This window comes from Hyperoodon ampullatus, assembly GCF_949752795.1.
Source record: "Hyperoodon ampullatus genome assembly, chromosome: 19".
NCBI lineage: Eukaryota > Metazoa > Chordata > Mammalia > Artiodactyla > Ziphiidae > Hyperoodon > Hyperoodon ampullatus.
This window is the reverse complement of record NC_136932.1, coordinates 45945323-46082771: the sequence shown is the minus strand read 5'-3', so window position 1 is coordinate 46082771 and position 137449 is coordinate 45945323. Positions and strand designations below refer to the sequence as shown.

The window sequence follows — 137449 nt, the reverse complement described above, 5'->3', positions numbered from 1 at the left end:
TCCTGTCCCACCCCACCAAAAGTCTATTCCTCCACTTGTATTTAAGATCGTAGAGCAGCAAATTACAGCCTGTGACTCAAATCTGGCCTGCCACCTGTTTTTGTAAATAAAGTTTTATTGGAACACTGCCACATCCATTTATTTATATACTCTCTGTGCCTGCTCTTGAGCTACAAAGGCAGAGTTGAGTAGTTGAGACAAAGACCATGTGGCTTGCAAAGCCGAAAATATTTATCATATTGCACATTATAGGAAAAGTCTGCCAATCCCAGTTCTAGAGTGTCGCCATCTTTCCAGCAATCTAGAGATCATCATTCACTCTTCCACCGTACTCCTACATCAAACTGGTCACCACGTTCTGTTACTTTTTTTTTTTTAGATTTTTTTGATGTGGACCATTTTTAAAGTCTTTTTTATTGAATCTGTTACAATATTGTTTCTGTTTTATGTTTTGGTTTTTTGGCCGCGAGGCATGTGGGATCTTAGCTCCCCAACCAGGGATCAAACCCGCACCGCCTGCATTAGAAGGAGAAGTCTTAACCACTGGACCGCCAGGGAAGTCCCCATTCTCTTACTTTTACTTCCTAAATATGTACTGGATTCATCCAATTCATCCCCTCCTCCATATCCCTTTAGTTCAAGCCTTCGAAAATCTGGCCTCCTGCCTAGCTCTCCAGCCTTTTCTCCTTATCATCCTTGCCCCACGTAGCTCCTATAATCCAGTCATAAAGAGCTACCTCCCAGTTCCCAAACTCACCACATTCCACAGGAGCAGGGCCTTGGCCTTGTTCACCTGTAGTCCCAGCACCTAACCCAGGTCTTGTCACAGGGTAGACACTACAAAAAGTACCCATAGTGCCTCTATGACTTTCATACTATTCCGTCTGCCTGGTGGGCCTTCCTATATACCCAACCCTGCCCTACAAACTTCTAACCTCAAGACTCTGACCAAGAGTCACCTGCTCTGAGAAGACATCTTAACTCTCAAAGGTAAAACTGATGCTCCTTTCTCTGTGGTCATCCAGGTAACCCTCAGTGGCCATCCAGGCAACCCTCTATCACAATCACAAGCCAAGATGACAAGTTTACATCTGTCTGTCTTCCCTGCAAGACTGGGTTCCTGTGCTTAGTGCACACTGGGGAATGGGGTCAGATCCTAAGCAGTTCGATTTCAGGATTCTGGCTGTGTCTTTAACTGTTGAGTAAGCTAACTAACGCTGCATTCTGAAAAATATCCATTTATTGTTCAGTGTGCACTGTGGGGAAGCCAAAGAAGCAAGGCTAAATTTCTGCTTTCTTTAAATTCAGTCTAGTTGAAGAGACCAAACATCCAAGGAAAATTAATACAAGTGCAAAAGGAGAGTAAGTTCATGAGGAATATAGCAGGAGATCACTGAGTCCACTGATGTTTGGGAACATTTCAAAGAAGAAGGTGAGCCAGGGAGGATTTTAATAGGAAGGAAAAGGTATTTCCAGTTTGAACATAGAAGAGAACGGACATGGTAACGGCACGCATCTGGGTGCAAATGGGGATGAGACGTGTGTGTAGTACGTAGGCAGTCTATGGGAGTAAAGGGTTCATAACAGGGAGGTAGGAGACAGAAGAAGAAAAGTTTGAGCGACAGGTTGAAGACATCCTGTAGGCAACTGAAAATCACTGAAGGTCACAGAGATTGAACAACAGTAGAATTTTAGGAAGACCATTCTATACAATAAGGATACAAGTGGAAAAACTTTCAGCAAACTAGGATTAGAGGGGAACTTCCTCAACTGGATAAAGAATATCTACAAAAAGCCTACAGTCAACATCATACTTAAAGGTGAGAAACTCAAAGCTTTCCCTTTAAGATCAGGTACGAGGCAAGGATGTCCCCACTCACCATTCCTTTTCAACACTATAGGGGAAGTTCTAGCTAACACAGTAAGACAAGAAAAGGAAATAAAAGGTATACAGTTCGGGAAGGAAGAAATAAAACCGTCTTTATTTGAAGATATTGATACAATTGTAAGGGAAGAGAAGGAAACCCCAGACCCTACCTTCTTTAGTTTTGTCTGTAGGAAGAGGGTCAGGCTACGGAGTTGCTCAGTCAGCACCCTTAGCTCTTGGGAATACTGGCGTGTCTTCTCCAGGTCTTGCTGCTGTTTCTCTGCCATGGTGCTGGCCAGTTTAGCCCTGAAATAGGAAGGAACAGAGAAGACAGCCAAACACCAGATGACCTTCTCTGAACACTTCTACAAATCCCCACACAGAACTGCGTTCAAAGAGGGGAAACAAGAGGCTCTCAGACCCTGTCACAATTCCCTTCTTGGAGACTTTAGCTTCCAGAAGCGGTCCTGGGAGAGATAAACACTAACAGGGAAGCACAGAAAGGTAGAGGTCTTACTTCAGGTTCTCCACGGTGTCCTTCAGGTCCTCACACTGCAGGCTGCGCTCCCGGAGTACTTCCAGTGTGGTTTTCAACTGACACTCAACCTGGCCCAGCTCCAGGTGAGCAACCTGATTCTCTTGTTCTGCAAACTGGGGAGACAGGAGCAGGAAGGAAGGCAAGGAGCGAGGAAGGGAGGGGGGAAGATGCATCTAAGTGGGAAATTTTCGAGTCCTGGGAACAGAGGCTTTTTCCAGTCCAGAGTCTCAAACCTCACCTCAATCCCACCAGGGAAGAGTCACACTCCTGCAGCTCCCCTGCCCCAAGCCGTCTTCCTTACCTCCAGGGTCTCCTTTAGGTCCTGCACCTCCTTGGCCAGGACCGCCTGCTGTTGCTGCAGCTCTGCCTGCATATGTTTTAATGCCATCTCTTCCTTTTGCCATCTGCCAGAGACCTTACATTAGATCCCATTGGTCCCACATCCTGGATGCCTACTGCCACAATAACCTGAGAGGAACTCACTGAGCAGCCTTCTCCTCACTGCTCTGGGTAAGCTGGCAGAGCAACTGATCCTTCATGGCCAGGTCCTGGGTGCAGTGGGCATGCTGACTCTGTAGTTCTTTTAGCTGACTCTCCATGCTGGCCAGAATCTGCAGCTGAACCCGGAGATCTAGACCAAAATTATCCTAATGACACCATGTGGTCACCAGGCCCAAACGTCCCCACACTTCTGCTCTAAGACAAGTGCCCTAGAGCATTTTCTTGCGCTACTGCCACACCCCAAGCCTCAGCAGGGTACAACTGCTTGCACGCATGCACACACGCACACCTGTTGCCAGGCGACTGTTTTCCAACTCCAGTTGTTCTAGTTGGCTTTTGCAGTCCTCTAAATGGGAAGAGACTTGTTCCAGCTCCCTGGAAACCTAGGAGAAAAAGACAGTTTTCCTCCCACAGCTCCTCCTGAATCAAAAGTCCCAAGACTTAGTCCAGTTTCTCTTTCTGGACAGGACAACAAACCACCTTGTTCCTGGGCAAAAACACTGCAGCAAATAAGTCTGATCCTCAGGAAAAAGTAGAAACAGGAGGAAAGTTGCTGAAGAAGGTGCTGAAGGCCATCTTACAGCAAAGGGACTGGTTGGTCTCCAAACCCACAGATGGAAAGAAGGCAGCTCCCAGGGAAGAGGCTAATGACACCACTCATCAGAAAGGCCTTCTGTAGAGAAGGAGGAAACCAGGCCTAAGCAGTCCCCACTCCTGGATTGTACCTGCTGCTTTTCCTCAATTGCAGCATCACGTTCCTGCAGGGTCTGCCGGCTCTTGGCTGTAAATTTCTCTGTGAGTTGTCGAAACCGGCTCAGCAGAGCTGTCCATGTTACATACTACCAGGGGAAGCAAGCAGGTCAGAAGAGCACCCTTGAGACAAGACTCCTAACAGGGCTGGCTGTGAGCAAAGGAGCAGTATAATGGCCCCAAATACTCACATCCAGTTGCATGGATATCCAGTCCTGCTGCAAGGCTGAAGTAAGACTTGCTGTCTGCTGAGCCAACCCTTCTTGCTCAGTATGAAGCCCTACCTACATGAGAAGGATTGTCAATGGAGGGGGCCCTTTCCCTCTGGATACAGGGAAGTAGGGGTACATGACCATCCTCCCAGTGTGTCAGTATGGATCCCAGGAAAGAATATGCCTTCAATTACCAGTTGGGTCTGGGTGTCCTTCAAAAGGCCTCTGAATTCCCCCATGGATGTCAGGTCCTGTTCCAGCTGGCTGATGCACTGGCTGGCGTGTGCACAGAAAACCTCTAGCACTGTCTCTGCCTGTTTAGAGAAGAGGTTGAGAGGACACTGTGGGCAGAGGAAGGATACAGCACAAAAAGCCATAACTATCCGTCACACCAGTAGTTTAGTTCATTATTCCCCAGGGCAAGCAGTTCTCAGGCCACCCATCTGTGTCTCAAGTCAATTTATGTTCCTGCAGGAACCTTAGGAAGAGACCTCCTACATCCAGGAACAAAAGCCTGACACCTTACCGCATCTTTGCCTCTGAGGGCCATTTCCTCTCTGTGCTTTGCCTCCTCTGTTTCTGCTTTGAGGCTCTGGAGCCTTGCCCTCAATTTCTTCAACACATCAAAACAGCAGGACACCAAGGTTTCTGTACGCCAAGACTATAAGATAAGAATCATATACTGTGTCTGGTTTCTTTATTTGGCTGAATTTCAGTCCCACCAAAGGCCTCTGCCTCCACCTGCATGCTGCTTACCTCCTGACTCAGAGCATTTTTATCTTCATCCAAGTGCAGCAGAGATAGTTGAAGCAAGGATATCAGCTCTTTAGAGACCAGCACCCATGACTGCTGTAGAGGGAGAGATGGTTAGGCTAGATCAAATAAAGTCATTAAGCAGGACGTAAGCTGGGACACTGAGGAGGAAGCCACCAACCCCAATTTCAAGCTCCCAATAAGGAAGAGACGTTCTTAACAAAAGGAAATCTCCCTTCACTACCATGGCTGAGTACCATCCATCATCTGCTAACTGCTCAGGAGTCGCCATTCTTGATCTTCACAGGAGACCCAGCAATGGTATAAGGTCAATCAACACTTACCATGACATTCCTGGCCTGCTGCAGAGCCTGTCCAATCTCCTGGCTCTCCTGAAGATGCTGAGGTTTCTTACTCATCTAGTTGGAGAAACAGAGTTGCCCCTTTTGCATAGGCAACATGCACCACCAGCAGCTCTTTCCCCCTCCCACCGAGATACAGAGCCTTTCCCATTAAAATCAGGAGCAAGGCTCACAACTTGATGCAGCCAAGTCAGAAAAAATCCAGAGGTAGGTAAAAAAATTACTTTTTAAAATAAATTTTTTTTCTGATTATGTGGTTACTGTAAAATTTTAGAAATAGGAAAGTGAATAAAATGGAAAAAGAATCATTATCAATTTCACCCCTAGAGCAGTGATTCTCAACCAACAGTACAGCACCCACCCCAAGAGATTTCAATATACCTCCACACCAGATGTCCTTGCTATAGGGATTTGCTGTTACTGATGAGTATGTTACCTCCCTCAGGTGTCAGGGGGAGAAAAAAGTTGTAGACTACTGATTTAGAAAGAAATAACTATATTTAATCAATTCTAAGATGATTGCCTTTTTACATTTTTTTTTAATTTTGGCGCACTGCGCAGCATGTGGGATCTTTGTTCCCCAACCAGGGATCAAACCCGTGCCCCCTGAATTGGAAGCACAGAGTTTTAACCACTGAACCACCAGGGAAGTCCCTGTCTTTTTACATTTTAACACCACTGACATTGGTATGCATTCAATATTGATAGTATCTTAGATTTGATGAAAGACAGTAATGCTTAAGAAAAACCACAATTGTGATTATAATATATAAATAAATTTGGGGTCCTGCTTTTCTTACTTAATTTTATTATACTAATGTTATTTAGCCCTGAGTTTATATTTAGTCTCCTCATTGAGAGCCTGAGACTAGGATATGTGCTTTAGGGAGACCTATCAAAGTGGAGTATCACTCATTTTTAACTTCTGCTGATATTTTACCTCACCTCAAAGCCTCTTAGAGGTTATATGAACTCTGAACTCCTTTCTTTTTTTTCTTCTTTTTATTTATTTATTTATTTTTGTTGATCTCTAGGTATCCTTTTTTGGCTGGGCCATGGGGCTTGTGGGATCTTATTTATTTATTTATTTTTGGCTGCGTTTGGTCTTCGTTGCTGTGCATGAGCTTTCTTTAGTTGCAGCAAGTGGGAGCTACTCTTCATCGTGGTGCGCAGCCTTCTCATTGCAGTGGCTTCTCTTGTTGTGGAGCACTGGCTCTAGGTGCGTGGGCTTCAGTAGTTGTGGCTCGCAGGCTCTAGAGCACAGGCTCAGTACTTGTGGTGCACAGGCTTGGCTGCTCTGCGGCATGTGGGATCTTCCCAGACCAGGGATCGAACCCATGTTCCTTGCATTGGCAGGTGGATTCTTAACCACTGTACCACCAGGGAAGTCCCTGAATTCCTTTCTTTAAAAACCATGAACATTAAACTTATTTTTCCATGCTATTAAAAACTCTTGGCAGTCCAGTGGTTAGGACTCTACACTTCCACTGCAGGGGGCATGGGTTTGATCCCTGGTGGGGGAACTAAGATCCTGCATGCCACACTGCATGGCTGGAAAAAAAAAAAGACCTCTTCATAAATATATTTTTAAATAACTGTAGGATATCCCATCTTATGGATGTACCATTATTTTTCATTTTTTTAAAGTTATCATCTTTATGCAGAATTTTTTTTGCCTCTTAGGATTTATCCCTAGAAGTGGGGTTACTGGATCAAAAAGTTTGAACTGCTTTGAGCAGTTTAAATTGCCTTCAAAAATGGCTGAACCCGTTTAAAGGCATAATGTTCAAACAACAGAAAAAAATTTTAAATGTAATATTAAATATAACTGTTTTAAAACATAAAAAAAAATTGAACCAATTTATGCCCTACTGACGACAGGACAATGCTTACCACTATTATCTATTTTATTCTTTGCTATTTTGTCAGAAGGAAATAGCATCTCATGTTGCAATTTGCATTTCTCTGAATACCAGTAATGGTAACCTTCTCAAATATTTATTTACTACTCATTTTAATTTTCTTGATCTCTAATGGTCTGTTCACTATCTTGGGGCAGACGAAAATCTTAGTGTGCTATGTGGAGTAGATAAGTATGATTTCAAAGGCAGCAGAGCCGTAGAGAAACTTTGAAGTTCTGAGAGAAAAGTGGGGAACCTTCATTACTGCTGCAAGGCAGCCATCGTCTAGGAAAAAGCCTAGTGCTGGAGCAGCAGTGCTGAGTCACGATGCTGCAGCAGTCTGGATATAAGGAGGCAGATCTCTTGGAGTTCATCGCTCCCCTCCCCAGCAAAGCAGACATTGTTCCCGACTGCATCATGCAGTAAGGCACAGAGTTACCCCTGGAGCCCTGGAACAGGGCACACATACTGCTCAGGGCTGGCCAGTCAGGCAGGTGATGAGATTAGCATGAATGAGGCAGCCAAGCGGCAAGGACATGGCACTGTGATGGGGAATGGCTGAAGGCACTGTCACTTCCTCTCTTTGGTTCTGCTCCAGTGGTCTCTAAAAGGATTTGGCAAGCTTCAAGGAAAGAGGGTACAAGGCCAACTCAGGGATGGGGAACAAGGTCAAGGACAAGAGGAAAGGATACAAAAATAAGAAAACACAGGAATGATGAGCCTATGGCTTCCAGGATTTTGACAAAAAGTAAAGTCATTATTTTGAGGATATTTTCAACCCAAAGGAGGTCTTTGGAGTTTTAGAGACCATCGGCTTTTTTTTTTTTTTGGCCGCGCTGCGCAGCTTGCGGGATCTTAGTTCCCCGACCAGGGATTGAACCCCAGCCCTCGGCAGTGAGAGCGAGGAGTCCTAACCACTGGACGGCCAGGGAATTCCCGAGACCCTCTCTTCTTAGCAGCAGCCACCTATTACTTCAACAGCCACAACACTGAGGACCTCAATTCCTTCCCTGACACATTCCCTTACTTCCTCGGCCTGTGCTGTCACAGCAAGACTCCTCTAGTACAATGGTCTTTAAACTGTTTTCCTCTCATATCTCCTACAGTAATTTTGAAAGCTGGAGTACCCTTACGTTTAAATTGTTACAAAGGCTGTAATTTCCACCGCCTTATAAACATTGACAGTTTGAAATAAAACTGTTACATCACTCTTAAATATACCCAATGGTATAAATGTTACATACACCATAATGATTTTTTTAACGTTTTTATTGGAGTATAATTGCTTTACAATGGTGTGTTTGTTTCTGCTTTATAAACCATAATGATTTAATACCTATTTGATATCTTTAGAAAATACACAAAGGGGACTTCCCTGGTGGTGCAGTGGTTAAGAATCCACCTGCCAATGCAGGGGACACAGGTTCGAGCCCTGGTCCGGGAAGATCCTACATGTTGCGGAGCAACTAAGCCCATGTGCCACAGCTACTGAGCGTGTGCTCTAGAGCCCGCGAGCCACAACTACTGAAGCCCACACGCCTAGAGCCCGTGCTCCACAACAAGAGAAGCCACCGCAATGAGGAGCCTGTGCACCGCGATGAAGAGTAGCTCCCATTTGCTAGTCCCACATAAGATTTTAAGTGAGAAAACTCTCTTTTGGATGGAGAAATATTTTCATCAGTTGTATATTAATCACTGTAATAATATAATTTTTAATTAAAATCATAAACATATCCAGGAAAATTTTACTGGAGATCCATCTACTAATGAAATAGATGGAGCATCCCTCCCCTTATTAGTTCATGTGTCTGTGATTACTATAATTCCTACAATAAGACATAGTTCAGCAAGAATTCTATACCTATTTTCCATTCTTACAGATACAAGATTTATGTGAGGGAATTCCATGGCGGTCGTTTGGTTAGGACTCCGCGCTCTCACTGCCAAAGGCCTGGGTTCGATCCCTGGTCGGGGAAATGAAATCCCACAAGCCATGTGGTGCAGCCAAAAAAAAAAGATTTCTGTGAGAAAGTTTCTTCACATAAATAATGGGAATAAGTAGGAATGAAAGAAGAGAAGAAGGGCATGTCACGCAATTCTAGGAGCTCCTTTGGAGATACATGCCGAAAATCTCACAGTGCACTTCCATCCACTGACATAACTGAAGCCTTCCTTCAATTTTGTTGAAAGCACACAAAAATGACATGCTACATAATCATTGCAGTCATTTGCCCTCTCAGCACGTACACAGATATTTTCTATTGTCCTTTGAATGCTGCCTCTTGACAATGTAAGATTCAGGACAGGCAGTAAATATGCTCTTCTTTATAGTAAAGTTAGTAAATTGGGCAAGGGTAATTGAGAATGGGGAAGCAGGAAAGAAAACAAATTAGTAAAGAGTGCATTTGGAAGATGAAGACCTAGAAACCGATTCCTTTAAAACTTTCCTTGCTTGCATTCCCTTGGAAGGTCTTGATGTACCCCAGGGGTATAATGAGTACCAAGAGCTCTAAGGGATTTTCTAGATCCTCAGCTTTTATACATATTCTAAGGAAGCGGGCCCACTGGGATCCTCCACACTTTGGGAAGAACCTTCTTACCCCACTGGAAAAGGTGTCAGTCTGTGTGCTGCTGTCCTGAACTTCTGGGTGAGGGCCAGTCAGCTGGCTCTTCCAGTCCTGCAGCTGGCGGGACAGAACCTCCAGAATGACAAGAGCGTTCAGCAGGTTATCTTCCAGGTCATGTCGAGATAAGGCAGTCAGATCTGGAGGACGGCTGCAGTAGGAAGAGGAGAACATGAGGAGAAGAGAGGGAAAGGGATGGCAGATCCAGGTGAATGAAGTCCAGGAGCACAAAGATACAGGGATACTTACCCCCAGAGAAGGTGCTCTGTCTCAGAAGTACTGTCCTTGGTGCCCACCAGGCCTGTTTGGGATGTGTTTGTACTCCTTTCCTGCTGTGCTGGGGGAGTAAACCAAGTCCCCACCGAGCAAGTAGAGAAAGGGGTAGTTCCAATCGCAGCATCCCGAAACACAGAGGGAAGAGATAAGCTCTGGCGGAGATTTTCCAGCATGACGGAGGTATTTACACCTTTTTCCAGCCAGGCCAGGGGAGACCTCCAAGGCCCCATATCAGAGACAGGAATGCTACCAGCATCTTCTACTGCTGGCCCTGGAGCTGCCTGGGATTCCATTTCTCCTGGATTTGGGGTCAGGCCTGTGGATGGAATATCGTCCATATTTGAGACAAGTGCTTGATCTCGCAATTCAGCCTCCTCAGGGAATGTGGGAAAGCTCATTTCTCTCTCCTCTGTAGTTCTGTGCTCTAAAATTTCCTCCCCTGGGTCCACAAGACTGACAGGGAAACCTGCTGCTAAGACAGTTGAAGGGGAAAGCCAGAGCAGGGAGGAAGGCAACAAGGCATTACTTTCAGAAGGGACTAAGTCCTCAGGCACAGCCTCAGTCCTACTGTCTTTCAGGCTTTCCTTGGAGCAGTGTAGCTGTTGCTCAGAACAGGGATTTTGTGGGTACTCCAACAGATGGGATGGAGGATCCTGAAAGGTAGGTTTCTCAGGCATAGCAGGAACAATTTCTGAAAAGTTGTCTTCCATGCAGGGGGACACCCCCTTTCTCAGCAGATCTCCTGGCCTCAAAAGATCATCTAGAGAGAAGCTGTTTGTCTCTGCCATGGTATCTAGATGGGCCTCGAGTGTAATGTTTTGCTGCTGTCCCCCTGGAGAAGGTACAAGGACCATGGTTTTAACCACATTGTCGCCCAGTGGGTCTACTGCTTCCTCAGATGTTTGGGGAGTAGAATTGGTTTGGGGAATCAGATTTAGGGGCTGCTCATCTGATTCATGTTGACAAGCTTCTAGACATGTTGAGGGATGGCTGAACTGTTCTGAAGGGGAGTCTGTCTTCTTAGCATTGACAAGATCCAGTGGAGATGAGTCGTTGCTGCCTTCCTGCCAAAGGAAACAAAAGTAGTTGACTAATACAGTCAGTTCTGGTTCCCAATATACAGTTATGGGTACAGGATACGGTCTGAACTCAGAAAAGGAAAGAGTTCTCATTACCTTTACTTAGGTAAGAACTTGGCTAAGCCTTGCTACTTACTACAGAGACCCAGTTGAAAAGCTGGGAAGCCATTCTGGGTCCTTCCAAGTGAACCAGGTTACAGTATAAACAAGGCTAAGATAATCTATCCATGTCACGGGAAGATGGTAGCTTGAAAGTGACCCCACTCTTCTCCAATCCTAACTCCAACCCACTTCTAGGGTAGGAGGGATCCCTGGCTCAAGTTCTACAGTTGGTATAAGATTTTAGTCCTTTTGGAACAGATGAGAAATTGGGGACTAGAGTGAGAGAGCACTTGGCCCACAGAGATCCATGTACCATAGGAAGAAAGGGCAACATCAACCTGTGCCAGTGACCTAGTCTCCTTGACTGCAAGAACTGAGGGTATCCTGAACACATGGGTTGAAGCCATTCAATCCTAGGGATTTGAAGAGCTCTAGTCTTTGTAGCAAAGGAGAACGAAGAGCAGAAAGACTCTTCCTGGTGCCCTGAAAAGGGAGTGACAACCTCCCAACTGCTGGTTCATAGGGACAGAGACCACTGCACTTTCTACCACTTGCAGGGCTGCTGGTCCTGAGACTCAATGAACAAAAAAAGGAAAATATGAATGTACTTATGTGGATCCAATAGCCAGAGAAAGGACAAACCCTAAGATAGTTAGGAAAGGTAGGCCCTACCAAAATACAGCTGACGGAAGAAACAGATAACAATTTGCACCAAAAAATATATGCATACATTAGAAGATCTGAGTACAACTCACACACACAAAGACTTTCTGGAAATAATAAATATTACTTTTAAACAAAAAATTTTAGGAATATGCACTGAAAGAGGATGATCAGAGTTAAGACAAGAATTACTGGCCTGGACAATCAAGTGGAAGACATATCTTAAAGACAAAAATACAAAGAAATGTAAATCTGAGGGAAAAGCTAAGAGAACTGGAAGATAAATCCAGCAAACCTAACATGTGAATAAAAGAAGCTCAAGGAGAAAAGAGAACACGTACAGGTGGGGCACTGATTAACAAGTATTAGAAGAAAATTTCTCTAAGGTAAAGAAAGATCTGAGTTTGCATATTAAAATGGCTCACCAAGTTCCAAGCAGGACTGACAAAAAATGATAAGATTTCTGAACTACCAGAACAACAAAACTATTTTAGAAGCTTTAGATTATAAAGACCAATTATTTACAAAAAAAAAAAAAGAATTAGACTTACATGAAATTTCTCATTTACAGCAGTGGATGAAACTTTAAAACATAAAGTTGAGCTAGAACTTCTGATATTCTAGCAATGTCCTTGGGTATAGGTTACAACGATGTGTGCTTTATACAAATTTGTTAGGCTCAATGTTTTATGTACTTTCATGTATTTTATTTCAAATTTTCAAGTTTTCTTTCGAAGTGCTAAAGGAGGGACTTCCCTGGTGGCGCAGTGGTTAATAATCTGCCTGCCAATGCAAGGGACATGGGTTCGATCCCTGAGCCAGGAAGATCCCACGTGCCACGGAGTAACTAAGCCCGTGTGCCACAACTACTGAGCCTGCGCTCTAGAGCCCGCGAGCCACAACTACTGAGCATGCGCGCCACAACTATTGAAGCCCGTGTGCCTAGAGCCCACGCTCCGCAACAAGAGAAGCCATCACAATGAGAAGTCCGCGTACCACAACCAAGAGTAGCCCCCGCTCGTCGCAACTAGAGAAAACCGGCACGCAGCAACGAAGACCCAACGTAGCCAGAGATAAAAAATAAATAAATTTATTAACAAAACAAAACAAAACAAAAACAAAATGCTAAAGGAAAAGTAGAAAATAAAGGGGATGGCAAAGAGATATCAGGCAAAAACAAACAAAGAGAGCAGAGGCAGCAGTATTAGTATCAGACAAGGTAGAATGTAAAGTTATGGCACTATTACGACAGAAGACAAAATCAAAGATATATGATATAAAAAAATATAAATCAGTCGGCACTACATAGCCCAGAAGCTAAATATATAAACCAAAGGCTTTTAGAAATGTAAAAATGACCTTAAAGTTTTTGCTGTGTTTATCAAGTTCCTATTTATTCCTTTTAAAAATCACTTAAGGAGGGCTTCCCTGATGGCGCAGTGGTTGAGAATCTGCCTGCCAATGCACGGGACAAGGGTTCAAGCCCTGGTCTGGGAAGATCCCACATGCCGCGGAGCAACAAAGCCCGTGAGCCACAACTACTGAGCCTGCGCGTCTGGAGCCTGTGCTCCGCAACAAGAGAGGCTGCGACAGTGAGAGGCCCGCGCACCGCGATGAAGAGTGGCCCCCGCTCTCTGCAACTAGAGAAAGCCCTCGCACAGAAACGAACACCCAACACAGCCCCAAATAAATAAATAAATAAATAAATTTATTAAAAATAAATAAATAAATAAAAATCACTTAAGGAGAAGATGTTTGCAAATTGTATATCTGATAAGGGGTTAATATCCAGAACAGATAAAGAATTCCTACAGGAGCGGGCGGCGCGGCAGGCGGGAGGTGGCAGGATGGTGAAACTGACGGCAGAGCTGATAGAGCAGGCGGCGCAGTACACCAACGCCGTGCTGGACCGCAAGCTGGACCTGTGGGCCGTATAGGTGAGGGACTTGATCAGGCTCTGCCCTGTCTGACAGAACTCATTCTCACCAACAACAGTCTTGTGGAATTGGGTGATCTGGACCCTTTGGCATCTCTCAAATCATTGACTTATCTAAGTATTCTAAGAAATCCTGTAACAAATAAGAAGCATTATAGACTATATGTGATTTATAAAGTTCCACAAGTCAGAGTACTGGATTTCCAGAAGGTGAAACTAAAAGAGCGTCAGGAAGCAGAGAAAATGTTCAAGGGCAAACGAGGTGCACAACTTGCAAAGGATATTGCCAAGAGAAGCAAAACTTTCAATCCAGGTGCTGGTCTGCCAACTGACAAAAAGAAAGGTGGGCCATCTCCAGGGGATGTGGAAGCAATCAAGAATGCTATAGCAAACACGTCAACTTTGGCTGAAGTGGAGCGGCTGAAGGGCTTGCTTCAGTCCGGTCAGATACCTGACAGAGAACGCAGATCAGGCCCCACTGATGATGGTGAAGAGGAGATGGAAGAAGACACAGTCACAAATGGGTCCCGAACAGGGTAGCCTCTAAGGATCTCAGGACATACAATAGTCCACTTCAGACAGGTCCTGCTTTTTGAATAGCCCTGTTTGTGTCAGCAAAGTAGAGTTCATAAGCATTGCTGAAATGCTTAAGACTGCTGGTAATTTTGTAATAAAAATTTTGAAATCTAAATGCCAGTTTTCTATCAATAGTACAAATAAAGGACACTCTGTGCTGCAGATTGCACATCATTGGGGTGTATGTGCAGTGAGGCCTGGACGTGTGGGAGTTGGAAATGCAGGAGGGTGGATCTTGTGGGTAGGCTTTCCAGTTCTCATAAAATGTTTAGGTTTTTAAATTCATAATAAAACTTACGATTATCAAAAAAAAAAAAAAAAAAAGAATTCCTACAACTCAACAACAAAAATAATTAAATTTAAAAATGGGCAAAGGGACTTCCCTGGTGGCACGGTGGTTAAGAATCTGCCTGCCAGTGCAGGGGACATGGTTCGAGCCCTGGTCCGGGAAGATTCCACATGCTGCAGAGCAACTAAGCCCGTGCGCCACAACTATTGAGCCTGCGCTCTAGAGCCCGCAAGCCACAACTACTGAAGCCCACCTGCCTAGAGCCTGTGCTCCGCAACAAGAGAAGCCACGACAATGAGAAGCCTGTGCACCGCAACGAAGAGTGGCCCCCGCTCGCCACAACTAGAGAAAGCCCACACACAACAATGAAGACCCAAAGCAGCCAAAATAAATAAATTAATTAATTAATTAAAAAAAAAAAAAAAAAAAAAACTCCCAGAAAACAAAAGTCCAGGACCAGATCATTTCACAGGTTGAATTTACCAAAATTCAAAGAAGATTTAATACCCATTTGTCTCAAGCTCTTCCAAAAAATTAAATAAAGAGAAGGAAATGCTTCCTAACTCATCTTACAAGGCCAAAATTATGTTGATACCAAAATTAGACAAGGACAACACAGAACTCAACAGATCTGGCAGACTGAAAGAAGTGCAAGGGCAGAGTAATTAACTATCTGCTGACGGATGTAACAGAATGTGACATCCTTTGAATAGTAAATATGTTTTTTTTCATACGTTCATGGAACACTCAGAAAAATTCATCCTATACTTGGCTACAAAGACAACAGATTACAGTCTGATCATAATGCAAGAAAATAAATTTAAAAGGTGACACAAAATAGTTTTTAAGCACTTGGAAATTAAGAACCCCTCCTAGATAACCCCTGGATTAAAGGTAAAAATCAAAAGAAAATTACAAACTACCTAAGAAGCATGACAAAGGATGACTATTTATAATATACACTTAGAAAATGAGGAACAAGAGTTAACCACCCAATAGAAAAATGAGCAAATAATATAAATAAGCATTTCACAAAAGAGCAAACCCAAATAACCAACTCACATGTAAGAGATACACTCACTAGTAGTCAGGAAAATGCAAATTAAAGTAACAATAAGATACCACATCAGACTGGCTAAAATTTTAAAGATCTCTAACAACTACTACAAGAGGTGATGTGGGGAAATGGATATCGTCATACAATGCTGGAGAGAATATGAATTGTAATAGCTATTTTAGATAGCAATCTGACAAAGTTTAAAATTAAAAATATCTTTCCTTCAAACCAATAATCCTACTCCTGAAAATGTATCTCATTGAAATAAAGGTATCAGTACAAAGATATTTACATTAGCATTGTTTGCAGAAGCAAAAAAAGTGGAAAGATAAATGACCATTTATGACTAAGTTATGATTCATGCATACATACCACAGTATCTTATGAATTAGCTCTACACTAGTTGACATGGAGGAATTTAAACCACATTGTTAAATGAGAAAAGCAACAGGCAGAGAAATGTATACAGTCAATCCTCATTATTTGAACTGAAAAGCATTTTCTACATAGCTATGTCTCTCAAGACCTTTTACAAAAGTACAACTCAGTGAGGGCAGTTCTACAAGGAGCTAGTTTCAACTCCGGTGGTTCAGGGGTGTAACTTGATCCCAGGGGAATTTTTACTACCTCTGGGAATGGATGGACATTGCCTCATTCTTGCAGCTGACTGACTTCTCCCTAAGTGAGTCCCTATTAAGAGGGAGACCACTAACCAAAGTGATAGTATTTCTGAGACGTTTGGTAAGGACTGAACGGGGGAGGAGGTGATAAAAAAAAAACTAACAGCTAAATAGAGGTGCGGGTTCTCAGTGGACTTCCTTTAACGACCCTAGGGTACCTCTCTGTTGGCCTGAATAGCTGTAAATGGATGTCACCGAAGAAGGAAACTTCATTATCGTTATTAATTACGTTCCAACCCTGGCCCTCTGTTCCTCTGAGCTCTCGGCCTCGGCAAAGAGCCCAGTCGAGAGGCTGGCCAGGCGAATCTCACCTGCAGCCCTAGCTTGCACAGTGATGGGGTGGACGAGTAGGCTATCGGGGGCCCTGTTCCCGAGTTGGTGAGGGCACCAGGCTGCAGGATAAGTTCTCGGAGAGGCGTTCTCATAGCTGCTTTTCCCTAAAACAGAAGAGAGAAGGTGAGAAAGCCTGGGCTCTGCCAGCCTGTCCTAAGAAGCTCCCCTCCCTCCCTAAGAAGCTCACGAGCAATAACGAGTAGGCTCCAACCCCAGTCCTCTGAACATCAGGACCAGCATTAGACTCCACATGCACCCGTCCCCAGGCTCGACCCAGCTTTCCACGACGCCCGGCACTGCCAGCGACCCCGACCCGAAACCCCGGCCCAGCTCTCTCTCTCCATGAGGCCCTCCCGCTCACCGGTTGGGGCGAAGGCGACACGCTAAGATTCAGTTTTTTCACCCGCCACATCTTCAAAACAACACAGGGTGATCACCTCCTAGACGCAAGAGGCGACGCCATACTCACCCGCCGTCTTTATTTGAACCTGCTCCGCGCCTCCCGATTGGCTGAGAAGTCTCAGTGCGTCAGGTAGGCGCGTCCGCTCCGGGCTTGAGCCCGGCGGGCGGGGGCGGGGCCTATATTGGACCCGCCCCGCCCGGCCCCCTGTGCGCGCGCGCTCAGCGAGCCGACCCCCAACCCCCGACGCCGGCGGTAGCCGCGACGCGGTCCCGCCCGAAGGCCAGCCTTTCGGCCTCACCTCCGAGAGGGTGACCAGGAAGTTGGACAGTTGAGGAGTCCATCCCTCCTGCTTCGAGTAGGCCAGTCTCACACCCTGTCGGAAAAGCTGTCCCCGTGGCCTGGCCTTAGGAAGTTTCTCCTTAGGTTTCCCTCAGCTACCTCAGCCTTGACCGGCAGGAGCCGGTCGGGGGTCTAGAAGGGAAGGTGAGTGGAGCGTTTTTTACGTAGGCTGATCGGTCCGCACATAGGTCCTGCGTCCGTGATGGCCTGAGACGTGGTCCTCAGCCTGCGCTGTCATTTAGCCTCTTCAGAATTTCTGGTGTTTTCTTGGGACTTAACTCAGGGTCCGCAACAAGTTTACTGCAACAATAATAGCTCACAAGTATTGAACATTTATTAGGCACCTGGCACTCTTCCAAATGCCTTTTATATCTTAACTCCTTTAATCCCCAAAAGGGCATATGAAGTAGGCACCGTAAATATCCCCGTTTTACAGACGTAGGAACCGAGTCACAGATAATGTCTTTTGCCTAATGCCCCCCAGGTAGTAAATGGCAGAGTCAAGATTGCCACCCACACTACCGACTACTGCATTCTCCTGTCGCTTGAAACCCCTCTGTGTGGGAAATTAGCTACTGGAGGTGGGACTGATTTTTGGAAACAGCCTAAAGTTAAGTATTCAGAGTTAACAGTTTATGATGAAGTATGTTCCTTTGAACGCTCACGGCACCTTATTTACACTCTTAAGTCATAATGAATTTGGAAAGGGCAATAACCCAAAGAGGAAAAACTATAATGTTACGAACTTCGGGGCTCTCAGGGGATGGGCTCTTCTAGAACTGTGTTGTCCAATACCATAGCCACTAGCCACATGTGGCTATTGAGCACTTCAAATGTGGCTAGTCCAAATTGAGACGTATTATAGGTGTAAAATACAAACTAGATTTCGAAGACTTCGTATGAAAAAAGAAAAGGATAAAATATCTTATTTAAAAATATTGATTGCATGATGAAATGATATTTTAGATACATTGGGTTAAATAAAATACATTAATTTCATCTGTTTCTTTTTACCTAATTTTTAATGGGGCTACTAGCAAATTTTAAATTACTTATGAGGCTTACATTATTTCTGTTGGACAACACCGCTTTAGAAACATAATGGTGCAACCTAAAGACGCTAGAGATAACAGTTGCTTGACTGGAAAACTGGGAGAAAGACAACAGAAGAACACAGACTTGAGCCTGGGATTCCCCCAGACTTAGCAGAGGGAATCCCAAGGTATATGTACTTCTGGTCAATCAAAAAGGTCCAACAAATAAAACAAGGGTGAAAGGGGCAGAAAAACCAAGACAGAAAACTCTTAAGCGCCAGTAGTAAAAGCTTGTATTATATAAAGTGTGACTTGGAATGCTTAGTCCTTGTTGCCGTTGGTATGTCAGATGCCAGGTGAGTAACCAAAGAGATATAGTGCTTCCAGCAGCAAATTCGGAGGGATATGGAGGGTAGACGAGAGGGACAATACTATTGTAAATAGGCAACATAAGCAGAATTAATTTGTTGGTGTTGTTTTGCATGAATTTTTTTTTGGGGGGGAGGCCGTGCTCCGTGACTTGCGGGCTCTCAGTTCCCCAACCAGGGATTGCACTCGGGCCACGGCGATGAAAGTGCCGAATCCTAACTAACCACTCGATCACCGGGGAACTCCCTGCATGATATTTTTAATTTGGCGTTTTTCAAATTATAAAAAATAAGAGATGCTCGTCGTAGCAAGTGAAACAATACAATGCAAAGACATATTAAAGGCACAGCCTCCCCCGTCCATTCTACCTGCCTGAGGTAACGAATGGTGTGTATGCCTTTATAAAAACATATGCAGGGAATTTCCTGGTGGTCCAGTGGCTAGGACTCGGCGCTTTCACTGTCATGGGCCCGGGGTTCGATCCCTGGTCAGGGAACTAAGATCCCACAAGCCATGCTGCCAAAAAAAACAACAACAACAACATATGTATACACACACACAAGGATTTTGTTTTTATTTACACACGCTTTTTTTTTTTTTTTTTTTTTTTTTTTTTTGCGGTATGCGGGCCTCTCACTGTTGTGGCCTCTCCCGTTGCAGAGCACAGGCTCCGGACGCGCAGGCTCAGCGGCCATGGCTCACGGGCCCAGCCGCTCCGCGGCATGTGGGATCTTCCCGGACCGGGGCACGAACCCGTGTCCCCTGCATCGGCAGGCGGACTCTCAACCACTGCGCCACCAGGGAAGCCCTACACACGCTTTTTTTTTACCCAAATTAATTGACGTGCAGACTGGGGTCTCTGGGATTGACAGCTAGTACCTTTTTTTCCCTCTTCTCTTTACATTTGCATTACTCCCCTCTTCCTCCCAGGTTCTCTTTTTCATTCTTTCTCTTTCTCTCTCTCTCTCTGTCTCTCCCTCTCTCTCTCTCTCTCTCTCTCTCTCTCTCTCACACACACACACACACACACACACACGGAGGGGAAGTAAGCATTGAGAGTCGTCTACAGAAATGGCATCATTTCTTAAACTTCTGCATTTTTTTCCCACTCAATGTCTTGTATTGAGCTTTCTAAGTCAACGGATATAGATCTAACTCATTCATCACTTCATATTCCATGTCCTTTTTTTAAAAAATAGGTTATTTCTCTTTTCTAATTTGTAAGAGTTCTGTATTATGGACATTAACTGCCATCACATGGCAAATATTTTTCTTTAGATCTATTTTTTGTCCATTGACTTTATTAATGGTATCTTTGGCTATACAAAGATAAAACTTTTGTGAGGTTAAGATGTTATCTTTCCTTTCAAAGCATCTGGATTTCTTATCTTGATTGATTCATTCATCTTTTATGTAAATGTATTTTTTTTTAATTAAATTTAAAATTTTTTTATTTTTGGCTGTGTTGGGTCTTTGTTGCTGCGCGCAGGATTTCTCTGGTTGCGGGCGAGTGAGGGCTACTCTTCATTGCCGTGCGCAGGCTTCTCATTGCAGAAGCTTCTCTTGTTGCAGAGCACGGACTCTAGGTGCGCGGGCTTCAGTAGTTGTGGCACGCGGGCTCAGTAGTTGTGGCATGCGAGTTCTAGAGCGCAGGCTTAGTAGTTGTGGCGCACGGGCTTAGTTGCTCCGCGGCATGTGGGATCTTCCCGGACCAGGGATCAAACCCGTGTCCCCTGCATTGGCAGGCGGATTCTTAACCACTGCGCCACCAGGGAAGTACCCCCCCTTTATAAGGAAACCAATCATATTGGATTATGGATTAGGGCCCACCCATAAGACCTCATTTTAACTTAATTACACCTGTAAAGACCCTATCTCCAAATACCGTGACATTCTGAAGTACAGGGGTTAGGATTTCAGCATATCAATGGGGAGGGGGCACAATTCAGCCTGTAACAGGGGCTAATAATACAGTGAATATGATTTTATTCAATTTTTCAAAAAAGCTTTGACGAGATTTTTACATTGAAGACTCTATTTAAAGAAGTAAACCAAGGAATTGAGATTATCAGTTTAAATCAATGAACAAGTGAACAAATGAACTGGTCAATATATGATAAAGTAACTTAGGTTAGAGGTAAGAAACAATGAGTAGAACTAAAAGGACACTTTTCTAAAAGAAGAATATAAGGTTTGGTGTTAAGACTTTTTTAAAAAATATAGTTGGTTTACAGTGTTGTTTCAGGTGTACAGCTAAGTTATTCAGGTATATATATATGTGTGTGTATATATGTATATACAAAATCTTTTTCAGATTCTTTTCCATTATAGATTACAAGACATTCAGTATAGTTCCCCGTGCTATACAGTAGGTCCTTGTTATTTATAAGACTAATCTTAAATTCTTAGAAAAGATAGGAGTACAGAGCAAAATATCCATACTTAAAAGTGTATCTGATTTCTTCTAGGTAATGAAAAATAAAAATGTAGGGCTAAACTTAAAAGATTTCAGGTTGTATATAAAACAATTTTTTTAAATGAATTTCATGTGAATAAGTAGAAGGTATTTATTTTTAGGTGATTCTGAATGGGGGTGGAGGGTGGCAGGAAAGAATGCCTTCCAGGGATGAACATATCAAAACTGGGGTAGGTGGGGGGGTGGAGGCAGTGCTTTTTCAAATTATACTTTGTGAAACTTTTTCTGTCACTGCCTCCACTCTTCCCTGAGAAACACTGCTGTAAGCACCACTGATTGAAGAGAGTTATGTTAAAAATGTCCTCATTTGATAAGAAATGATTCAAACTACACTTACATGATCCTGGTCTCTAAGCTATCTAACATGACCCAGGAAAGGGACCCTAGTGACATTATGTTAACCATGTCCTAAAGACCTTAAACCAGTATGCTGCTGTGACCAGAGAGGCTATATAATGTTGGCCGATCTGAACATTAATTAACACTGGGCCAGACACACAGTATCATAAAATCATCTGCATCTACCCTTTGAAGAAGCATCACAGAAATCTGAAACCTGTCTCCCACAATTAAGAACCAGTGGTTGTATACATTAGGAAACTAGGTCCAGAGAGTTAAAATGACTTGTATAAAGACACCGAAATATTTATTGGTGGATCAAGGCACCAGGTCTCCTAAATTCCAATCTAATACTCTTAACTACTATTTTAGAAGCCATTGATTCCCATTTCTAGTATTCAGTATTGTTTTGTTTTGTTTTTTTAATTTATTTTTTGGCGTGTTGGGTCTTCGTTGCTGTGTGCGGACTTTCTCTAGTTGCGGTGAGTGGGGGCTACCCTTTGTTGCGGTGCGCGGGCTTCTCATTGTGGTGGCTTCTCTTGTTGCGGAGCATGGGCTCTAGGCGCACAGGCTTCAGTAGTTGTGGCACATGGGCTCAGTAGTTGTGGCTTGCGGGCTCTAGAGCACAGGCTCAGCAGTTGTGGCGATTGGGCTTAGTTGCTCCGCGGCATGTGGGATCTTCCCGGGCCAGGGCTCGAACCTGTGTCCCTCGCATTGGCAGGCAGACTCTAAACCACTGTGCCACCAGGGAAGCCCCCAGTGTTGGTTTTTATCCAATGTGGCAGTTCTGGTCATTACAACTTAAAAAATATGTAATAAAGCCTAAAAAGTCTCTAAAGAGAAACAAGTGAGGTAATCAAAAGAATCAAGGATACATTCATTTATTTATATCTCAACTTCATTCTAAAAGGCTTACAAAGATGGAGATAATCTAGTTTAAAAAAGGACTAAAACAGAAAAATGAGAAGAGAATAAGGAAAGTAAAGGTCAAAAAGGAAGATGATGGAACCAAGAACGTGGCTAGCATACAAAACATAACATGAGGTCCTAAACACTTGCTGGAAGTGGGCCACAAACTGGGCTCTAAGTGGTCTAGCATCAATATGAAAAGAAAAATAGAGTCAGTTGAATATTTACTGTCTTTAAGGTAAAAACCAACCAGCAATTCAGGAAAAGAATAACTGGGTTCAGAGAAAATTTCTTCCATGCATCCTTATATAGAACATTATGAATTATAATGATAAACGCCCTTTGCAGTATCCACAGCAATTAAATTTCATAGGGATTTTCATATGAATTGCCAAAGTACGATTCAGAAAAAGCAGTTCTGCAGAGGCCAATAAAATGCCAGCTATGTACAGGGCAAATATGGCTTAATCCAGGGACAAAATTAATAAATAGTACTCAGAATACTTCCCAGACTCTCTTTGGTTTGTAAAGAGAGATCAGATATAACTGAAGAATAATGAAAATGAAACTTTTAAGAAGTTGGTTTAAGAAAAATGGAAAGAAGTCACAAAGGCCAGAAATGTATACAGATTTAAGGTCCAGATGATTTTCCTAAAGGAAAAGGTTCTTGAGTTACATCTCTGATCTTAAATCTCAAGGTTGATATCATGCCTCTTAATCCCTTGGTTTGCCCATCACCAACTGAAACCTGGGCCATCTAGGGAAGTGATCAGTTTAAGAATCCTTGTGTCCTTCAAAGAGGTTTTGTTTTGGAAAAAATGTGTATAGCTATTCCAGTTACCCCCTAGAGAAGACATTTTTTTTTTTTATTAGTTTCTGCTTTATAACAAAGTGAATCAGTCATACATATACACCTGTTCCCACATCCCCTCCCTCATGCATCTCCCTCCCTCCCACCCTCCCCATCCCACCCCTCCAGGCGGTCACAAAGCACCGAGCTGATCTCCCTGTGTAGAGAAGACATTTAACCCACCCATGTTTCATTTCTTACTCTCTTCCTCACAGTAGGCTATTAGATTCACTTCTTAAATTTTTAAAAGTTAGACTGACTTTGAGCCCCCAGATCATATGTTTTACCTGCATATTTAGGGGTTGAAACAAATACCAGCTTTTGAGAGCTCTGAAAAACATTCACACTGCTTCTGACAAGCCTATTAAACAAATAAATAGCAGCACCTTGGGAACCCATGAAGTGCTGTTATTGCTCACAAAAGGAAACATGGCACAGAAACAAGGAGAAGGAAAAGTGGAATAAACTTCTGGCTAAAAACTGCAGGGTATTAACACTGGAGAAATGAAACAAAGGAAAAGGTCCACACTCTGATCTGAGATGTTGAATTGAGGGATGGGTTGTACATGATGGGGTAAGGACTAGGGCATTGTGACTACCAACTGCAGAATGCCCAGTGTGAACTCTGGTCCAGCACCTAGAGGAACAGAATGATAGGAGGCTACAAAGTAAAAACAAACTGAATCATCAAGGTGGTCACACTGAATTGGCAGCAGAGGAGGTCTTCAGGTTCCCAGATGAGCCCCAATTACAGTAGAGGAGCTCAAGCCAGGCTGGGGTGCACCAGGAAGGACTCCAGATTACAGTCAAAGTCCCTGAAGAACATGGACTCCGATGATAGCTGGGTAGCTTGTGTCTCCATGAGAAAGTTCACTGGATGCTTCTGTAGGAGCTCTGGGTCAAAGGCCACACCCCGAAAGAAAGGGTGGACCTGGAAGTGATGCAAATAACGTAGACGGTGGAGGGGATTCTGGCATAATAGCTGAAGAGGAATAGAGCGTGAAGGATGAGAGACTGGGATAGGAAAGGGACTGAACAGAGAAGCTGGAAAAGGAGAAAGAAGTGCATGGATCTGTGGAGGGCAGGGAGAAGAACCCAGAAGAGTAGGATATGTAAAAGTGGGAGAAACAGGCTAATCTGGCGGCAAAGGTACGAATAAAGTAGTAGTAGTGGTAAGAGAGCAGCACTAGCCCACTCTCTCAGAAGTGACCTGCTATGGATGGGGATGAGCTTTGGAGGACCAGGAACTCAGGAATAAAATTTGAAGTGTTGGTTAGAAGGCAAGTAGTGAGGTAGTACTTGATCAAGTTGGAATCCCCCCTTAATAATTAATCAGAGGAACGGGGAGATATCACTTCAGTGATAGGGAAAGAAGTGAATGGTTTTTGTAGTCAAGAAGGAAAGTCATGCCCACCCTTACCTCATGGAGCAGGAGTGAGAGCCCCTGGTTAAGAGAAGCTGGGACTGCAGAGTCATAGTGGGTCACACTTGCCAACATGGCCACATGATCTCTCTCTGCGGGCACTGGGAACTGAGTTAAGGGGTGGGAAGGTGTCATTGCTTAGTAAGAATAAGGTAAGACTTCCTAAGGTCTTCTTTCTTCCCACCGCAGGGCAACTCCTCTCTTCTCTGCCCAACATCACTACCATTCTCTCACCTTTCCAGTTGACAGAGAGAAAAGCAAGACACCCAGGGACCACCAATCAGCAGCATGGTTGTAAGGCCCTCCACTCAGGACCTCTGGGGCTACGGATATGAAAGATACTTGTCACTGCTATCTGTTGGCTATCCTCCTGCCCAATGCTTACCCACCAGCTTTAGCTTCTCTCTCACCCATGTACTGAAGAGTGCCACAGATAGTATAGGCTCGGGTTCCTTGGGGCAGGTGGCGGGACAGGCCAAAGTCTGTCAGTTTCAGATGGCCTGTGAAAAACAAGCCACCAGCACCACTCTGTGCCAACCCTCATCGGCCATGACTTACTTCCAAACTGAGGTACCTCTCATTCTGGGACTAGGAAAAGAAAAGGACTTACCTCGTTCATCCAGAAGGATATTCTCCATCTGAAAAATCACAGGTGAGGAGTTATTCATCCTCTTCCTTTCAGTCCTCTTTCATCATGTATACTATACCCCCCAGCTGAAGAAGACGCCCTATAGCTCAGCATCCAAGTCTATACTTGGAGGGCCCTTGCCCAAATCCTCAACACCCACGAGGGCCCCAAGGTCAACTGTTCTCAGCAGCTCCTCCCACCTTCTTGGACCTGTTGGAACATCTTACTGAAGTCCCTCCTTAAACAAAAAGAAAAAGCATTTAACTACCTTCACATCTCGATGGATGATGCCGAAGTCATGGAGATAGCCTGTGGATGACAGCAAGCATGGGGTGCGCTGAAGCTCTCCTGTCCTTCCAATTTCCCTGATAGCTCCCACCCCATTCCTATCCCTGTTCTTTGACCTCCAGTTAGTATCAATTCTCTTCTGCCTCCCTCCCTGCTTACTTCTTCCCTCATTTCTATTACCACTCCTGTTTCACTTACACAGCACCAGGATCAGCTCAGCAGCAAAGAGGCGGATGGAAGCCTCACTAAAGCAGCCAACAGCGGACCACAGGGAGTACAGATCTGTGCTGCAGTAGCTACACACTGCAAAGTACCAGAAATCTAGGCAGTATTTGGGGGCTACTATGCCTGGGCTCAAGGCATCGTATGCCTCCTGCCCAAACCGATGCCACCTGCTGTTCCCTCTCTCTGGGAGAGAGAAGTACTATGAAAAGGGGAACAGAGCAAAGGCAGAACAAGCCAAAGGGATGGGTAATCTCAGGTGGGGAGTATGGTAGAAGGACCCCTGGGAATGAGGAGAATCCAGTCACTCACTCATGAAGAGGTGCCGTTTTCCCTGCCAGCTGTCCCCCAAACTGTGTACAAAAGGATGGTTGATCTGTCGCTATGGACAAGAAAACAGCAAGTTAGGATCAGGGTCATTGAGGATCAAGGCAGCCAAGAAGTCAGGATTTACCTAGTTGTGCAGAAAGGAAGCTGTTGTCCCACCTCTCAGTACAGGTTGCCTGCCTGGTAATCCCAGTACTAAGGAACACACTGGACATGCTGGAGAGATTTCCCTGGCAGGACCTAGAATTACTCTGCTGATAGCTACTTTTCCTGGGATCTCTTGGTTGAAGCAGAGGGAGGGGTCAGAGTCAGGAAAAGCCGTACAGTTGGACAAGAAAGGTACTTTCTCCGCCGGTGGTTTGGTTCTTCCTAGGATCCTTTCCAGGGCTCTGTGCATACCTGGATGCTGACCTCCTCTTTGCACTGCCTCAGGTTGTCCCTCTGTAGGACCTTTACCTTGGGCACCACCTATAAAAGGAGAGGAGTGATGACTCCTAGTGGGGAATAGTGTATTAAATTGTTTATTCCTCCCAACCTTTCTGGAATAAAGATTGGAGGCAGGGACTAGAGAATAATGTGGAAGAGTATCTAGGTCCCTACCTTCACCACAAATACTGCTTTCTGGCCACAATCTAGCACCTTGAGGACAGTTCCAAAGGAGCCTTTAGCCACAAGGCCTAAAATCTGTACAGAGAAGTGGAGAACAGGGCAGTTGAGACTGATTGTTTCTAGATTTCTCCCCAAGACTGAGACCCCTTCCAGGGATTCCACTGACCTACCTTCAGCTGCTGATGCCCCCTAAGGGGCCTAATAGGAAACTCCGGCAGAAAGAGGTTGATGAACTGAGGCACTGGCCACTCAGGCAGAGGCTTCTCTACTAGCAGTGGGGCTGGCTCCAGGGGCTCCTGGTGCAGGAACTGATGCCCCTGTAGTCCCCACAGCAACTCTTTCAGACCTGACCTGGTGGTCCCCACACCTGGCCAGAGGCTCTTCTAGCCTCGGACCCAGGGGGACCCAGGGGCCCCGGATGTTGCCACCCTGCTGAGAACCAAGGGAGCCACTAAACCTGCTGCCCCTGGGGCATTACAGGTTCTGCCCATTTAGCAGGCACTCCCTCAAATCTCAACCCTAGATATGTAAATTTGAACCCCAGGCAAAATTGCTACTGCCCTTGCTTCAGGCCAAGGTCTGGATTTCCTGCACACAATTAAAATCCTCTAGGAAAGTAATATTTGGATATTTTCCCGATAAGGCATCAGAGATTCAGTACTGCACCTACCATAAATACTTTGATGGTAATGCCTCCCTGCCCCACCCCCACAGTGGACAACACTGTTATTACCAGTTCCCAGGCCTCAAGCTCCTGCCTTTCACCTCCCCTAAACAAGCTGCCAGAGCCCCACACCCTACCTTATGAGGAGCAGCCATCTGGGCACGTTGCCCCTTCCGACAACTCACTGCTCCCATCCCCAAGCCTCTGCGCCTCCTCTCTCCTGCAAAATCTGCTGTCCCAGTTACATAAGCAGTTCCTCCCCTGATGCTGCATTACACATGAGCCCCGCCTCTTTCCCTTGTTGTTCATGACTAGAGATGCAAATGATGCAGCCAAACTTCACCCTTATCCCCAAATGCTATCGCCCCTGGTTAAGAATGGCTTATAGCCAGGACTAAAATGTGCAGAGACCTATCAGCATGGGACCAATGTCACATCAGAGCTGGGAAGTATCTGTGACACAGCTTCAGGCAGGAGGGAAGAAGCCACCCTCATTAGGGTGGCAGCTAGGTGTCTTGGACTGATGGGGAGAAAAGGATACAGGCTGAAACCATGCACTCAATACAATTAAAAAAAAAAACCAGCATCAAATTTAAAATATATTTTTTCTCTTTAAATGATTTTTTTTTTACCATTCTTCAGGGGATACCCCAGGGAGAGGGACCCATAGCCAGCTTTGTCTCCTACTGCCATTCTCCCAAGTGAGCTTGGCACAGATTGGGGAGGGGCTGATTCCCCCCCCAACACTAATACCTCTTTCATACAAGGCAGTGGAATGAGGGAGAGAAGATCAGCCCCTCCCCTCCACTTTCTGGCACAGAGGGAAAGCAGTTACACTTAGAAATATATATATATTCTTTATATATGTCTATTTATAAAAGTGTATCACACTTGATCAGAACTGTCCCCCCACCCTTTCAGTTGACCCCAAGGGAACCAGATCCTAGCCCTGGGGCCATTCCCTGGGCCTTGCTCTCTTGATGCCTCTCTGGCCCTGGGCCTGCTGATCAGTGTGAGGTAGAACTCAGAATTGTTATCCACCATGTTCTGCAAGGAACAGGCCAGCTGCTAAAGAGCAGTGCCTCTATCCACAGTACCCTGTGGGCTCCTGACCCCCACAAATCCTAATGGATGAAGGGAAGCACCTCCCACCCCACAAGTCCCTGTGGCCTGAGCCAGAGTCAGATTCAAGCCTCTCTTGAATTGCCGGATCACTTGCGCCTGCCAAAGATGGACTTCTTCCCAGGATTCTTGTTGCCCACACTTAAACCGATGAGGAGCCGGGCTTTCTCCTCCTCTTCCTGCTGTTGCACGTTGAGGTCTGATTTAGTTTCTAGCTTTCCCCGGACTTCAGACCCTGCTGCAGGCTTCAGCCTTAGCTTCTCTTTGATTACCTGATAGGTTAGAGAGGAGTAAAAAGGAAGGTAAATATTAATGAGACAGGCAGAATAAATCAAGTGGACTAAGTCAGTAAAGATTCATCAAACTTACATGAAGGCACAGTGGGGCAATTCAAATTATAAAAAATGATCTCTGCTTTCAAGAAGCTTACAGTCTATTAGAACCCACTCTAAACATGAAGTTGTGCCAGCCCACACTTCCCTAAAAATCAACAGTAGTTAACATACATACAGCAGTCAGTAAACATTCAGTTTAACCATCTGAGCAAAGTCATGGAGAGGACAGGGATAAAAGTCACTCACTTCATTCACCTGCCCCTTTCCCAAGGCTGCTTGTTAATACATGCATCTTACAATGAAATGCTCCTGAGCAGAGGATCTGCTTGCCAGCCCCTGCTAACCAAACAGCCATGAATTCTGCCAGGATACCTGGGCAACCAGGGCTTTGCGGCTGTCCCTCTTGACAGCCATGGCAAAGTCTAGCCACGTCCATGTGTTGTTGTGGTACTCCAGACAGGGCAGCACCAGGTTAAGGTCGCCCCAGTCCACACTGTTCTTCTCACCCTGCAAGAGGGGGAGGGAAGAGAAGAGAAAAAAATCTATCAGCTGCCAGTGTCAGTCCAAGCCAGTACTTGAGTCCAAGTCTAGTACCTTCCTGCAGCAGCAACCTACAGATACCTGTTTCCCCTTATCTCAGTCTGGTACTGATTCTTGAGGGCAGCAGAGGGAACAGATTTATCACCCACAGACAAGCTTCACAAGCTGAACTATCTGTTTTTAATCTCTGATCTTATGTGGTGCCGTTCCCACACAAAAAGTGCTAGGGGGGCTTCCCTGGTGGCGCAGTGGTTGAGAATCTGCCTGCCAATGCAGGGGACACGGGTTCGAGCCCTGGTCTGGGAAGATCCCACATGCCACAAAGCAACTAGACCCGTGAGCCACAACTACTGAGCCTGCGCGTCTGGAGCCTGTGCTCCGCAACAGGAGAGGCCGCGACAGTGAGAGGCCCGCGCACCGCGATGAAGAGTGGCCCCCGCTCGCCACAACTAGAGAAAGCCCTCGCACAGAAACAAAGACCCAACACAGCCAAAAATAAATAAATAAAAATTAAAAAGTGCTGGGGAAGGGCAGACCTTGTAGCTGACGCACAGTGGAACCTGTGGGATCTTTATGTAGATGAAGGAGTTGTTCATGGCAGCTCGCTCTTTCATCTTGTCAATATCATCCACAGGGTGCTAGGAAAGGAAGGAAAGAAGAGTGTGCCCCTGAAGCCATCACAAGAAACTCAGGACCCCAAACATCTCCATCTCCTTTCACCCCTGGAATAGACTCAAAGGAAACAGAAAGAAATCCCCAGCCAGGCCAAAGAGTGTACCCCAAGGCTCTCCCATTTTTCTATCATCAGGGGCATGTCTGATACCTCAGGGACTTTGCGAAATGACCTTCTGACCCCAGAACTCCGATTCAAGCCCTGTGCCACACCCTTCCCAGGGCCCAGTGGTGCTGCGTCATCTGTTGCAATCAGTTGCCGAGGCTTCACCACTGGTATTCCTATAAAAAAGCAAGTACACTAGCTGTTGTCCTCTTGCTGAAGCTTCAGCTGTCTCTGGGGCTGCTACCCCAGTCTTCTGGAGCTCCACCATTAAAGTTCTCACCGGTAGTCACCAGTTTGGACTTATCTTCTTCATCACCAACCTCGTCATCTTCCACACTTCGTCCAGGAAAGAAAAAGCCCATTATTCTATGGAAGAACTGGTGTGTCAGCTGGATGGTGAGAGGCACCACATTTACCTAAAGAGGAAAAAGGCTGAAGAAGCAATTAAGCTCAGACATCATCCCTCTGTTTACCTACCCCTAACATAACAACGCACAGATAGTTTTTAACTGCCTTTTGTTCCTGGGTCCCCAAAGGACTGTTTACTAACCTCAAAGTGCTCCTTAACAGAAATACCCCCAACGGGGGGGCGGACTTTGCTGAAGAGGCGAAGAGCTAGCTGTCGCCCAGACTGGCAGGAGCTCTGGGGCCGCAGGACTACCTGTAGAATAAAGAGTGATAAATCAACCCACAAATCCTCTGCAGAGGAGAGAAGAAGCAATGGTCTTGCTAAGCTGGGCAAGCTTCCACCATCTCAGATCACACTGTTTCCCATAGTAGGTTTATGTGGAAGGGTCACTGCAAATGCCCAGGAAGCATGTGAATGGGCTAGGAATAGGGAAATAAGACTTACCTTATAGACAGCATTGGGGAGGAGGTTGTTCATAGTGAACCAGCCCAACTCCAGAAGATGTTCTGCTGTGTCATCAGATTTATTCACCTATAAAAACAGATTTCCGCCCCCCACCCCCAAACCACTGTAATAAGCCTTTCTCAGGAGCTTGCTAGAGTACTGCTACCATATATCGTTTGTTTCCATGGCCAGGGCACTAAGTGCCTGCAGTACTTTCCAGTCACTGTGACATTCAAAAATGGTCTCAACTTATTTCCAAATGTCCCTGGGGGGTTGGAAGAATAATGAATAATGTCCTGTCCTCCATGCCATGGGTAACTGCAGGAAAGCTGAATGCCAATATAGAATTAATGATTCTATTCTAAGCTGGACTTGGAAGATCACTTCCCTCCGAGCCACATTTCTAGGGATAACCTTATTCAATGAGGGAAGCATTTGATCAAGCTCACCTATATCTGCATTATTTAATATTACAAGCAAATGTGTATGAGCGACACTCTCTGCTCATGTTTCTGTCATTATTAATAACCATTAATACCATCATTAACAGTCATATAATAATCAGTCCCTTTTTGTTTATCTCTTTTTGTGAGTTAAGACTCCTGAGAAAGGTCAATGCCTCTCAATACAGCTGTCTTTGTGTGACTGTATATACCCAATACCTTGCTGTAGAGGAACCGCTGCAGCTCCAGTTCAGCAATTCCCAGCTGTCCATCTTCCTCTGTCAAGCGCCATCGTGCCTGAGCAAAGTAGAACTCGGTGCGGCGGACCACACTCACATCTTCTTGCTGCTTTCGCAGCTCCATCTTGTTGGCCTGCTGCAATTGGAAATCCTTAAAACACCTATAAATGGATAGGAGGGTCAAAGCCAATAAGGGCAACAGCATTTGGATTAGGGGTGGGGCGGAATGCCCTAGAATGATGCAGGAGGAAAACCCAGAGATGGACCTATTCTAGAACAGCTATTCCCTAAATTTTTTTCATTGGATTTGTTGCTCCTCAAACCCTGGGCCATGGGAGCACAAATCCCATCTCTAGTTCTACAGCTTCTTGAAAAAGTAGTCTGTTCCTACTAATAACCCCTATGATTGTATCTGCAATTGTGTTCCTTACTGATCAACTTCAAGACATTTTATTTTTAGTTTAGTTGCACAGTATCAAGGCAACAAAAATGATCTTTCCGAACTACCTGTTTTTCTCCTTTCCCCTGAGGTACTCTAATAAGGATCCTAAGAAAGGGCTCTCCTGTTCTCAACCTGTTGGCCAAGTCCAACAAGACTCATTCAGGAAAAGATGCCTGAATCTACTACATCAGCCTTTGATAATACACACTAGACCTAAAGACTTATCAGAACATGGGCAAAAGAAATTGACTCCAGCTGGGGCACTGGAAAAGGGCATGGAAAGAATGCTGTGGCACCTGATGAGGATGTTAAGCTCTTCACTTTCCAGCTGTAGATTGGCCTTCTCCTGGTTTAGCTGCAACTGAAGCTTTTGGTTCAGGTCAAGCAGGTTCTCATTCTTGCTGTCATCCTGCAAAGACTAGGGAGCCAGATAAGGAAAAACTGAGAGATTTCCCTTGTCCTAGGAGACTTCCCTGTCCTCAGATTGCCCGGGAGACTACCTTCATGATAGAATACATCTGCTTTTCCAGCTGCCGTATCTGGGCCACATGCTGCCGCACAGCCTCCTGTAGATGTAATATGCTGCTGCGCTGCTCCTCAGGATTGCTAGAGATCTCAAGCTGGAACCTGACCCGCTGCTTCTTCTCACTATGCTCCTAAAGGAATGGAAAAGGAAATGAACAATAGACAAGTCTTGTAGTAAAGTAAAACAGAGAAAGGAACAAGAAATGATATCTCTTCTGGAAAGCTCAACTTTCTCTCTCACCATTAGTGAGAGTAAGGGGTAAGCAAATGCAGAAGATTTGGCAATGTGGATTTCACAATAAGCCAGTCCCACAGGGTAGGGACAGAGGTGGGAAGTGGGAAGTAGTTTGTTTTCAGAGGTACGTAAGCGACTGAGTAAAGAACTGACCAAGAAAAACAAGTAAACAACTCTACAGTCTTAGGGACACCCAGACCTTTCCTAGATAACTAAAATTTCAACTGCTGCTGCTGACTAAAAGAGGATGTACTAACCACTAAGCCCTTTTTCAGTCTGAAGCATGGCTTTTCTTACTGGACCCCAAATAAAGCACAAGGTCTGGAGATTCCTGTGAGACTGGCATTCTATAAGGGCCCATACTCACCTTCCGCTTGGGTTCTACATGGAGCAGCAGGTTGTTGACGATATCCAGGATCATGGCATACTGAGCCGGGTTTGTGGAGATTTCCAGCTCATGATGGATGAGGGTGAAGGTATCCACAGCCCCTAGGTAATTGTTAGCAGCTAAATAAGAGACTCAGTTTCTCCCTAAATGTCTATCCCAACTCCTAACCCATATCTAGAACCACTTCTGTTACTTAACTCCATAAAAGGTCTTGGTGAGATATGCTCATGGGTAGAAACATGTGCTTATTTCAGAGTCAAACAATATCCATTCATTCCAGTAAGTTTTTTTTTTTTTTTTTTTTGGCAGTGCCTCACCCTCGCAGCTTGTGGGATCTTTGTTCCCCAGCCAGGGATCCAACCCGCACCCCTTGCAGCGCAAGCGCGGAGTCTTAACCACTGGATCGCCAGGGAAGTCCCCCATTTATTCCAGTTCTATTCTCCCCTAACAGAACTTAAAAAATGTAAAGCAAAGTGAAATGTTAATGCCCTATGCACACTGGGACTCTTAGTAACACTTCTGCCTCAAAACCACTAAGGAAATAACTACTTTCACAAGTTCCCTAGTCCCCTCCTAAAAGCCTTTCAAACCCTGAATACCTTCCTGCTTCTTTAAGAGATCTTCCTTTTCCTGGTTCTCATGAACCTCAGGTGGCTTAATCTGAGTTGCCAGCTCAGGATCAATGTCATGGCTGTAACTAATATAGTACATTCGGCAGCTGCAGCGTGAAATGATCCGCTGGACTTGCTGGGCTTGTTGTGCCTCAGCTGGCTGGTTCCAATCTGCAAAGAGGTAGGAAAGAGATAAGAGAAAGACATTCTCAAAAGAGGTATTGTGAGAGCCTCCCAGCTATGCGTGATGTCTAGGGAACTCCAGACACTTGCTTTCAACATAGCCTAACACAAAGTGGTCCTACTCCACGTATGTTAATCTTACAAATAGGTAAGGAAATGAGGCCCCTTAAGGATGCAGGTCTGCTCCTAACCACATAATGGAGGAAGAGGTGAGAACTGACCTGTGGTAGTGGTAACCATGCCTCCCACTGCCTGCCCGCTCTCCATCAGCTCCTGCACAGAGTCCAGACTACGCTGCCGGTGCTCCTCAATATTCTTTACCTGAAGACACAGATACAGGCACCTTTAACTCCTGGGGGACCAGCAGCTTGTCCTGCACAAGCTCCATTATCTCCACTATACAAGTTTAACACTATCTAGATTTTCACTGCCTGGAATAGCTTGAAGAATCTCCCAGGGGAAAGGACATATGTCCCTCTCTCCTGGCCCAAACCACCCAAATTCTCCAAACCCAACTGAGTTACATGCACGTTTTGCCAGGCCTCAGGCCAGAAAAATACAAGCTAGGTTAAAACCAAATCATGTCCCACCTCACACCCATTAGGATGGCTACCAAAAAAAAATTAGAAAATAAGGCAAGGATGTGCAGAAATTGGAACTCTGTGCACTGTTGATAAGAAGTAAAATGATACAGCCACTGTGGAAGTTCCTCAAAAAATTAAAAACAGAATTGCTCTATAATCCAGCAATTCCACTTCTGGTTATGTACCCGAAAGAATTGAAAGGAAGGTCTCAGAGAAATTTGTACTCCCATATTCATAACAGCGTTATTCACAATAGCTAAAATATGGAAGTATCCCAAGTGTCCATCAGTGGATGAACGGAGAAGCAAAATGTGGTATATACATACAATGGAATTCAGGTTTAAAAAGGAAGGAAATTCTAACACATGCTACAACATGGGTGAACCCTGAAGGCATTATACTAAGTGAATAAGCCAGTCACAAAAAGACAAATATATATGATTCCACTTATATGAGACACCTAACAAAAAAAAATCTATCTATCTATCTATATATAAAAGAGAGGTATTTAAGAGTAGTCAAAATCACAAAGAGAGAAAACAGAATGGTGATTGCCAGGACCTGGGGGAAAGGGGAAGTGGGGAGTTATTGCTTAATGGGTATAGTTTGTTTTTCAAGATAAAAAGAGTTTCAGAGATGAATGGTGGTGATGGTTGTACATTATGAATGTGGTACTTAATACCACTAAACTATACACTTAAAACGGTTAGGATGATAAATTTTATGTTATGTTTCTTTCTTTCTTTTTGGCCGCGCTGCGTGGGATGCAGGATCTTCATTCCCCAACCAGGGATGGAACCCTTGCCCCCTGCAGTGGAAGCACAGAGTCTTAACCACTGGACCGCCAGGAAAGTCCCTTTTTTCTTTTCTTTTTTCTTTTTAATGTGTATAAATTTTATACTATGTATATGTTATCACAATTTTTAAAAATGAAAAAAAAATCATGTCATGGGCAAAAAAAATTCATCAAAACCAACGACTTCCCACCCATTTTGGTATTCGTGTGTTTGTGTTCTTGCTGTTTTCTGTCTTCAGACCATTGTGACACTGTTGCCATGGGGGAAGGGAACTGAATTCTTTTGACACTCTCTGCCAAGCTGAAGTCAAAGTGAATACAATGAGTGATATGAGAAGAACAAACAATCTGTCAAGTCACAAAAAAATTCATATAGCAAAGGCAGGATCTAAGTCTTTCCCACCTAAGCCAAGGACATTCCACTCTAATGCTAATATCATAGCCTGAGAAAAAATGAGTTCACTTGCAAACGAACGCATGCCTACAAGAAGCAGAGGCCCAGAAAATGCCAGATCTTGCATAGTTCATCCTGCCTATCTCTGCGTGAGTAGTTACCACCTTCTGTGCCTGTCTCCTGAGACTACTGGTAAAGGGTACTGCTTGCCTGAACTACAACTGTAATATACCAGCATGACCTTTCATATTACCAACAACCTGACCCTTACTTGGCTTGACATCTGATTAAATGCTTATTACCTCACATAACTTATACTTGGGGTTGAGCCTTAAGGTCAATGGAGTAAGAAGTACCAGCCAGGGAGGAGGGAAGAGGGATTAGCTTTATCCCCATTGAGTAGAATGAAAAATGAAGTATTCACATTGGTCCTAATCAGATGTAGCTGGATCCAATAACTCATCTGCATGTACCATGCCCAGCACAATGTGGACACTTAACGCCTGTTAAATAAGTAACCACAATGCAGAATATTGGCTAGGTACATCTCATAACCATTAGATCTCCCAATAAATCTGATACAATTATATTGTAGAAATTATAGTACAAATTTAGTTTTACCAAGATGCTGAAAAGAAAATTTATAGCTTAGTCCCTGCCAACTGCTCACAATCTCACCTTCTAACAAAAACATTATCTTGACATACACTAAGACTTCCCCAAACATACTGACTTAAAAAAATAAGACTGGGGCTTCCCTGGTGGTGCAGAGGTTAAGAATCCGCCTGCCAATGCAGGGGACTCGGGTTCGAGCCCTGGTCCGGGAAGATCCCACATGCCGCAGAGCAACTAAGCCCATGCACCACAACTACTGAGCCTGTGCTCTAGAGCCCGCAAACCACAACTACTGAGCCCGCGCGCCTAGAGCCCATGCTCCGCAACAAGAGAAGCCACTGCAACGAGAAGCCCACACTCGCCGCAACTAAAGAAAGCCTGCGCGCAGCAACAAAGACCCAACACAGCGAAAAATAAATAATAAATAAATAAATTTTAAAAAACAATAAGACTACTTTCCATCTGAATGAAGCTTTGTATTTTTCAAAGTACGTTCTCATCTGATCTTTCAACAGTTTTCTGAGAGTGAAGTATTAACTCAATTTTACAAATAAAGGTGACTTCCCAAGGGCTCATGGCCACTAAAATAGCAAAGGTGAAATCAGAACTCACATAATAACCTGCCTCCTAGACAAGCAGTCTTTCTATTCAACCTTACCGATTTGCTGAAACGACCAATCATCTTCATAAGAGAGATGAGAGAAAGGGCAGATGGAGAGCTTATCTAAAATTCTCAGACTTACTGCCTGTTTTTTTGGCTGCCTGCTGATTAGTGTGATCTTATTAATAGGGATCAGCAATCTCAAAAATAAAAAAGTTCTAACCCATTTTATTCTCATGTAGGGAAATGAGAATCTCCCTTGCAATAAAATAGAATAGTATGAGATTTAAAAAACAGAAAAAGCACTATGTGTTCACAGATCACAGGCCAGAGACTGCCAACAGTTTCTACATTCAAGTGTTATCATCAGCCTCATTATTCTGCCAACCTGGTAGCAACAGGTACTGTCGAGGATCTTGCACGCTATTTTGGCGAAAGGGGCCAACTATGGAAAACTGGAGATACAACGGGCCTTCCCAGCCATGCTGACTAACCTCTAACCAGAGCTGTCGGCCATCCAGCTCAGTGGGGCTGCTTTCAGTGGTGGCAAAGTACTGCATGCCATCCAGTAGGCAAGTCCAGGATGTCTTTTGCTTCAATGTGTCACCATACCAGGCTGGATGGTGTTGGCACTGCAGCAGCTGGGCTTTGGCAGCTGACACAATGACACAGCCTTCTGTCTCCGCTCCACGAAGAACCATCTACGCCAGAGACAGAAGCAGAGTCACAGCACCAGGGCCACAAAGAAGATGGAAGGTTAGTGAAAGGGCCTGTACCAATGACTGCAGCTGGGTCTAATTCTGGCTTACTGAGTGCACTCTACTGGTTTTTAGTAATGGAAGTGATTATCCATGATACCTGTTAGAAAGAATAATTTTTTGGAGCTCTACCCACCTATTCTTATTTAGAGGTGAGAGAAGGTAAACACATATGACTATGATCTAGCCCTATCTTTGGGTGCTCTAGTAAAGAGAAGGTACCTGGCAGTTGACCAGTTCAATAAGGCAGTTTCGGTTATATATGTCATCCGTCTGGCAGGCAGCAATGCCACACAACTGGTCACTCACACCTGACTCCTCTTCTGTGAACACTACAAACCTATCTGTCTCTTCAATCAGCTTCTGCAACATGTAGGCACCTGGCAGAGAAATATGAAGTGGGGGAAAAGCCACAGAGTCAAAGGGATAGAGAACACATCCAGGGCCAAACTGATCTTCCTTCAATTTCTCTAGAACGTATTCTCCCCAACCTGCAACTCCAGCCCAGCCCACTCCACCCCTTGACCCCTGGGTAAGGGTTGTCATTTCATTTTCCTTCAATTTTAATAAAAGTAACAGATTCCCAAGAGACACTTAGAAATGCTATATAAGTGGTAGCATTCCTTTCTCTTAGGCATATCCACCTCTGAATTACTCTAGGATCTTTTTTCCTTCCATTTTGTTCCTTCTCCTTTTCATTTCATATTGTTTTAAATGCTCTTTGTTTGTTGACCACTCCTTTCCACATAAACCACTCCCTTGCCATCAGTGTCACTGTTCTCCTAGCTCTGCTGCTTTCTCTGATTATGACTTTAGATCCTCTACCTTCTCCCAGGTTTTAGAGATAAGTATATCCCCTAAGGTCTGTCCTTGGCCTGTTCCCTTTTCTTTTTTCTAAAGAGTTCGTCCAACAGTGTTGTGGTTAAGAGCACAGTCTCCAGAATTAGACTAGTCTGCCTATGTTCAAGATCCTATCTCTGCCAGTTACTTGATTGTAACCTTGCTTGCTTTAACCTGTCTCAGTTTCCTTGTGTGTAAAATAACTGTAACTATCTAATATGGTTGTTGAGAGAATTAAATGGAATAATAATACATAAAGTATTTCACAGGGTACCTGCCACACAGTAAGCAACTATTATCTCCTTGGCATTAACTCTTAGTTCTATGCTGAAACTCCTAAGTCTCTACCTCCAGCCCTAAGCTTTTAGATCCTCATTTCCACCTGTTTTTTAGACATTACCTAGAGGTACTACTTACACCACAAACTTAGCATGTCCAAATATGAACTCAACAACCCTATACCTCCCCAAACCTGTTGATTAGCCTCTGGCTCTCCTAGTTACCATCAGGCCAGTCACCAGGCTCAAAGCCTCAATCATTATCACTTTATCCCTATTTTAACTCCCTCTTCCAACCAGCTGCCAAATCTCTTACACACGTAATAACATTTCTATTCATCCCCTCATCTCTATTCCCACTGCCTCTGCCTAGTTCAGGCTCCCCTTTCCTCTTGCTGAGACACCATAATAGTTTCCTAATTTGTCTCCCCCACCTCCAGTTTCTTTCCAGTCATCCCCCACACCACTGCCAGATTTATCTTCCTAAAAGTAAGAGTCTAATGACATACCTCTATTAAAAAACCTTCAGTAGTTCACCACTGTTTACTGAATAAAGAACAAAAACTCCTTAGCTTTGTACTTTTGATGGTCTACCTGCAGTTTTCCCTTCCAGCATCTTCACCTGTAGCTATACTCTATGCCAACCCAAACAGACTGTTCACTCTGCTCTGAACACATTGAGCTTGACCAACTCCACTCCTTTTCAGGATGTTCCCTTTGCTTTTAATGCCCTTGCCCCTCATTTCCACATGTTCAAACCATACTAAGCCTTCAAAGTCCAGCTCAAATGCTACTTCCTCAATAAACCCTTCTCTGATTATAGTCCCTCCTTCACTACAGTCAAGAACAGCTCACATATTCTTTAATTTCTCTCTAGCGGCATTTATCATTTTTCACCTTGTTCTTAAATTCACCATGAACTTGCATTCCTCTGTACTTGTTATTCCCTCTCCCTAAAATGCCCTCTTTTCTTTCTTTGCCTATCAAACTCTTACTCATCTTTTAAGACCCATCTCAATTATATTATCTTCTCTGTGAAGCCTTTCTAGACTTCCCTATGCTGATTTAAATACTTTCTTCTTGAACATTCTTACAAAGCGTCTTCATGACCCTCCCTGCACACACACACACCCCAACTGTGCTGCACAGCATGCAGGATCGTAGTTCCCTGACCAGGGATCGAACCTGTGCCTCCTGCAGTGGAAACACAGAGTCTTAACCACTGGACCACCAGGGAAGTCCCTCATGACTCTCTCTTAGTTTCAGCGCTTCCCCCTCATCTTTACATCCCTAATGTCTACGGTCATGTCTGGTACATTATAAACCCTCAGTAAAGCTAAAACGTGAATCTATGAATGAATGATTGATTCAGTGAATGAATGAACTAATCTTAGCTCATCCAGAGATGATAAACTTGTTGAGTCAAGTAAAATATCATACATTCTGTATCTCTCACTAACCCCAGCATGGTGCTCTGTGCCTATCAAGTACTCAATAAACATTTACTGACTGAACAAATTAGTTCATCAAAACACAAAACAAGTCTCTAATCCTGTTTCTTTTCCTTAGTCGTTCTAAGTCACCACTCCTTCCTGATCCTCCTCTCCTGGCCAAAGGACCAGACCATTTTGTTTTTTGGCCACACAGCACAGCACGTGGGATCTTAGTTCCCCGACCAGGGACTGAACCCGTGCCCCCTGCAGTGGAAGCGTGGAGTCTTAACCACTGGAGCGCGAGGGAAGTCCCATGGACCAGACCCTTTAATGCCCCCCATCACTGCTGTGTAAGACTTAGGTGGCCTAATATGGAAAAATAAGTTTCATCTTTACACACAGATCGAACCAGTCATAATTTAGTCCTTCTCAAACTCCTGTCCAAGCCCACATACAAATTCTAAACCTAACCCTATGGAGTCTGTCTGCCCCAGCTTACCACCTGAAGACGCCTTATCAGGCTGTCCACTAAAGCTGGGAGTGTTGACAGGAGGTGGGGCTGGGACGCTGGTCGGGACACTCTGCTTTGGCTTTTTGGCTGGCATCTGGGGATCAATCTTTAACCCCTTCAGAGCCTCAGTAGAGAGATTACGTTTGAGTACAGCTGCCTTTTTGTAGCCATCATATAAACCAAAGGCAATGTCCCGATTGGTGGTTGTCCAAGAAGCCCGTAAATCTACCAAGTGCAGCTGATGTGTGTGAAAGGCAGGATCCCCAACTCGAGTAGAGAGCTCCTAAGAAACAGGAAAAGAACCTCAGAGTAGCATGGGAATTCCCAACATTCCTCCTAGACCACAAATGCAGAGATAAAAAACATGCTTGTTGAGTAACAGACCTGTTCTGAGGGATACAAGACAACCCTAGAGAAAGAAAACCTAAGTGGTCTTAGTGTGTGCACTAGATTACACTCTGACTATATCCACTGTATTTTAAACGACTCAGAGAATTTCAACTAAAATCCTTCCTTAATTGTGTGTGTGTGGGGGGTGGGGGGACCACCAAATAAGGCACTAGAAACAAAAAGGTTCACTCTATTTCCTGAAGAGCAAGAGACTATCTTTACAAGGAGAGGGAAAAAAAGGAATTTTCAAAAAGAGGGATGCTGATACTAGTGAGTGTGCATCATAAAGTAACAACATATATGATTAGAGTGTAGTTAGGAACATCACCAGGGACTTAGCCTGAAACCTACTGCTATGGACTGAATTGTGTACCCACACCAAATTCATATGTTGAGGCCATAACCCCCAATGTGACGGTATTTGGAGACGGAGCCTTTAGGAGTAATTAGGTTTAGATGAGGTCATGAGGGTGGGGCCCTCATGACAGGATTAGTGTCATCATCAGAAGAGACATCAGAAAGCTTCCTGCTTTTCCTGCCAAGTGAGGTCATAGTGAGAAGGCAGCCATCTGCAAGCCAGAAAGAGAGCCCTCACCGGAACCTGGTCCTCACCAGGACCATGCTGGAACCTGATTTTGGACTGCCCAGCCTCCAGAAGTGTGAGAAACTTCTGTTGTTTAAGCCACTCAGTTTATGGTATTTTGTTATGGAAGCGTGAGCCGACTAAGATACCTACTGATACAGATAAGGCAGTAAAGAGAATGTGTCAAGCGGTACCTCCTCAGCTGTGCGATTGCTGTGCCGCTGGTAGGTAAGGGAGGACAGGCTCAGTAGGTGGGTCTTTGTTACCAAGGGATCAAGGCAGTGGTCAGCATTCTCTTCAGTGGGTGAGGCCATCAGGTATACAGTCACCTGACTTAAGTCACTAACCATCTGTGTCACACTCCAGTCAGAGATTAGGCGCCGCATCACTGTGCCCGCTGAGAAAAAGAGGCATACAGAGCCCATGCAAACCAGTACAGAACAGTGTGGGGCAGAAAGAGAAGGGAAGGGAACCGAGAAAGAGGACAAGGAAGAGGCAAGGACAGGTGGTGGGAGCCTTTGATCTTACCTTGAGGTATAAGCCGCTGAGTTCCCCGAGTGAAGACGTGGCCCTGACTGCACTCAATTTGGATGCCACGTTGCTGGGCGAATGAGGCCCAATAATGCACCTGGCAACAAGAAAGCATAACACTGAATGAAGGATGGCATCAGAGAGATGATTCAGAGACCCAGTAAGAGAAAACAAGAAAACTAGAGAAGGGGAACAGAACTGCAGATGTCAGCAGCGCCGTCAAAGCTGACCTGCAGCTGGGGAAAGAGTGCAGTATAGGAAAGCTGCTTGTAGTGCTGGCCGAGTTTCTTCTTGCTGGGTTTCAGGTTATTGAAGAGCTTTCCCCTACAAATAGGCCTTGTGACACTAGTCCAAGTTGCCCAGAAGTTCTGCATCCAGCGCAGGGTGCTACTATACAGCAGAATTCGGGGCTGGGATATTGCTGCAAAAGAAACAACAGACATTTCCTAGCTGTGGTTAAAACACAGAGACAAAGCTAAATCCTCCCCTAGCTTCAGGTTTTAGAGATTTAAAAACCCAAACAGCACACAAGCCTCAATATCCCCAACACCCTCTCCTTTCAGAGACCCAAGCTCTCTACTTTCACCAATCCTCTTCCAAAAAAACATCTTGACCCAAACCCTCCTTTGCTCTTTTCCTATGCCCTCTCCAGAGGGTCAAGCTTAAGTCCTTGTCTTAAGTTCATCCTCCCAAGCCCTTCCTCCCCGCTGCCCCAGATCCAAGCCTCACTTCCACTGTGCCAAGTCAGATCCATCTTGATGGAGAGATTGAGGTTCTCAGAGCGAAAGGCCCGGTAGGAGTCATGAAGCTGGCCCAAAGGCACCTCAGGCAGGAACTCTGGGGCCCGTAGAGTGACACCATGGTGATCATGGGGGTTCCCATGACATAGCCACTGCAGGTCCAGTGTCATGCAGAGGTCAGGCAGGTGAAGGAAGCAGCAGTCATCATACCTGGCTCACAACACAGCCCTGGCCCTTAGTGCCCTGGTCACTTGCAGCCCCTCGGCTCTTCCCCTCTCTCCCCACCCTGAGTCCCACACCCTGTTGAGGCCCCATCTATCACTCCACTCACTTAGAGGCTGTTCTCACGTTGACATCCAAGTCACCCTTGAACACAAACTGACCAGGTTTCCAATGAAAAGACAGGTGGTTCCACTCCCAGTGCATGTTTTCTGTTGTGTTGTATGGATCCTATAACCACCCCAAAAACTTGGTGAGATAGGAATAAACGTATCACCTTTACCTCCCAAATCAGTACCTTTCTCTCTTCCCCCATGTGCTGTACAAGCCCCAACCATACCATCCTAATAAGAAAACAGTTCCTCTGGACCCCTCACCTCAGTAGCCAGCTGGTGCAGGTTTGCCTGTTCAATGTCCATGTGCCAGTCCCCATGGAAGAGAAGACGGCTCTTGTCCCACCAGGGCAAGGGTGGGCTGGGGTCAGCTGAGGGCTTGGTCAAGAGGTCCACAGACTGGCCAATCAGTGTCCAGGCTGGATCCCAACACGGTCCCCATACCACTGTGTACTGGAAGATTTCCGCTGGGATAGAGGAGCAAAGGGCACAGCCTGCTATACAACTTCCTCCCTCTCTCCTGCCTTCACTCCAGAAAGGCCTCAGCTCATCTCCCACCCCAGCCATCACCAACATCTCAGTCAAATCATTTGCCCTCCTCTACTCACAGTGAAAGTCGTGATAGAACTTGAGCGGGGGCATGTTCCTCTCCACTGCCACGTTACCCCATGGAAGCCCCAAGTGCAGGATTTGACGCCGACGCGAGCAAGGCTGACCGCTCTGCTCGGTGCCCACAAGTCGACCCATCAGCCTCCAGTCACGGATCTCAAACAAGTACCGGGGATAGTCTCTTATCCGAACTGTTATTATAGGGAGGATACACACCAGCTACTCAGGAATCTATCTTAGCACTCTCGGGCACTTTTCCCCCGCTACTATTTTTACCCATCTATTGATATTTTACAAGATCAACTGAGAGAATAAGAGTTGGCAGTCGGCAGCAAGGCTGAAAAAGTGCACGAAGACCCTGAGCAGACAGTGAGGGGAATAACACTGAGATCCAAGAGCCGCGCTAAGCCTGAAGATGACTGCGTTCGTTGTACCTTTGTGTTTAGCCAAGCGGTTTCAGGGTGAAATTCAGGAACAAAGAAAGGGAAGAGGAGTCCACCCAACCCACTCCACCCACCCCAAAACAGCCACATTTCCCAATATAACTAAGCTCCTCTGTAATCACTCAAAGGGCTCCCTGGAGCTCCAAGGGCTAACACTAGGCCCTGCAAATAGGGAAGTACTACTTACCCAGAAATGTCTTGACACTGCACTTGAGCATACGACACCACTGAATGACAAGATCTACTCCCTCAGCAGGAAAAGGGCTGCCTGGATCAAGCTCTCGAACCTGCTCAACCACACACTCAGGCCCATGGAAGGAGGCATCTGCCAGAGCCACCAGCTCTAGCCCTGCCAGGCTCCAAGTGAGCAGTGCCCGGCGCATGGGTGTGTTGCCATAGAGACGACGGGAGCGCTGGATGTAGATTTCGATGTTTTTATGTTCCAAAGAGGCATAGAGTTCCTCAATTTTGCGGGCAGGCAATAATTCCCCATGCTGCTTTCGAAGAGCAGCCACTTTGGCATCCAGCAACTGCAGCCTTTTGGCACTCTCCTTACTTTCATCCTTCATCAGTTCATAGTTATCACGAAGTTTCACCTCAAAAATGTCATCCAGGAAAACCCACGAGAAGTGCTGAACCTTCAAGAGTAGATCAGGTGGGAGGTGGGCAGAGCTTGGAGAAGCCTGAGAACGAGTTCCTCCATGCAGTCCTTTCAGCCATTTCTGAACTCCCACAGCCTCATCCAGAGTTCGAGAAAAATCATACTGATAAGGAAACTCCACTGAGACTGAACCCAGGGAGAGGAGCCAAACACGGTTCCGGAGGGTCTGCAGCACAGGGAAGGGGTTCCGGTGGAGGATCATCTCCTCCAGCTCAGGCAGCAGCTGCACCTCCACCTCCTTGAAGCTGAAGATGCTATTGCCATCGAACCCAGCAGCCAGCTCTGGGCAGTAAGCCTGCAGTGAACCCCCGTGCCGGCTCAGAGACACACTCTCTGCAGCCAGGGTAATGAACCTGTCCTCAGCTACAAAAGCTGTCAGCTTAGCTGTGCTCACCTCTAGCGTCAGGTTTAGCAGCCGCTTTGGGGGAGAGGGCTCAGGGGGACAGCCTTCTGGCTCACAGGCAGTCTCTGGAGTCTCTAGTGCAACAAGTGGAACAGTCTCAGGAAACAGAGTGGCTCTTAGTAGGTCTCGGCACTGCAGGGTGGCCAGGATATGCTGGTACAGGTACATGTGATCTGGAGGGCTCCAGAGTAAGGTCAGCCCTCCACCACACTGAACCTTTAGAGAGCAAGAGAAAAGGATCTATCAATTACAAAGTCCCAGAACACAAGAGACGCAGGAACTATTATACATGCACACCTGGCTCAAGAACCATCTCCACTCAGAAGTCTTTCCTGAGTAATCACATTAGTTACCCCCTTGTTTTGCTCCTCTTTGCACTAATAAACTGAGCTAACAGTTCTTAACTTATACTTACAAGCACTTACACTTTTTAAGTCCTCCTCAACTGGATTCTAAATTGTCTGAGAGTAGAGGCTATGTATTTTATTATTTTTTTTAAGATTTTTTTTTGATGTGGACCATTTTTAAAGTCTTTATTGAATTTATTACAATACTGCTTCTGTTTTATGTTTTGGTTTTTTGGCTGCAAGGCGTGTGGGATCTTAGCTCCCCGACCAGGGATCAAACCCACACCCCCTGCATTGGAAGGTGAAGTCTTAACCACTGGACCGCCAGAGAAGTCCCGAGGCCACATATTTTAATTCTGGTATCTACCACAGTACATCCAGTATACACACATGTACTCAATAAGTTATTTGGCTTTATGTTTCTGCTCGTGAGTTATCTTTCTATAACAACCACACTCTGTAAAATAACCACTGCAACAATCAACTGGAAAATGTTTCATGCATTGATTGCACCTTGACTTAATTCTTAAAATGTATAAAGAGTACTTGGTCACACAAGTTAATACAGCAATTGACCTATGGGAAAGTATGCCTCAAAGAAGGGAGTAAAGACCTTGTCAGCTTGAAAAACACAGTCAATTCTCAATAGTTAAGCAGAGAAAATGTATATCCCAAGACAAAAAAATTCCTTTGAGTTCCAATCTCTGAAAAGGAAACTCTTCAGTTTCCAAAGGAAGCTGAAGTCTGATGAACAGGAACATATCCCACTCTCCCCTCAACAGGGCCTTATGTCTGTCTGATACTCTGAGGAGAAAGATATTGGGAAGCCTCTCAAAACTTTGCAGTGCCTCCATCTTCAGATCTCTTCCAGTCTTTTGATGAGCTGAGTGCTTCAGTAAAATGATACCAGATCGTGACCTTTAAAAGCCCTATATTTTTCAGATATATGCACTGAAATCTTTACAGTTGAAATTATATGTCTGGTTTCTGCTTCAAAATAATCCCAGAGCAGAAGGCAGGGATGACTGCTCAGAGTTTAGCTAAATGAAGTTGGTCGTAAGTTGGTAACTATTGAGGCTGGATATGGATGCATGAAAGTTCGTATATTCTCTCTACTTTTATATATATTTTAAATTCCACATTAAGAGTTAAAAACGTACAGAACAAGGGCTTCCCTGGTGGCGCAGTGGTTGAGAATCCACCTGCGCACGAGTTCGATCCCTGGTCTGGGAAGATCCCACATGCCGCGGAGCAACTAAGCCCATGTGCCACAACTACTGAGTCTGTGCTCTAGAGCCTGTGAGCCACAACTACTGAGCCCGCGTGCCGCAACTACTGAAGCCCGCGCGCCTAGAGCCCGTGCTCCACAACGAGAAGCCACCGCAATAAGAAGCCCACGCGCTGAAACGAAGAGTAGCCTCCGCTCGCCACAACTAGAGAAAGCCCGCGTGCAGCTACGAACACCCAACACAGCTAAAAAAAAAAAAAAAAAAAAAAAGCCAGGAAGAAAAGAACAACCACGAGGTGTTATATTTCTCATAGGTGAGTTTCACAACATGACTCAAGACTGGAAAATGCTCTAAGCCTAGGGAAAAACCAATCTGACTCCACCTCCCCACAGAAGCATTACCTCTAGAGAGCGGATGCTGCTGTGATAGGTGATGGAGAGCATGGAGAGGCTGAGCACTGGAGTGGGGATGTCAGGAGCCTTACAACAGGGTTGCATCTTCTCTGTGACCGACTTCACCAGCGCAAGCACAAGTCCTTGAACACCCACGGCGGAGGTTTCAGCACTTCCCAGGACGGTCAGTGTGTCCAGTCGGATCTCTGAAGCACCTAACATCCAGAAACCATGTTAGGCTTGGTTCTCAGCTCTCAAATGGCAACTTTAGTCCTCACTCTCCCTCCTTCCTTATTCCCTTCACTCTAGCTACCTTTACTCCCCAAACCTTCCTAACCTCATTTCTCATGTTTTAGGGAAGTTTTTCCTTTCCCATTTTAACCTAACTAGATCTGGCAGGGCCAAAGAAGTTCCCAAACTCCTACTAATTCCCCAGAGGTATATCAGTTACTCTCTAGAACTAAATACACAAAGAAATAAAAAACTAACTGCATCTCATTCTCTTGATCAGATCTCAAAGCTGTCTTTTTCTTATACATCTTGCTATCTGTAAACCCTTAAGAAACATCAAGAGGCCCAATAGTTACGCAAGACCTTCCAACATTTCATGCCTCTAATTTAGAAAATTTTCAAATAATTGGTTTTATTAAGTGAGAAGGAGCAGCATAATCTGCTTAGGTTACAAACTACCCACTTCAGTACAGATTCCCTGTCCCACTTACCAACCAGGGCAGAAAGGGTGAACAAGTTCATGTCCTCCACCTTCAAGTCCACCTTCCACAGTAACGACACAGATTCCCCAAATGAAGATTCTCTAGAGACAGCTGACTTCCCAGATTGTGGGCCCATCAAGGACAATATCCGAGAAAGACACTGAGCACAGGTATCTGATACTTCTACCTGCAGTCCTCGGATGGTACAATCAAGAAAGAGAGTATCTGACTGAGTGCTGGACAGGCCCAGAGGCTGGTTATAGCTACCCTAGAAAAGAAGCAGAAGGACTCCATCAGAAGCATGCCAACACACAGTTCCGTAACACACTGATGCATCGTCTTCTGCCAAAAAAAGATGCTCAGTGCTCTAAAGCATGGTAGGACGAGGAAACTCCACAGGCTACCATTCACCAAAATCCCCACCTACCTGTAGTGTGAAGGAGTCCAAGACAAGCGCCTCACCCCAAACATGCATATTGGGTGGGTGGGGTGCCCGCTGAATGTGGGAGTCACTGCCCACCCGCCAGCAGAGGTGGTCCACAGTCAGGACACCCCGCTGATGGATACTTTGTGGTCTCAGGTGTTGGTAATCTGAAAAAAGAAGGTGGGAGAGAGGAGTTCTTTGGAGCCACAGTGGCCATCAATTGGGCCCAGCTCCACTAACGAACAGATTCTTGTTCCTCTTCCATTGCACAGCCTTACCCAAAGAGATGGAATTGAATCCCAAGGCAAAGGGTGGTGTATCTCCAAGCTGAATGGAAACGTTGACATTGGAGATGGAGGTGCTAAAGATGATAGGAGCCAGGATTTGAGGGAAGGTTCTGCATAGGGATAAGACATCACTGTTTGGTAAGGAAAGAATTGCAACTTCCTACTATAGAACAGATTCCTGAACCTCTCAAAAGACAGGGTGAGTTCTGTTGTGATTCTTAGGATGGGAGGCAACTAGAAAAAAAAACAGACTGAATTCATCAGTTCGCTCCCACTCCCAGTGATAATCCATAGAGTCTTATTAGGTTGAACCAGATGAAACTGCCATTTTCGTATATCGAATGTGATGAAATCAGTATATCTTATGATTTAACTTACTACAATCAAAAGCACCGCTTCCGAACTGACCTTAAGTTCTCTACGCAACACAATGCAAGTACTACACAGACAAGAGTCATGGCACTGCTGACATGATCTGTCACCTTATAATCTAAGGCAGACGAGATACTGTTTATCATTTAAGTTCAGTTCAACAAATGTTCATTTTGTATAACAAGGAACGGTGCTGGGCATTGAGAACATAAAAACAAAGAGAATATCATTCTACCGCCAGAGTCTAGTCTAATAGGGAAGATATATAAAATAGGTTTGCTACTGAGTCTGGGCTACTGAAACTGAGATTTAAAAAGCTCAAACAATCAGGGACTTCCCTGGTGGCGCAGTGCTTAAGAATCCGCCTGCCAATGCAGGGGACACGGGTTCGAGCCCTGGTCCACGAAGATCCTATATGCCGCAGAGCAAATAAGCCCACGCACCACAACTAGTGAGGCCCGTGCGCCTAGAGCCTGTGCTCCACAACAAGAGAAGCCACCGCAATGAGAAGCCCGCGCACCACAACAAAGAGTAGCCCCCGCTCACCGCAACTAGAGAAAGCCCAAGCGCAGCAAAGACCCAATGAGGCCAAAAATAAAAAATAAAAAGATCAAACAATCAAATACATATTTAACACAAAATGCCACTTTAGACCAAAAAATCCAAGAATCCACCTGATAAAATGGTGGCTGAAAAAGATTACACTGACCTTTTTTTCGTTTGCTTAAGAACAGATGAACTAGACTCTTGGGTCTCCAGGGCTAGCATGTGCAGCCAGTGAGAGAATTCCAGATGCCGGTAATGAATAATACAAGTGTTCAGAACCAGGGAGGCTGCGAGGTCAATGGTGGTCACCTGGAAATAAGAACACCAGAACTGTGGGCTTAGGTTTAATTCCATTAGCTCATGATGCGACGATGCATGGAGAGAGAGAAAAGGACTGATTCTTGGTCAACACACCTGCACACTAGCCTTGAGGGAGCTGAGGCAGACAATGCGCTGGCGGCTCTGGGACAGCAACAACCCATCTGTAAGGGCAAAGGGCAGATCAGAAGGAAACACTGGGAGGGCAAGAGGTAAGACTAGGAGAGAGTCAGAGGCAGGCAAGGAGATGAACAGAAGGTCACCAACACTATTTTCTTTCAGTATGTTCCCACCTCCCCTTCCTCGGTTACACTGGTATTAAATTAAGAAGACCAAGTGGGGCACTGGGGAAGAGTGTGTCTGGTCCTCCCAGTCTCTCTCAGCACCAGTATCCCCACCCATGGACCTTTCAGAAGGAGTTCAGTGCTCATCTGTGCCATATCAGAGTTTGCCGTGAAGCTTCGAAGGGGCAGCTGATCCTCATCACGGTGGTACAGGAAATGCAGCAGCTTCAGTGTCCAATTGAGGTGCCTGGACCAGAGACAGACTCTGGCTTAGAAATATGTGGGATGCTATTCCTACTCCCTTTATCCCCTCAGACACGCTCAGTGCAGCTACTGGGCTGGTTATGGAGACCCCAGCACATAGCTCCAACTATCACTCTCCACGCTTCCGTCAGGAGAGATCTCACCTCTTTTGACTATTCATGGACAGCACCACACTTGTGATCTCCATCTTCACCTTGATTTGGTCTGGCAGCTGCTGAAGGAGGTACAGGCCGGGCAGAGTTGGCTCAGCCAAGTTCTCTATCACCTCTGAAAACATGAATGAAGAAGACAAGAGCCATCAATCCTTAACACTCTCAAGTCTCCCAACATGCTGTGCCCTCTTTGGCCAAATCCTCCCATATAAAGTAGGCTAAAGAAACGCCCAATCTTAGGTCATAAGGCAAAGATCCCAGAGATCCAGGCACTTGCTGTACTTCCTTCCCCAGAGTCTAAAAAACAGTATGGAGAGCAGGTTGTTACAATGAAAAGAATACGGACTTTCGGGCCAAATAATTTAAACCCCATTTTCACTACTGACTAGCTAGGTGATCTCAGTCAAGTAACCTATCTAATCTTCCTAGGCTTGTTTCCTCATTTGTAAAATGCTAAGGAGTTAGTACGGGAACATACACAAAACACAAAGTACAGGTCTAGTTCATAATAATTACCCACTAAATGTTAGTTCTTTCACTCACCACAAGCAAATGCCCTATTTCCTCTAGCTATGCTCAAAGGCCAGGGTCAAAGGCCATGGCAACTAACAAATCACACCTGAACAAGTGGTGAGACCACTATTTCTTTTCTACTTCCAAAATAACCCAAGAACAGGGAAGCTAAAAAGCTCACTGACTGGGGCTTTACCTGAACAGGGAACAGGCTTGGGTGCCAGGCCTGGGCCCTGGCGCAGCAGCTGACTATGAAAGAGGCCCTCATGCAGTTCAGCATGGAGTGTCCACACATCCACAGTGATCGCCTTCAGCTGCCGGCTTCTGATGCCCACCTCTAGACACAGCTTTAGGGTAAGTGAGAGCTCCGCTAGACAGGTGTCCTCCTATAGGAAAGATACTCCTCTAAGGTGTGAACGCGTAGGGAGCTTGGGATCAAAATGCTGTGATCTGGAACACATCTTTGAGGGAACCCCATAGCATACAGAATCTGGAATGTAAGCCCTAAGCTCCTTCATACCTCATGCCCAGAAGAAAACAAGGCATCTGAATGACCATGGCATACTCACCAACTGGCCACTCTTTAGAACTTTGCTGTTGATCTGACTTAGGCTCACCTCACATTTCAGCCTGGGAAAGGAAAAAAATTAACAGCACTTGGCCCCTTTCCTCACCATTTACCTTCAATCAAGCTTTGTTGGCTGGAAGGCACAAGGCAAGCCTAAGTGCCTAATCTTACTCTCTCCTCAAATTACACAGACAGAGAACCTGACACCTTGATAAGAAAGCCCTGACATCCACCCACCCTAAAACAACTATAAGGCAAGAATGGGACTAGCAAACCTTCTACCCAGTGCTTACCTCTTCCCATCACTATCCAAAAGAAAACTGCTATCTCTGATCTGAATATGCCACAAGGATTCAGAAGTAGCCACCTTGAGAACCATGATGTTTATAGAATCTACATGAATGGAGAATAGCTGAAAAGAAGATGCAAAAATGAACAATAATGAACGTCAAGGCAACGTCCTTCCTTTCCAGTGGAAAAAGAATAAGAGGCAGCTCTTAGTATTATGCCTCAAATACAGTAAAAAAAAGTCCACCCATGACTCCACAGCCAGCCATTCCTACTTCAGTCCAGGAAAGTGGGAAAGTAGTCTCACCTGGCAGAAGATCTTCAGTAAGGATGGGCTGAAGGACAGCTCCTTTTGGTGCACCCCAGTACTCTGGGAGAATGGGGCAAACAGGCCAGAAGCCTTCTGTAGGTCTGTTCTGATACGTACTTCGCCAAAGCACAAGGCCACATAGTGTCTGCCCAGAAGAGAAATCTCACTGCCATCAGGTCCGTCCCTTCCATAGCAGTCTCTTCCCCTCCCTCACGTTCACTTTCCCATCCTCCCTAAAAATGTAGCTCAAATCATGGAAGATAGTCTCATAGTAGTTATCAATATCTGTCCCACAAAACAATAGCTTCAAGGCTAATCCAGAGACATCAGCAAGAATCCACTTCCCTCCTTGGGCTGTGAGGCCTCTGTAAAAGAATCTCATTCTGCAAACCGCAATCCCAAAATATTCCCCAGGAGGAGAGTGAGGCGATAGGGTACTCACGGCAGATCATGGCTAAGGAGTTTGCTGGAAATCCACAGGCTATCAATTTCCTAAAACAGTGTGGGAAGAAGCTTTGTACACTAGCTGCTAGGCAAGCCAAGAGCAGCGTGACAAAATAGGAAAGGGGTCTAAGAAGAGGAAGATGTGCTATAGCCCTTCCACTAAATATTCTCCATCCCATTTCCACCAGCTTCTCTCCTCGTCACTATATCCTGTTCCTCTAATGACATTGATTGAACTTGCTTAGTACTTCTCTTTTATGAATATGTTGCCCTTACATTAGAACAGTAAGCTCTTCTACTTTCTGTTATCTTTGTTCTGTGCTTTACTTCTGTATCTTTCTTACATGCCCTGGACACCCTGTGCCCTATAAGCATTTATAAAAGAACAACTTGCATCAATTCCAGTGTTCCCAAACTAGCTCTAAAATCATCTTGGCAAAGGGATGGCAAGGCCGGGGTTAACTAGGAAAACCACCAGAATATTTTAAAAAAGGAAATTAAAAGTTGAAATTCAGTTGGATCAACCCCACATACATTCCCAGGAAGTTTCCTAGGACTCACCACTGTTTGCTGGTGCTGCTGAAACTTAAGACTGACATTTTGAATCCAAAAAAAGGAGCCAATCTTTAGTTCTGCCTGCAGCTTCCGCTGACACCACTTGGTGGCCAACCGGACCACAAGCCACCTGCAGAAAAATCTTTGTGAGTTCGTAGGACCCTCTCCCAATTACTGCCTCCCTCACCCCCTGCGGGTCCTAGAAGACCTTGCAAAGGGACATGAACTGGAGGTGGATCTTCTTGGCAACCCTCCTGTCTCCCAAAACACCACTCTGTCACATACATTCAGCCACGCTGATCAGGACCCTAGCCCCAGAGTGTCCCCTCCACCCAGATGAAACGAGCCGAACTAAACTCCACCTTTTAAGTTGGAGACAAAAGAAAGCAACCCCTCAAATCCTCAGGAACTCCAGACGTAGAGAGAAGAGGCCCCAACAGGATTCGAAGTACAGGCATCCCTGCCAGATGTGCCATCTCCGCCCTCCAGACAGGTGTCTGCGAGAAGGCAGTGCGGGCTCACACCCGGCCGGCTCAAATGCCGCTCTCCCTGGGCAGCCAAACCTGTTCCGGCTCCCCAGGGCGAGGCTGCAGGTGCCCTTCGCGCTCGGGGAAGGGGACGTTCAGGGGCATGTGGATGGGGAAAAAAAAATCAGCCAGCCGGGCCCCCTCCTCATTCACACCCCTATCCGCTCCCCAATCTCAGCATCTTCTCAGGCCTCGCCCGCTTGCTCAGTCTCCCCCCACTCTCGGTTCCTCCGCGCCAGCTCCGGTAGTACGCCCCCGCTCGACCCCACCCCGCGTTGCGCGCCCCCTCCCCGGCCCCTCCCCCTCTGCTGCCCGCCCACCTTCCCCAAGACCCCTCCCCCTCCCGCGCGCCTCTTTCCAGCGCGCGCCCACTCCTCGGTCTCTCTTCCTTCTCTTCCCGCCACCCCCCCACACACGCCGTAGCCGGAATCCCCTCACCGGCCTAAGAAGAGGGCGCTGAGCGCAACCAACAGCAAGGCCAACAGCGCAGAGAAGAACAGGGGCATTCCGGCCCCGGCCCGGCCTGGCTCCGGCCCGGCTCCGGCCCCCGCCCTGCCGGGGAGCACCTCCCGCCCCGCCGGCTCCGAGCTGCGCCGCCGCGGGCCGACCGGCAGCACGCGCAGGGATGGCGCTGGGCGAGGAAGCGTTGGCGCGCGTGCGCCCCGCCCCCCCCCCCACAGCCCGCCAGCCAGCCAGCCAGCTGTCTCCCTGCCGCGCCCCGCCCGGCGCCCGCGATCCAGCGGGGCCGACCGGCTGCGTGCGCGAAGTGAAGGCGTGGCTCCGGAAGGAGAGCAATGGGGAGCGATGGGGAGCGGCCCTCAAGCGGACTGACACACAGGCCCCGCCCCCGGGCGCACCCTTCGGGACCCGGAAAAGGGGAGCCGGGGGTTTGCCAGTGGCCTGGGTCTGAGCCCGCTGCCTGGCTGGCAGTGGACTTGGCTGCGTCGTTTGGGCCACGGAGAGTTCCACTTTCAAAGCAGTTTCCCGGAGTAGTTATAGAGTCTGCTTGGCCACCTAGGGCTCATGCTGAGGCTACTGAGGAAGTTATACCCTTGGGTCACACGAAGTAGTTATCCTGTCTTATTCGAGTCTTGTCTGAACATCATTAAGGAGGAAACCAAGCGGTAATTAAAAGGCTTCAAAAATCCCACCACAAAGGAATGAGTTGCACCATTCTGTACCCTTCATTGCAGTTTTTAGTTTCTACTGTGAATAGCACAATCCAGGCACTGAGCCACGGGTTATTACAGAAGTAAAGAATATTGTTCCTGCTCTTCAGCAACAATTTATCTAGGAAGCAAACATAATTATATGAAATAGAGAATTCAGGGCCAACTTTATTTTGCCTATTGCCTTCTCTGTGAAGTCATTGGACAAAGATTCCTTCCAACTCTAGTACAGTGATGTTAATACAGTACAAGCTAAAAAAAATTCTTTAGCTTCAGATTCTTTGACATACTTATTTCAAAATAAGTACTTCATATCCCTTTGCTCTGACATCCTCATCTCCATAAACATCCTTCAGGATTTCTCTTGGAGACTTTTTTCACTTCTTCAGCTAAAGCACCATTTCAACTTTCACCTAGGTTACCCAAAGTTGCTTTTACCTCTCCAACTGGTTTCCTTCCTCACCTAATCGATCCTCTTATTGGTCATTTCACATCTTCCCAAGGGCTCCACCACTGTTTTTTTCAAGTTTCTACTTATCTCTCGGGTGCTATAGTTCCGCCATCCACCTTGTAATCTGCAGCTTCAAGGTTATGTCCTGTCTGTGAACCTTCAGAGAAGGCCCAACAACTGAGTCAAAACTCTGACCAAGCCACGAAGGGGTACTTGCAACACAACTCCCTACTCTCATTCATGTTGTGAAAGCTGATCCCTTTACTCAGCTGTTTCTATCACTTCCTTTTTTTTTTTTTTTTTTTTTTGTGGTACGCGGGCCTCTCACTGTTGTGGCCTCTCCCGTTGCGGAGCACAGGCTCCAGACGCGCAGGCTCAGCGGCCATGGCTCACGGTCCCAGCCGCTCCGCGGCATGTGGGATCTTCCCAGACCGGGGCACGAACCCGTGTCCCCTGCATCAGCAGGCGGACTCTCAACCACTGCGCCACCAGGGAAGTCCCACTTCCTTTCTTTCTCCCCAGACTGTTAAACCACCCTACTCCCAACTATCTCAATGGCATGAAATGTTGATTTTATCATTTGTCTACTTCTTTCTGGAGAGCTCTCAAGGGAGCAATGCAACTGAAGTGGAAAAAGGGAAGAGGGCAGAGATGGAGCTCAACTGGTTCCTGGTCTCGGCTTACCGAGACAAGCCCTTGTAAAAGAGATCAAGTCTTTGAATGTTACAGGTCACGTCTGGCACAGACCTGGTACCCCCAAATGTTCAACATTAACTCCCTAAGGCAAGTAAGGAAAAAATCCAGAAGTTTCTAAAAATAAAAAGGCCCGCTGGTCACTGAAATTCCAGCAGATGACAGACACTTCTGTTCACCACTTGAAGGACAGAAAAGCAAACCTCCTGGAACTGCCAAGCAGAGGAAAGGAAGAAGTGAGGTGAGTAGAAGACAAAAGCTTTCTAATCCCCTTTTCAGAGAAAGACATCTACATTTGTCCAAAAAGTATAGTTATCTCCCAAGAACTAAACACAGTTGTACTGCAGTAAAAATATGGATTCCTGTCTTCAAATTATTTACTAGCTTTAGGAATTCAGGCGGTTACTCAACTTTTCTGTTCTGCATTGGTAAACTCGTAGTATATACCCGGTAACATATCTGTGAGGATTAAATGAGGTAAGATCTATAATATGGTGCCCGGTATTTAGCAAGCAGTAAATAAATGTTGGTTCCACTTTCCACCCCTACCCTTTTTTCTCAAGTACAGTTAACATATCCAAAGTAAAACATTTTATTGGCTATTTATTAAGGGTCTATAGCCATAATTAGTCAAAAATCTAATAAAGATGAGGTGCTGAGGGAGAAGTGAAAGTAAAGATAGAAAAAGTGGGATGCAAGTAAGGCTTTCAAAAGGGCCCACACCAAAGGTTCCCATCATCTCAAGAGTCCTAGCAATGACTTAGGACTCAAGGATTAATCAGATTATGAAATAGCATGCCTAATAAACGACAATACAGTGACGTTGACTAACAGTGAAATTTTTTATATCATTCTGGAGAAAGAAAGTGGGAGAAAAGTCACACACATTAATAATCCATGATGCCAAGATTCTGAGGAATAAAAATTTCCCAGCTAGGAGGGATGCCTCCCTCAGTTTTTGTTTTATTAATATGAATAAAAAGCACCTGCTCCTTCACCAACAAGTCTTGTACTCAGAAATAACTGACCCAAGTCTAGGAGAACAACCAATTCAACTGTGAAGGGCTGAGGCTTCCAAACACATCCACTGTTTCCTATCATGCATCTTCATCTCTGGTGACATGGTCACCTGTGGCAGGGATCCAAAGGGTGAAGGAGCAGCAGATGTCTATGAACACTGTGTGGTGACAGTGGCTCACAGCCTCCAGACTCATAGCTCTGTGTGGTGGCCTTCTGCCTTCAACAACTCACTGGGCTTCATGAAGATGCCTTCCATGGCTTTCCAGTAGTTGTTCTGGCTTGGCTGGGCCATGCCATGCACCTCTTTTTGTCCACTGATGGGTCGACCATATTGTTCTCCTGTGACAGACAGCAGAACCTCAGTGGAAGAATGCTTGAACCGCACCTCACCATCCCTCACCCAGTAGGGCCCGTTACAGAGCACCGTCCAGTCATCCAGATAATCGCCTTCACCGTCCTCACCAAAAGCACTCACTTCCTGCAAGACACACATAGGTAGCGACATTAGTATAGCTGACACGTAGGCTTGAAAAGGGGAGGGAGGCAATGGGAATAAAACTAAGACTCTCCAAAAGTGATAAATAAGAGGCTTGCCAGTGTTGTTTAAAAATAAATAAAATAAAATAAAACTGTGGAAAAAAGATAAAAAGACACCAAGGACCTGAAATCACTTGCCATAAGATTATGGTCCAAACGTTTACTTTGCAAATATTCCTCTGTGTGCCTTATATTTTCTATTATAGTCTTCAAATACTTTACCTCTTGTTATTTGACTTTAAATATTCCTGCCTCATTCCCTTAACTAGACATTAAGTGACGTGGTGAGAAACACAAGTTGGAAAGGGGATGGGCTCTGGAAACAGGCAAACCTTGAATGTCAGCTTTGTCCCTTCCTGTGTAACTCCTTTGGGCTTTCATTTTCTCCTCTATAAAATGATGACAATACCTTACAAGATAATTGTGAGAATAAGAATTAAATAAAATAATAAATATTAATTGAGCAGAGTATAGCAGATTCTATCTTCCACTCGTATTCTAATCCCATTCTCCATAAGGCCAAAAATTCAAAGTTTCCATCACAATTTTAAAAGTGATTATTTCAGACATACATAATTTTTTTTAATCAAAGTATAATTGACCTACAACACTATGTTAATTCCAGGTGCACAACACAGTGACTCAATATTTCTATACATTACAAAATGACCACTACCAGCCACATACGATTTAAATATATACTAAGAGCTATAAAATTTTAGATGATAAAAATCAGTCATTTGGAAATAAAGTCTGTAAGACTAAAGACAAAAGAAACTGCACATAATTAACAATTCTACTACTATACTTGTATAGTGGAACTGAACAAGTAAGTAAATGGATGACAGTGCTAGCAGCCGGGTGTCTCACTGTTAAGAGTGGGAATTTACAAATAAGCAAAGGGAGGAGGCTAAAATGGTCTATGTGGCAATGGATTAGAATTGGAGGCATCAGTAAGAACTCATGTTTAACTTAATATAGATATAGATGGTTATATATGTGAACACTTACAATAAATATGAGTATATACACGTACATACACATATTTCTTTGCCCTGTCAGGTGAGAGGGCCTAAAAGAAACAAAACCCCCAGCAACAAGCTCATGAAAGGCCTAGATCTTGGTTTAAGAATACCGTTTTCCAATAAAAGGAAGCAGGACTCCATAGGGAAATAGCTGATTCTAGGACTGGGGCAAGAAATATACAAGATGAGCCTGGAATATCTTTTACTGCCAGAAAGTAAGGAAGTGTTAAAACATAGCCACACACATACACAATGATGGGAGCAGGTCAAATGGACACAGGAGACAGCTGAAAGAGCTCCCAACAGCCAAAGTTGGAAAAATGTGAGCAACATAATGAAGACAATGGTATTGGATTATAACTCAAAGTATAAAATAAATATCCAGGAGTCCGTACCAATGAAAATAAATGACTAACTAAATAGAGAAAAGACAAATCTTCCATGCAGAAGAATTCCAAATAAATTATGTAACTATTCTACCCTAAAGGAAGAGGAGCATAACTCCCAACTCAAGTATGAGCTGTGCACAGTGACTTCCTTCCAAAGAGTACAGTATGCAAAGGGAAAAAATGAAAAGAATAACTTTACAAGAGAAACCTGAAAAACACTACTTCAGCCAGGTAATCAATATCAACAATCGTAAGATACTATGTACCCTAGATAGATGGGATGAAAATGGCACTTTACCTCTGTGGTCTTCCTCCCCAAAACCTTTATAAATCCAGTCTAATCATAAGAAAAAGATCAGACAAATTCCAACAGAGGAGCACCCTATAATATACCTGACTAGCACTCCTCAAAACTATCAAGGTCAGGACTTCCCTGGTGGCACACTGGTTAGGAATCCGCCTGCCAGTGCAGGGGACATGGGTTCAAGCCCCGGTCCAGGAAGATCCAACGTGCCGCGGAGCAACTAAGCTGTGCACAATTACTAAGCCTGCGCTCTAGAGCCCACGAGCCACAACTACTGAGCCTGCGTGCCACAACTACTAAAGCCTATGCACCTAGAGCCCGTGCTCCGCAACAAGAGAAGCCACCGCAATGAGCAGCCTGCGCACCGCAACGAAGAATAGCCCCCACTCACCGCAACTAGAGAAAGCATGCGTGCAGCAATGAAGACCCAACGCAGCCAAAAACGAATAAGTAGATAAATTTATAAAAACTAAACTATCAGGGCTTCCCTGGTGGCGCAGTGGTTGAGAGTCCGCCTGCCGATGCAGGGGACGCGGGTTCGTGCCCCTGTCTGGGAGGATCCCACATGCCGCGGAGCGGCTGGGTCCGTGCGCCATGGCCGCTGAGCCTGCGCATCCAGGAGCCTGTGCTCCGCAATGGGAGAGGCCACAGCAGTGAGAAGCCCGCGTAACGCAAAAAAAAAAATATAAATAAATAAACTATCAGGCTTCCCTGGTGGCGCAGTGGTTGAGAGTCCGCCTGCCGATGCAGGGGACACGGGTTCGTGCCCCGGTCTGGGAAGATCCCACATGCTGCGGAACGGCTAGGCCCGTGAGCCACGGCCGCTGAGCCTGCGCGTCCGGAGCCTGTGCTCCGCAACAGGAGAGGCCACAACAGTGAGAGACCCGCGTATGGCAAAATAAATAAATAAATAAATAAACTATCAAGGTCAACAAAAACAAGGAGAATCTGAGAAACTGTCACAGACAAGAGGAGTCTAAGGAGACAACTAAATGTAACGTGGATGGGATCCTGGAACAGAAAAAAGACAGTAGGTAAAAACTAAGGAAATCAGAATGAACTATAGACTTTAGTTGATAACGTATCAGTATTGCTTTATTTACTGTAGCAAATTTACCATACTAATGTTAAGACGTTAATAGGGAAAAATATGTACAGAGGGGGAGTGGGAGGGAAGCAGTCATTAAGGGATCCACATCCTTCAGAAGTTCAAGGCTTAAAAAAAATGGCACAATACCTAATTCATTTTCCTAATGTGGTTAGTTGGCATCATTAAAAAATAATAATTTTTATCGCAAGTTTGGAAAACACTGGGTTTATTGCAAGATTTATCAAGATAACTTATGATACACTAACATATACCTATTCTCTCTTTCCTCATTTCTTGATTTGATCTAAATGTAGAGTCTCCATTTTGACCAGAAACAACTTCCTTCACACTTATGAGACAGAGGCAATTCTTCAGGTCTGCACAAAAGAGAAGATCTATACCTGGAAGAGAAAGGGCTAAGAACCAAGATATCAAACAACTCAACTGAGTAATGAGCAGCAATGACCCACAGGATGCCACCTCACCTGGTTTCCAGAAAGAGGTGAGGTGAAGTGGTGACTATGGAGGTTTCGGCCAGTGTTGACATGTGTCAGCCGGATGGGCTGACCACATCTGATGGGGGTTCCCCTCTCACACACTGTGGCCGTCTTCCCCCGTATCCTCCAGTAACTATTGCTGTCATCCACAGAGGTTACACCTGTCACTGACTGCTGCCCACTACCTGCAGTCAAAAAAAAAAAGAAAAAGAAAAAGAAAAGAGGGTGAGCTCAACCTGACCCCTCTCTTTCCTATGGCTAATAATGTGCCCTGTGTCATAAAATAGGTTTGGGGGGCTGGGAAGGAAACCCCATGCTTCATATTTTTTTCTTCTATGACATTAAAATATATATGAAAAACACTAAATGTATTTATATAGTATTAGTTATTATATGATAAACTATGTTTAAGAGTGTACCATATCAGGGCTTCCCTGGTAACACAGTGGTTAAGAATCCAATCCGCTTGTCAATGCAGGGGACACGGGTTTGAGCCCTGGTCCGGGAAGATCCCACATGCCGTGGAGCAACTAAGCCCATGCACCACAGCTACTGAGCCTGCGCTCTAGAGTCCGCGAGCCACAACTACTGAGCCTGCGTGCCACAACTACTGAAGCCTGCGCACCTAGAGCCCGTGCTCCGCAACAAGAGAAGTCACCGCAATGAGAAACCCGCACACTGCAACGAACAGTAGCCCCCACTCACCGCAACTAGAGAAAGCCCGCGCACAGCAACGAAGACCCAATGCAGCCAAAAATAAATTAATTAATTAAAAATAAAATAAAATGAGACCGGTTTTTGCTGTCAACTTTAATCCAACAAGCCATTACAGCTCTCCAATTCCTGTAAGTGATATATCCAACATAGTACAAAAGTTTTTTTTTTTTTTTAAATTTACAATTTCAACTTTTTTTTTTTTTTGGCTGCATTGGGTCTTTGTTGCTGTGCATGGGCTTTCTCTAGTTGTGGCGAGCTGGGGCTACTCTTCGTTGCAGTGCGCAGGCTTCTCACTGTGGTGGCTTCTCTTATTACGGAGCACAAGCTCTAGGCGTGTGGGCTTCAGTAGTTGTGACACGTGGGCTCAGAAGTAGTGGCTCACGGGCTCTAGAGCGCAGGCTCAGCAGTTGTGGCGCATGGGCTTAGTTGCTCCGCGGCATGTGGGATCTTCCCGGACCAGGGCTCGAACCCGTGTCCCCTGCATTGGCAGGCGGATTCTTAACCACTGCGCCACCAGGCAAGCCCACCGCTAGGATTATTAAGACGTCCCAACAATGACAATTCAGTTCCTCTCCTAGTCTACCTGGCCAGACAGGTTTTGGGTATCATAAACCACAGACCAGTCTCCATCTAAGAGAACTCCTTCCTCTCTTAGCTAATAGCATCATCAGTTATCTAAGACAGAAATCTAGCAGTCATCTTAGATGTCTCTCACATCTCACGACCTGAACTTTTTCCCTCTCCTTTCTGTTTTCGTTTTCTTGTAACTTGCTCACTGGCTCATTACTGTATTTCCTGTATCTAGAACAATATTAGACACACAGTAGATTCCTTAAATCTATACTGAATGAATGAATCTACAAATAATTGCTGAATTATAAATGAACCCACAAGCTAAGCATTTTAGTTTCATACGTTAAAAAGCCCTCTCAACAGTTTCCTCTCCAATTCCAGTGAGTGTTTCAGTTCTCCTTTACAAAAAGGATAAGGTCTGAGTGAAAAGAGGCCAAAGGAAAAGAGTTGAAGAGCAAGTGTAAGATGGAAAAGAGCTAGAACAGAGGATTATAATCAAAGAATGAGGTCTTGGAAGACTTCAGAAATAACAGCACTTACTGTAATTTTCTACATGTCTGTCTCTCCTGCACTGAGTAGTACCAGCCTGCAGTAACTGAAAGCAGACTTTAACCCTGGACAGATGTAGATCGAACCCCATACTGTCATTCACTAGCTGCCAAGGCTTTGAGTATGCGATTTATTTGAGTCTGTTTCCTCGCCTGTAAAATGAGAATAATAGTCTATGCGTCGTAGGAATGTTGTGAGTCTTAAAAAGCAAATATGTAATGTGCCTGGCACGAAGCTCACCACATAAAAACTAAGATTACGATTAAGATGCTTAAGGACCACTCAACTCTCGGACTCTCCGCCTCCAGACCTCAGGAACCTCCCCCGCGCTCCCCTAACCTTCCCAGACCACACCCCTAAGAGTTTCTCTAGGCCCCGCCCCCTCCGGAGCCTACCAGGCCTTCCCAGCCCACCCGAACCCGGGTCGCCGTACCTGACCCGTAGCGCACGTCGTGTGAGTGCAGTCGCACGTTGTGGCGCGTATTGAGCAGCTTCACCACAGAACCGCATGTAACGACAGCCAGATTGGACGATCCCACAGCACTCCACAAACCCCCGAACAACAGCACCGACACCGCAGCCATCCTGTCTGTAGCGCGGAGACCCTAATCTTCGAAGAAAACTTGGCCCCTCCCCGGAACCGGAAGCCGCGGGTGGAACCACAGAGAGGACGAAAAGGAGCTCTAGTCTGGTCTTTATGGTTCCTTTGGCTAGAGCGGCCTGAGGAACAGGCTAGGTCTGGTTGCTTCCGACCTCCTCATTCAGCTTATTCTGTTACGAGGGCCCTATGACAGTTGCCTTCTTGAACTGCTTCGGCCAGCCCAGCCCAGCTACCCCCATGCCCCCCTCCCCACCCCACCCCCGCCCCCGCCCCCGCCCCCGGCGAAGCCCGGAGACCCGGTTGGGAGAAGAGAGCAAGAACTGGTCCGCCCACTCCCAGTGACAGGGGGCCGGAAGTGACGTAGTACGTTGACGCAGCAGCGGCGGCGGCGGTGGCGGCGGAGGGACCGTGCGGTGGGTCCGTACTATCCTTTCCCAGTCTCGGTTCGAGGACTCCATTTTCCTCGGTGGGGGCTTAGCGCACCGGAGAAACGGCGGGCCTCAGGCAGGTAAAGTTTGGACTGGAAAGCGTGTTCCTCGAATGGGTCAGGTGGGGAGCCAGGCTCCTAGGGCCTGGTCCCGTAAGGGACGAGGCACTGGGGAGCGGTATGCGGGAAGAAGGGGGCCTCCGGCCTGCCCTGCTCTATGAGAGAGAAGGAGGAAGAAAGCGGGGTAGTTGCCCAGAGTCTCAAGGCTTTTCCCAACCCTCTGCCACCCAGAACCCATGAATTGGGTGGCCTGTTGTGTCAGCAGGCTTCCTGGGATGCCGTTCTTCTCTCGCAGCTTTTGAAAACTGGGCCGCGCGATAGGGTTTGGAATGGAAGGGACGTGGGGCTTCCGCGTCAGAATCAGGTGATCGAATTGTTGTCCTGGGGATGTGAAACCTACGGAGTTCCAGCAACTCGGCCATCAGGCTAGAGGGCGATGCCAAATTCCGTCTTTTTCCATATTGTTGAATAATATAATTGGAACTTTTTGTAGATGGCTACATTCATCAAACGCTTACCAGACACATCAGAATGGGCTATTAAGACAAAAACTTTATTTTCTTCCAGTTTCTGCCTTTCTCTCCAGGAACTCCCTTGAACCAGCTGGAGCGGTTCATTTCCCGTGTTTGTTACAAGTACTGATACTTATTTTTCTGTTAGAGGAGGCCTCAGCTCTCTTAAAATACTTCACTGTAATATCAGAAGTAGCAAGGGAGTATTAAGTTACACTGCTGTTATTAATGAACATGGAGAGTGTAATTGATTTGTTGGGACAAAAAAAGCTTAGTTCGACCTTTTTTAGTTTAACTGTTTATATGAAAGTTACTGATTTTTAAGTCTTATGTATTGATTACAAAAGTATGATTGCTCCCCCATCAACTGTGAATTTAGAGCCCTTTTGCATGACTTGTGTTCCTCCAGCCAGTACAAGTCTGAAACATCTGAAAGCTTATTTAGTTGCTTTGGGTGGCTACTAGATCAGATTAGCATGGTATTGCTACCCCCGAAGAAATTTAAATCTCATCCTGGGATTAATCACATCAGGAAGTGGTGCAGTCACATCTTACAGTTGAATTTCCTTCAGAGTTTAATCCTGGGTTTTTGGCATGCTTCCTTCAGATGACCCAGTCCTGTGGCTTTAATAACCATCTGAAAGTTGGCAACTCCCGAGTTTAAGTCTCTAGCCCAGCCTTCTCTCCTCTATGTTTAAGAATCACACAAAATGCCTATTTAACAGCTCCATTTGGATGTCTCTTAGACATCCCAAACCTGACATAAGAAAAAGAAAATTTTGGTTTTTCTCATCATCCCAAACCTGGTCTTCCCTACATTACTAAGTGGTACTCTCATCCACATGCTTACCAAAGCCAGACCTCTGAAAATCATCTTGGATTCTTTTTTACTATCCACCTCCCCCACCCCCCACCCCGCCAAGTCTTTCATTAAGTCCTGTCATTTCTACCTCCAAAATATATTTCAAATCTCTCTTCTATTCTCCATCTCCACTGCTGCTACCCTGTTCCAAGCCACCAGCATCTTTTGCCCAAGCTACCACAATAGTATCTTCAGTTTTCTCTGCTTCCACCCAGAACCCCTCCCAGTCCATTTTCCACATTAGCAGGATCAGGTCAGGTCAGATCATGTCATTTCCTTTTCCAGTGGCTTTCCGTGGCCTTCGCAGCCTGACTTGAGCAGGCCCCTTCTCCCTCTCTCATTCTGCTGCCTTTACCGTTCTTTGGTCACACTGGCCATAGGACATTGCCTACCATATGCCAAGTTCTTGCCCACCTTTTCAGCCAGGAACCTCCTCCCCTGGCTCTGGATACCACAGCCTGCCCATTCTTGACCTCTTGGCCTAAACTAACCCTCTCAAAGGTGAGGGTGTTTACTTCCTTCCTAGCACTTAGAGCAAGCTTTATTTTATTTGCTTGTGGTTTGTCTCCTGGCAAATTACAGAATACAGGTATCCTAGGGGCAGGGAGTTTGTCTTGTATGTGCCTGGCGTGTAGTAGGCACTCATTAAATAAATATTTATTTAATTAACAAGTAAATTACTAAGTCAATTCTTGGTTTAAAACCCTGTAGGGGCTTCCCAGCACCTTTCAGATAGAATCCAAAATCCTTAAGTTGTCCTATCAAGATCCTTGTGGCCTCACCTCTAACTCATCATGAACCCTCTCTCCAGTCAAACTGACCCTCACTGTTCCTGCTACAGCATATTCTGGGCCTTGCGCTGGGAGCACTTTTCTCCAACAACACCACTTCTCGAACCATCTCCAAAGAAGCCAGCTCCTCCACTTAGTTAATTCTGCCTCACTATTTAAGGTCTTTATTTAAAGTCACTTTCTCAAAACCAGGTTAGAATCCTCTATTACAGTCTCCCATGGTACCTTTGCCATCAATTTTTTTTTCTTTTAACATTTATTTAATAATTTTTTTTTATTTTATTTATTTTATTTTTGGCTGCGTTGGGACTTTGTTGCTCTGCGCAGGCTTTTCTCTAGTTGCAGCAAGCGTAGGCTTCTCATTGTGGTGGCTCCTCTTGTTGCAGTGCACGGGCTCTAGGCGCGCACGGGCTCAGTAGCTGTGGCTCGGGGGCTCTAGAGCACAGGCTCAGTAGTTGTGGAGCATGAGCTTAATTGCTCCATGGTATGTGGGATCTTCCTGGACCAGGGCTTGAACCCGTGTCCCCTGCATTAGCAGGTGGATTCTTAACCACTGCACCAGGGAAGCCCATGCCATCAATTCTTTAAAGACCTTCTCTACTTCTAGATCAGGGGTTACTAAACTAAGAAATTAGGCCACTCCCATTCATTTACATACTGTCTATGTCTGCTTTTGTACTACAATGACAGATCAGCCCCTCTGTGCTAGAGCAGGAACTGTCTGCTCCCCCAGTGTGTGTTGCACAAGGCTCAGTAACTGTTGCAGGGATACTGAATCTGGTTACATATTTTAGTTGTTCCTGCTCCTTGTTTGCCCTTTCCTTGTCCCCCAAGGAAACATGGAAAGAAAAGAAAAAACTAATATTTTTAAATTACTTATTATGTTAACTATTAACAATAGTGCTTTTTATGCCCAGGCATTGAAAAGATTCTTGAAAAGCTTCTAAGACTGTTATTTCATATAAATACGGTGTGCATGTTAAAATGGTTATAGGTAGAACTAACATTTTCTGTATTCTAACATCTTGACTTGATGTGATTAGGATTTTTCATAACAGAGTTCTGAATCCCAAACTTAAAAGAACTTGTCTTGAGTGGACTCTGAATACTTTTGTTTATTAAACTCTTAGGTTTTTGTATTCCAAGTTAGGTAGTCATTTGTGAACACCTTTGGAGTAGTCTTAGGCTCTTGCTCATCAAATGCAGAATGTCTTATAGTTTAAACTCCACACCAGACTTCTAGGGCTGTTCTCCAGATCACTAGGCCCTGTCAGACCTCTAAGCCTTTGCTCGTGTTGCCTTTTTCCAGACTATCTTCTTAACTCCTCTCAACTCAGGCATCACCTTTTCTGAGGCATTCTGTGACCTCTGTCTTTTTTTTTTTTTTTTTTTTTTTTTTGTGGTATGCGGGCCTCTCACTGTTGTGGCCTCTCCCGTTGCAGAGCACAGGCTCCGGACACGCAGGCTCAGCGGCCATGGCTCACAGGCCCAGCCGCTCCGCGGCATGTGGGATCCTCCCAGACTGGGGCACGAACCGGTGTCCCCTGCATCGGCAGGCGGACTCTCAACCACTGCGCCACCAGGGAAGCCCTGACCTCTGTCTTAATATTGCTTTCATAGTTCTCGTGTATAACTACCATAAAACATTTATTGTGTTCTGTCGTAACTTTATTTATTTATTTATTTATGGCCGTGTTGCTGCACGCAGGCTTTCTCTAGTTGCGGCGAGCGGGGGCTGCTCTTCGTTGTGGTGTGCGGGCTTCTCATTGCGGTGGCTTGTCTTGTTGCGGAGCACCAGCTCTAGGTGTGCGGGCTTCAGTAGTTGTGGCACACGGGCTCAGTAGTTGTGGCTCGCAGGCTCTAGAGCACAGGCTCAGTAGTTGTGGCGCACGGGCTTAGTTGCTCCGTGGCATGTGGGATCTTCCCAGACCAGGGCTTGAACCTGTGTCCCCTGCATTGGCAGGCAGATTCTTAACCACTGCACCACCAGGGAAGCCCCTGTCATAGCTTTATTTACAAGTTTTTTGTGAGATGAATATGAACACTAGGGTCAAAAGCATGTTTTACTTATTTTTATATACCCAAGTCCCAGCACAGAGCTTTACCCTAAAAAAACAAAACTGTAAACGTTAATTGAAGCTGCCAGTGGAGGGAATTAACAGACATCTCTTTTTGCTCTGGTCTCCTTTTAATTGCCTCCTACATCATCTTGTTCCAAGGGAGGGACTGTGGAGGGCCTCCCCTGTGGCAATCTGATCCCAGCTCCATTCCTCTTCCAGAGAATGTCATGGTAACCGCCAGCCTGTCCCTTTGAGCCACATCGTGTACTGCAGCTGTGCTTCCGCCTGGAGAAACCTTCTCCTTTCACCACCCCACTCCCCTTCTGGATCTATTTCAGTAGCAAATTTAACTTAGAATCTGAATATGGGGAAAATTCATGAGCATAAGTCCTAAATACAAAATCCAAATGACATCAGACTCAGATATCATATATTAATGATAATCACATACTAATAAATACTGTTTTTGTTCTGGAATAGTTGCTGCTTGCCAACCTCAGCCTGCAGTGCTGCTGCAGCACCCTCTGCACATCTAGCTCCCTCAAGTTGCAGCAAATCAGGATTGCTTCTGGCACAAGGTATTTTAACTAGAAGTCTTGGCAGTGAGTTAGATCGGAGGCATTCCCCAGCTATAGCACAGCATGTACTTCATTGCTAACCTAGGGAATGGGAGGAAAGCTGCATGCAGCACAGAGCACCAGCTGCCCGCAGAACAGAATAAAGCTGTGCTTTCATCAGGTAGGCTGTCTGTTTCTCTCTGCTAAGTAGGCTGTAGGGCATCTGGTCTGGAGGAGCTGGCACTTAGTGTGAAGATGTTGAGGCCTTACAAGACTGAATTTGTGGGTCTGATAGCCTAATTAAAGTAAGCTATCTGTAGGGGCTGCTGTACCCAAATCTATCTTTAATGACTTAGTTCAGGGCTGAAAGAGAGCAGTATTAAAATTAGAACACTACATTTAATCGGCAGAAGTTTTAGATATTCATTTTTGGCTGTACTCAGGCTGAATGACCTTAAGGATACAGATCTTGCGGGGGAAAGGGCATCAGTCTAACCCAAGGCTTCCTGTATCACCACCCTATGGGACCTATACAATGGTGTAGTATAGTGGCTCTCAAACTTTTTGATCTCAGGACCCCTTTATACTCTTAAAGATAATTTAAGATTCCAAAGACATTTTGTTAATGTGAGTTACATCTATTGATGTTTGAGATTTATACATATAGATGTTAATCAGATTAGAAATTAAAATTAATTTCTAAAGTAAATTAATGACTAAATAAATAGATGAATGTTAATTCATTTTAACATAATAATAAGCCCGTTTGCAATATACAAGTATATCAAATCAACACGTTATAGACCTTAACCTTACACAATGTTATATGCCAATTACAGTTGACCCTTGGATAACACAGGGTTGATGTGCTGACCCACCTCTCTTCCCCTCACAATCCGCATTCGGCTATCTCTGCCTCAAAAACAAAGGAATTGATGAATGACTCACCCAAGGGCAGGAAGCTGAAACAATTTGGATAGAATCAAAACTTAAACCCTGATTCTTTTTTTTTTTTTTTTTTTTGCGGTATGAGGGCCTCTTGCTGTTGTGGCCTCTCCCGTTGCGGAGCACAGGCTCCGGACGTGCAGGCTCAGCGGCCATGGCTCACGGGCCCAGCCGCTCCGTGGCATGTGGGATCTTCCCGGACCGGGGCACGAACCTGTGTCCATCGGCAGGCAGACTCTCAATCACTGCACCACCAGGGAAGCCCAAACCCTGATTCTTTTGATTCCACATATTGTGATCTCTAATCAAACACAAACAGTTTCCCACATTTAATTTAAAGATCTGTAAAATGAAAATACAGATACTACTATATTTACTGGGTAAAAAATCCGCATATAAGTGGACCCACGCAGTTCAAACCCATGTTGTTCAAGGGTCAATTGTACATGAGTAAAGCTGAGAAAAAAAGTAAGCCCACTACATTTTAGCATAAATAACATGTTTTATGAAAAACAAGTATAATCTTCAAAACAAAAAACATAGTAAGAAGAGTGATGTTGTTTGGGTTTTTTTTTTGGTTTGGGGGGGTTTTTTGGTTTGTTCTGGGGTTTGGATTTTTGGAGGGGGGATTGTTTTGGTTTTGGGTTTGGGTTTTTTTGTTTTGTTTTGTTTTCGGCAAATCCTTTTAATGTCTGCCTTAATAGAGGAATGCTGAATTTTCCTACCTGCTTCTGCATTCAGTCTGTTGTGATACTACATGTCGTATAACCTCTGGAAAACTCCACTGTACACTCATGAGAGAAAGGAGGGGGTGATCCCTGGACCACACTTTGAGAACTACTGATGTCATAGAAACAACTGTTTCAGTGGAGTCAGACAGACCTTAACTCAGATCTCACCTCTTGCAGTTGACAGTTATGTCGCCTTGAACAAGTGACTTCATCTCTGAGTCTATTTCCTCCTTTGCTGAATGGAGAGAGAAGTGTGCTGTAACTCCTAGGACAATGTAGGGGTTAATAGGTTATTTATTAAGTGTCTGGAACTTGGTAGGTGTGCAAAAAATATTCCTCAGGGCACATTTTTTTTTTTTTGCGATACGCAGGCCTCTCACTGTTGTGGCCTCTCCCGTTGCGGAGCACAGGCTCCGGACGCGCAGGCCCAGCGGCCACGGCTCATGGGCCTAGCCGCTCTGCAGGATGTGGGATCTTCCCGGACCAGAGCACGAACCCGTGTCCCGTGCATCGGCAGGCGGACTCTCAACCACTGCGCCACCAGGGAAGCCCAGGGCACATTTTTTTTAATTGCATAAAGTACCCAGGAAAGGCCTATATTAGTTTTGGTTGGGTTTTGTGGGTTTGTTCATTTTCCAATTCTCTTCCTGTGCCTGCTCTACATACATGTCAAAATACATAAAATTATTTTAAGGTCCTTATTTGGCCCTCTACTAGACATCAGCTCCTTGAGAACATACAGTCCTGTTTCTCTTCAAATCCCCAGCTCCTAGCAGAGTGTTTGTACTTGGTAGGCATTCAGTACAGTTTGAAAAGAATGGCATCTGGAACCTCAGCCTAAAATTGAACATAAGACCATATCATTGACCCTCCCTTTCCACCAGAACTTAGTACCTTCAGTTTTATTTCCTTGAGCTCAGTTAATCTTAACTGGTTATGGTATCAGTTGGTATCAGTAAGGGTAATTTTCAGGAGAATTAGAGCCACAAAACTTAAGCCTCCTTCTAGAGCTTAGACCACTTGAGGTAGCCATTAGCCACCCTCCTCTCTCTCCAGTTCCACTGCCTTCTTTAACTGGGAAGACATGAAACAATAAGTAATCTATTTAACAGATACTTAGCAGTTTCTATTTTGTATAGAGCACCTAGTGGGAAACAGCTTATCTGGTACAGCATAAAGTACCATGTAATGCCTCTTACATTGCCGTTTATGTTTTCATGGTTTTTATTAGCCCTTCAACTGGATATTGTCTTTGACTTCCAGAAGCTTATAGTCTAAGTGGAGAAAATGGACATATGCAGTGAACCGTAATTCAGGACAGGGTGAGGAGTGGTGCTGAGTTGATCAGCAGCCAGCTTCAGGATTCCAGAATGGAATCTTGATGCTATGATTTGTGTGATCAGAGCTCTGTTTTTTTTTTGTTTTGTTTTGTTTTTTATATTTTTGGCTGCGTGGGGTCTTTGTTGCTGCGTGCGGGCTTTCTCTAGTTGCGGCGAGCGGGGGCTACTTTTCGTTGTGGTGCACAGGCTTCTCATTGCAGTGGCTTCTCTTGTTGTGGAGCACGGGCTCTAGGCGTGCAGGCGTCAGTAGTTGTGGCACATGGGCTCAGTAGTTGTGGCTCGCGGGCTCTAGAGCGCAGGCTCGGTAGCTGTGGCGCACGGGCTTAGTTGGTCCGCGGCATGTGGGATCTTCCCGGACCAGGGCTCGAACCTGTGTCCCCTGCATTGGCAGGCAGATTCTTAACCACTGTGCCACCAGGGAAGTCCCAGTGCTGTGTTTTAAAGCCCAGGAAACTCCATGTCATGGTTCTGTGGTTCTCCACTGCCATTTCCAGACTTTGGATGCATCTGACAGCGGGAAAGTAGAAGACAAAGTTGGGATTGGTTGGTACAAAGTTACAGAATGCTGAGGAAAATTATGCCCAGGATTCAAATTTAAACTCAGTTAGCATTTTTTGAAATAGTAGACCAGGTTCTTTCTCCTATGTCATGTGATATTCTTAACTACCCTGCGAGGTAGGTAGTGCTGTTGCCATTTTCCAGATGAAGAAATTGATATTCAGGCACGTTCAATAATATGCTTAAGTTTATATACCTAGTAGATGGTGAGGCCAGGATTTTATCTCTACTCTTAGGCCCAGCAGTTTTTGTATTTAACTATGTTGCATTTAATTTGTAGGCCATGGAAGTCTCTTTCAAAGTGTTTCTTGTATTTTTGGTTTTTTGGTTTTTGTTTTGCTGGGGAGGTAAATGGTCACAATAGAGTTGTGGTTCTGATGTTTCTGAAGAGACCCCTTCTCTACCCAAATGCTCCCAACCACTACTCACACAAGGGGGCTCAACTTCATGAAACGTTGTTTAATCTGTCGAAAAGGATTTTCCTTTTGATAGTGTATATGAAAGTTCCTGTCATTAAGTTGGCATTTAATTATTGTTTCCCAAACTTATGAGTGAGTCATATAATCTCACTACACCATATCCCTACCTATGTAATTATTCCTACACTAATTTCTTCGTCTGCCTATTCCTGTCCCCAGATGGTAAGTGTGATAAAACTCTTTGGACGAGCAAGGTGGTATATACAGAGCAGTCCAGTATAATTGCTTTTTATAAGGTACACATGAGAGGGGCAGTTGTGAGAGGAATGGATAATGAAAGAGATGGAGCCATCTGATTCTTACTCTCTCCTCCCAGGTAGAAATGACTGGGCAGATCAGTGGCACCTAGCTGAATGCTTTTTGTGGAAATGTTTAAAGGTTCTCTGTCTCATTTTTTATCCCCCACTCCTTTCCTTCCCTAGTCGTCTTCAGGCAGGCCGTGAGAAGCTGCAGCAATGTCTGATTTTGTGGAAAGCGAGGCCGAGGAATCAGAGGAAGAGTACAATGATGAAGGCGAGGTGGTGCCCCGGGTCACCAAGAAATTTGTAGAAGAGGAGGATGACGGTGAGGAAGCCCCAGCCTCAAGCTTCTCCCCAGTATTGCTAAGCTTTGGATAGTTGGATTCTTGCTGATGAGAGGCTCAGGCTGAGCACAGAAGTTATCACACATGAGGTACCAGCTTGAGAATTTTCAGTCATTCATAGAAAATATTTACTGAACATCTGTCTGCTGTATGCCAGGCACTGTACCTAGAACTAGGAATACAACATAAAGTCCCAGCTATCGTAGAGCTTACATTAGTGGGAGGGGACAGACAGTAAACCAATAAATAAATACATAGGTAGTGTTTCGCTCTTTTAGAGACTTAGCATTGTTGGTATTTATGTACCCAGTTTCCAAGTTCTCTGTCCAAATCCAACCATTAGGATCATCAGCAGAGTGGAACCATGAAATGGCTTTAGAGACAGAAAGGAAAATGCAAGCTTCATGAAAAGCATTATGGATGAAAGAAGGAATATAGCTACTGAGTTTATAAACTGAGAGGAAAACAAAGGTTACTGGTGGCTGTAAAGCCTCTAGTAATGATTTTGACGAGCCAAAGTAATTAGGAAGCTCATCTTGCCTAAATACAGATGGTGAATGTAGAAAAGAGATATTCCTTTCCAGAAGCTGCTTTAAGTCAGTGGTCATGTTTTTTGTATCTTTAGATGAGGCAGAAGAGTTAACATGGCATCCAGGTCATTAGGTTCAGAGCAGGTGAGAAATAACAGTTAAGCAGGTGGCCCTGCGCCAGCTCCAGCCTATTTCCCAAACTGCATGCCTCAAACATGCATGTTTTCCAGATGAGGAGGAGGAGGAGGAGAACCTAGATGATCAGGATGAGCAAGGAAACCTGAAAGGCTTTATCAATGACGATGATGATGAAGATGAAGGGGAGGAGGATGAGGGTAGTGACTCTGGTGATTCAGAAGATGATGTTGGCCACAAGAAGAGAAAACGCAGTGAGTAGCCTCTCCTTAGGTCAGGTGAGGGTGGGGTGGAAGTCACAGTGGAGAAGGGGCCTCCCCATCACCATGGGCAACCACCCTGTCTTCTCTAGCATCTTTTGACGACCGCTTGGAGGATGATGATTTTGATCTCATTGAGGAGAATTTGGGTGTCAAAGTCAAAAGAGGAGTAAGTGCCCTTTTTGTCTATGTCCTTGGGGGTGAAGGAAGAAGCCCTTGAAATTCAGTGACTCTGGGAGGAGGAGGCACATCCAGAACAGTTTGGGGAATGTCAGTGAGGAGAAAGTGGCTCAGTATCATTGTGCTGTGGAGCCAGTTCTGGGTGCCTGTTAAAGGCTTGTCAAAGTTTCAAGAGCGGGCCTTGGGGCATACTTGATGTGTTCTTTCCCATCTCCCTTGTCAGTATAGATAGGGTGGGAAAATAGGAGTGAGACGGGAAAGCAGGGATCGTTATGCCAGTTCCCTCAGACCCTGACGAGGCAGGTTTTCCACCCCTAGCAAAAATACCGACGTGTCAAAAAAATGTCAGATGATGAGGACGATGACGAAGAGGAATATGGCAAGGAGGAGCATGAAAAAGAAGCCATTGCAGAGGAGATCTTTCAGGATGGGGAAGGGGAAGAAGGGCAGGAGGCCATGGAGGTCTCCACGGCTCCTCCAGAGGAGGAGGAGGAAGATGATGAAGAGTCAGGTATGTGGCATTAGGCAGGGAAGCCAGTTTGGGGCGGGGTGTTGGGATTTCCTACCCCGAACAATAGAATGGGAGACCATTGTCCAGCTACTGGCCCCCAGCATTTGACACAAAGAAGTTCCTTTTCAGGAACCTGTCCCCTCTTCTCCTCACCGACCACTCCTACAGTAGGAACTAAAGCCATTCAGTCCTGGCTCATCCCCTGCCTCTGGGCACTAACCTTTCCCTTCCCTATCCAGACATTGACGACTTCATTGTGGATGATGATGGACAACCACTGAAAAAACCTAAGTGGCGGAAGAAGCTTCCTGGATACACTGATGCGTGAGTGGGGTCTGGTGCGAGGTGGTGATACGGGCATCTGAGTGGACCCAGGCCGGGGGGAGGAGGTCAGAGGCCTCTGCTAAAAATGGAACAGTCAGCTCTCAGCCATTTTGCTTCCCCTGCCTCTAATATCCTTTACCAGGCAGTGATGTCAGACTGTTTCTAGAAGCTCTGATAGCTCTCTCAGCATTCAAGGGCCATGGTGGGATGAGGGTGGAGGCACACACAGGCAAGGATCCAGCCTCTCTCTTCCACCTGCAGCTCCTTGTTCATTTATTTATTAGTCTTCTAAATATAATTTTGTTAGAAGAAAGCTTTTGCTCTGAGGGAATACTATAATGTCTTAGCAGAAGATGGATTCACTGAGCGTGATATGAACCCATGTGCCCTGTTGCTGTTTGATCCTTGTCACTGGCACGTGCCAAAGATGGGCTTTTTAATCTCAATAAATAATAGTTTCCCTAGAAATATCCCCCAGCTAAGCCTTTCCTCTGCAGCGACTATGCTTTTTTTGTTTACATTTCTTTTAACCTTTTTAGTCCCCTTGGGGTAGGTACAGGATCTCTGCAGGGGCTGCATTTGTCTCCTCTCACTGGAATCTGGGCCAGCTGCCTTTTGCTCTCACCCACAGGGCCCTGCAAGAAGCCCAGGAGATTTTTGGTGTGGACTTTGACTATGACGAATTTGAGAAATACAATGAGTATGATGAAGAACTGGAGGAAGAGTATGAGTATGAGGATGATGAGGCTGAGGGCGAGATCCGAGTGCGCCCCAAGAAGACCACCAAGAAACGTGTGAGCCGCAAGAGCATCTTCGAGATGTATGAGCCCAGTGAGCTGGAAAGCAGCCACCTCACAGATCAGGACAATGAAATCCGAGCTACTGACCTGCCTGAGAGGTTCCAGGTAAGGAAGCACCAGTGTCTGTCCTTCTGCTGAACGGTCATCAACTGCCCTGAGCCTCCTTGGTACAAGAGTTATAGCAGAGAAACAATCTAGCAACAATCTAACAGCAGTGGTATATAGGGGGACTCCCCTGGCGGTCCACTGGTTAAGACTCCATGCCTCCACTGCAGGGGGCGTGGGTTCAATCCCTCGTTGGGGCAGCGCAGCCAAAAAAAACCTAAAAATGGTATACAGGAAGTCAGCTTTGAACCCCATCTGACTAGGCGTACAGGAAGTCTAGCTCAACATAGACTCTCCGGTGGCTTATGGTTCCTAAAATAGCACTCTTTCTTGAGCAAATACATGACATGCCTACTTCTTGCCAGACAACACTCTTCCAGGTACTGGAAACGTGTGCCTCTGGAGCACACGTTTTTGTCCAGAAGTAGTGCATGTTTTTGCTACGTGAGATACAAGATAAAGTCAGTCTCATGCTGATGCCTTATCCCCTGCAGCTCCGTTCCATCTCCGTCAAGGGGGCTGAAGATGATGAACTGGAAGAAGAGGCTGACTGGATCTACAGGAATGCCTTTGCCACACCAACCATTTCTCTGCAGGTACCCAAAAAAAGATGCTATATTTTGACATGAACCAGGAGCTACTTCATTAGGATGAGGAGCTGCTTCTCCCCTGCCCCAGACATCTGTGGGCCTGGTATAGAATAGCACGTGTGTGCGGGTATGTGAGGGAGATTTTTCTAGATTTAATCTGAGAAGATCATCCCGTGACAAGAAGCCGTTTTGTGGGTGGTAAGACAGAGCAAGTAATGGTGTCACTGCTGTTTCTTTCTTCTTCTGACTGTAGGAAAGCTGTGATTACCTAGACCGAGGGCAGCCAACCAGCAGCTTCAGTCGAAAAGGGCCCAGCACGATTCAGAAGATTAAAGAGGCCCTGGGCTTCATGCGAAATCAGCATTTTGAGGTAGCACCTCAAGCTCTAGTGGCCCACTGGTTAGAACTTCACCGGGGGTGATGGAAAAGGTGGCTCCCTAAGCCAGGTGGGGAGCCCCCTTCTGTCCGCAGCAGTGGTCCCTTGACTCAAGAAGCATGAGGACCATAGACTCTAGTGATCAAGAGAACAGTGCTACCCCATTTGCAGCATTATCTTCCCCCGGGGCGGGGTGAGGTGGGGAGAGAGCATGTGTCCTGGATGGGCCTGTGAGGGAGGCCCAGCCTCCTGCTGTTGAATTTCCTGGAGCTGTTTATTCCTCTAGCAAAGGGGGTCCTTGCAGATCTTTCCTCTCTGGCTGACTGCCACCTCCTTGCCCCTCTAGGTGCCTTTCATTGCTTTCTACCGGAAGGAGTATGTGGAGCCCGAGTTGCATATCAATGACCTGTGGAGGGTGTGGCAGTGGGATGAAAAGGTAATATAGGGATCCATGCCGCTCAAGGGGTTGAGGGCTGGACTGGGTACCACCACTACTGGGACCCAAGTTCTCCTGTACATATCAGGTGGCAGCCCAGACCCTGTCAGGCTTCCCCCAGGGTCTCCTGGTAAGGAACAGCATGGTCTTGGGTGTCCAAGGCTGAATACCATCCCTTACTCCTGCTTTGTCTTGTCCTAGTGGACCCAGCTGAGGATCCGTAAGGAGAACCTAACACGGCTGTTTGAGAAGATGCAGGCTTACCAGTACGAGCAAATCTCTGCTGACCCTGACAAGCCCCTTGCTGATGGCATCCGGGCTCTGGACACCACCGACATGGAGAGGTAGCATATGCAGGCTTTATTCCATTACAGGGAGCCCTCACACCAAAGGCAGGCCCCCGCCCCTCCACCCCCACCCCAGAGCAGCATAACCTTGCAAAATTCTCAGCACGGGACCCGTTCCTTAAAATCCCAACTTATCAGCACGTCAGAAGTGATCTTTCTGACAGGGAAATTCCTGTTACTTATCCATCTTGGTATAAAAGGTTTAGAGGATCAGATAATCATGTTTGCTTATTTACATGTTCCCTGTGTGGAAAGCTACATGGGAAACCAAACTACAACCAGAAAGTAGCTTGGTGAGCCTGGCATCAGAGAGGGGTGTGGGTGGGGAGCAGGTGATTTTAGTGGCCAGCGGCGTGAACCTGGGAAAGAAGGACAAGGACCGTCTCAAGGACTCTGAACTGGAGACTTGCTGCCTCGTCTGCCTCTCCTTTTTTGTTGCCTTTTCTAACAACCACCAGCCACCACTTGTTTGACATATTCTGCCTTTAAGATACCTTGATTGGGCTTCCCTGGTGGCGCAGTGGCTGGGGGTCCGCCTGCCGATGCGGGGGGCGCGGGTTCGTGCCCCGGTCCGGGAGGATCCCACGTGCCGCGGAGCGGCTGGGCCCGTGAGCCATGGCTGCTGGGCCTGTGCGTCCGGAGCCTGTTCTCCGCGGCGGGAGGGGCCGTGGCGGTGGGAGGCCCGCATACCGCAAAAAAAAAAAAAAAAAAAGAAAAGAAACCTGATTGCAATTAAGTCATGGTCTGGGGCCATTGCATGTCTTTAATAATTGGAAAATATGGGTACTCATCCTAGTTGGGATCTTGCCTCATGAGAATTGGACCTCTTGTAGCGAAACTGGGGTATACCCTTCCTCTGTGACAATTGAGGTCTTATGTCTCTTCCCTCCAGGCTCAAGGATGTACAATCAATGGATGAACTGAAAGATGTCTACAATCATTTCCTGCTTTATTATGGTCGTGACATCCCCAAGATGCAGAATGCCGCCAAGGCCAGCCGCAAGAAGCTAAAGCGTGTAAGGGAAGAGGGAGATGAGGAAGGTGAGTGTTGGAAGAGAAAACCTAGAGGCTTGGTGGCCATGGCCTCTCCAAGGATCTCCTTGGCCGATTACACTTCGGGGCTTCTCTACATGTGTCAGATCCTTGGGAGTGATTGGAAACCGGAAACCAGAGGACTAACTCATGTTTTCTTCCCAGGTGATGGTGAGGAGGCAGAAGATGAGGAGCAGAGAGGGCCAGAGCTCAAGCAGGCTTCCCGCCGAGATATGTACACCATCTGCCAGAGCGCTGGGCTAGGTAAAAACGAGCTGTGTATGTTCCCCAGTAGTCACTGGTAGGTAGGAAGAGGACCTAAAGGACATCTGAATGAGTCACCAATCCACTTCTAACACTTGCTCCCATGACCCACACCCATGCCACAAGAATGGTCCAGCCTCTCCCATAATTCCTGAAGGAGTGGGAAACACATGATCAGAGAGAGGGAGTTCATCCTATCTTTGGGAAGTTCTTTTACTAAATGGTAACTTCCACCTTAGTTCTGACCCCAGTAGTCACAAAGAAAATTTCTATTTTTTCTGCTTTGTGACAGCCTGTTAGGTATTTAAAGTCAGCGTTTTCACTGTTCACTGTAAGACATCCTGCTCCTGCTCATTCGTGATCCCTTTAAAGTCTAATGCCCAGAATTGCTGCTCTAGACTGAAAGCCAAGAGGTTGCTGGGCCCAGCTGTTGGCTCACCTTTCACCCTCCTGGTTTGCTTTAGATGGCTTGGCCAAAAAGTTTGGGCTTACTCCTGAGCAATTTGGGGAAAACCTCCGGGACAGTTACCAGAGGCATGAGACGGAGCAGTTTCCTGCAGAGCCCTTGGAGCTGGCCAAGGATTATGTTTGCAGGTAGGCATTGCAGTAGGTGGCTGGCAGGAGGAGGGACCTGAGGGCAAAGATGTCCTCATCCTGCAGCTCCTCCTTTTTCCCTACAGCCAGTTCCCTACACCAGAAGCTGTGCTGGAAGGTGCCCGCTACATGGTAGCCCTGCAGATTGCCCGAGAGCCCCTTGTCCGGCAGGTGCTGAGGCAAACTTTCCAGGAGAGAGCCAAGCTCAATATAACCCCCACCAAGAAAGGTAGAAAGGTAAGCCAATTGAGGGGCTTTGATCTAGCATGTGGTCCAGCTCTGTTTGATTGAAGTGAGTTTCTTGCCTTCACACTTAGCTGAGCTGTCTGCCTGAGAGCAGAGAGTCGGTCTTTTTTCCAAGGGTCAAGCCCAGTCTGTCTGTTGACTGATGATTCCCTCTTGTGTACAGGATGTGGATGAAGCCCACTACGCTTACTCCTTCAAGTACTTAAAGAACAAGCCTGTTAAGGAACTGAGAGATGACCAGTTCCTCAAGATATGCCTGGCTGAAGATGAAGGGCTGCTCACCATTGACATCAGTATAGATATGAAGGGGGTGGAAGGGTAAGCAAAGCTCTGGGCTGGGGGCTCTTTGGGAAGGGCTTGGTCAGTAGTCTGTTGGAAGGAGGGGTCCCTCAGGAATGTGAACCACACTTTCAGAACTGAGCAAGCCACCGTCCCTGGCTTAGTCACTCCCAGTGTTCAAGGGCATTTGGGCATCACCTTTTCTCTGTCCCTGACACCACAGTGTTGTCTCTCCTCAGCTATGGCAATGACCAGACATATTTTGAAGAAATCAAACAATTTTACTACCGAGATGAGTTCAGCCACCAGGTGCAGGAGTGGAATCGGCAGCGCACCATGGCCATCGAGCGAGCTTTGCAGCAGTTCCTGTACGTGCAGATGGCCAAAGAGCTCAAGAACAAGCTGCTGGCCGAAGCCAAAGAATATGTCATAAAGGTGAGGACAGGAGCTCGTGATCTTTAGTCTATGATTTCCCCAAGCTAGAGCTGAGAGTGAAGGCACCCCTTAATAGCTGTCCTGTAGCTAATGGGGAAACACTGGGGGCAGACATAGCATAACCTGAAGAGGGAGTGCAAACAAGGTCACGGGTCACTCCAAGACCTCCCCACTTGAAGAGCCTCTTCCCTCCCTCCCCCACTGCATACACATATTCTTTGTTTATACGACTGGCCTCTGTGTACTCTCCTATTTCTAAAAGCAAAGTACGCCTTCAGGTTGTAAGCGTGCCGAGGGCTAGGAATGTGCATGCTTATAAATATGACCTTTGCAAATGTGTGCCTGCATCTGTTTCCTTAACATACTTGGCGGGCCTGCTGGCCATAGTGACTGGTGTGCCTCTTCCCCAGGCCTGTAGTCGGAAGCTCTACAACTGGTTGAGGGTGGCACCCTACCGGCCGGATCAACAGGTAGAGGAAGATGATGACTTTATGGATGAGAACCAAGGGAAGGGCATCCGAGTCCTAGGCATTGCTTTCTCCTCTGCCAGGTAACTTCCTGTCTGGCATCACCCTTATCTGTCTCCCTAGTCTCGTTCTTCTCTTACTCGTATCCTCATGTTGCTGATTATCACCCGGTTCTTTTTCTGTCGGGCTGGCAGAGATCACCCTGTGTTCTGCGCCTTGGTCAACGGTGAAGGAGAAGTGACAGACTTCCTCCGGCTGCCTCATTTTACCAAACGGCGGACTGCGTGGAGAGAGGAAGAACGGGAGAAGAAGGCAAGTGACTAGGACAGGTTACCACGTGTACATCTTGAGCACATCTTATAATTCAGTGGGGATAAGAGTTTATGGTCTAAGCAACATCCCGTGCAAGACCCTGATTATCTCTGACCTGGTCCCTGACCTCTTAAGTCCTGGGATAAGTCTCACTTCTGTAGGCAGTAGATGGCACTCAAGTTCTAGTGCAGAATTTCCTTCTGGCTTGAAGCCAGTTCCTAGGCTTTATGTGCTTCTGGGAGCTGCCATAACTGCCTCTGTTTTTACCAGCATCTGGGTCAGCTTGTTCCAGGAGCTGAAAGCCACTGTGGCATTAAGCCAATCTTTTCCCTGCTTTAGCATTTGTGTTTCTACCAGGGGAAGAGAAATTTGAATTCATCTCATGTATATGCGTCTGATTTTTTTTAGCGTAAAGGTGTCTTTCAATTTTATTGACAGAGCTCCATTCTAAAAAATAATTTTGAACAAACAGCTCTTTAAAAAAAGAAAGAAAAATCTTAAAATGGAGATTAGAATAGTCTTGACTGCCAGGCAGTGGTTTATGTTAAAAAAGACCTAAGTATGTTTAGTTAACCACAACTCAAGCATAAGCCAGAAGTGTAATAATCTTAGGAAATATTAACAAAAGTACAATATTCAAACTAGAGGTCCTAGTCCCCTCGTTTTGTCTTCCAGTTTGACAACGTGTGCTGCATCATTGTTCTGTGGTCTTGTAAGGTCTCAAACTACTTAGGGAGAGAGAAGTGCTTGAAATCTCCCTATCCTCAAAGTCATTCAGCTCCAATTTTCTTTCACTCCAGGCTCAAGACATTGAAACTCTAAAGAAATTCCTCCTGAACAAAAAGCCTCATGTGGTGACAGTTGCAGGAGAGAACAGGTAGGGATACCAGGGGATTGGCTTAAAGTCACTCATCCTTTATTGTTGAACCTGCTCCGTCCCTGTTACAGAGTAGGCATGCGCCTGTGTAGAGCCTTGGTAATATCCCCATCCCCAGGGGATATCCCTGGGGATATTGTACCTCTTTGTCTTCAAAGTTCTCTCCTCCCCCACTCCGAGCCATGAGATTGTTCATCCCTGAGAAACTGTCCAGAAATATCCCTGACCAGCACCCCTCATTCCTCCAGGGACGCCCAGATGTTGATTGAGGATGTGAAACGCATTGTGCATGAGCTGGACCAAGGTCAACAGCTGTCCTCTATTGGGGTGGAGCTGATTGACAATGAGTTGGCCATTCTCTATATGAACAGCAAGAAATCAGAGGTAATGCTGGAGCCCCCACCCTTAGGCCCTGCCCAGGCAAGAGCTATCAATCCCAGGGAGTTGGGGAAACAAAGATTATGGGGGCACAGGATTGCACCTGCTCACTTACCTATGCAGAGGATCTCCATTGTGCCAGTCATGGTTCAGAGAGCCCCAGAGATTAAATTGGTCCCAGGAAAAATGGTCCCAGAGAAGAGAAACTGACTTAAAAAGCCAGGCGGTTTGGATTTCCTCTTGCTGTTAGAGCTGAGGAGAATATATGGCCCTGCTGACCCTCGTTTGACTCTAGGCAGAGTTCCGGGATTACCCTCCTGTGCTGAGACAGGCAGTCTCCCTGGCCCGGCGTATCCAGGACCCTCTGATTGAATTTGCCCAGGTTTGCAGCTCTGATGAAGACATCCTGTGCCTCAAGTTTCACCCCTTGCAGGTGAGTAGGATTTGACAGATAGGCCCAAGTGGACAGAGTGGCACAATAACCTTATCCCTGCCTGCTGTGTGTCGACAGGAGCATGTGGTGAAAGAAGAGCTGCTCAACGCGTTGTACTGTGAATTTATCAACCGAGTCAATGAGGTTGGAGTTGATGTCAACCGTGCCATTGCCCACCCCTACAGCCAGGCCTTAATTCAATATGTCTGTGGCCTGGGACCTCGAAAAGGGACCCATCTCCTAAAGGTAGGATTGAAAAAAAGAAAAAAAGAAAAGTTCTATTTCATTGAACCTTTACTTTGCCAATATGCTTTGACAGGCAGACCAAGGTCAAAGAGGTAAAGGCACTTTACCTCTTGCCTAGAGTCATCCAGCTAGAGAGAGTCAAGAGTCAGACTTCAGACCAGGTGGCCACAGTCATGGTCTTCACTACTGTACAGTGGTGGCTCATGGAAAAGATAACTTGAGCCATGATTTAAAAGAGATGGAGGAAAGCGAGAGTGTACTAGACACAGACCTCAGGATAGTGGGTTCTTTTCGTTTTTTTGTATATATATTTATTTATTATTTATTTATTTTTGGCTGCATTGGGTCTTTGTTGCTTCACTCAGGCTTTCTTTAGTTGTGGCGAGCAGGGGCTACTCTTCGTTGTAGTGCGCGGGCTTCTCATTGCGGTGGCTTCTCTTGTTCCAGAGCTCGGGCTCTAGGCACGCGGGCTCAGTAGTTGTGGCACACAGGCTCTAGAGCGCAGGCTCAATAGTTGTGGCACATGGGCTTTGTTGCTCCGTGGCATGTGGGATCTTCCTGAACCAGGGCTCGAACCCGTGTCCCCTGCATTGGCAGGCAGACTCTTAACCACTGTGCCACCAGGGAAGCCCAGGATAGTCGGGGTTTTTTCCCCAGTGGAAAAAAAGGATTTCAATACAGAGGAGGGTATGTAGTGATCTTCAAGAGTATTTGTAATTTTTTTTTTCTTAATATGGGGTGGCTACTTGACTGTATCATTAACTTTGAAGCAATACATTAGGTATGTATTATCTTTGCTTGGCATAGTGTAGTTCTTTAACATAATTTGTTTAGTAGCAGTTAGTATGGTGTAGTGCTCAGTTAGATATCGGGGTGTGGCGGCAAAATTCCCATCATGGAGTGTTTTGCAAAGACCTGAAAGCAGGCTGGGAGGTGGGGCCTGCCTACTGCTCCAGCTTACTCTAGTCCGCTCTTCTAGATCCTGAAACAGAACAACACCAGGCTCGAGAGCCGGACCCAGCTGGTCACCATGTGCCACATGGGTCCCAAAGTCTTCATGAATTGCGCTGGCTTCCTCAAGATCGACACGGCCTCCCTGGGGGACAGGTGATGCCCTCTGCCTGGGTGGGCCAAGAGGAATTCTCTTGGGCTTTTTTTGCTTTGGGGATTCAGGGATTAGGGCTGTCAAAGGGCCACAAGCTGTTTAAATTAGGAAATGTTTTAAAGCAAAGGTGAGGAACCTTTATTTAGTCAAGAGCCTCTGACCTATGGAAAAGATCAGTTCAATTATGTGAAGCTTTTTTGTGAGAGAAACATAAAAAGAACCAACTTAGTTTATAAATTAAGGACAGAAAACATAAGACTTGGTTCAGTAGACACATACTTGTTCTGTTGTTAATGGTTTGTTGTGGCTAGATAACGGTGGGAATAGAAGGGGCAGTGGAGAAGCAGTGTGGGGGTCTGAGGCATCAGGAAGGGGGAGAGAGATTTGGTATGTTTTGAGATGATGTTATTGAGAGAAAGTTCTATTCACTTGGACTTTGGACTTCACTATTGACCTCTTCCTCTCCAGAAGTTATCAACTCAGTCTTTGGAGGATCTTTTCCACGGGCACATAGCTCCTCATTCAGTAATGGAAATCAGTGGGGAAATAGGCTTCAAGTTCTAAAACTTCATTTTCCACCCAGCTTTGCTGTAACACTCCACGAATAACATAGGTCCATGTGAGTGCACGGGCAAGACCAGCCTGGGAAGGCTTTATGGGGGAAAGTAGCTGTCAGCAAATTCTCAAAGGTCTTCTTCCCCCTTCTTGTTTTATCTTATTATAAGACTTATATAAGTTCATGATATAAAATTCAACATATAGAAATATTATGCAGAAAGTGGAAGTCCCCCATAATCCCACCCCCCAGAGATAATTACCATGACAAGTTGATGTATACTACAACTTTTCTAAATTTTATTTTTGCTATGCATTTACTAACTACCCATTTACTACAAAAATGGGATCATACGGTTCATAGTGTTTTGCAGTGCATTTTTCACGTATCAATATATTGTGGCCATCTTTCCATGTCAGCACACATAGATCTACCTCATTCTTTTTAATGGCTGTATAGTATTCCATTGTATGGAGGTACCCTGGTTTATTTAACCAGTTCCCCATTGGTGGACATCTGGGTTGTTACTAGAAGCTTCTCGTTATATATCCTGCCCCTTTTCTGCCTTTCCTTCAGCACTGACTCATATATTGAAGTCCTTGATGGTTCCCGAGTTCACCCTGAGACCTATGAGTGGGCCAGGAAGATGGCAGTGGATGCTCTGGAATATGATGAATCAGCCGAGGATGCCAACCCTGCAGGGGCCCTTGAGGAGATCTTGGAAAACCCAGAGCGACTCAAGGACCTGGACTTGGATGCCTTTGCAGAAGAACTGGAGAGGCAGGTGGGTGACAGTGTAGAAGGGCTGGCACAGAAAGCATCCCAAGTGGCCTGGTTGAGAGGAGACTCAGGCAGCAAGTCCTCAGAGAAGCCCTAATACTGCTAGTGTAGGAGACCTGATCCTTCTCCCTCCCCGTGCTGTACTGGGTTTCTCAAGGAAGTTTTCAGTCTGCTTATTAAGGAGCCGAGGACGTCTCGGAGACTGCTGTAGTCATTGTTGGGGGCACATTGCGAGGGAGCTGGGAGGGGGTGAGTAGCAGGGTTTCCTTCTAGGCCCTCTTTCCTCCTTTCCAGTGGTGCGGCTTTGCATTTGTCTGTTTTACACATTGGGGTTCCGTGAGGCATTTTTATCAGAACAGTGTTCCATGGCTAAGAAAAAGTTTGAAAACCTCCTTTAGTCCTTTAGTAAGTGTTAGGGGGAAAGAAGAGAAACCCTGACAGGAGCCAACTGGCTTACTTCTTTCATCGAAACCCCTGATGGCTCAGTTGGGGAGCAGTTGCAAGGCTCTTCTTGACGGGGGCTTCTTCCCCAGGGCTATGGTGACAAACACATCACTCTGTATGACATCCGAGCAGAGCTGAGCTGTCGGTATAAGGACCTCCGGACAGCCTATCGCTCTCCCAACACAGAGGAAATCTTCAATATGTTAACCAAAGAAACACCAGAGACCTTCTACATTGGTAAATTCTGTGTCTGTTTTTTAGCTGGAGGAGGATATGTCGGGGTGAGGGGACGCGTTCACTGTACACATTCAAACCAAGCAGCAGTTCCAGCAGAATGAGGCAGGTTTGTACAGTAGGTGGGAAAGACCAGGGAAACTTTTAAGAAGATTACAGAGCCCTGAGCTGGGAGTCAAAGCTGAGTTCAAGGTCAGATTATGCTTTTAACCTGCTGCTGTGGGGTCTTCATGGGATCAGTCTTATGGCCTCATTTTCCTGTCATCAAATGAGAGGAAGATCTCCCTTTTCGAGGATGTGAAGGAAATCAGTGGAGATGCTCTAGGACAGAAGCTCTGTCACTAAACGGCTGGTGGGAAGGAGTTACCTCTCCAGTTCTCTTAGCCTGCTTCCTGTTCTCTTCTTCCCTTCCCTCTCCTCCTCTCCCCTTCCTCCAGGAAAGCTCATTATCTGCAACGTCACTGGCATCGCCCACAGGCGTCCACAGGGTGAGAGCTATGACCAGGCGATCCGCAACGATGAGACAGGGCTATGGCAGTGCCCCTTCTGTCAACAGGACAATTTCCCTGAACTAAGCGAGGTACATGCTGCATTGTTACCATGGTAACACTGAATTTCCTTTATTGAATGGTCTCAGTGCCCTATAAAGGAACCAAGAATGGGGATAGTTTAGATGACACTTTACCAAATGAATACACAAAGAAGGAAGAGGGCTGGAATGCATATAGGCCTAACATGAAGTCCCTCTGTATGCTAGTCAGAAATGATCTATGTGGTTTTTTCTGTTCTCGCTCAACCCTTAATCCTTGTTTCCCGTTCCCTGAGGATGTAGCTCAACCAGAGTAGAGACAAGAGGATATATGCATTTCTCACATACAGTGTAGACACTGTGTCCCTATGCTAGTTAGAAGGTATCTGTAAGGCTCCCTTCAATTTTTTCATTGTCCACACACGTCTTAATTTTTCCCACATTCTTCTAGACATCATCTGCTTTTCTCATGGTTAGAACTCATAAAAGCCATCCTGAAAGCTTTTTCTGGATCCTCAAATGTTATTTAGGCAGACTGTAAAATAGACAGTTTCTTCACTTTACCCAATAAAAGAAGCTGGTGAGATTTGTCCAGGTTATAAAGAGCCAAGGTGTGCCTGGTTCACTGAAATGAGTTGTTCTGAGGAGACTGACAGAGATTTCTTATGCCCACTAGGTCAGAACAGAATGGGAGGGAGGGGCTTCAGTTGTAGCTGGAGGGACATATAAATTATATTACCATAAAAGATTGGTCTGATGGCCAGTGGTGCCAAACATGAGTTACGAGTCAAGGAACTTTGGGAATATTCAAATTCTGTGTTGCTGGGTGGCTAAGTCATTGTGTTCTCACATCATGATGCCAGTGTCAATGGTAAAATGAATTACAGCACTCCTGGCAGCTCTTCTCTGAATGTGTGATCTCCAGAATCTTAATGATCAAGCTCCTCTCCTGATGCCCTCTTTAGGTCTGGAACCACTTTGACAGTGGTTCATGCCCAGGCCAGGCCATCGGTGTCAAAACAAGGCTAGACAATGGTGTCACTGGCTTCATCCCCACCAAATTCCTCAGTGACAAAGTGGTGAAGCGGCCGGAGGAGCGAGTGAAGGTAGGTGAATGACTGGGGTAAGGCCTCTGGTGCAGTTTTCAGCTGCCCAAATCAGGCTGGCTTTGGGCTGTCCCCACCAGGAGTTAGGCTCTGTTCCCAGTGGCTCCTGGTGGGGAGCATTTCGGGAGGATTTATAACCAGTTGAGTGAAGTCAGGGCGAGAACCGTCTGTCTGAATGAGGAGCAGCTTTTGTGCCCTGCCTTTGTGAAATTTCATCAAATTGCCAGCCCTTTGAGAGAGGGCTCTCTCTTCCTGTGTGGGAAGCTGTGGTTTAGTCCGGCGGGCAGGACGCAGGGCCCAGCGTTACATGCTGTGAAGCAGAAAGGCTAAGCTCCCTTTCTGTTCTAGTGTTCTCTTGTCAGAGCTGCCATTTATTATGCACACACTAGATACCAGCCCTTGACATTTACATGTTGACTCAAATCTCACAGCCTGTTGGGGAAGGAAATACTACCTTCTTTTTTCAGAGAAATTTGAGTGCCTTTTCCAGGATCAGCTGGTTTGTTAGTGATACAACTGGTACCAGATCTGCCAAATTCTCTGGTTCTAAGTGTTGTGAACCCCTGAGCCTATGGACTTAGGAAGGCTGGGGAAAGACATTCCGAATACAGGCATACCTGATTTTATTGACCTTTGCAGATACTGTTTGTTTGTTTGCTTGTTTGTTTTTACAAATTTAAGGTTGGTAGTAACTCTGCATCGAGCAAGTCTATCAGTACCATTTTCCCAACAGCATTTTTTTAAAATTTATTTATTATTTTATATTTATCTTTGGTTGCATTGGGTCCTCATTGCTGCATGTGGGCCTTCTCTAGTTGTGGCTCGTGGGCTCAGTAGTTGTGGCACATGGGCTTAGCCGCTCCGCGGCATGTGGGATTCCCCCCGGACCAGGGCCCGAACCCATGTGCCCCACATTGACAGGCGAATTCCCAACCACTGCGCCACCAGGGAGGTCCCCCAACAGCATTTGATCACTTCGTGTCTCTGTGTCACACATTTATGTGTGGTAATTCTCACAGTATTTCAGACTTTTTCATTATATTTGTTAGGGTGATCTGTGATCAGTAGTCTTTGATGTTAGTCTTGCAAATAGATTAGGACTCGCTAAAGGCTCAGGTGATGGTTAACATTTTTAAGCAATAAAGTAATTTTTAACGAAGGTATGTACATTTTTTAAAACATAATAGTGTTGCACCCTTAGTAGACTATAGTGTAAACATAACTTTTATATGTACCAGGAAACTAAAAAATTCTTGTGACTCACTTTATTGTGATATCTGCTGTATTGCGGTGGTCTGGAACTGGCCTGCAATATCTCCAAGGTATGCCTGTAAATGAAGCTAGGGAGATTTTCAGAAGGAGAGCCATGCAGATGACTGGGTTTTGTTACTCTTTAGACAGAAGGGCTCAAATCAGGGGTAAAGTACAGAAAATAGCTACTACTTTGCTTTCCCTCCAAAAAGGGCAGCCAGACTTGGATCACATCCTAGCAGCAACAATTAGGCAGCCTTATGAGAAAAGGGAATATTACCAGTGACAGAATATGTCCCAGGAGGCTTCAGTTGGTTTTTCTGCCTAGAGTGGGAGGCATCAGTACAGGGCACAGACTGTAGTCTGCAGACGAAACTCAACCCTGAACTCCTACTAATCTGCCACTCAGTAGCTGGCTGGCTTTGGGCAGTCACTCCACCTTTCTGCCTGGACTTTGCTTTTCTCACGTGTAAAATAGGGCATCGGGCTAGACCATCTTTGTCCCTTCCAGCTCAAATGTTCTGTGGATCTAGGTGGGAATGACTGTTCACTGCCGCATCATGAAGATCGACATCGAGAAGTTCAGTGCAGACCTGACCTGCCGCACCTCAGACCTCATGGACAGGAACAACGAGTGGAAACTGCCCAAGGACACCTACTATGACTTTGACGCTGAAGCAGCAGACCACAAGCAGGAGGAGGACATGAAACGGAAGCAACAGCGGACCAGTGAGTGTGCCCACGACCATGCCTGTGCACCCCAGGTCCTGGCAGCTCTCCCTGTGCAGGGTGCACTGCTGACTGCTCAGCTTCCCAGTGGGAGCGAGCGCTCAGCTCTGAGGTGCCGAGACCCAGAGGCATCATGAAAGGGAGCCATTGGCAGGGCTGGAAGCTGGGGTCTTCTTGGGTCACATTTTCTTTGCTAATGCACTGTGACTCTTAAAGCTTCATTCTCTCAGCACCCAGGAGCCCAGGTTAACATATCATTCATATCAGAGAATCCAGGCCCAGAGAGGGTGAAAGAGTCTCAGAATTCAGTAGTGGGTCAGAAATTAAGCCATGGCCTGTCCCATGGCTGTTGGCTCCCAGTCCCATCACCTGACCTATACTTCTTTCCTGCTCTCTTCAGCATATATCAAGCGAGTGATTGCACACCCGTCCTTCTATAATATAAATTTTAAGCAAGCAGAAAAAATGATGGAGACCATGGACCAGGGTGACGTGATCATCCGACCGAGCAGCAAGGGTGAAAATCACCTGACAGTGACCTGGAAGGTCAGTGACGGCATATACCAGCACGTGGATGTGCGGGAAGAGGGCAAGGAAAATGCCTTCAGCCTGGGAGCCACCCTGTGGATCAACAGTGAGGTGAGAGGCAGCCCCTGCCTGCGCTAGCATCTCCACTCCCGCTTCCAGAAACAAACCACTTTCACCTTAGTTACTGGTATGCATTGTATTTTAGCTACACAGAGCAACAAAACAGGAGGTTGGTTATGAAATGAGTAATTTGATATCAGTTTTGTATATTTTTCACTTCTTTCCCTGTCCTCCAGATTTTAAAATAGACTAGAGAACCTCTGGAGGAAGAGGAGAAAATACACATGCAAGCGCTTCGTGCACAACACACACACACCAAATTTCTTTGTCCTGTTTTCAGTGGAGAGGAATTTTATGGAGCCCCCTATTGTTCCCAAGCACTAAGGGAGAACTAAAGTTATGAATTAAAGGATTTTTGTGCCTTGTAAGCTAATAAATCTGGGCATGACTCAAACAGATGGATAAATTGAGGGGACTTTGCAGCAGAGTGAGGCTGCAGCAGGGCTGGGAAGTTCCTCCCCTCCAGTGGGTTCTCTTCCAAGTGGATTTGATGGAAGGCTGAATCTCAGCTCTGGATATGACAGTCGGGGCCTTTTTCTTCCCACAGGAATTTGAAGACTTGGATGAGATTGTTGCCCGTTATGTTCAGCCTATGGCATCCTTTGCCCGGGACCTTCTGAACCACAAGTATTATCAGGACTGCAGTGGTGGGGACCGTAAGGTGAGCCCAGGGCCCTGCAAGGGATGACACCTCCCAGTCACTTATGGATGTATGGTTTCCCTTCAGTGTAGGGGATGCTCAGCTGGTGAAGGAGGTGTACATCATGTGTGAGCCAGACACTGTGTACCAAGCATGCTGCTATCCCAACCTCTCCCCCTCATTCTACCCCCAGAAATTAGAGGAGCTGCTCATCAAAACTAAGAAGGAGAAGCCCACCTTCATTCCCTATTTCATCTGTGCCTGCAAGGAACTGCCCGGCAAGTTCCTACTGGGATACCAGCCCCGGGGTAAACCCAGGTGAGCACTGGTGCTGAGAAGGTGCTGCCACTGGGGTCCACAGATAGGCTAGCAGGCCCCCAAACAGTACTCTCTCTGGTTCTGCTTGATTGCCTTTCTCCTCTTATCTGTTTAGAGTGGAGGTGGAGGTTGGAGGTGGGGAAAGAGGGTGATGATTTAGAGGCAAAAGGCAGACTGAATAAGAAAGGTGCTTTAATCAACCCTGTGAAAAGGAGTTCCCTTCACCTCTTCTCCCTCCCAGAGAGTGACAGAAATCACCAGACGCTCTCTCCACCTGACTGGCAAAGATGGGGGCCAACACACTGGTCACTCCTTCCACTCTCTGCTTCTCCCTCACCAGGGCTTTTCAGCACACGGTGGCTCACCGTTGCTGTGGTGAGCCTGTGCTGAACGGGGATAGGTCAGGAAGGCATCTCTTCCGGTCACCAACCTGCTCCGCTCCCTTCTGTGTATGACTGACAGGCTGGCCTTCCTAGGTATTCCTCTATCTGAGTCCCTCCTTTGTTCACCCTGCATCAGACAAAGTCTGATTTCCTTAGGCCTGCTTTCTTTGTGTCCGTTACCCAGACTGATAGCCATACTAGCCTTCTCTACTCCCCCATCCTCCCTTTGGTCCTTGGCCACGGCCTGTGCCTTTCTGCTCTTAGTCCTGTACTGCTCGCACATGATGCACAGTGTGGGCTCTATTAGGAGGGGCTCAGAGGCCAGAGGACAAGAAGCTCTGGACTCTGGACCCTGCACCATCGTGGGTACTTCCGCAATATTGCGCTTGTTTCTGAGAAGCCTTTTCTGACTCACCAGCATGCTTCCATAAGATAGCAGCCGGGGCCATGTGGCGGTTGGAAACTATCCCATGAGGAACAATTGAACAAACAGGGGACTTTAACCAGGAGCAGAGGCAGCATGATAGCGTCCCGTGGAAAGGGGCACAAACTCCTTGCGGTGCAGAATGAACAACAGTTGGGTAGAAGATCTAGGAAGCAGGTTTCAGCTTAATATGAGTCAGCACATTGCCATACTTAGTGTTGACTGTTGGCTGTTGGCTGTTGACAGCTATCCTTTATTGAGCACAGCTTGTTTTTAAGTGTTGTGATAAGGGCTTTATGTGTTGTCTCATTTATTCCTCATACCCACGCTATGGGTTTAAGTGCTGTTATCCTCATTTTACAAATGAGGCTGAGATTCAGGTTTAGTAACTTGGTACAAAGCCATATAGGTGATGAGTGGCAGAGACAAAACTGGAACAAGGACTGGGTCTGAACCCAGAGCCCATCCTCTGATCCACTCTCTGCTCTGGCAAAGTGTTAAATAAGGGCAGACCAACCACCGTCAAGAAGCACTTCCAGATTCCGGCTCGTGGGGAGCTGTGCTTTGCTGCCCTGGGAGGCCCCTCCCAACCCTGACACTCTGTGATCTCAGTAACCCTCACCTGCAGTGTGCTGCCAACATACTGCAGCGCAGGACGGTGGCCCAGCCCCCAGCAAGGCTTATTCTGGCAGCCTGAACATAGCACACCAGGGGCTGCTGACTTCTGGTGTTGCCTGGACTCTGCTGTGCCCTCCTCACCTCACCCAGAGTGCAGCCTCCTTTTACAGGGTCAGGGACTGGCTCTTTTATCTCTCCTTTCCCCCAGCACCCAGTGTGGCTACTTCACATGGTGGAAATCTGCTCTGGCCGCTCTCTTAACAGCTGGCCACAAGTGGTATCTGATGTATGTTTCCTCCCAAAATCCCAGGATAGAATATGTAACAGTGACTCCAGAAGGATTCCGGTACCGGGGCCAAATCTTCCCGACTGTGAATGGCCTTTTCAGATGGTTTAAGGATCATTATCAGGATCCTGTACCAGGTGAGTTCTACTCTCTCTGACTTCTGGAGTGTGGTTGAGGGACACCTAAGTGCTGAGTCAAGATAATCACTAGCCTTCTATAGGAGGGGCTGAGGCCTAGGCTGTCATTGTAGTTCTCTTAATTCCTATTCCATCTTCCACTTTGCCTGTACAGCTTCCCTTTTTTTTTTTTTTTAATTTATATATTTATTTGGCCACACCGCCTGGCCTATGGGATATTAGTTCCCCGACCAGGGGTTGAACCCGTGCCCTCAGCAGTGAGAGCGCAGAGTCCTAACCACTGGACCGCCAGGGAATCCCCCCAGCTTCCCTTCTTTCCACCCACCTCAGTACCTCTCCCAGCCCCCCAGTTGTAAAACCAGAAGTAGGTTTCTGGTGAGACATAATTTGGGCCATTTCTTACAGGCATCACCCCCAGTAGCAGCAGCAGGACCCGGACACCTGCCTCTATCAATGCTACCCCAGCCAACATCAACCTTGCAGGTAAGGAGCTCGTGCCGGGGACTGGGGATAAGAGGGATGGAGCTAGAAGGACTGTTACCTCTAACATGCCCATCTCCCACTTCTGTGTGCTTACAGATCTGACACGGGCTGTGAACGCCCTGCCCCAGAACATGACCTCACAGGTGTTCAATGCCATTGCTGCCGTGACAGGCCAAGGCCAGAACCCTAATGCCACCCCAGCGCAGTGGGCCTCCAGCCAGTATGGCTATGGCGGCAGTGGAGGGGGCAGCAGCGCTTACCACGTACGTGGCTTGGGGAGGAAGCTCCCTGCAGAGGGTGGGGAAGGGTGAAAGGGAACGGTCATCCTTTACCAGCCTGTGTGCATAGACTGGCCTCTGCAGTGCCCACCACGAGGGCCTTCATAAGGAGAGGGGGCTACCACAGCATTAGGAACTGTCTCCAGCAGATGTTCCTTTTTCTCAGGCCCATTTAAGGGGAAAGGGAATGAGAGAAGTTCTGACCTTTCCACAGAGTCTTTGGGGATCTTTAGAAACCTCAAGCCTCTAGCAACCTCAAGTGGTCAAGGGTGCACCCTGTTGTGCCAGGTCCCATCGTGTTGGCCTGCCTCTGCTGCTCAGAACCACACACTGCTCAGGAGAGGGTCAGCTGGAAGGCTCTGGACGGAGCCCAAATTTTCAGCTTGCCAGAAATTCACAGGAAAACCAAATAAGCACAAAACCCATCCCGATTCAACTGTTCACCCTTCTCCAGGTGTTCCCGACGCCAGCCCAGCAGCCGGTGGCCACGCCACTAATGACCCCCAGCTACTCCTACACAACCCCAAGCCAGCCCATCACCACACCACAGTACCACCAGCTACAGGCCAGCACCACCCCTCAGTCCGCCCAGGCCCAGCCCCAGCCCTCCTCCAGCTCCCGGCAACGGCAGCAGCAGCCAAAGTAAGTAGACAGATGGTGGCACAGAACAGGTTATTAGTAGAGGGAGGGGCTCTGGATCTTCTGGCAGCCATGACCCAGGTGATGTCCCCAGGAGGACTGCTTTCTGGGAGAAGAGGGAAGAACACAGTGTGGCAGCAGGCCACGGCTGCTGTCCATAGAGGTGAGGTCCATTTCTGCGAGAATGGACGCTCACCAGTGATTGCTGGGAAGGCTTTCTTCTAGAGAGTCCCAGTCTCAAAGGCCCTTGCTCTCCCTCCCAGGTCCAACAGCCATGCAGCCATCGACTGGGGGAAGATGGCGGAACAGTGGCTGCAGGAGAAGGAGGCAGAACGGCGGAAACAGAAGCAGCGGCTGACACCTCGGCCCTCCCCCAGCCCTATGATCGAAAGCACCCCCATGTCTATTGCTGGCGACGCCACCCCACTCCTGGACGAGATGGATCGGTAGAGGGCCTGCTCCTAGGACTCTGGTTACCTCTGAGGCTGGGAGAGGCCTGGCTGCCCACTGCCTCACTCCTTGCCCCTCCTTTTCTGTCCATAAAGTGGAGTGAATTGACGTTCTCTTTGGTGGTCAGCCTGGATGGGTGACAGTCTGGATGGCCTTGCGCACTTGAGCTCAGTGTACGCTAGGCAACGATACTCCCACTCCAGGCCCTCACCGACCACCTGTCCTGGGACCAGGCTGGGAAGGGAGTGTGGCAGGGAGGAAGAAGAGGAAGAAGAAAATGAGAGTGGAACGGTTCTGTATTCTACTCCCTACAAGCCATTGTGAGCTTCTGCTCTCACCTGACTCTGGGCTGTGACGGAGCACCAGCTCAGCACGTGAGTCTCCCCCAGCTCTCGTGGGGAGAGGAATGCTATTTATTCAGTTTGGGACGGGAGAGAGGAGGGAAGGTATTTCTGACCCTGATACCAACAGCTTGGATGGCTATCAAAGCAGGATCACAAGGGACATAGGGGAGCAGTGCTAACCTGCCCAGCCCCACCTGGCTGCCCCTACCCCCTGCTGCCACGCTTCCTGCCCGTCATTTGAATAAACGGTGTTTCTACAGAGCGCTTGGCAAAGCCTCTCCCCAACTCTCCAGCTCTTGAGGGGGAGCTTTCAAAGCAGTGTTTGGAGCTCTGAGGGCTCCCTTGACTCCCTCTTCCAGGCCATCAGAGAGGCACGGACTTAGAGAGGAGCAGGTGGCTTCTGTACCACGTTGCCGGGTCACATCCCTGCTCCACTTCCCAGCCCTGTGACCTTGGGCGAGTTCCTGTTGTCTCTAAGCCAGCTTTCTTATCTGTAAAATGGAGATGATGATACCTAGCTCAGCAGGGCAGCTGTGAGGACTAAGAAAGAATGTGTGACGTGCTAAGTCCAGTGCCTGGGACCTCATCAGGCCTCAGGAAATGTTAGCAGCTGCTATTACACTCACACACAGCCACCCCATCCGCTGTGCCTTCTAGTCTTCTCTGGCACATGGGAGAAAGGCCACAAGTCAATCTGGGTGTCTCCACTTGAGCCCTGCACCTCTCTCTCCCCTTTTTGCCGGCTGGGCCTTGGTCTCTGACAGTACCTCCACGTGAGTCAAGTGTATCTCCCCCAGGATGGGCCGCCCCCCCACTCACCTGGTCCACCCCCACACACAGCCCTGGCGAAGAGAGCTGACTAGTCACTTCCCCCAGCCCCATTGCCTCTTCTGTTCTGGACTGATCTCTCTGTGTTTCTTTACTAGGGCTTCACCTCACAGCTTTGCCTGTCAGCTCTGCGAAAGCAAAGCTTTTCCCCTCCCTTTCCTCTGCTTGGGGCTCAGCAGAGAAGTCAGAAAAGGCCACTGCTGCCCAAACTTGGAGAGCTCCCGCCTTGCTTTCCTTCACTCAAGATCCCTTTGGCTGTTCTTTGGCAAGAGCTGGGGGAAGGGGCTGGCCTCCTGACAGGAATTCAGTTCCTTTCCCTTCAGCACAAAAGGCCTAGAAGGGCCTAGCAGGAGCAGGGCCACACCAGCTGGGAAGGTTCATGTTCCTTTTGATGCCACCAGCACCTGCCCCAAGGCCACTTAGAGTAGGGAAAGGCCAGGCAAGGCGGCACAGAGTGGGTTAAAAGGCTCAATTTATCAGTGGTATCGCTGCACACAATGCCTATCACCAAGTGGATTTTGCGCTGACCTGTCTCCCAGTAGACAGGAAGCCTCCTTCCCACCCAGAGGGGCTCTTCTCCTGCCCTGGACCTAGGATGTTACAGAGAAACAGGCTGTGCCCCTTCCCTGCCCTCCCACCTGCCTTCTCTGGGCTTCCTCTTGAAAGATGGATTGCCCTTCAGAAACACCTGCAGCTCCTTAGCCCCTTGGCTCCAGTTATGCCCAGAGGCTGCCCCCTCCCTGCCAGAAGTAGCCAGGTTGGAGGGAGAGAGAAGCAGGGGGTCAGCTACAGGCATGTTCGCATTTATTCTTCACCCTGGTCGCCCTGGCCTCAACTGAGATTGGGGTTTGATGCTGGGGGAGATTTCCTCTTGTTGACCTTCTTGACTGGCGAGGTCTTCATCCCGGGCTTCTTGGCATGGACCCTGTTCTTCTCTCTCTTCCTGGTTGATGAAAACTCCACAATATCCTCACTGGAGGGTTCCTCCCACCCAGGGTCATTGTAACTGTCCTCACTCTCCAGATCTTGCCGGCTGTCTGGGCTGGACTCTGACATCCTGGCCAACTCTCTTGGGCTTAACAATCGGCTTAAGTCTGGAGGTGATTCTGATTTAACTGGGCTTTTCTTCTTAGTCAACTTGCCCTTCTTGACTTTTCTCTTCACCTTTGCCTTTTCGTCCATCTCCTCCTCCTTGTCTTTCTCTTTTTCCTTTTTCTTCTTTATCTTCTTGATCGCCTTATTGCCCTGGGACTTCGCTGTGGGGCTTTCGGAATGCCAGATGGTGATGGGAGCTGCTAGGTCAGGGCTACCTGTGACCATGCCCATACCTGTGTTGGTGGGGAGGGCGGGGGGCCCCACGTGGGTCGGGATGGGAGGCTTGCTTTCTTCCTCCTCCTCCTCCTCCTCCTCTTCCTCCTCCTCCATCATCCTCCTCTTCCTCCTCCTCCTCTTCCTCTTCTTGATTTAGGTCATCTGCCCCACACTCACGGTGGATGGGATGGTGGATCACTGCCATGGAGACAGACCTGTAGCTTTTGCACCTGGGGGAGAGGAGAACAGGGAAAGACGGCTGACGGAGTGTGGGGGCCAGTGACCCCCATCAGCCCGCTGGCACTCACCAGCCACACCAGAACGGCTCCACACACTCTCCCTCTGGGATGAGCTCAAAGCATGGGCACTGGATGATGTTGAAACTGGCCGAGTCCACATCTTGGGAGCAGGTTAGGCCCACATCTCTGGAACTGCTATATGTCTTCTCTGAGCAGTCCTTCAGCCTGCCACACAGGGGACTCAGGCTGGCTCCCCTGCCTCCATGACTCCCCAAGGGGCCCAGAGCAAGAAGACTGAGGGACAGCAGGCTTCCACTGGGTTCAGCCCCGTCTGCCAAAAGACCTCCCCGTGGCTCCTGGAACACAAGCCAGGTTTACAAAAGCTGGGGCCGGGCTGGCAGCACCAGGTCAAAGCTGAAGCAGGGAACCACAGTGAAAATTTTGGATCTGGCTCTACCCAGGAGTCTCTCCTGGGCTGTGGGTCTCCCAAGGAGGAGGGCCCTTACCTAGAATCACAGTCACAGTGGCTGATAGCGTGCAGGTGCACATCGTGGTGGCCATAGTAAGAGGTGAAGGGATGGATGATGTGCCTGGTGCACTTTCTTGTGTTTCCAGCAGCACCTGTCAGTGTCCTTGAATTCACCTGGTGGGGTAGGAGTCTGGGGTAAGAGTCTGGGTTGTACTGCGCAGCAGCGGCAGCATACCTGGATCTCCCTTCCCACAGCTCAATCTAAAGGCTTCACCAAGTTCACCTGCTGCCACCATCGTCCCTCCCTCCGCCCCCCCATAGCTGTTTCTTTCTTTTTTTTTTTTTTTTTTGGCCGTGCCATGCAGCTTGTGGGATCTCAGTTCCCCCAACGAGGGATTGGACCTGGGCCCCGACAGTGAAAGCGCCAAGTCCTAACCACTGGACCACCAGGGAATTCCCCCCACAGCTGCTTCTACTGCTGAGTAGCAGTAACTCAGCCCAGCGCTCTCCTCTCCCCAGTCCACTGCGTGTGACTCTGCCTGCCCCTCGCAGACTCTCAGGACAGTGTCTCACCAAGTCCCCCTTGCTGTCCTGTGACACCTGCCTCTTCCCCTCCCCTGCCTTCTGTGGGAGCCTACCTTCCTTCCCAGGGCCCTCTGCCTGCCCCCCACCCAGTGCTCAGAGTTGTCAGCTACCCCACTGCACGGAGTGCCTGGGTAAGGGAGGGCCCTCTTGCCATGGCAGAGGGGAGCACCACTTCAGAGTCCCCAGCAGTTAAAGCTGGCGGCAGCAGCAGCCTCAGTTCCTACGCGTGCCCCACACAGGCCCAGGAGGCCAGTGTCCGACCTCTCATAGCCTCTGAAGCCACTGCAGCCCCAGGGCCTGCTGCAGCATGACAGCTCAAGCCTGGAGGGGAGCTAGGCCTCCAGTGCGTCACATTCCTTGGCTTCTCCTGCTGACTCTTCCCTTTCCCTCCTTCTCTCTCCTCCCTCTGACACCTTTCTCACTCTCACTTCTCTCCCCTTTCCCAGACTCACTCTTGGTTCTTTCCCTTCTCTTTTACTCATCAAGTTCCCATCCCCCATCCATTCTCTCTCCCCAGTCCTTAGAGCCACAGACTTGAACAGTCCACCCCTTGTAGGCAACACAGATACCATGTCCCAGGGCACAGGGGAGAAGCTGCTGGGGAGAGGCCTGGGGATTAGGGGAGAGGCCTGAAGAAAGGTTCCTACCTCTTTTGCTCAGCTGAATGCAAGCCCTGTGCACACACTGGTGTCTCCCAGCCTCACCTGTGACCCTGCCTAAGGCCCCAGTCTACCAATGGCTCTCCCCTTGGGCCACCATCTAAAGCCCATGAAGTGATTCCCTGTGCCGGGAGGACAAGGCACCTTCCTGCAGGTTCCCCCTGAACTCCAGCTCCACCCGCTCCCAGAGGAGGAAGGGGGCGGGCACTCGCAAGTTCCAGGGCAGCCCGGCTTGAGGTGCTACAGCTGGCTAACTCCCCCCAAACAGGCCAGGAGGGCTGTGGCTTTATCCAGCCCCTACAAGGGGTGGAACTGGGGCAAGACCTCACACTGGCCACCAGCTAGTAGCTAATCAGGCTGGGGGTGTGTTACTCCAAGTGGCCTTAAAGTACTTGAGAGATGAGACGGCAGCTTGGTCTGAGCCTCCCCTCCATTCTTCCTCCCCTTCCCTCCCCCCAGCAGACTCTGGGGGGCCCGGGTCCCCCGTACACCCCTGATCCACTTAGTGGCCGCCCTTTCTGCTTCCCTTCCTCCCAGGCCCTTTCTCCATCTCAGGGAGATAAGAGGCAGGCGGAGTAAGAGTCCTGCACCACCACCTCGGGCTTTCTCCAGCACGGCTGAACTGGAGCAAAGGTGGCAACTGCTCTGAACTTGTAGTCAGGCCTGAGTCCAAGTCTAGCTGGGTGACCTAGGGCAAGTTACTTTCCTTCTCTGAGCCTTCCTTTCCTTATTCACAAAATGGGGATGACGGTAATACCTATTTTGCAGGGTTGTTGGGAGGACTCAGTTTACATGTGTCAAAGATATTGGTGCACCATACATAAAGTGCCGTACAAAGGAAAGGGGTGATTGTGGCTTCCTGGAAGGAGCGGCCCTCTCTGTCTGGCACAAGAAGGGGTCTCAGGGTAGGGCAGCTGGGTGACCCCTTCAGGACCAGACACTTCTCTCCCTTCTGCCTACCACCAGGTGAGGGGTGGTGGGGACCCCTGGGGCCAGAGATTCCCCCAGACAGACCCACCTTCCGAGGAGAAGGTAGATGCGTCAGTGCTGGACGCCACACCAGCCAGCAGATGTCCTCTCTCCCAGATGGGTAACCTGTTTATATCTGAGAGAGTACAGAGAGGTAACAGCAGCCCCCCTCCCCATGCCATTCATTCAAAAAACATTTCCTGAGAAGCTCCAGGTGCAGTCCCCAGAAGATGCAGAGATTAAAAGAACGACACAACAGTCCCTGCCGTCAAGGGGCTGGGGGAGGGGATGAGGAGGGGAGAGGCAGGAGAGGTCTGTGGCACAGTGCATGACAGTAGTGTGAGGCAGACACTGGTAGGGAGGGAAATGGTGGGGAGGAAGGCCTGTGGGAGGACAGGACAAGGACACCCACTGAGACAGGGATGGGGTGACCTTCTTGGAAGAAGCAGAACAGGAGCTGAATCTGGAGTCATGAATAGGAGCGAGCCAGAGTCCAGGCAAGAAGGGACAGTGTCAGGAACTGTCCCAGGGTGTTCCCAAAGACAACTCCAACCGGCAGCGGCTCCATCAGCAACCACAGGGTAGAGTCTGCCACTTCCTTTCTCCTCCTACAACTAGCTTTGTCCTTTGGGGTACTGGAGCTGAGTCCTGCTTAAGGAAGGTAGCTGACTGCTTGGGGACTTCAGCTGGGCTTTCAGTGGCACTCGGTCATCCTTCTACTGGTCCCTGGTGAGCTCCTTCTATTTTCCACAGCACAGGAAGTACTCAAAATTAATGGAAGGAATGAATGAAACTCCAAGCACTTTCCTGGAAACTCCTACCCTGCTTCTGTTCCTCTCAGCACAAAATTTCACCAGCATTATCTATGGCTGCCCCCACCCTCATCAACTTCCAGCCTGGGGAAGTGGCCCTCCTTCCTCCTGCCCAAGCACCTGAACTCTAGGTCCCAGCCAGAATTCTCGCCTTCGGCCTCTTTAGCGTTTTGGGTTTTTTTTTTTCTCCTTACAAGCTATGAACATCTTCAAACAAAACACTCTATGAACCCTGTTTCTCACTCTGCCACTGCATATCCCACCCCTCTTCCTTTTCAATCCAAGTTTATTCACTCCCTCATTGAACGGATGGGTTAGCTTTACTAGGCACCAGTGAAGGAAGCCTCATCCCTACTTAAGTGAGCTCAGTCTCTACCTCTCTCTTCTACTCCAGCCACCTACAGCATGGCAGCCATCCCAGCCCCTCTAGCAGAATAGCCCAGGCAAAGGCCACCAGTGATCTAATAGCCAAACCCAGTGGCCTTCTTTTAGTCTCATCTCACTTGACCCTGTTGACCAATCAATCTCTTTCTTCTGCACACTGTTCCTTTGGCTCCCATGACAGACCCCTCTCATCTCTCTTCCTTCCCAGCTTTTTAGTTCTTTCCTAACTCCTTTGCTGTCCCCTCTTTCTCTGCTGTACCCCTTAAATTGGTGATTACCAAGGTTCTGTCTTTGGTCTCCTTCTCAGAAGAAGCTACAGGCTTGTCTTGGATAATGTTATCCACTTCCATGGTTTCAACATCCACTAATAAAATGACATAAATCTGGGTCTCCAATTCAGACTGCTTTCCTGAGCATGTAGCCAATGTCCTCTTGGACATTCCCAAAACATCAAACCAGCATGTCCCATATGAACCCACCATCTTCTCCCTACCCTTCATGAACCACCTCCTCTTGTATCTTCCATTTCAGGGAGCGACACCTCAGCTAGAAATCTAGGGATCATTCTTTCCCTCACTTCTCACCAACCTGATGACCAAGTCTTGCCATGCCTACCTGCCCCCATATCTGCCTCTGTCTTGGTTTAGACCTTCATTATCTCTGACCAAGACAGCTGGAGTAACCTGCTGCCTGGCCTCCCTGACTTCTGTCTCACTACCCATATCCAGTCCTCACAATGCAGCCAAACCGGTTCAGCACATTCCTCCTCTTTAATAGCATTCCACTGCCTTCAGGATGAGGTAAGAACTCCTTATCAGGACAGAACTGGTCCCCAGGACCCAGGCCCTGGTTCTTCTGTTATAAGTTCCTCTTGTCCATCCATCCCTCCTCCCACCCCTCCCTTTTCCATTCCTTCTCTCCTGCCTCCCACTCCCCAGGAACACCTGCTCATCTTGGAAAGAACGATGCTATCCAAGTAGAATGGGTCACACTTCTCTTTTGCCCCTTTACCCTGCGCCAATGTACTTCATGTGTTTACAGCAACTTGAGAACAAGGCCTATATTTAATCCACCTCTGTATCTATAGATCCTGGAACATGGAAAGTGCTCAGTAAATGTTGGTTGATTGAATGAACACATGAGTAGAAGAGAATAAAGCCCCTACTGGAGCCACAAAGAAGCTATGGCATTGGAGATTCTGCTCAGGGTTCAAACCTGGGCACTTTTCTAGGGAAGGAGAATTGACCTTGGATGAGCATCTTCCTAATGTCAGGCACTGTGCTGGGCTTTTTTTCGGGACGGCGGGGGGCTTTTAAAATATGCCTTTGATTCTAAATCCTCACCAAAGTCCATTTTATGGATGGGGACAGAGAGCCTTACAGTAAGTAACCTGTCCAAAGACACAAGTTAACAGATGACAGAGATAGGATTCAAATCCAGTTTTCCTGGCTCCATAGTCTATGCTCTTTCAGCCTGTCTACTTATGGTTCCTATCCAAAACCTGTCCTGCCAGCTATCACTTCCCATTACACCGGCTTTTCAACTCTAATATAGCCAATTCCTCACCCTCTGGTTTTACTCAGTCCTGACTCCATAGCCTCCCGTATCCAGCCTGGACCCTAAGGTCAGGCCAGAGGAGCGCGAGCCAGCTTCAGGATTCAAACTCTCCTTGCTCTCTCCAGTCACCATGGAAGAGGCTTATATGCAGGGTCCACTGACTAACTCCCCCGACACCCCCAAGAAGCCCTGACAATTACAACTCTGCCAAGGGGAGGGATTTAATAACTCTCCTCAGACCTTCAGTCGGAAGCAGTCCAGAGCTCCTCAGCAGAAGTGACTTAAGTTGAACACAGAGGGGACTTCATAATGAATGAGAGTGATAGCTTAAAAGGAAGAGGGAGGCTCGTGGTCTCTTTCTCAGTAGGGTATTATTCTTGGCGCAGGGGCCTAACACTCAAAACTCACAGGTGATGCTCATTTGTACAGAACCCTCCCAGTCTGGCGAGCTGAGGCGCTCCCCCCGACCTTGCGGCACAAGGGGTAGGGTTTCAGGTGGGGTACCCGGGCAGCAGAACGGGGGAAGGAGGGAGGGAAGGAGGAAGGAAGGGAGGGAGTAACCAAGGAAGGGAAGGAGGGAAGAGGAGGGAGCAAGGCAGGGCAGCTCCCGTCTCCTTGGAAATGCCTCCCTGGCCCCGCCCACATCTGGAGGCGGAACTTCCAGCCTTTTTCCTGCCCCGGAGTCAATGAAACCTCCCGCCCCAGCCCCGGCGACTAGTTGGCCGCTGGACCATGGGCTCCAGCCAAGCCCCGCACTTCTTGGGCAGCGGCTTGGGACCCCGGTGCGGCACAGCAACGCCTTCCAGCCTTACAACCGGAGGCCTCAGCTCTGGCTTCAACCGGACCACCCCAACTGAACGCGCAGGCGGTTCTCCAGGTCCTCAGGACCCCAGTCCTCAATCATTGGTCCATGTCTCGACGTGAGCCCACCCCCAGATCCTAACTCCGCCCCAGCCATTCCTTGGCCCCGCCTCCTTCGTCGGGCTCTCTCAGGTTCCACACCCCCCTTGGGTTCTCAAGCCAGCCCCCATGCCACGCCCCCAGCTGGAAGCCCTCCCCTAATCTGCTGCCACGTCCACTCCTTACCGGTGCTGCTCTCGTCCCACCAGCTGGTATCGTCCTCAGTTTTTTCCTTAGTCCACCTTTCAATCCTCAGTGTCGTCCTAACCCACATATCTCTCAGCCTAGTTCTTCGTCTCTACAAGACTCTTCCTCGCAGAAGTCCAACCCTGAACCTCAGCTTGGCCGAGTCCAACGTAAACCGCAATCTCAGCTTCGCCCCAGTCCAGCCCTTAACTCCGCCTCATGCTTGCCCAGTCTCCCGCCTCCCTCCGCTCTAGGCTGCGTTGTCTTAGCCCAAGTCTGAGCTTCCGCTGCGCTCTTCATCCGGGTCCTCCCAGTTCATTCCGGGCCTCTCCCTCTTTGTTCAACTTTAACATTAGCACCTCCCCATTATCTTAGGCCTAAACTTTAGCTCGGCCGCTGAGGCCCAGCCCTCAATCCCATCCCTAGTTCCTCTCCAGATCTGTTCCAGGTTTAGTCCTACCCCCAGACCCTAGCCCCGCCCCTAACCCCGTTCTTAGCCCCGCCCCAACCATTCTCTCAACCTCCGGGCCCCTCCCAATCCTTCGGAACCCAGCCGCTGCCCTTAGTCCCGCCCAATCTACCCTCGGGCCCCTGTCCGCGTGCCTAGGGGGCTACTCCCTCTAAACTCCAACCCGCCATCCTGGCTCTTGCAAGGTCCCTCCTTCCCTGGCGGGAGGCCGGGCTCGCTCTCGCTCTCTCTCCCCATCCGCAGGCCCTTCCACTGGAGCCCGGCTAATGAAGACGTGATGTCGGCTCGCAACCTCCGCTGCGGCGCCCACCCACAGCGCCCCCTCCTAGCCCCCATGGGGCACCCTATATTGAGACAATACTGCCCAATATAGACATCAACATAGAGCCAAAGAATCGTGGTCACTCTTCCCCCAAATATTTATTATAATAGTTAAGGTTTTTGAGCTCTTCCTGTGTGTGTTAGTGCTTTATTTCACTCTTGCAACCTCATGTCGTATCTCCATAGGCTTGCCCCATGCGGGGAGCAGGGCAAGCTGCACGCATAGTCACCTACGACACACGCCCCTCACAGCGCACAGCCCTCTCACCCTTAAGTATAGTATACACACTGCACATGCATGTATCACACTCTAGCGCAGGTAAAAAAATCTACTCACCACACGGACCAACGCAACACGCACACATGCACACGCCCCTCACATACACCACCCAGAACACAGACCCATACTCCTGCTGCCCACGCTCCACGCAGCACAAACACTCCACAGCAGTACTGTGGTGCACGACACACACACACACACACACACACACACACACTGTAAGGTAAGAGTTGGGGATCACAGTCCTGTAAGGGAACAGAGATGGAAAAACAATTCCAGGAGAGTGTGAAAAAAGTGTTACAGCCACATCACTAACTTTCCACACATCACACCTCTCAATTTCTCTTGGTACCAGGCTCCAAAGCCAGGATATGCCTCAAAGGATGGAGAGAAGGGATAAGGATGTTGCTTAAACTTTGTTTTCTCCAGAGCCATCAAGGGCCTCTCCTGTTGCTGCTCTGCATGATCTCAACCTCCACCTTCCTCAAGACCCAGCAGCCGGAGTGGCAGGATCACCACCCAGACCCTCTCACCCACTGTAGCTTTAGAGAACTCTAAGAACAGCAGGGAGGACTTCCCTGGTGGCGCAGGGGCTCAGAATCCGCCTGCTAATGCAGGGGACACGGGTTCGAGCCCTGCCCTGGGAAGATCCCACATGCCGCAGAGCAACTAAGCCAGTGTGCCACAACTACTGAGCCCGCGCTCTAGAGCCCGTGAGCCATAACTACTGAGCCCATGTGCCACAACTACTGAAGCCCACGTGCCTAGAGCCCATGCTCCACAACAAGAGAAGCCCCCGCTCACCGCAACTGAAGAAAGCCTGTGTGCAGCAACAAAGACACACACAGCCAAAAATAAAAATAAATAAAATAGTTTAAAAAAAATAAATAAGAACAGCAGGGGAGGGGAAGCCAGGAGAAGGGGGAGAGTGAAGAAAAGCCAACTCTTCTAGAATAGAGTAGTGGGTAAGAATGGAAGCAAAATATCGGGATTGACATATATACACTACTATGTACAAAATAGGTAACTAATGAGAACCTACTGTATAGCACAGAGAACTCTACTCAAGTGCTCTGTGGTGACCTAAATGGGAAGGAAATCCAAAACAGAGGGGATATATGTATACGTATGGCTGATTCACTTTGCTGTATAGCAGAAACTGACACAGCAGTGTAAAGCAACTATACTCCAATTTAAATTTTAAAAAAAAGAATGGAAGCAAAGGATGAACACTTGCTGACTGGGAAAGAGGATCTGTGTTCTAATCTTGACCCTCCATGACCTCCCAGGATGACACCAGGCCACATGTGTCCCTCCATTGTTGGCCCAGATATCTGAGACACTTCCAGCCTATCTCTGGCTCTCTGGATGTCAACAGTGAGCCAGGTTCTTGGTCACTCTTCACCCAAACTGTTATTATAATAGTTAAGGTTTTTGAGCTCTTCCTGTGTATGTTAGTGATTTATCTTATTTCATCCATGAAACCTCATTTCACAGAGGAGGCAACTGGGAGTTCCCTGGTGGCCTGGTGGTTAGGATTCCGGGCTTTCACTGCCATCGCAGGTTCAATCCCTGGTCAGGGAACTGAGATCCCATAGGCCGCATGGCATGCCCCCCCCCCAAAATAATAATAGAGATGAGGAAACTAAGTCACAGAGGATAAGTGATGTGTCTGAGTGTCCCAGGATGGACAGCAAGGATTCAAATGCAGATCCTCCTGACTTGGAGCACGTGTTTTTTTTTTGAAGAGGGGAAAATGTATGTCTTTTTTTTTTTTTTTTTTGGCCGCGTTGGGTCTTAGTTGCAGCATGCGGGATCTTCGTTGAGGCATGCGGGATCTTTTGTTCTGGCATGCAGGCTTCTCTCTGGTTGTGGTGTGTGGGTTTTTCTCTAGTTGTGGCTCTCAGGCTCCAGGGCCTGTGGGCTCGGTAGTTTGTGGCACGCGGGCTCTAGTTGAGTCGTGTGAGCCCAGTAGTTGTGGCGCGCAGGCTTAGTTGCCCCACAGCATGTGGGATCTTAGTTCCCTGACCAGGGATCGAACCCGCGTCCCCTGCATTGTAAGGTGGATTCTTTACCACTGGACCACCAGGGAAGTCCCCGTATGTCTTATCTTTAATCCAATTTAGTTTTTTAATTGTTTTAAAATATAAGAATACGCTACTGATAATTTTGTTAACTAATATAGTTAGATGTTATCAGATAGCACATTTTCTGAGTAAGAGCCCTGCCTCTACCTTCCTGGGCCTTCTGGTCAACCCAAAAAGCACCCAAAACTCATTCCCTTCTCACTGTGTTCCCCTCAGAGAAATATTTTTTAAAGGACAGGCAGGAAAAAGGTGAAAAAAAAAATATTATCCAATGGTGGACTTGGGTATAAGCACGATGTAGCAGGAGACATTTGGGGGGAAGGGACCAAAGGAAAAGGGCTCTCAAAGATCTCAAAAATTATTCAGATGTCATCCAGTGAGGGTTCGGTGCATCCCCCAAACGTGGTCCCTGAGCTCCTAGCCTGCCTGAGGCCTGCCCAGAGGCCAGGAATGGCCAGAATCCCAGAAGGCTCCAGTCCCAAGATCATCATACAGCCCTGCCCATTTCACATCCCTGATCCCCCACAAAGGACTCCAGCACCTAACCTGCTAATAACAGATATTTTAATGCATAAGGCATAGTGTGAGGCTGGGACCATTAAGCATCCTCAAACCCAGAGGGCCCAGCAGGCTGAGTAAGAGCAGCAGGGCCCACCCACCTCCCTACCACTGGGCAACCTGGAGAGCCCTGGAGGAGAGGGGCATCCAGTTTTTGGCACGGTGCCTGGGAGCAGGAAGTGACTAGCATGGTCCCAGCTACACCTCTGGGGATACTGCCACCAAGGGGCAGTTCTTTGGTCTGGAAAAAGTCAGTGCAAATGTCCAGGGGTTGAGCTCTGGGGGAGTAAAGGTGGCACACTGCCCCAGGGCTGGGCAGTCTCTGGACAGTACCCTCACCCGTTATGGGCAACACATGGGCTTCTTCTTGCTGGCAGTTAGGTAGAGGTTGCTGTCATCGCTGTTGATGCCTGAAGAAGGGTGAGAAACATGTGAGGCAGGGATTGGAGGGTCCCTGTGCCCTCTGCCACCCTCCTCCAGGCGGGCACTCACGGACAACATCCCCAATACGCCGGGACCCCGATTTCTCCAGCTCAGCCAGCACGTTAGCCTCAAAGGTCAGGGCCGTCACACGAAAGAAGAATTCCCGGACATTTTCACCTGACACAGGGAGCAGTTTCAGGCCTGGGGTCAATGAGCACAGCTGGAGTGTAGGAGTGAGAGGCAAGGTAGGCAGGAATGCCACAGCAGAAGGCGGGATGCCTCTGACTCACCAGTGAGAGATGAGACTGCCCAGTACTCGGCCTTCATCTCTTGGGCCACCTTGAGTGCATCTTTCTCCATTAGCATATACTGAGCAGGAGTCTGAGGAAAAGTCAGAGTCAGGTGCTGGGGGTGGGGTTTCCCTTGTCAAGGTGGGAATTCCCCCCACTGGCACACTCACACTCAGGTCCTTCTTGGAACCCACGAGGAAGAGAAGCACACTGGAAGGGTCATTCTCCTTGAGTGCATCAGCTAGCCACTGCCTGCCATAGACAGTGGACAGCAAGGGATGAGGGAGCTAGACAGGCTCCCCCCGCTGACACTTATACACCCAGGGACCCTCTCTCTGGTCCTGGATACATTCTTCTCCTTCCCCTCCATGCTCCTGACCCCCCTCTTTTCTGAACCTTCTCTTCCCAGAGCCCCCATTATAGTTCAGCATGCACACGTACTTGGTATGCTCCAGGGAGGCCACATCATTCAGGTTGAAAACGATGATGATGGCTGGAAGAGTGGAAGAAAACATGCAGAGTGTTGGGGAAGACACTACTGGTTCATTTCCACAATCCCTCCAGCCCTAGACTAGAGGCCAGGTGCTCCCACCTACCCCACTTAACCGTGGCCCTTACCTTGAGCTCCTCGGTAGTAGGTCGATGCAATGCATTTGAACCTCTCCTGTCCAGCGGTGTCCCAGCTGGGAGGAAGAGGGGGGAACACAGGTATGTGTGGGGCCGGGTGGTGCTGGTGGCCGCGGTGGGAGATAGGTGCTGGGAGAAGGAACGGCGGGAAGGAGTGGAGGAAGAACTCACAGCTGCAGACTGAAGGGGACGCCCAGCACTTCAAATCGTTCCATCTCAAAGTCCACTCCGATGGTGGCCTTGTAGTTCTTATCAAAGGTGTCTTTGCAGAACCTGAGGGGGCACCAGATGCTCTGGTCCTGAGCCCAGCCCACCTGGCTAGACCTGGGCCCACTCTGCCCAGCCCAGACCAGTTCAGCTGCAGCACCCTCTTACCTATTAATGAGACAAGTCTTCCCCACTGACAGGTCCCCCACCACAATGACCTTGGAGATCTTAAATCTGCTGGACACAAGAGTGGGCAGGAAAAGTGAGCGCTAGCTCTCTCACTCAGAGGAGTCCCAGTGCTCCCTAGTAGGTCCACAAAGGTAGCTGCACCCAGGCTGAGGTTACCATAGACACCAGGCCTGGACAGATATGCTGGGGAGGAGTGTTTTTGTTTTAGTATCAGAGAGACATGATTTTGAATTCCGGCTCTCACTTACTAGCTGTGTGACTTAGGACAAGTTTCTCAGCTTCTCTGAGCCTCAGTTTCAACCTTTGTTAAGTGGGGATTTAACATACATTTTACTGGGTTTTTGTGAAGGTTAAAATGAGATAAATGTCCTATATTCTGAGACATACACACACACACAAACATACATTCTAACATCTCTGAAATCAGGATACATCTTAAAAGTGGTGGTGTTTTCCATTTAATAAAAGACAATAATAGTATACAACACACTGCTTGGGCACACAGTAAATGCTCAATTACTGGTGGCAACTGTTAACAGTGTTATCTTTTTTTACCCACAATAGGACTCATCCCTCTAGGACTGCTCCCTGCCCTGGAGCTCAAATAGATGGTGTGTGGGAAACTGAGCTGGTGACCACGCCCTCATGTTGGACACCTTCTCTGTGTCAGGAATTAAACTGCCACCTTCCTACCCACCCCATCTCTTAGGACTTGCCACAACCTAGCTGGAAGAAACGGGAGCACACAGGGGTTATGAAAAGCGGGAATAACCATGTAGCTGGTAAAAGCTGAAACGGAGCCTCCAGTTGTTGGCTCTGTACGCTTGCTTTGACTACAGGTTTCCTGGGACTTTCTTTCTTCGTTCCGGGTGTCTCTAACTCACCCCACGGTGCCTGTCCGGTGCTCCTGGCAGGCGCAGGTGACGCGGGGGTGGAAGTCTTTGTGCACGTGCAAAGCGGCCTCCTTCCTCAGGCACTGAGAGGGAGGGAAGAGTACGGGACTCGCCCAATCCTGGCCCTCTTCCCGCAACCAAGCAGCCCGCGGCGGGGGATGGGGAGGGGACCACCCAGAAGCAGCAGGCCTAGCTGGGCGGCAGGGCTGGGCCCAAGCCTGTTACTGGTCTGGTGCCGCCTCCTCCCCGCCCACACCCACCGCAGCCAGAAGCCCGACGTGGCCCTGGCGCCTACCTGGGGCAGCTCCGTCAGGACGCGGTCCCTCCGCACCGGCGCCAGAATGTTCATCTTGCCTGCGGCCTTGCGGGGCGCCCTGAGAAGGCGCGGAGGCCTGATCCGCCCCAGCGACCCGGGCCCGTGGAGACCCGACAATCACCCGCGACCGAGGGGTCCCGACTATAACTCGGGGCCACGGGGAGCCTACGGGAGCCCGTGGCCTCGGGGACGCTACAACCACCGCGGGCCACGGGGATGAGACAATCACCCGGGGCCGGGGCGAACCCACAATCACCCGGGCCCGGGGCGTCCCCAGGACGACTCGAGGGCGAGGAGACCCCTCGGCCGCCAAGTTGGGGCGTGGAGTCCCGTCTGGGGGGACCCGAGCCCGCGCTGACCCTACAATAACCCGGGGCCGGATAGTTCCTACAATAACTCGAGGCCGAGAAGACCCGACGACAACTCGGGGTTGAGGCGACCCTACCATAACAGAGAAGCCCGGGGGCGCGGAGCGGCCCCGCCACACGGGGTCAGTGTGGGCAGGGACGGCACAGCACGGCCGGTGGACTGCTGGAGGAGGGGGCGAGGGGCCCAGTGCGCTGCAGGGCCTCGCGTCCCACTCGGCTCTCCCTTCGCAAGCGCTGTAACTTGATCCCCGGAAATTCCTGGAAAAGGGCCGCCCCCCGCCCCTCTCCCGGCAGCTCCAGGCCTCGCAGTCCGCCCCAGCCTCCCCCTCCCCTCCTCCCGCCAGCGCTGCCCCAGGTCAGGCTCCCCCTGCAGACGCCTCACCCGGCTGCGGGCCCGCCCTCACCCTGGTTGGAACCTGCCCAGATCGGGATCCCCCAGGTCTCTCTCCCCTGCACCTCCTGTGCCGGGCGGAGCCTCCATGGGGACCCTTACCCAGTCGAATTGGTGATGGGGAATCGGTGATCGCTGCGCAGCATCTGGCTGCGCCAGGAACCAGCGGGAGGGGAAAGGGGGAGAGAAGGGGCCCTAGGAGAGGCGGCGCTTCCCTCCTCAACTCCAGGCCCAGGACGTGACTCATAGGGTCTGCCCCCACTCGCCCTTCTGCCCTGGGAGGTGGTGGTGGGGAGCGTAGAGGGGGTGCCAGGGTCGGAACGAGGTGCCACCAAGGAGAGAGAGGTCCGAAATCTGGTGCGTTTTCCTCCAAGGCTGCCGTGTTAGATTGGGGGCCTGGGGCGCCGAAGACCAAGCTGCCTCCCTTGGTGGAGGATAAAGGAGGGCTAGGGGACCCAGAATTCCTCCCTTTGGAGAAGTCACCGCTCTGGGACTTGGGGACTCTCCTTTGGTATGGGCGTTCTTCGCTCTGACCCCATTGAAATCTACCCCCACCCCCCCAGGACTTTTCTTTTTTGCAGTCTGCAGGCTAGAAGAGGGGGTAGCACACAACAGATCTCACCTTCAAAGGTGATTCCAGGAGAGGAGGGGGAGGACAGAAAGGCGATGTGATATGGGATAAGCACAGTCCTTCAAAGAAAACCCGAGCGTTTACTAAACCTTGCTCTGTGTCAGGAACTGAATTTGGGGACGCAAAGATGACTGGAGCAAGGAAGAGAAGACTGCTTAAAGGGAGGGGACTGTGAATGAAATTATTCCCAAGAAGAACGAGCGTATCCTGGAGAAATCTGATCTCTGGGTATTTGGAATAATTGGTAGAGTCTCTTCAAGACTATTAACGGGAAGATGCATGAAATCTGTCATAGGGGCAATGTGGCCACCTCCTACTTCTGACACTTTGCTCTTCCCCTCCGCCTGACTCGACTTTTTCTGCCACCTAATCACCGTGTTATAAATAATCCGTGTCCCCTCTCTCGACCTCAATTTCCACAGATGTCTGAGGGAGTTGGACTGGGCAAATTCTGCTCTAACGTTCTAGAATTTTGCTTCACTCTACCTGAGTCAATCTAACTACAGTATACTAATTCCAGTTTGCAGTGGAACTGCAATCCTGTAATCCTCCTCCCTAAAGCTGCTCAAGATGTGAAGTGCTCAGTCCCGTGCAGGTGCAGGCTACACCATCCACCCGCCACATAAAATAAACACGCGTCTCCAAAAAACTACAACCCCCATGAAGCTTTAGGGTCTAACAAACGGAGGGGTGGTGCTAGTTTAATTCCTCTCGCGAGGAAATAAAATCTAACTACCATTCCCGGCGGGCGCCGCGCTGCAGAGTATCCAATCAGCTTTAACTAAAAAGTATCGCGAGTCTTCTGTGAGACTTGACTCTATAAGCCCGTGGGAACAAGTCTAGGAAACCCTTTTCACGAAGATGGCGCCGAAGGCGAAGAAGGAAGGTGTGTGCGGGGGCTGGGGATACACAGCTGGCTGGCCTGGGGTCCCCGCAGAGTGAATGGACTGGGAGGATGGTGGCTGAGCCAGGCCTTGCGGTGTCTGCTGTGGGACCGCTCCTCGAGTTTTGGCAACGCTGAGGAGCGCGTGGGCCCAGCCTCGTGGTCTGGGCTTCAGTGAAGGGTGTTGGGGAGGCAAGCCCGGCCGGTACCACCTGCGGGGGACAGCCAGACAGTCGGCTCTGGGGAGCTCCATGTCTCTAGGCCTGTAAGGAATCGGTACCCTCAACTTCCCTTTTATCCCCATGTTAAATGGGGCTATATACTCTCCGCCAATGGCTGGGCGATGGTATACATAAAACTACTAGTTCACATTTTTAGCAAGTGTCAAGCGTTCGGCTGTTGCTAGTTTCTTTCTCATCGTATCGCAAGTTCTCCCTAGAATCGTGCATATGATGGAAAAATTTGTAACTCCTGAGACCTGTGATGTCTTCAAAGGAACCACTGATGCACGTGTGGCCTGGGGCGCCCACTGTGGGTCTTGAGGCCAGAAGTGATTGATTTCTGAATCCCGCACCCTCGTTTTCTTTCCTTCTCTCAGTCCCTGCCCCTCCCAAAGCCGAAGCCAAAGCAAAGGCTTTGAAGGCCAAGAAAGCAGTGTTGAAAGGCGTACACAGCCACAAAAAAAAGAAGATCCGGACGTCACCCACCTTCCGACGGCCCAAAACACTGCGGCTCAGGAGGCAGCCCAAATATCCTCGGAAGAGCGCCCCTAGGAGAAACAAGTCAGTACTGCCCCGTACCCATGAAAAGATGTTTGGGTATCCTCCATTGGTAATTTGGAAATTTACCAAACCTAGAGCATGGCTTCTCAAAACCATGTTGGTACCTAGTGTGCTTCTCTAAAGGAAGTATGAAGAGAATAATGCCCTATTTAAGAACGAAAGGAGGCGTGTTTAGCATATTAGCAGGAATTGTTTAAAACAACCCAGAGTCACTGTCAAGATTAGCGAATTGTTAGGTTAATCATCATTTCATATGTAGTCTACTTTCTTGTGAGTATAAAGTGGGACTTAGATGTTCTTTGTTCGGGGTTCCAGGTTTAGGTTGCTCCTCGTTGCACTTTTTAAAATCTTTGCTGTGGGGAATAGTCCTTGAAGGTGAGGATGTGGGATGATTCTAGATTGATGAGATTCATTTATCTATATTGGACAGTGAAGACCTAGAGCAGTGTATGGCAACTTCTTTTCATTCACTTTCCCAAATGTTTACACTCAAGAAATGGTTGGGGGAGTGAGTGGGAAAGGTTAGGGTACTTGAGTGTTTTGGTGTCACTAGTCGTAATGACCGACCTTAGGGAGCACAGTTTAGAGCCATGGTAGTGGTTACCACCAATGGGTCCTCCCACTGCTGCCTAAGAAAAAGGCAGGAGAGTGGATTGTGTCCACGGAGAAATGGACTTGACAGAATTTTTACTGCCATTTGGACCTAGAATTTAGTGTGATGAGAGATTGAGATCTGATCTCTACCTTCAAAAGAGGATGGTGTACCCAGGCAAATAGAACCTTGCTTCTCTAAATTTCAGGGGGAAAGCTGTGTTAGATGGCCACTGTAACTTTAACCTGAGCTGTAAATAAAAATTTGCTTTCAAGAATTGATGGCTTGGGTTTCCCTGGTGGCGCAGTGGTTGAGAGTCCGCCTGCCGATGCAGGGACACGGGTTCGTGCCCCGGTCCGGGAGGATCCCACATGCCACGGAGCAGCTAGGCCCGTGAGCCATGGCCGCTGAGCCTGCGTGTCCGGAGCCTGTGCTCCGCAACGGGGGAGGCCGCGGCGGTGAAAGGCCCGTGTACCGCAAAAAAAAAAAAAAAAAAAAAAAAAAAAGAATTGATGGCTTGTAAGCCAGTTTTCAGCAACCAAAGGGGGCAAAACAGTCAATTCAGCCTCATAGTGAAGCACCAACATTCTTCGGAACCCTAGCCTGAGTTTCTAGATTCCATAGTCTTAACTTTGTGCTCTTGGGTTAAGTTGTCTAACCTCTTAAGTCTCAAATTTCTTCTAGAAATTTGCTCTTCAGAAATGTTGAGGTCAGGTAAAAGAATGAAGAAGGTTGGAACTCAAAAATGATTGTTTAATCATTTAAAGGATGAAAGCCCTTGAGACATCCCCAAGCTGAGGCTCCAGGTCCCTAAGTTTCAGGGTGCACGTGATGACACTGTTCAGCGACCAAAGTCTGACACAGATGATTGCTGCCTCATCGTCTGACGCACCTGGGCTCCAAAAGAGGGCCCGTTCTTTATTTTACTGGGCCCAGGCCAGTTGACCCCATTTTGCCTCTCTCCCAGGCTTGACCATTATGCCATCATCAAGTTCCCCCTCACCACCGAGTCAGCCATGAAGAAAATAGAAGACAACAACACATTGGTGTTCATTGTGGATGTCAAGGCCAACAAGCACCAAATTAAACAGGCTGTGAAGAAGCTCTATGACATTGACGTGGCTAAGGTCAACACCCTGATCAGGTGAGTGGAGTCCTGTGGGATGCGGAGGAACCCAGGGCCTCTGGGCCTCTTGTCAGAAGCCAGGAAACCTGAATGGCATGCAATTCCTTGATGCTGCTTTTGGGATCAGAAGTAGACTTCCCAGTGAGCAGCCCCTGCTGTAATTGCAGCCCCTTGTATGGAGTATGAGCTTCTGAGGAAACATCAGCTGTCCTGCCTCTAGGACTTAAGGGGTTGGTGCTCATTTTCTTGATCCCTACCTCTAGACAGAAGCAGACCCTAGAGTAAGATACAGTTAATGTCAGAATGCCTGTGGTGTTTCCCATAAAATGGAATTGGCTTCCTTTGTGGCTTAGTGGCTTCCCTGACCCCCTCTGCGCAAATGATGGAAAAATCACTATTTGGGGGGAAAAAATGACATGAACAAAGGAACCACTGATACGCCAGAAGACTGGGGAGGAAGGAGGGGCATGGATGGGGGCAGTGAGGGTGGTAGGGACTAAGGCTTCCTCCTCCACCCTAGGCCTGATGGAGAGAAGAAGGCATATGTTCGACTGGCTCCTGACTATGACGCTTTGGATGTTGCCAACAAAGTAAGCTTCCTTTGCTACAAACTCCTTAACACCCCCGCTTCCTGGGTGCAAATGATGTGTCTGTTAGTGACCAAACCCTGACTTCGGTGATTAGTTCCAACTGACTGACTGTGCCCCGTCTTTAATAGGCCCTACCCCTCACCATGTGCCCTCAGTTTGCTTTTTAACTTTGACAATTCCCGCTTAATACTCACATTTCAACTCCCAGTAACAAAGCTCCCTTTTGTTTTTCAGATTGGGATCATCTAAACTGAGTCCAGCTGGCTAATTCTAAAATATAAAAGTTTTCACTATATGTATGTTTCTTTTCTTTATGTGGATTTCTGGGTGGGAGGCCATACTATAGTATATACACACCTAAGTAACAGGGCTTGGGCAAGACTCTTGGTCTACTTAACCTGTTGGAACACTCAGCCCTATCACCTCACCATACCTGTAACAGATATTTGTGACCCAGACTAGAGTTGATTGTCTTAGGACAACTACAACTTGTCCTCCATCATGAGGTAAGAGACCAAGCAAGAAGCTTTGCAAGAACCCCTTCCTTTATCTCTGGAAGAGGCTTTGTATGAAACCAATATCCAGAGTTTTCGTTAGCATCCATTTCAGGGCAGTGTGGGTTGGCTGGCTTTCCGGTAGCACCCTGTCCCCATACCCATCTACCATGTCCAACCGGTCTGTCTGCTTCCCTCACCCCTTGCCCAAGGAAGGACAAGGACTTCAGAAGAGTGCTTTCATTAGTGTTTTCAATAGTGAATGCAGGCTTGAAAGGTGGAGTGGCTGGCCCCAGAGGACACCTCAGGCAAGGGGCTAAATCTCTTCTCAGTCCGTGTGAGGGTGTTCTTGGCTGTGTTTGCTGTCCTTGCCACAAGTACCTAACTGCGCTTTTCACTCAATCAAGAACTTGTCTTTGTGTTGCCGGCTGGGGACACCTTGGGGGCAGAAGTCAGAGCGGAGGAGGCGGGAAAAGTAGATGAGAATCATGACATCCAGCATAAGCAGGATGCCCAGCAGAAAGGTTCCCAGGTTACTCTGGCCGGCGTAACCCAAGAAGAAATGGGTGAGGTAGGCCTGAGGGGCCAGGCGGAAAAGAAAGTACATAAACAAGTTGATGTATTTGTTGACTCGATAGAGGAGGAGGTCCTGAGCATTATTGATCTTCATCATCATCCGTATTGTGAGAAAGATGTTGCTGACCTCCACCAGCAGTGTTAGGACGCCCCCACCAACAAATCTGCTCCAAAAGATGCCTGAAAAGAAGGCACCCATAGCCTACAAGGCAAGGGAGAGAACGGGTTAGGGAACCCATATGTCAAGGCTTTCCTGGAAGTTGGTGGGAATAACAAGGCTACCAGATTGAGGGGTAGGAAATCTTCCCTTATTTGCTTTCTGAAATACAGTTTACAGGGATTCAACAAGACTAAATTTTGGTCCCTGCCCACAGATTCTCTGGGTGGAGTTTCCAGTCTTAGAAGGTGAGGCCATGATTGCTGGCCTCAAATAGTGAAGCAAGGGCCTAGAGACCCAGCCGTCAGCATTCTAGCATGAGAAGATGTGGGACACAGGCTGGGGATGGAGTTAAGAAAAGATGGTCTTTACCTCCCAGGTTCAGAAAGACAGCTGAGACTAGGTTGCTAGCACCAGGCCTACACCACATCCCCTGCTTCTCACCATGACGTGGTGGACGAGGTATTCCCAAGAAGCTCGTGCCTGTTGGCTAACCACAATATCCAGAGTGTCGTGGATGAAGTACCCTAGCGGAGGGTTGGAGGAAGAGGTCATAAATGGTACTGAACAAGCATCTCATCCCTGTCCCCCCTTTTTAATGTTTCTTGGGCAAGACCTACCTGCGGAAAAGCAAACAAGCAGATAGCCAGAAAGCGACCATGCGCTCTCAACGTCCACCAGCATCTCAGGGGTCTGCCATATACTGGAAGGGAAGGGAGAAGGCAGGATCTCATCTCAGGATCCCCAAGGACCCACAACTTCCCCCTCCATTACCCTTGCCAGTCCCCCGAGGGTCTGGGCTGGCGCTATTGGCTGACGGGGGAGCCAGGAGGGGCTCGGCTGAAACCCAGGTGTCTCCTGTTTCCCAGGTGAGAACCCCCCCGCTCCCCAGGCGCTGCTGCCGCTCCTGTTTGGACAGCATTTTAAACCGGGAATCGGGTGAGACTGCCTGGGCCTTAGCCCTCCGGTGAGTGATGGAAAGAGTAACGCGGGGTCCCCGGGCCACCTTCACTCCCCCAGTCCTCCACTCACCACAGCAGCGCCCAGATCCCTGATACAATGGAATGGGCGAAGGAGACGAGAAGGTTGTGCCAGCGCCAGGTGCGCAGGGGGTCGGCGCGCACGTGCGCAGGCAGGGGCAGGCGACAGAGCGCGTGCCGGAGCGCCCGGAAGGTCAGCGTGGCGCCCAGGAGCAGCGGCAGGGCGGGGAACAGCATTGGGGGCATGCTGGCCCTCCCTGCCTCTGTCCGCCCTCTAGGTGGCCTCCTCCGGCCGTTCGGGAAAGGGGCTCCCTCTCGGGCCGGTCCACCCCGGACGCCTCTGCTGCCGGCCGCCGGCCTCACACACACGGTTTCGGCGGAGACCTCTAGGCCCCTTCGCTCCTCCAGTTCCCTCCCCAACGGCCTCTGCCCCCGCCCCCTTCCCGCCCCGCCCGCCTGTCCCCGCCCCTCCGGCGCCTCTGCAGCGCGGAGGGCGCGAGCCCCATTTCCCGGGGCCCCCTCTGGCGCCTCGAGGATCCCACGGACTTCGGGCAAAATGGGCTGTCCTGGGGGCGCCGCCATCGAGCCACCCCTCGCTGGCAGCTCCCGACTGCCGACGGAGTCCCACTTCGCTCGCTTGGCCTCGTTAACCCGCATAACCACTTTCCCCAGGGGTCCCGGCTCCCCTTCCTGGGCGGATACTGAGATAACTCTCTCTCCCCTCCCTCGACTCCTTTGTGGGCAGAACTAAGCGAGGCCCGTCACAACCCACGTCCTTAATCCCTGGTTCTGGGGACCAGCCGTTGCCCCGCTTCGGACTGTGATCTCCGCCCGGACCTCGTACCACTGGATCACTAGCTTCTTCGAGCCCAAGACGAATACGTTTACCTGCCTCTACCTCGTCCCGCACCGAGTCGGTGCCTAGAAACTGTCGACTAACTCATCACCCATCCTCCCGTCCGGCTCTTGGGTTCCTGGGGCCGCGCGGCAGTCACAATCCTCCCTCAGACAGTCCCAGCTCTCTTCTCCCTGCTCCCTGGAGGCTGGGGCGGGGAAGACGGCCGATTTGCCCAGGCCGCTGGGGTGACCCTCACTCTGCAGGCCAGTGGCGTGGAGCAGTTGCAGCTCGCGACCACTAGGTGTCAGCCTGTTCTCACCGTGGCGCGGGATCCCCTCCCGCCCGCGAAGGAACCAGGCAAACTGAAGGGCGGCGGAGAGGCGGGGGCGGGGGTAAAGGAGAAAGGAGTAGTGGGGGCGGGGGCGGGGGGGAGGTGGTGGAGGTGCTGCGAGAGGGAGGAAAAGCCAGAAACCCGAGGCGCAAAGCGGTTTGGGTGTTTGTCCTGCCTCCCCTGACGGCTCCAAGGTTACACATTAACCCCTCTGGGGCTTCTTGGTCAACCAAGGCCCGATCGGTTTCTAGGGGAGAGCACGGAGTGTGCCGGCTGAGCGGCCTTCTCCTCTGCTCTCCCCTTTGCTCACAGGGCAGCTTTGTCCGACAGCCACAGCGGCCTGAGCCAGACTGAGGGTCCCTCATGAGGGGCCCTTCCAGTGGTCATTCCATGTGGGTAGGTTTGGGCACCCTTTCAAGGGGCAGGGTGGGAGCTGAAGATGAACACCCCTTTCCCCACGTTCCTCGCCCACTCAAATAGGGATGCTATCCCTTAGCTAATCACCATCCTTCCTGCTCCCTAAACTGAGCTTTTATGGAGCTCGTGAAGAGCAGGAGGCGCCAGGGAGCGACCTGGAATTAAACTCACTTCTGGTCAAGATCTTAGACAATTGTACTAACCGACGACCCCCTACCTCTGGGCAGAAGCCTTGAACCCATATCAGCCGAACAAAAGTCTTTCCCCCTCTCCCCGAAGCTTTCAGGTAGTAGTCCACTCCCTCCCATCTTCCCCCAAGGCGGTTCTCTCTAGTTGAGAACTGAAGGCAGATTACTCTGCGGCAGCGGCAGCGTTGTATGTGTGCGTTGGGGAGCTGAGGGTGTTGACGAGCGCAGCGCTCACTAGCCGGGACGGCCCGGAGACCGCGTCACGTCCTCCCGAGGTGAATCAACTTGCACAGGTCGGGGTTTCCCCGGTCCCTCCCTAGGCAAACGCGAAACGAATCCGGCACCCTGCCCCCACAGACCGAGACCGCTGACTCGGTTGTTTTGGTAGTGTTTATCGTTTGCGTGCCAGTGAGAATCTGCCCTCTCCTTCGGAAACAGCGCACTAGTGGGCAAAGAGTGGGGCAGGGAGAGATCGGCCCTTTCTTCCCACCCTCACTCGGCCTGCGCGGGGAACCCCTGCGGTCTAAGGAAGCTTTGCGAGGGCCGGATGCGGCCACGTGTGTAGGAAGCAGCTGGTAAGGTGCTGGCTTTTGCGGGGCATGCCAAGAAATGGCATATCGCCCCATTCCTTGCACACTGGGAGGGCGACTGAGGATCCGGGCTGCAGGGACGGTGCAAATTAGCGGAGACAAACGAGAGGCTGAACCAACACCTAGCTCCACTAGCTCCGCCCCTCAACTATCTTGCAGTGCAGGGGGCGTGGTTCTAGAGAGGGCGGGCCCGCGCACGCGCTGTGTCTGAGTTTGGAGGTTCCGGAAATGTGACTCTGAGAAATGAGATGGAGAAGTACGAGCGGATCCGAGTGGTGGGCAGAGGTGCCTTCGGGTGAGCCAGGGCTCTGGGGGAGGCAATTGCTCGGGGAGAGGGAAAACAAGCCCCAACTCCGACAGCAAAATCTATACCCGTTTAGCCCCGCCCCGATGCGTGAGCGCCTAATCCGGGAAGCCCTGCGCAGGCTTCCTGTCCTAGTCCTGGTTGGGAAACTCCGCCTCCAAGGAGGTCACGCCCCCGGCCAGCCTTTGCGGCCCCCCGCAGAGTTTGTTCTTTGATCCTGACTCATTCATTCAGCAAATGTTGAGAAGCAACTATACACGTCAGGCATTCGATACTGGGTATACAGTTAAGACCAAACAGGCGTGCTCCTTTCACTCTCGTAGCTTACAGACTATCGGAAAATTATACAATAAACAGGACATTGTTAAAGCAGTGATTAACAAACGGCGAGAATAGAGTACAACACCAGGGAGTATTCATTTGGGATGATCAGGGAAAATTTCTCTGAGAGGTGAAGTTTCAAACCAAGACTTGAGGAATGAGGACCAGTATGTAGTCTGAAAAAGGCAGAGCTTCTCAGGCGGAGGAAAGAGCTTATGCTAAGGTCCTCACGTGGGAAAGAATTCAGAGTATTCAGAGAACTGAGAAAAAGACTAATGTAGTTGGAATGTAGTGGGCAAGGTAAAGAATGGAATAAAATGTGATTATCACAGAGGGCGGGAACCAAATTACGGCCTTGTAGGCTGAGGTAAAGGAGTTGAATTTATTTGCAGTGTAAAGGAAAAGAGGTTTAAACGGAGGAATGGTCTTGATATGATTTGCATTTTTAAAATGTCACTCTGGCTGCTGTGTAGAATTTAGATTTGAGGGTGACAAGAGTGAAAGGGACCATTTGAAGTCTAGTGCAGTATTTTAGGCAAGAAATGATAATTTGGCCAAGGGTTATAGCAGAAGACACAGAGAAATGGGTGGGTTCCCAGTATTTTGTAGGTAGTAGAAACAAGATTTACTGATGTTAGTGTGAGACAGAGGAAAGATTCTGGCATGATTTTCAGGTGTCTGACTTTACTAACTGGGGGACTTTAATAACTGGGGGATGGTGGTGTCATTTACTGAGATGGAAGAAACTGAGGAAGGAAAGGTTTCAAGGGCAGGGATCAAGAGTTTTGTATTTGTTAGAATTCAGGATGCTTGCCAGCCATTCAGGTAGAGATGCAAAGCAGGTAGTTGAATATGTGAAGTCTGAGGCTCAGAGGAGGGGTCTGAGCTGGAGATATACAGTTGATACTTAGATAGTCCATCATTCAACAGATACTTATTAAGCTCCTACTAAGTGCTGGGGTATGCACTAGGCTATGCACTGGGGCTATAGCGGTGAAGGAGAAAGAACAAAACCCTGCTTTTATGAACACTGACTACAGAATTGGCAGAAAATAATAAAATGAATGGCTCCTACTCACTGAGTATTTTTGATGTGCCAGGCGCTGTGCTGAGTGCAGTACATGCATTTTCTCATTTGGTCCTCTCAACAACCTTGTGAGATCGATCCTGTTTTCCAGATCCTGATGTCACATAACTTAAGACCAGATAACTAGTAAGAGGAGGAGCCAGGATTCGAACCAGGCAGTTAACTCCAGAGTCTATGCGGACTTACAGAGACCAAGACTAACTTTATTAGGCACAGTCATTGTGCCTGTGCTGAAACTGAGTCCCAGATAAGTTAAACGACTTGCCCAAGGTCTCAGACAGCTTGTGGTCGGTTCTCCCTGTTCCTAAACTCAGTGTTCTGTGCACTAACTTAGATGACTTCTTAGTCTAGGGGCCAGTTCCCTTGTCCTAGGGAACACCCAGTCAGCAGGTCTGCCCTGCCTGATACGTGGCTGGAAGCCCAGCGGGTACCCACTCCTGTGTTCCACGTCCTCAGGATCGTTCATCTGTGCCTTCGCAAGGCTGACCAGAAGCTGGTGATCATCAAGCAGATCCCAGTGGAACAGATGACCAAGGAGGAGAGGCAGGCAGCCCAGAATGAGTGCCAGGTCCTCAAGCTGCTCAACCACCCCAATGTCATTGAGTACTACGAGAACTTCCTGGAGGACAAGGCTCTCATGATCGCCATGGAATATGCACCAGGTGGGCCAGCCTCCTTGCACTGGCCTGGCTCCAAGGGCCTCTCACCTCTGGGACAGGCAGGCACAGATCAGCCAGCTTCCCTCCTTGGAATGGGCTTGGCTGAGGGTCAGAGGTATAGGGTTCTGACCCCAGTTGTGTGACACTGGCAAGCCCTTGCCCTGTCTGGGTCTTCAGTTTCGTAAAAGGAACATCTCAAGCATGGAGAAACCTGGATCTTGACTAGTTCCTTGCGACTGCAGGTGGCACCCTGGCTGAGTTCATCCAGAAGCGCTGTAATTCCCTGCTGGAGGAGGAGACCATCCTGCACTTCTTTGTGCAGATCCTGCTGGCGCTGCATCACGTGCACACCCACCTCATCCTGCACCGGGACCTCAAGACCCAAAACATCCTTCTAGACAAACACCGCATGGTCGTCAAGATTGGTGACTTCGGCATCTCCAAGATCCTTAGCAGCAAGAGCAAGGCCTATACGGTGCCTGGGCATGGAGGGGACCTCAAGGGTGCTGGAGGTTTTGAGGGCCAAGGTCTACTTTGCATCCCTGTCCCCAGCCCCACCCCCCCAAGACCTTGGCCCCTTAGTCCCTGGCTGGATGGTCCTGCAGGAGGAAGCACTTTTGCCTACTTTGGGGAGAAGCTGTCTCTAAGTGGGCTTTTGGGCAGAGCCTTGGTCCTCCCACCCCGGGGCTGTAATATCAGCTTCCCTCCTGCAGGTGGTGGGTACTCCATGCTACATTTCCCCTGAACTGTGTGAGGGCAAGCCCTACAACCAGAAGAGTGACATCTGGGCCCTGGGCTGTGTTCTGTATGAGCTGGCCAGCCTCAAGAGGGCCTTTGAGGCTGCGGTGAGTAAGTCCCCCCAGGGGGACAACTGGGATCCCTACCTCTATCTCCTGAAGTCCTTGGCTCCAACCACTTCTGTGTTTCTTCTCTTGTGGCTCACTTATGTCTCTCTCATCAGACTGGTGGATTACCCCAGGCCAGGGCTGTGGCTTCCCTAAGACTATGGGTTCCTTAAGGTAGGGCTTGGGTCCCCCCATTAAACTGAGGGCTCCTGAGGGTAGGGCTCTCCCATCAGATTAGGGACCCTCCTAAGGGCAAGACGTGAGTTTTCCCAACATGCATCCAGCTGACATGGCTGCAGCTCCCCTATCAGAGGTTCTTGAAAGCAGGGTTTGGCTCCCCTATCATCCTGGGAGTCCCCTCACCATACCGATGGCTTCTGAGTGCAGGGCTGTGGCCACCCCACCAGGCTAGGGGCTGGGCCTGGAGCTGGGGGTGTTGCAGGTTAAGAGCCTGGCCTGAGGTTCTGGCCAACCCCACACGTGGTGCCTTCACAGAACCTGCCAGCGCTGGTGCTGAAGATCATGAGCGGCACCTTTGCGCCCATCTCTGACCGGTACAGCCCTGAGCTGCGCCAGCTGGTTCTGAGTCTTCTCAGCCTGGAGCCTGCACAGCGGCCACCGCTCAGCCACATCATGGCGCAGCCACTCTGCATCCGGGCGCTCCTCAACCTCCACACCGACCTGGGCAGCGTCCGCATGCGGAGGCCAGTGCAGGGAGGGGGCCCTGGGCAGCAGTGGGGCACCCCGTGGGAGCACAGTAGGCCTGGGGCAGAGAGGGGCATTCTCGGCAAGTCCACCATTTCTGGGTGTGGGGATGCCAAGGAGGGTCCTTGGCCTGAAGCCCCCATCTGTCCTGCAGGGCAGAGAAGCCCCTGGCCACCGGGCCACCCATGGCCCCCGGCAGCACAGGGGGCAGGACCACCAGTGGCCGTTGCAGAGGTAAGTCGGGGCGACCGCAGGGGTTCCGACGGACACCATGGCATTCCCACCAATTTATTATTTTTTAAAATTAATTAATTAATTAATTAAGGCTGTGCGGGGTCTTGGTTGCGGTATGTGGGGATCTTTGTTGCAGCACGTGGGGATTTTTAGTTGCGGCATGCATGTGGGATCTAGTTCCCTGACCAGGGATCGAACCTGGCCCCCCTGCATTGGGAGCGTGGAGGCTTATCCGCTGGACCACCAGGGAAGTCCATCCCACCAATTTAATAGGCCTGATGAGTTGTCCCCGCAGGTGTCCCCCGGGGACCTGCCCGGCCGGCCATTCCGCCGCCGCTGTCATCGGTGTACACGTGGGGTGGCGGGCTCAGTGTGCCGCTGCGGCTGCCAATGCTCAACACAGAGGTGGTCCAGGTGGCAGCGGGGCGCACGCAGAAGGCTGGCGTCACGCGCTCCGGGCGCCTCATACTTTGGGAGGTGAGCAGGCGGGGTGGGGGTGGGGGCCCGAATGGAGGGGGGCGTGGCTCAGGAGCTGAGCACTCAGGCCCCGCCCACGCCCTCCCCTGTCCCCTCGCAGGCCCCGCCCCTAGGCGCTGGAGGGGGCCCCCTCCTCCCTGGGGCGGTGGAGCAGCAGCAGCCCCAGTTCGTCTCCCGTTTCCTGGAGGGCCAGTCGGGTGTGACTATCAAGCATGTGGCCTGTGGGGACCTCTTCACGGCCTGCCTGACTGGTGAGCCGGTCAGGGGACTAGCCTGTGGGGACTCAGCTCTAAGAAGACCCCCCCAGAGCAGTTTCCTTCCTTGCCTATCATTTGCTAACTGCTCACTTAATAATGCTTTTATCTTCCAGGGAGTGCTTTACTTACCTGATCTCCTTTACCTTCACAGCAGGCCTGGCAAGGCAGTTATATCATCCCCATTTGACAGATGTAGAAACTAAGGCTCAGAGGCTGTCACTTGTCCAAAGTCACACACTTGGGAAGAAAGACCCCAGTCCTTTTCTCCCCCCATCCAATTCTTCCTGCCCTAGCCTCCAACTAACTTTTTCTTGCTCCTCCGATCCAAGGTTGCACTGGTCTGTCTGGAAAAACAGCCTAACCTCTTTCCTTTCCCTTTCCTCACTGCTCCCCTCCCCAGACCGAGGCATCATCATGACCTTTGGCAGTGGCAGCAATGGGTGCCTAGGCCATGGCAGCCTCAATGACATCAGCCAGGTGGGTTTTGAGTGTACATTGGGGAGGAGGAAGTGGGGAGATGGCAAGCAGCCCACATTTGAGAGCTGACACCCAGCTTGGGGGCAGGGGAATCCCCAGCAGCCACAGGTCCCTGTACCTCCCAGGCTGCACCTGTTCTGGGCAGCATCTGGGGAAGTACAGAAAGACCAGGCTTCCCCAGTGGTTGCAGTATGTGTGGGGGGGAGTTAAAGAGACAGCCACCTCATGAGAATTTGCAGCCTCCAACTTCATCCCTACAGAGGCTGCTGAGGCCAGGCGGCTAGTCCAGGCCTCTCGCCCAGTCTGCCCTTGCTCCCGCTCTCTCTAGCCCACCATTGTGGAGGCCCTGCTGGGCTATGAGATGGTGCAGGTGGCCTGTGGGGCGTCTCATGTGCTGGCCTTGTCCACTGAGCGGGAACTATTTGCCTGGGGCCGCGGAGATGGTGGTAAGATTTCACTCTGTTCTAGCCTCTGGAACCACCCCCCAGCCATGATTTGTTCCTCTTCATAGCCATCTTCTACCCTATGGCCTGTTTTCTCCTCCTCCTTTTCTCTCTGATTCATTTATTCACTCGACAAACCTTTACTGCACACCCAATACGTGCCCACCTTGTGCTGGGTGCTGAGACAAGATGAACATGATGTCAATTCCTTCGGGTGCTCATGATGTAATGAGAGAGATTTCATTCATCCAGAAGTATACGTTGTGCCCCTCGCTGGGTCAGGCATCAGGCTGGGCATTGAAACTAGGGATGACTTAGATAGGGGGTCCCTGTCCTCCTGGAGGACTCAGTCTAGATGGGGGAAGGATGACACATCTCCAACATGATAGAGGACAGACAGCATCAGGGCTCACCCAAGGTCCAGAGGTGTGGGAACACAAGGAATGGCAAGGGACTCTACCTGGCGAACACAGACGTGGCAGCTGAGCAGGGCCTTAAAGGAGGAGTAGAACTTTGACCCACGGAGGGGCCAAGGATGGGCGTTTCAGTCAGGAACAGCCTTCACTCATGCTGCACTGTGGGTCCTCCTTATCCTAGTATCACTAACCCTAAAGCTCAGACTAGCCCAGTGCCGGTTTCTCCTTGCAGGCCGGCTGGGACTAGGCACCAGGGAGTCCCACAGCTGCCCCCAGCAGGTACCCATGCCGCCAGGACAGGAAGCCCAGCGGGTTGTATGTGGCATTGACTCCTCCATGATCCTCACTGTGCCCGGCCAAGCCCTGGCCTGTGGGAGCAACAGGTACGTGAAGTAGGTGCGCTGCAGTGACTAGCCTGCCCTCTCCCCCACCCTCCGTAGCTGCCAGTGCTCCATCTGTCATTGCCCACCTCCCACCAGGGATTAGAACTGAGGGGGTCTTGAGTGTTCTGTGGGTTCAACCCAGTGTAAGACATGTCCCCTGGTGCACCAGCTCCTGCCCAGATAGGTGGGGGGAGGACAGTCTATATAAACGGTGTCAGCTGGACTTGGCTTTTGGCTCTGCCCTCAGGTTCAACAAGCTGGGCCTGGATCACCTCTCCCTAGGGGAGGAGCCTGCCCCACACCAGCAAGTGGAGGAGGCCCTGAGCTTCACACCACTAGGTTCTGCACCCCTGGACCGGGAGCCCCTGCTGGGCGTGGACCTGGGCACTGCTCATTCAGCTGCTGTAACTGGTAAGTAGGGCCTGGGCACAGGAGGCCAAAGGTGGACGCCCCTGGCTTCCCTGGGCCCTCTGCTGAGGCACCCTTTCCTTCCTTTCCTCTCTCCTCCCCTACAGCCTCTGGTGACTGCTATACATTCGGCAGCAATCAGCATGGGCAGTTGGGTACCGTCTCTCGCCGGGTCAGCCGGGTACCTTGTCAAGTCCAGGGCCTCCAGGGAATCAAGATAGCAATGGTGGCCTGTGGGGATGCCTTCACTGTGGCCATTGGGGCAGGTGATTAGTGGGCACTATGGGGGCAGGTAGGGGTGTGGGCAGACCCAGGGGCAATGGGGGGTTGTGCTCAGGGCTACTGAACTCAGCGACCCCATGTTGGGGCCAATATGGCAATCTAGGAAGCTAGCTGCTTGCTAAGGTATGTCTTTCTCCTATTTCTCTCCTTGGGATTCTCTTTGGCAGAAAGTGAAGTGTACTCTTGGGGCAAAGGGGCCCGAGGTCGACTGGGAAGGAGGGATGAGGATGCTGGACTCCCTAGGCCAGTGCAGCTGGATGAGACACACCCCTACACAGTAACTTCTGTGTCCTGTTGCCATGGAAACACTCTCCTGGCTATCCGCCGTGAGTTATGACTTCACCCTCACCCACACAAGGGTTAACCCAGCTGGCCCCTGCCCACATTCCCATCCCCGGTGGTCACAGCCCAAATTATTAAAAGCATTTTCAGCCCCCAGATAAATGAAAGCAGAAGCTGCTGGGCAAAAGTGAGCTCCTGGGGTGGGCAAGGGTAGGTGCTTCTTGTGCCTGAAGGGCTGCCTCCGCTCCTCCCCAGGGCCCAAATGCGTTCTTTCTCCTCCAACCCTCAAGTCCAGTTTAGTTTGAACCTCTATTTCTGGCCTGGCAGAGTCCAGGGCCCAGTGTGGGAGTGAGAGTGGAAGTAGCTGAGGCTTGCGGGAGGCATTGCCCTCTGGGAGGCTGCAGGGATTTCTCTTTTGTGCTCTCCAGCGGTCACAGACGAGCCAGTCCCCCCTTGAGGCACCTGGATACAACTCTGGATGACCCTGATACTGCTTCTCCTGTAAATGTTCTTGAAAAGTGCAGGTGCCTCAGGCATGACCAGCCCCCTGGATTGTATCATCAATGGGGTATAAGAACCAGTAAAGCCCCTGCTCTGCCTTTGGCCCTGGATATGTAAAACTCAACCCACCCTATTCCCCCAACATCCCTCTTTCCCCTCCCCACCCCTTCTTATCTTTAGTCAACGTCCCCAGGGTTCAGCCTGGCTAGAGTTGGAGACCAGATGTAACTTTCGGATGCAGGGAGGTCTCCAGAGCCTCTGCAGAAAAAGGCTGGAGGTAGCTGTGGCTCCACCTAGACGCTGCCCCTTCCCCCAGCCCAGTTAGAAAATAAGTCGCTGGTGTCTACTGGGAGCGCAGCTCAGTGCTTTGGAGTAAGGCAAGCTGGGGCCTGCCTGTTCTGGCCATTCCAGAGGCCTAGCCCCTGCATTGCCTGGGGCAGGGAGGTCCCAGGAGTGCTACCACCCGCCCCCACTCCTATATCCTGAGGCACGGGTTTACACAATCTGAGTGCCTCCCTTCCCCGGGGGGAGTGCATGGGCGGCGGTATGCTGTAGAGGACAGCCCTGCGGAAACTTGCCCTTCACCCCATGCCATTCCCCCAAAGCACGTTGGGAGAAAGGCTAGCTGGCTGGACCAGACTAGTTTCCCAGATGACTGCGAAGTAGCGCCAATAAAAAATCAGCTGCCTGCCTAGAGTGTGGTCTCTTGAGGGCTAGGGGTGGCGGCCACCCCAGGGCCGGGCTGGGCTCCATCTGGGCTGCAGGGCCGCGGTGGAGAGAGGAATGTGGGCGCAGCCTGAGGCCCGGGCCGAGGTTCCTCTGGCCCAGTTCCCAGCCCGGCCTCCCCGCCCAGCTGGGCTCCCCGGATCTGGTTGCCAAGCTTCAGCTGCCTAGCACCTGCAAGCTGGAGCCCCGGGCCCCGGGGCGACACGTGGCCCGCGAGGCCGAGCTGTTGACTCCGGAGAAGCGAATCTTTGTGGCGCGGCCCGTCCCCCGAGGCTCTCCGCCCCATCCAGCATCAGAGCTCCCCCCCACCCCACCCCCGACCCTGGGGAGTAGCGGGGCCTCGATCTCTGTTCCCGAGCATAAAGAGGAGACCCTGCTTCCTGGAGGGGGAGAGTCTGTCTGAGTGCCGACCCCGAAGCTGCCGGACGGCCGGGTGGGTGGGGAGCCCGGTGGGGCGGGCACTAGGACCGCGCGTGCACGGCCCCGCCCCCTCTTCCGGCGGGCGAGCTCAAGGGCTGGGCGCAGGCCGCGGCTGCCAGTCGGCGCCGCCCGCAGCCGGGAGCGCGGCTGGAGTGAGGCGCGGGCTGTGGGGCCGCCGCGAACCCGGCCCCGCTTGCCCGTGCCCGCCCGCCATGCCCGGCTTTGACTACAAGTTCTTGGAGAAGCCCAAGCGGCGGCTGCTGTGTCCGCTGTGCGGGAAGCCCATGCGCGAGCCCGTGCAGGTTTCTACCTGCGGCCACCGCTTCTGCGACACCTGCCTGCAGGAGTTCCTCAGGTGCGGCCCGGCGGGAGCGGGGGACGGCCAGTGGGGGTGGGAGACGCAGCTGGGGGAGGACCCAGGCCGGAGGCATGCCGGGCCTTTGTCTGCGCCGCGGCCCCGTGACCTCAGGGGCGCCCACCGTGACGTCACAGGGCGGCAGTGACGTCAGGCCCCGAGGGAGGACCCCACGCACTGATCCGTAGGGTCCCGCGTGCCACGCGCCAGGTGGGAAGAATTCCGTGCCTTCCCGCAGGGTGGAGTGGGAAAGGACGCCCTTCCTGATCCGTGGCCGGCCCTTCCCCCTCACCTGAGAGCCAGAACGGCCTCACCCTTGAACTTTGAATCCTGGGAAGAGGAGGACAAAACCCTGTGCCCCGCGCAACACCTTAAGCCTCCGAGCTTTCACCCATCTAAGCTTTTCTGATTCTTTGGGTGTTCCGAGAACGGCAGCTATTGTTCTCCCATTTCACAGATGAGGAAACGAGATGGAAATTCAAAGAAAGGCTGTGACTTGCCCACGGTCGCACAATTACCTAAAGGCTTAACTGGGGTGTAAGCCCGGCTTGCCTGTGGTCGCACGATAGAGGGAGGACTGCGACGCTCCCGATCTCCTCTGAAACAGGAACCCGTTGGGTGTCCCTCCTTGCCCCTGGGGGTCCTGAGTACCGCGAGTGGTCTAGAAGTCGTGAGGGGGAGGGGGTCGCACCCTGGGTGTGACTGAACGCCCCCTGCCCTCTCCCGACCCAGGTCTTCCGTGGGCTCTTGGGCACTCGTCGAGTTCTGGGCGCCCTGCGGTGTCCTGAGTCTCCTGTCCACGCTGGGACCTGCTCAGTCCGGGGTGTGGGGAGGCAAGAAGAGGGAGCCCCGTGTCGTGGGGAGGTCGTGGGCCAAGAGCGCCGGGGAAGGCTGGGTCAGCCAGTGCCCTGTGTCAGGAGGCTGTTTGCTGAGGGTTCGTGGGGCGCAGGCCGGGAGAGCGCCTCCGGGATTCCGTCCCTCCGTCCTCCGCAGCCCCTTGCCCGGCGGAAATCTCAGCAGGCCCTTTGTTTTCGGTTCCCCGCAGCCTGGGCCGGTCCTGCCCTCACATATGCTCCTGCACAAGCTGCTGTGCTGCCCGCTCCTCCTTCTCCCTCACCCGCCTCCCTCCTCCCTTCAGTGTACACACACTCCCCTACCTACACACAGCCCCATTGTCTTCTCCCGTGCTCTTCCCCGGCCCTCTGGCTTCCAGATGAGGCCAGCTGAGCCTCCCCCCTCCTCAGCTGGCCCACCCTGACTGCCTCGGGGAAGGAACGGGGGAGGGGGCTGCCAGGCTTGTTTCCCTCTTCCGTCCCTCTCTGCTGCTTCTCCCCTCCCCCTCCCGGAAATCCCCTCTTCCTCTCCCACAGCCCCTTCCCCCCATCCTGTCTTCTCCCCTGGGCCTGGGCCTCCACTGCACGGCCTGGAGCCGTCTCTGCCCTTGCCTCCCTCCCCACCTCGGCTGGCGCCTGAACTCTGATGCTGAGGCCCGGGAGGAAAGGGATGGTGGGACAGGCCCTGCGCCTCCCACCCTAGCAGCTAGGGTGTCCGTAGCACTGGGGGAACCTTTGTCCTGGCTGGGCCCCAAGCTGCCCAGGCTAATCTTCCGCCTGAAGCCTGGGGACTTGCCTCAGCCCCCTCCCGGACTCCAAAACCACTAAGTCAGCACATTCCTGAAGCAGCCAAGCAGACCCCCTCCCCCACGGCCCACCCCTCTTTCCCTTCTGCCAGCGCTGTGCTCAGGTGGGTCCAGGAAGCCTGGTTACCCTGTGGGCCCGGGCATACCTCCTCAGTGCCGGGGCATGTATTATTCTTGGCGTTGGCAGCATGCCCAGTAGTCGTCGTGGGGTCACGGGGAGGAGGTGGGTGCTAGAAATCCTTAGAGCACCTGGGCTATGGACTGCCCACGTCCTGCGAAGTGCCATCATGGACAGGGCTGCCGTGTAGCCTCTGCTTCCGCCTTCATCCTTGCCTGCCTCCCACCTACCTGACTCAGACTTGCCAGAAATGCCATGCCTGAGGGTCTTCAGTCCTGCTGGGTGAGCCCTTGCCGTGCCTAGGCCGTGCCAGGCATGCGTGGCTGGTCCTGGCTAGGGTCAGCAAGGCCATGTTGGCAGAAGGAGGCATGCCACAGGTTCCTTGAGTGCTAACAGCCTGGTGTGGGATTGGTGGAGGAGAGGGAGCGCAGCGGACAGGGTCAGCAGGCTTCAGATGCCTGCTGTGCAGTGACCAGAGTCTTGGCTGTGGTTGCCTGGACAGTTTTTCTTGGACTAGCCTCTCTTCTGTGTACAGCGTAGTAGAAACTATCCGAGCTGTGGAATCAGACAGACGTATCCAGTTCACTCGTGAGCCTCAGTTCTTCCATCTGCAAAATGAGGCACTGAGCCCCTTCTCAGGCAGCTTGTGAGAACTGGGTGGGAGTGTAAACACAGTACCTTGGAGCGAGCCTTTCCTCCTCTTTGCTTTAGAAGACACACCCACATAGGAGGAGGGGAGAGTTGGGGTAAGGTGGCCCCAAGCTGACCTTTGCCCTGGGTTCTTGGCTGGGCACCCTCACAGGGGCTGGGCAGCCCTGGCTGTTAACCTCAGCCCATCCGTGTTCACCTTCCCCCAACAGCTTTCAGCCCAGCCAATGAAAAGTAACCTGGGGGACTGGGTGGCTGGGCAGCCTGTTCCTTTCGCCGTCCAGCTGCCATCCTGGGGGAGGGGTGCCAGCTGCCACCTGTTGGCCAAATGCTGTCTGAAGCAGCTGCCTCTGCCTCCACTGGACCCAAATCCACCCTCCCCGGGACAGGAGCTGGGATCTTTGGGGGTCCTGTAGAAGTGGGTACCCTCAGGCCTCTACTTGCCCTCTCCAGTAGGGCTGCCTGGGAGCCTGGGAACCGGTCTGGTGAGGGAAGGAGGCGACCCTGCTTGAGGGGGTGGGGCCCAGGGATCTCTCTTCCCATAGTGTGGCGCCTTGACCCTGTCCCCTCCCCCTTCACAGTGAAGGAGTCTTCAAGTGCCCTGAGGATCAACTTCCTCTGGACTATGCCAAGGTGAGTCCACCGTGCCAGGTACAGGCTCTTGCCCTCGGTGGAGGCTGGAGCTGCTGCAGCCAGTGGGCTCGGGGCCAGTGTCAACCCGGTGCTGCGGAATCATGCACCCCTACGAACGTGGCCTGTTCCCTCCCACCAGGCCAGTTCGCAGATGAGGCCCGAGTCTGCCCTGGAGGGCAGGCACAATGCCCAGCCTGTGGGGGTGTACGGAACCGCTCTGTGCCCACCAGAAGTGTCCCCTCCCGTTTGGGTGGCTGGCCAGTCCTGTGGCTGAAGGCCAGGGCCCCTGTACCAGGAGGAAGGAAGCAAAGGGTGTGGAGGCTGCCTGGGGCTGAGCAGGCTGATTGGCTGCCACTCCGAAGGGAACGTCCTGGGCCAGCGTGTTGGGGAGCCTGGAATCTAGTGTTAGAGCAGAGACCACCTGCTGCACTCTTTATCCCTGGGCACAGAGGAGAATTTACACCGAGGGGCTGGTACTGGCTCTAAGGTAGAGAGCTAAGCTGTCTGGGGTGGAGGAGGTGGGAACTGGGGACCGTAGCAGGCTCTGACCCTGACCAGTTCCCCGCCTCCTTGCCCCCAGATCTACCCAGACCCAGAGCTGGAGGTGCAGGTACTGGGCCTGCCCATCCGCTGCATCCACAGTGAGGAGGGCTGCCGCTGGAGTGGGCCACTTCGTCACCTACAGGTGAGGCTCTGAAGGGGCCCCGGGTGGGGGGACTGCCCCTGCCTGGGCAGGCACTAACTGTGGCCCCTCCCACCAGGGCCACCTGAATACCTGCAGCTTCAATGTAGTCCCCTGCCCCAACCGCTGCCCCGCCAAGCTGAGCCGCCGGGATCTGCCCGCGCACCTGCAGCACGACTGCCCCAAGCGGCGACTCAAGTGCGAGTTCTGTGGCTGTGACTTCAGCGGGGAGGCCTTTGAGGTGGGTGGGGCCTGGCTGAGGGTAGAGGGAGAGTGGGGCACCTGGTGGCCCAGGGATCCCTTAACTCAGCCCCTCTGGCGTTTCCACAGAGCCACGAAGGTGTGTGCCCGCAAGAGAGTGTGTACTGTGAGAACAAGTGCGGTGCCCGCATGATGCGGCGGCTCCTGGCCCAGCATGCCACCTCTGAGTGCCCCAAGCGCACCCAGCCTTGCACTTACTGCACCAAGGAGTTTGTCTTTGACACCATCCAGGTGAGGCCCTTCCTGAGCTGTGGGCCGCGGGGCAGGTAGCAGGGAGTCAGGCTACTGACTGCTTCTCTCTGCTTCTGTGGCCCTAGAGCCACCAGTACCAGTGCCCGAGGCTGCCTGTGCCGTGCCCCAACCAGTGTGGCGTGGGCACCATGGCCCGGGAGGATCTGCCGGGCCACCTCAAGGACAGCTGTAGCACTGCCCTGGTGCTGTGCCCATTCAAAGACTCCGGCTGCAAGCACAGGGTGAGATGCCTCTCTTCCTTCCTGTCAGCTCTCTTCTTGGTCCTTGAAACCTCAGACATAGGCCCGTAGTGGTCCCTGCTGTGCTGCTCTGAAGCCTCAGCCCTCCCCGTGCTGGCCAGCTCCAGCCTCCTCCTAGAGCCCTCTGCCTTCCTCATTCAGAGCTGGGTGCCCACTGCCCTGTACCTGCTCCTCCCCCTCCCCTGAACTTGCCCCAACTAACTCCCCTCTCTTCCCCCATGGCCTGGGGCTTTGCCAACAGTGCCCTAAGCTGGCAATGGCACGGCACGTGGAGGAGAGCGTGAAGCCACATCTGGCCATGATGTGCGCCCTGGTGGGCCGGCAACGGCAAGAGCTGCAGGAGCTGCGAAGAGAGCTGGAGGAGCTCTCCGTGGGCAGCGACGGCGTGCTCATCTGGAAGATTGGCAGTTACGGGCGAAGGCTACAGGAGGCCAAAGCCAAGCCCAACCTCGAGTGCTTCAGCCCCGCCTTCTACACGCATAAGTATGGCTACAAGCTGCAGGTGTCTGCATTCCTCAATGGCAACGGCAGTGGTGAGGGTACACATCTCTCGCTCTACATTCGCGTGCTGCCAGGTGCCTTTGACAATCTCCTTGAGTGGCCCTTTGCCCGCCGCGTCACCTTCTCCCTGCTGGATCAGAGCGACCCTGGGCTGGCTAAGCCACAGCATGTCACTGAGACCTTTCACCCTGACCCAAACTGGAAGAATTTCCAAAAACCAGGCACTTGGCGGGGCTCCCTGGATGAGAGTTCTCTGGGCTTTGGTTACCCCAAGTTCATCTCCCACCAGGATATCCGCAAGCGAAACTATGTGCGGGATGATGCAGTCTTCATCCGTGCCTCTGTTGAATTGCCCCGAAAGATCCTCAGCTGAGAGCAGACCCAGCTATAGGAAAAAGGGGGGTGGGAAATGACCTCCATCAGGCAGGCTGAGCCTGGAGAGGGGGCCGGACCCCCTTACAGCTGCCTCCGCTGCCTAGGTTCTGTTACCCTGTTCCCCCTCCCTCCTTCCCTACCACCCTCAGGTGCCTCCTTTTGGTGCTTCAGCCCTGGCCTCTGGGAAGAGCAGGTCTTAGGGTCATCAAGGGCTTGGAAACAAGCGATCCCGGGGCCTGTTGCCTAGGATCAGGGCAGACATGCCTTGGTGCCGGCCACACTCTTCCAGGGACTGAGGTGCCTGCTGGTGCTATGTCCCAAGAGCCATAGGGGGGGGAGGGGGAGTTGGGAAACTGAGGGGTAGTTAAAGAATCTGTCTTGAGATCTGATGTCTCCTCTCCCCAGCTGTGTCCCCTCTGGTTATTTATTTACTTAGTGCCAGGAGGGCACAGCAGGGGAGCCCTGATTTTTAATAAATCCTGACTTGTATTTATTATCTTGGTTCCAGCCTGACTCATCTGGGTTGCTCAGGGCCCAATTGTGAAGTCAAGGGACCAGTCAGGGACTGCAACTGCTCTGGCCCCAGGATCCAGCTGCCCTGCTGCATCGCCCTCTGGTGGAAGACAGAGGGACTGCACTAGGCTTTGTGTGGCGGACAGTTGCCTGCTGCTGCCCTCTAGTGGTTAGAGGAGGGAGGTGCAGGCTCTGGACGTTTTATAAGGTTTAGAGTCTCTGATCGATACCCCACCAAGGAATAGTGCCTGTGCTCTAGGCAGGTCTTTCTTGGTCTAATGATAATAGCTACCATTTATTGAGTACTTTTGATGTGGCAGGCACTGGTAAGCACTTTATATGCATT

General features: G+C 49.1%; 11 protein-coding genes and 1 pseudogene across 15 annotated transcripts in view; 5 read left to right on the top strand and 7 right to left on the bottom strand.

The window, feature by feature from the left end:
- SPAG5 (sperm associated antigen 5) overlaps positions 1-16911 on the bottom strand; it is a gene marked incomplete at its 5' end in the record, with an annotated part of 20423 nt that extends 3512 nt beyond the window's left edge. Inside the window, 15 exons of the mRNA XM_079726294.1 lie at positions 2038-2173; positions 2385-2518; positions 2707-2809; positions 2889-3036; positions 3196-3289; positions 3632-3745; positions 3848-3940; positions 4063-4182; positions 4395-4529; positions 4625-4717; positions 4966-5040; positions 9485-9659; positions 9758-10848; positions 16478-16603; positions 16861-16911. Of these exons, the coding sequence (XP_079582420.1) occupies positions 2038-2173; positions 2385-2518; positions 2707-2809; positions 2889-3036; positions 3196-3289; positions 3632-3745; positions 3848-3940; positions 4063-4182; positions 4395-4529; positions 4625-4717; positions 4966-5040; positions 9485-9659; positions 9758-10848; positions 16478-16603; positions 16861-16911 (2688 nt within the window). The remainder of the gene's footprint in view (positions 1-2037; positions 2174-2384; positions 2519-2706; positions 2810-2888; positions 3037-3195; positions 3290-3631; positions 3746-3847; positions 3941-4062; positions 4183-4394; positions 4530-4624; positions 4718-4965; positions 5041-9484; positions 9660-9757; positions 10849-16477; positions 16604-16860) is intronic.
- LOC307067455 (U2 small nuclear ribonucleoprotein A'-like) lies at positions 13476-14104 on the top strand (annotated as a pseudogene). The gene has a single exon. The product of its transcript is annotated as a U2 small nuclear ribonucleoprotein A'-like (transcript).
- Positions 16912-23430: 6519 nt separating the features above from the next.
- RSKR (ribosomal protein S6 kinase related) lies at positions 23431-27573 on the bottom strand (the record flags this gene model as incomplete). The annotated part of the gene is given in 13 exon segments (XM_079725777.1): positions 23431-24200; positions 24639-24749; positions 24876-24964; positions 25052-25141; positions 25252-25279; positions 25538-25578; positions 25756-25860; positions 26092-26161; positions 26506-26574; positions 26707-26790; positions 26886-27099; positions 27101-27147; positions 27517-27573. Coding segments are annotated over 13 exon segments (1224 nt in total). The 3' UTR covers positions 23431-23981.
- A 398-nt stretch (positions 27574-27971) lies between these two features.
- Positions 27972-54614, bottom strand: BLTP2 (bridge-like lipid transfer protein family member 2; the record flags this gene model as incomplete). Its single annotated transcript, XM_079725682.1, has 39 exons — positions 27972-28773; positions 29209-29343; positions 29913-30014; positions 30200-30330; positions 30435-30570; positions 30705-30815; positions 31008-31094; positions 31670-31850; positions 32428-32549; positions 32632-32787; positions 33259-33380; positions 33879-34061; positions 34295-34394; positions 37558-37764; positions 38044-38201; positions 40872-41166; positions 42051-42253; positions 42385-42484; positions 42618-42808; positions 43117-43337; positions 43459-43577; positions 43724-43926; positions 44068-44259; positions 44699-45791; positions 47553-47758; positions 48266-48524; positions 48684-48847; positions 48959-49077; positions 50049-50194; positions 50300-50367; positions 50610-50734; positions 50895-51018; positions 51613-51802; positions 51986-52046; positions 52278-52396; positions 52580-52727; positions 53025-53074; positions 53588-53711; positions 54547-54614. The coding sequence occupies 39 exons, from the start codon at positions 54612-54614 to the stop codon at positions 28591-28593; spliced, it is 6702 nt and encodes a 2233-aa protein (XP_079581808.1). The 3' UTR covers positions 27972-28590.
- Positions 54615-57244: 2630 nt separating this feature from the next.
- SDF2 (stromal cell derived factor 2) lies at positions 57245-63718 on the bottom strand. The gene is made up of 3 exons (XM_079725087.1): positions 63556-63718; positions 61272-61468; positions 57245-57919 (listed from the first exon to the last, which is right to left on the bottom strand). The coding sequence occupies exons 1-3, from the start codon at positions 63704-63706 to the stop codon at positions 57632-57634; spliced, it is 636 nt and encodes a 211-aa protein (XP_079581213.1). The 5' UTR covers positions 63707-63718; the 3' UTR covers positions 57245-57631.
- A 9782-nt stretch (positions 63719-73500) lies between these two features.
- Positions 73501-96394, top strand: SUPT6H (SPT6 homolog, histone chaperone and transcription elongation factor; the record flags this gene model as incomplete). The annotated part of the gene is made up of 36 exons (XM_079724985.1): positions 73501-73609; positions 74389-74547; positions 74646-74722; positions 75052-75244; positions 75484-75568; positions 76200-76473; positions 76968-77069; positions 77317-77433; positions 77786-77875; positions 78077-78219; positions 79115-79263; positions 79420-79518; positions 79983-80112; positions 80199-80349; positions 80522-80676; positions 80877-81072; positions 81483-81622; positions 81734-81851; positions 82652-82728; positions 82977-83112; positions 83402-83539; positions 83618-83785; positions 84765-84892; positions 86023-86230; positions 86760-86907; positions 87342-87484; positions 88399-88539; positions 90324-90519; positions 90920-91158; positions 91715-91828; positions 92001-92125; positions 93861-93973; positions 94379-94456; positions 94553-94719; positions 95189-95376; positions 95637-96394. 36 exons carry the CDS (start codon positions 73501-73503, stop codon positions 95821-95823), a joined length of 5181 nt encoding a protein of 1726 aa, XP_079581111.1. The 3' UTR covers positions 95824-96394.
- Positions 96395-97735: 1341 nt separating this feature from the next.
- PROCA1 (protein interacting with cyclin A1) lies at positions 97736-105154 on the bottom strand (the record flags this gene model as incomplete). Its single annotated transcript, XM_079724778.1, is given in 7 exon segments — positions 97736-98417; positions 98419-98536; positions 98615-98770; positions 99052-99146; positions 99148-99188; positions 101277-101363; positions 105067-105154. Coding segments are annotated over 7 exon segments (1176 nt in total). The 3' UTR covers positions 97736-97826.
- Positions 105155-108943: 3789 nt separating this feature from the next.
- RAB34 (RAB34, member RAS oncogene family) lies at positions 108944-112732 on the bottom strand (the record flags this gene model as incomplete). The annotated part of the gene is given in 12 exon segments (XM_079726047.1): positions 108944-109191; positions 109274-109381; positions 109495-109585; positions 109665-109746; positions 109936-109987; positions 110113-110177; positions 110293-110394; positions 110497-110562; positions 111402-111493; positions 111706-111784; positions 112588-112657; positions 112660-112732. Coding segments are annotated over 12 exon segments (948 nt in total). The 3' UTR covers positions 108944-109123.
- Positions 112733-113962: 1230 nt separating this feature from the next.
- On the top strand, positions 113963-117384 carry RPL23A (ribosomal protein L23a). Of its 3 annotated transcripts, none has more exons than XM_079725869.1 (5): positions 113963-114002; positions 114598-114781; positions 116341-116517; positions 117020-117089; positions 117350-117384. In XM_079725869.1, exons 1-5 carry the CDS (start codon positions 113978-113980, stop codon positions 117368-117370), a joined length of 477 nt encoding a protein of 158 aa, XP_079581995.1. In that variant the 5' UTR covers positions 113963-113977; the 3' UTR covers positions 117371-117384. The 3 variants fall into 3 exon arrangements, with proteins under 3 accessions (XP_079581995.1, XP_079581996.1, XP_079581994.1); XM_079725870.1 differs by having other exon boundaries at positions 117324-117384; XM_079725868.1 differs by having other exon boundaries at positions 117306-117384.
- Positions 117385-117854: 470 nt separating this feature from the next.
- Positions 117855-119636, bottom strand: TLCD1 (TLC domain containing 1). Its single transcript, XM_079725776.1, has 4 exons — positions 119349-119636; positions 118937-119019; positions 118761-118843; positions 117855-118361 (listed from the first exon to the last, which is right to left on the bottom strand). The coding sequence occupies exons 1-4, from the start codon at positions 119540-119542 to the stop codon at positions 117978-117980; spliced, it is 744 nt and encodes a 247-aa protein (XP_079581902.1). The 5' UTR covers positions 119543-119636; the 3' UTR covers positions 117855-117977.
- Positions 119637-121908: 2272 nt separating this feature from the next.
- On the top strand, positions 121909-129833 carry NEK8 (NIMA related kinase 8; the record flags this gene model as incomplete). 2 transcript variants are annotated; one of them, XM_079725461.1, is made up of 15 exons in its annotated part: positions 121909-121955; positions 123829-124034; positions 124274-124506; positions 124745-124876; positions 125372-125580; positions 125736-125815; positions 126111-126292; positions 126393-126543; positions 126950-127026; positions 127355-127472; positions 128118-128268; positions 128516-128679; positions 128784-128942; positions 129126-129284; positions 129669-129833. In XM_079725461.1, the coding sequence occupies 15 exons, from the start codon at positions 121909-121911 to the stop codon at positions 129695-129697; spliced, it is 2097 nt and encodes a 698-aa protein (XP_079581587.1). In that variant the 3' UTR covers positions 129698-129833. The 2 variants fall into 2 exon arrangements, with proteins under 2 accessions (XP_079581587.1, XP_079581588.1); XM_079725462.1 differs by having other exon boundaries at positions 125372-125610; positions 125781-125815.
- Positions 129834-131099: 1266 nt separating this feature from the next.
- TRAF4 (TNF receptor associated factor 4) lies at positions 131100-136987 on the top strand (the record flags this gene model as incomplete). Its single annotated transcript, XM_079725362.1, has 7 exons — positions 131100-131242; positions 134229-134280; positions 134861-134965; positions 135042-135203; positions 135293-135454; positions 135541-135696; positions 135956-136987. The coding sequence occupies 7 exons, from the start codon at positions 131100-131102 to the stop codon at positions 136586-136588; spliced, it is 1413 nt and encodes a 470-aa protein (XP_079581488.1). The 3' UTR covers positions 136589-136987.
- Positions 136988-137449: the final 462 nt, after the last annotated feature.

Excerpts from the sequence above, each read along its gene's own strand:
- RPL23A (XM_079725868.1), top strand. The coding sequence starts at position 113,978 with ATGGCGCCGAAGGCGAAGAAGGAAG. Across the intron at positions 114,003-114,597 it reads GCCGAAGGCGAAGAAGGAAG|TCCCTGCCCCTCCCAAAGCC; the intron begins GTGTGTGCGGGG and ends TCCTTCTCTCAG. Across the intron at positions 114,782-116,340 it reads AGCGCCCCTAGGAGAAACAA|GCTTGACCATTATGCCATCA; the intron begins GTCAGTACTGCC and ends CCTCTCTCCCAG.
- TLCD1 (XM_079725776.1), bottom strand. The coding sequence starts at position 119,542 with ATGCCCCCAATGCTGTTCCCCGCCCTGCCGCTGCTCCTGGGCGCCACG. Across the intron at positions 119,020-119,348 it reads GGGATCTGGGCGCTGCTGTG|TATATGGCAGACCCCTGAGA; the intron begins GTGAGTGGAGGA and ends CTTCCCTTCCAG. Across the intron at positions 118,844-118,936 it reads GCTTGTTTGCTTTTCCGCAG|GGTACTTCATCCACGACACT; the intron begins GTAGGTCTTGCC and ends ACCCTCCGCTAG.
- SDF2 (XM_079725087.1), bottom strand. The coding sequence starts at position 63,706 with ATGGCTGCGGTGTCGGTGCTGTTGTTCGGGGGTTTGTGGAGTGCTGTG. Across the intron at positions 61,469-63,555 it reads CGACGTGCGCTACGGGTCAG|GTAGTGGGCAGCAGTCAGTG; the intron begins GTACGGCGACCC and ends TTTTGACTGCAG. Across the intron at positions 57,920-61,271 it reads CACCTCTTTCTGGAAACCAG|GAAGTGAGTGCTTTTGGTGA; the intron begins GTGAGGTGGCAT and ends TGTGTCTTGCAG.